This window comes from Coregonus clupeaformis, unplaced genomic scaffold (assembly GCF_020615455.1).
Source record: "Coregonus clupeaformis isolate EN_2021a unplaced genomic scaffold, ASM2061545v1 scaf0529, whole genome shotgun sequence".
NCBI lineage: Eukaryota > Metazoa > Chordata > Actinopteri > Salmoniformes > Salmonidae > Coregonus > Coregonus clupeaformis.
Genome location: NW_025533984.1, coordinates 154,960 through 270,662, shown reverse-complemented (window position 1 = coordinate 270,662; position 115,703 = coordinate 154,960). Strand labels below are relative to the sequence as shown.

Here is a 115,703-nt window from a genome sequence, read left to right as displayed (position 1 = left end):
TCACACACTGTTGCTGGTATTTTGGCCCATTCCTCCATGCAGATCTCCTCTAGAGCAGTGATGTTTTGGGGCTGTCGCTGGGCAACACGGACTTTCAACTCCCTCCAAAGATTTTCTATGGGGTTGAGATCTGGAGACTGGCTAGGCCACTCCAGGACCTTGAAATGCTTCTTACGAAGCCACTCCTTCGTTCCCCGGGCGGTGTGTTTGGGATCATTGTCATGCTGAAAGACCCAGCCACGTTTCATCTTCAATGCCTTTGCTGATGGAAGGAGGTTTTCACTCAAAATCTCACGATACATGGCCCCATTCATTCTTTCCTTTACATGGATCAGTCGTCCTGGTCCCTTTGCAGAAAAACAGCCCCAAAGCATGATGTTTCCACCCCCATGCTTCACAGTAGGTATGGTGTTCTTTGGATGCAACTCAGCATTCTTTGTCCTCCAAAAACGCACTTGAGTTGAGTTTTTACCAAAAAGTTCTATTTTGGTTTCATCTGACCATATGACATTCTCCCAATCCTCTTCTGGATCATCCAAATGCACTCTAGCAAACTTCAGACGGGCCTGGACATGTACTGGCTTAAGCAGGGGGACACGTCTGGCACTGCAGGATTTGAGTCCCTGGCGGCGTAGTGTGTTACTGATGGTAGGCTTTGTTACTTTGGTCCCAGCTCTCTGCAGGTCATTCACTAGGTCCCCCCGTGTGGTTCTGGGATTTTTGCTCACCGTTCTTGTGATCATTTTGACCCCACGGGGTGAGATCTTGCGTGGAGCCCCAGATCGAGGGAGATTATCAGTGGTCTTGTATGTCTTCCATTTCCTAATAATTGCTCCCACAGTTGATTTCTTCAAACCAAGCTGCTTACCTATTGCAGATTCAGTCTTCCCAGCCTTGTGCAGGTCTACAATTTTGTTTCTGGTGTCCTTTGACAGCTCTTTGGTCTTGGCCATAGTGGAGTTTGGAGTGTGACTGTTTGAGGTTGTGGACAGGTGTCTTTTATACTGATAACAAGTTCAAACAGGTGCCATTAATACAGGTAACGAGTGGAGGACAGAGGAGCCTCTTAAAGAAGAAGTTACAGGTCTGTGAGAGCCAGAAATCTTGCTTGTTTGTAGGTGACCAAATACTTATTTTCTACCATAATTTGCAAATAAATTCATTAAAAATCCTACAATGTGATTTTCTGGAATTTTTTTCTCAATTTGTCTGTCATAGTTGACATGTACCTATGATGAAAATTACAGGCCTCTCTCATCTTTTTAAGTGGGAGAACTTGCACAATTGGTGGCTGACTAAATACTTTTTTTCCCCACTGTATATCCAGCCACCTCCTAATACATTAGACTGAGCCGTATGCTTATGCTGTTCCACAGTATCTCAGTGTCTCTCCCTGTGTCACGCCCTGGCTCTGGGGACTCTGAAATGTTGAGCCAGGGTGTGTAGTTTCTGTGTTATATTTTCTATGTTGATGTGCTAGATCGTTTAGATCTATGTTGGCCAGGGTGGTTCCCAATCAGAGGCAGCTGTATCTCGTTGTCTCTGATTGGGGACCATACTTAGGCAGCCTGTTTGGCACTAGTCGGTGTGGGATCTTGTTCCGTAAAGGTTTGTTTTGTGTAACCTAGGACTTCACGTATCGTTTGTTTGTTGTTTTGTGTTGTGTTAAGTACTTAATAAAATGTACGCTTATCACGCTGCGCCTTGGTCCGTATCTTCAGTAAACGATCGTGACAGAAGATCCCACCAAAAGAGGACCAAGCAGCGTGTCCAGCCTGGACCTGGGAGGAGATCCTGGACGGGAAGGGATCCTGGACTTGGGAGGAGATTCAGGCCGGAATGGATCGCCGTCCTTGGGAGGAGACTGTGGAGGCGCGCTATAGAGAGGAGCAGCGGCAACGCAGAGGGTACCGGCCGAGGAGGAAGCCCGAGAGACAGCCCCAAGATTTTTTTTGGGGGGGGCTAAAAGGGTGGTTGGCGGAGCCTAGGGTTAGAGCAGAGCCAACTCCCCGTACTCAGGCTAGGAAGCGTGTGACTGGGAAGGCTCCGTGTTATGCGGAGCCATGTACTGTGCCGCGAGTGTTCCGGCACAGTCCTGTACGTCCTGTGCTAGCACCACGCACGTGTCGTGCAAAGATGGGCATTCAGCCAGGACGGGGTGTGCCGGCTCAACGCTCGTGGTCTCCAGTACGCCTCCTCGGTCCCGTATATCCTGCGCCAGTGCCACGTGCTGTAGCGCCAGTACGAGTGCACAGCCCGCATCGTCCTGTGCTGATGCCTCACACGTATTGTGTGGAAGTAGGCATTCAGCCAGGACGGGTTGTGTCAGCTCTCCGCTCCAGACCTCCAGTCCGCCTCCACAGTCCGGCCCGGCCCGTTCCGGCTCCCCGCACCAAGCCAGTGGTGCGTGTTCCCAGTCCAGCTCAGCCTGTTCCTGCTCCCCGCACCAAGCCAGTGGTGCGCGTCGCCAGCCCGGTCCGGCCTGTTCCTGCCCCTCGCGCCAAGCCAGTGGTGCGCGTCGCCAGCCCGGTCCGGCCTGTTCCTGCCCCTCGCACCAAGCCAGTGGTGCGCGTCGTCAGCCCGGTCCGGCCCGTCCCTGCTCCCCGCACCAAGCCAGTGGTGCGCGTCGTCAGCCCGGTCCGGCCCGTTCCTGCTCCCCGCACCAAGCCAGTGGTGCGCGTCGTCAGCCCGGTCCGGCCCGTTCCTGTTCCCCGCACCAGTCAGTGGTGCGTGTGTCCAGTCCGGCACGGCCCGTGCCTGTTCCACCGGGTGCCTGGTCCGCACCGGTCAGCTGCTCCACTCGGAGCCAGAGCAATCCGCTCCACCGGGGGTCCGGTCCAACTCCAGTCAGCGGATCCACTCCGGAGCCAGAGCAATCCGCTCCACCGGTGTCCAGTCCAGCTCCGGCCAGCGGCTCCAGTCCGGAGCCTGTACGGTTTGATCCACCGTCGTCGGGTCCAGCTCCAGTCAGCGGTGCCAGACCAGATCAGGGGCGCAACGGGGAGGTGGAGAGAAAGTGCGGAATGCCCACCCGGCCCCTACCCTGTTGTGTTTGTGTGGCGCGGTCGCAGTCCGCGCCTTTGGGGGGGGGGTACTGTCACGCCCTGGCTCTGGGGACTCTGAAATGTTGAGCCAGGGTGTGTAGTTTCTGTGTTATATTTTCTATGTTGATGTGCTAGATCGTTTAGATCTATGTTGGCCAGGGTGGTTCCCAATCAGAGGCAGCTGTATCTTGTTGTCTCTGATTGGGGACCATACTTAGGCAGCCTGTTTGGCACTAGTCGGTGTGGGATCTTGTTCCGTAAAGGTTTGTTTTGTGTAACCTAGGACTTCACATATCGTTTGTTTGTTGTTTTGTGTCGTGTTAAGTACTTAATAAAATGTACGCTTATCACGCTGCGCCTTGGTCCGTATCTTCAGTAAACGATCGTGACACCCTGTGCATGCTCTACCCTGCACTGGGCCATCCAGGGGCAATGGAGAGGGTCCTCTCTCTCCTGTTGAACTCAGAAAGGAATGTTCCTGCAGGCTTTGATAGAGCAGACCTGCACTGGTTTACTACAACTACTCTGTAGAGAGGCACTGACTGACTGGCCTCTCCACGCAGCCTGTGCTGTCAATGGTTTACAGTCATGGGTTTCCAAAGTCAACTGCAGACACCTGTGGCACTAAACAGGAGTGGTGAAAAGGGAAACTGGAAACCTGCCGGAGTGGGAGAGTTCAGAATTGAAGGTATCTGAATGGTTTTCTGAATGGAATGTTCGTTGTGCAACTGAATAAACAGAAGCATCTTGGGGGGAGGTAACTGTTGTTCAAGTATAATGTCCTACTGCTCTCAGACATTGTAATGTCCTACTGCTCTCAGACAGTGTAATATCCTACTGCTCTCAGACAGTGTAATGTCCTACTGCTCTCAGACAGTGTAATTTCTACTGCTCTCAGACAGTATAATATCCTACTGTTCTCAGACAGTGTAATGTACTACTGCTCTCAGACAGTATAATGTCCTAATGCTCTCAGACAGTGTAAAGTCCTACTGCTCTCAGACAGTGTAATGTCCTACTGCTCTCAGACAGTGTAACATGGATCTGTGCGTAATGCCTGCGCTATATCCGCGTCCATCGCCCATACTACCGGCGCCACAATGCATGAGGCCGGGAGTATGGGGGTGTTGTCTCTAGGCCTCTCCTCTGTGTCATACAGCCGAGACAGTGCGTCTGCCTTCACGTTCTTCGTACCCAGAATGTATGAGAGTGTGAAATCAAACCGGGTGAAGAAGAGGGCCCACCTGGCCTGGCGAGGATTCAGCCTCCTCGCTGCCCGAATGTACTCCAGGTTACGGTGGTCTGTCCAGACGAGGAAAGGGTGTTTCGCCCCTTCGAGCCAATGCCTCCACACCGTCAAAGCTCGGACAACAGCCAGCAGCTCCCGATCACCAACTCCGTAATTCTGCTCCACCGAGCTGAGCTTCTTTGAAAAGAAGGCACAGGGGCGGAGCTTGGGTGGCGTGCCCGAGCGTTGGGATAAGACAGCGCATATCCCTACCTCGGACGCATCCACCTCCACTACGAACGGTAGTGATGGATTGGGTTGAGCCAGTACCGGGGCGGAGGTGAACAGATCCTGCAATCTACTGAAGGCCAAATCAGCCTCAGCAGACCAGCGGAGCCGGGACGGCCCACCCTTCAACAAGGAGGTAATGGGGCTGCGACCTTGCCAAATCCCTGAATAAACCTCCGATAGTAGTTGGCAAAGCCAAGGAAGCGCTGCACCTCCTTCACCGTGGTTGGAGTCGGCCAATTACGCATGGCTGAAATGCGATCTCCCTCCATCTCCACACCTGTGGTAGTAATGCGGTATCCGAGGAAGGAGATTGACTGCTGGAAAAACTCACACTTGGCATAAAGATCATTTTCCAGCAGTCGGACCAGTACCTTGCGAACCAGGGCACATGCTCGGCGCGCGTAGAGGAATACACCAGGATGTCATCGATGTAGACCACCACACCGCGACCAAGCATGTCCCGAAACACCTCGTTCACAAAGGACTGGAAAACGGATGGCACATTCATCAAACCGTAGGGCATCACCAGGTATTCATTATGCCCCGAGGTTGTGCTGAATGCCGTTTTTCCACTCATCCCCTTCCCGAATACGCACCAGGTTGTAGGCACTCCTGAGGTCTAATTTAGTGAAAATACGGGCCCCATGCATTGACTGAATCACTGAAGGAATGAGGGGAAGAGGATAACTAAATCGTACCGTCACCTTATTCAGTGGTCGATAATCAATGCACGGGTGTAAACCGCCATCTTTCTTCTTCACAAAGAAGAAACTTGAGGAAGCAGGTGAAGTGGAGGGACGTATATACTCCTGGCGCAGGGACTCAGTGATGTATGTTTCCATAGCCTCCGTTTCAGCCTGCGAGAGGGGATACACATGACTCCTGGGAGGTACAGCGTCTACCCGAAGGTTTATTGCGCAATCCCCCTCCTGATGAGGTGGTAATTTAGTCGCTTGCGTCTTGGAAAACGTGAGCGCCAGATCATGGTATTCGGGGGGAATGCGCACGGTGGGAGTACCGTCTGGACTTTCCACCGTGGTTGCACCACCGGAAACACCTAGACACCTACCCGGACACTCACGCGACCACCCCGTAAGAACCCTCTGCAGCCATGGAAATTTGGGGTTGTGAAGGGCTAACCACGGAAATACCTAAGACTACAGGGTAAGCAGGAGACTCAATAATCAAAAAAGTGATCTGCTCAACATGCGTCTCCTGTGTAATCATGGTGACTGGTACAGTAACCTCCTTAACCAACCCGGACCCTAATGGTTGACTATCAAGTGCTCTGATGGGGAGTGGAATGGATAGGGGAACCAATGAAATGCTTTGACGGCATGCAAATGCACATAAAGTTCCCAGCTGCGCCTGAATCGACTAGCGCCTTACACTGGGAAACTACCAGGTGATCAGGAATGGAGATAGATAGGGTACAGTGCACCGCAAAGGGCTCTGAACAAGTTTGGGTGTTATTTACCTGGGGTGATGCGTGAGTACACTGCCTACCGCCTCCAGACCCAAAAGAACGTTGACTGCGACGTGAGGTGGATTGTCCCTTCGTGCCACCAGAGTGGCACTGTCGCTGTCCTTCTGCGCTCTCTCGACCGGCGGCTCCCCCCAGCTCCATCTGCTCGGGGTCAGAGTCGTCCGGAGTGGGAACGGGCAGACCCCTACCAGGACGTCCTCTGGCTGTTAGCAGATTGTCCAGCCGGATGGCCATGTCCACCAGTTGGGAGAACGATAGCATGGCATCACGGCAGGCTAGCTCCCGTCGGACGTCCTCCCTTAGGTGGCACCGGAAATGGTCTATCAGGGCCCGCTCATTCCACCCGGACCCCGCTGCCAGCGTCCGGAACTCCAGCGTGTAGTCCTGTGCGGTCCTCGTCCCCTGCCTCAGATGGACCAGTCGTTCGGCCGCCTCTTGACCCTCAGGCGGGTGATCGAAAATGGCCCGAAAGAGGCGAGCAAACTCCCCGTAGTCCTCCAACGCGGCACCTCTCTCGTTCCACACCGCGTTGGCCCACTCCAGGGCTCTCCCACAAAGGCAGGAAACGAGGACGGATACCTTTTCCGCTCCAGTGGCGCTGGCCTGATGCTGGAGAAATACAACTCCAGTTGGAGTATAAATCCCTTACATCGCGCTGCCGTCCCATCAAACGCCGGTGGTCGGGATATCTGGATCCCTCCAGGGGCTGGGGTGTAGGTGGCTGGATCCGGTTGACCAGCTGGTCTCGATAGATCGGGTCCTCTCCTCTCCAGGCGTTCTACTACCTGAAGAACCCGATCCATCGCTTCCCCCAAGCTGGCCAGCATCGAGGAATGCTCCTGGACCCTTGCCACAACTCCAGGCATGCAGTCTTCTCCTGCTGACTCCAGTCAGCGGGTGAGTGATTCTGTGACGAGGTATGAATGAAGGAGTCAGGCGAAGGAGGTAAAACACCGAAGTCCAGAGTTTATTCTGTTTACATAAATCAAACCCAGCGTGAAAACGAAACTATAACAAGGGAAAATATTCCACCTTGGCAAGTACAAATAGAAGAGTAGCTCAACTGAGCTACTCGCTCTCACAATAAACAATTCCTCACAAAGACAAGGGGAACAGGGGGAACACTTATACACATACTAATTAGGGGAATGAGCACCAGGTGTGTGTGATTGACAAGACAAGACATGACAAGTAGAGTGATGAGAATGGGATCGGCAGTAGCTAGTAAGCCGGTGACGATGAACACCGAAACCTGCCCGAACAAGGAGGGGAGGCAGCCTCGGCGGAAGTCGTGACAATCGTATTGAAACAGTTGTCAGTTTATGGAGACAAAACTGAGTCAGACTCACACAAACAGACTTTAGGGAGAAAACCTCAGAGAACCTGGTGACAAGTGACAACACACTGTGCTTGGTGGGGAGGTAGGGTAGATCAGAGGAGAGAGTAATAAGTCATCCTTTGTAGGAAAGCAGATGAGAACCGCTGGCAGGGCAGCACTTCCCAGGCCCAGGGCTCTGAGGGGTCAACTCAACATCAACTCCAACATGCCAGACATTTACATCCCACTCAGTGAGTAATAACCAGCCTTATTGGTCTATACCCTTTATTTAGAAGATTATTTTTACACTGACTGAAAGATGTGGTACTGGAATCCATTATTGGAAAATGTCCTTCTGATATCTGTTGGACTGGTGCATGAGAATCTTGATGTGAGCAAAACAAGGTCATAAAAGAGATCTTCTGCAGACTGAGTTCTTGAGAACATTTTTGATAGATGCTGGTATCAAATCAAACCAGATGTAGAGTTTCTTTCCAAAGCAATGTATTCCCAGCTGAATTTTTCCCCACACACTTCTATCATGCCCAGCCCAAGGTTCCTCCTTTGACACTGTAGTGGAGGCAGGCCAAGGAGAGCTCTGCTATTGACAAGCAAAACATAGCCAGTGTGTTTGTAGTATCAAAGAGCTGCATAGGATCTGTCATGTTAATTAATACCGTATCTTGCCATGTAGGTGTTGCTGTCAATGAGGAATCTTCACCTTAATCCACCCAAATCCTTTGATACCAGTAAAGGAAAAAGCCCTCAGGTAAGAGAGAAACATAAAATGTTGAGGGTGAATAAATATTGGACCCCGTGAGAATGATTGTCACATGCATTTAGAACCCAGGTCGTCTGTGTGAATCTTGACTGCATAAACCCACTGAGCATGAGCTCAGTGCTATCATGAGTCTCAAGGTCTTAGGCAAGGTTACACTTCATGCATAATTCTTGAACTTATTCAGACATTAGGGAAATGTATACTGAACAAAAATATAAATGCAACATGTAAAGTGTTGGTCCCATGTTTCATGAGCTGATCTAAAAGATCCCAGTATTTTTCTCTGCACACATTTGTTTACATCCCTGTTAGTGAGCGTCTTTCCTTTGCCAAGATAATCAATCCACCTGACATGTGTGGCATATCAAGAAGATGATTAAACAGCATGATCATTACACAGGTGCACCTTGTGCTGGGGACAATAAAAGGCCACTCTAAAATGTGCAGTTTTGTCACACAACACAATGCCATAGAGGTCTCCAGTTTTGAGGGAGCTTGCAATTGGTATGCTGACTACAGTAATGTCCACCAGAGCTGTTGCCAGAGAATTGAATGTTCATTTATCTACCATAAATCGCCTCCAACATCGTTTTAGAGAATTTGGCAGTAGTTCCAACCGGCCTCACAACCGCAGACCACGTGTAACCACACCAGCTCAGAACCTACACATCACCTGGCTTCTTCACCTGCGGGATGTTCTGAGACCAGCCACCCGGACAGCTGTTGAAACGGAGGAGTATTTCTGTCTGTAATAAAGCCCTTTTGTGTGGAAAAACTCAATCTGATTGGCTGGGCCTGGCTCCCCAGTGGGTGGGCCTGGCTCCCAAGTCATGTGCAATCCATAGATTTCGGCCTCATTTATTTATTTCAATTGACTGATTTCCTTAAATGAACTGTACCTCAGTAAAATCATTCAAATTGTTGCATGTTGCATTTATATTTTTGTTCAGTATATTAGCAGAATGCATTATGGTGGCCTGCACAACCATTGAAAGTGAAATTCCAACAGTGTGTGGGGTATTATCAAAACAATAGACTATCATGACAGAGGAATAACTTTTTATCCATCCAATTTATCCTCAAATCAGAGTGTATTATCTGTCTCCACTGTAATAGCTTGTTTATAAGCATTGATACTTCTCCAAATAGAGGATGTGACGACAGAAACTGGCAGTAAGCCTGTGTTGTATTATATACTTGTCATGCAGGATGTTTTTCACAGGATTAAGAACAGTGTATACTGTAAACAAACAAGCTCTTTTGGCTCTGATAGTAGCCTCTGCTAACAGTTCACTCATGTATATCAAAATATGTATCTGTACAGTTATCATACAGCAAATAGAGATATTTGATACCAGTTAAGATAGCAATGTGTTTGTGTATGGGTGAATGGACCAGAGGTATCCCATAGAAAACTGTTTTACTTCTCAAGCAAAGGAGGGATTGAGAGTCTGAGGTGTTGCTGATGAGGAGTTAGCTTTTAAGTGTGTTCTATTGTTTCTGCTCGTAAAGCCATCCCATTGAGACACCACCTCCTTATAATGTATTATCTGGACACATGGCTTTCACTTAGTTCCACTTCATAGGACAGAGTATTACTTTTCCCTGGTCCTGGAATGAGCTTAGCACATTGTTAATTGTGAGCTGCAGTGCTGACTGTACTGTACGTCGGATGGCAGGGGATTCACATTTTTGTCCGATGACCGTGTAGAACAGCTCTCCTTTCGAACCCGTTTCCTTGTATAGTTTGAATGGGTCAACCGGAACAGTAGTTCATTAAGTTGCTATAATTGGGTGCGGTCACCCGTGACCACGGTTTGGAAACATAGGGGTTAAAGGCAAATTCACAGCCAGCATCAACATGGTCCCACCATTGAATGAAGCCATTATGATAGCCGGCACCTTTGGACACAAAGGCCATGATGAGACACATATGTCACACAGTATACATATTATACAATGAAAGCCAGTAAGAAAACGATGGCATTTAGGATGCATGCTCAACCAAGCATGAACTTGATTCATCCACTCAAATTAGGCAACTCTGCAATCCAAGGAGAACAATTTTATTTACTTGATAGAGCAAGAAACAGGCCATTTTACATAGTGAGACTTTCAGTTACACACACACACACCACACTCTACAGTACTACAATTCTGGAACATACTTTCCCTGCTCTTTTCACCCTGACCCTTTACATTGTATTTGGTCTTTCACCAAATGACTGAGTGGGGCAGTTAGATAACTTTGACCTTTGTGTTGGTTTAAAGGGTGACAAATGATTATCCTGTGTAAAAATGAATTGGTTGCGGTTGTCAAGCCTATGGCACTTGCAGTAATGACAGTGATAGCCCTTACCTAGTCTGGTCTCTACAATCTGGGCGCATGTTACAGCATGCTTCCTCTGTAGTCATGGAGAATTGTCATGGTCCATATTTCAGCAGTGAGAGAATGGTAGTGACCACCCAGGAGAGAAAGACTCAAAGACTATACAGTAGGAGGAGAACATATCTTATAGATGATGATGAAAGTCTGAAAAACCTTAGGAACTAGGACAGATTTATTAGTTAATAAAACTTTTCAAAATGTATATATACTGTACACTTAGCGTACAAAACATTAAGGACACCTGCTCTTTCCATGACATAGTCTGACCAGGTGAATCACTTGTTAAATCCACTTCAATCAGTGTAGATGAAGGGGAGGCGACAGGTTAAATAAGGATGTTTAAGCCTTGAGACACTTGAGACATGGATTGTGTCTGTGTGTCATTCAGAGGGAGAAAGGGAAAGACAAAATATTGAAGTGCCTTTGAACAGGGTATGGTAGTAGGTGCCAGGCGCACCGGTTTGTGTCAAGAACTGCAACGCTGCTGGGTTTTTCACGCTCAACAGTTTCCCGTGTGTATCAAGAATAGTCCACCACCTAAAGGACATCCAGCCAACTTGACACAACTGTGGGAAGCATTGGAGTCAACATGGGCCAGCATCCCTGTGGAACGCTTTCAACACCTTGTAGAGTCCATGCCCTGACTAATTGAGGCTGTTCTGAGGTGGGGGGGTGCAAATCAATATTAGGAAGTTGTTCTTAATGTTTTGTACACTCAGTGTATGTCTGTCTCTGTCTCTCTCTCGGTTCTATTTCCATTAGAGAGAGTGAGAGAGGCAGTAGGGGGCGCAACAAGTTGTTTTCTTCTCTGTCGTTCCCATGGCTTTCATTCTCTCTGAGTAGAAGTGCGTTTCAGGACGCTAGAGAAAGAGAGTGTGAGAGAAAGAGAGAGAGAGTGAACGGAATATGTCATGTTGATTAGTGACCAGCACGTCTACAGAACGTTTGGATATTTGGAGCGGTTTTAAAATGGATTAATTGATGCGGTGGTAGTAATCTTTTTACACCTGGATTGAACTCGTCGATGCGCTCGGATTATGAGGATAACTGGTGCGCATGTTTATGAATCTCAAGGCGCCACAATTTACCGTTGAGAAGCAGCAATACTGCACTGGAGAAAACATCGAGGTAGCAAACACAAGCACAGTCATCCAAGGTAGGAACAGAGCAATTTACGTTTTATGGAAGTGTAATAATATAGGCCTAATAATAATCATAATAGCCTAATCATAATCATAATCATATAATACATTAGCAAACATTATAAAGCAATTGATGAAATGATTGCAATTTTAGTAGTTTACACAATTATGCTTATAATGTTTTTGTTTGTCGACTAATTTCTTTCAAATACAATTAAAATGGTAGCCTACATGTTATGTTTCTCATAAATTTCTAAATTTGTCTCCCTACGGCTCGCTACCATGTATAACTGCCTTAATTTTGCTGGACCCCAGGAAGAGTAGCTGCTGCCAAGGGGATCCATAATAAATACAAATACAACTACTGCGCGCTCACACTTCAAGTCCAAATCCCTCAGCCTGGACGAGAGCCTCCTGTCCCGTTCCTGTCGTGCCTGACAGAAGGTCGATCTTTCTGCACTGGGTGCAGCCAGCATTCTATTTGTTGATAGCACAGATATAGACATGCCTGCAATTATGATGTTGTTCACCATAACTAAATAATATTTGTAATAGCCCAGCCTCATAATACGTTTTAAAGAAGTTTGAAGTGATAGGCCTACATGTTTTTGGATAAATTCAATTCTAGGCTATTGTGCAAATAAAGTAAATAGATATTGTGAATATTATTTATTTAATGACAATGGAACTTTCCAAACCTCACATGGAGTGGAATTGCACCAGTGTGAGACAAACAAAACAGATAGGTCTATGTTTAAGTGGAAGTTATCTTTGAACCCCCACATTCATCATACCAAGTGAGGTTTATTTTGAGAGATACATCACAGATTAGTTTTTACTAGGAGCACAGTGGTAAAAGTGTCACTGCAGTCCAGCCATCTCAAAATGGAGTTTCAGTGGGGGGCCACTCATTAGGACCAGGGTTAGGGTCAAGGGTCAACACACATGGTCAAGTGGACAGAAGCCATGTTCCCCTGAGTCAGGACCATGAGTCAGGACCTTCAGACAAACTGAGACACTAAAGAGCAGACTAGACACTGCATGTGGTCTTGAGGAGACAGCTTTGTGTTAAATATGATATTACTGCTTTATTGCTGTGTTATTAATGTCATTATGTCTGCAAATACAATATATCCCTTTTTTAGGTACTGTAGCCCTCAAAATCTAGGAGATATGAGGGAACTCTGTATCTGGTTTCTGAGGTGAGATATCACTTGTCACTTATTACAATCTGATCATCTTGGTGTTCACTGAACAGACTCATCTTTTACATGTTGTATCACACTGCAGCTGCTGGTCATGCACTCTGCATGACTCAATTTCATAGTTTTGTTTTGATTGTCTCCATTTTAGATTACAATCATTTTTCTCTGTAAAAAAATGCTGTTAAATGTATTATAGCTCAGTATGCTATCTGTCACACACAGAGTTTCCATGCTTCTTCTGCTGCTGCTCAGGCCAAATCCCCTGGATTGCCATCTTACTACAGACCACAGGAAGGTGAGTAGGGTGGCTGGGGGACAGCAGAGGGGAGCAGGGAGGGGGTTGAGTGCTGAGTGCGGGGGCACGGTATCTGTGTTTTAAAATGTGTGTGGTCTGTTTGACATCCCCAAGCCCAGGGTGACATACCTCCCTGGTGTGTTTGCAGCCTGAGAATCCATTTATCTCTCACCTTTATCATCATCTCACGCCGGTTGGCACAGACTCACAGAATCTGAACTGCCAAAGAAAGCATGATCGTGTCTTCCGATCGTAACCATAGCCAATTAGCACCCTCCAGTTCACAGAGGATGCATATCCTTTCAATTGCACAGGGGACGTTTATAGTGTCTGCTGCCATGATGTTATTGTTCAACCACAAAGCCATTAAATACAACACTAGTCTATCCTGGCCCATGTAAACATGCAATCAGTCATTGAGGAAGGATGCCCCCAGGGGAATCTGACTTGGGTGTAAATCTGTTCACTCACAGGAGAGCAGCGGTGAAAAGACATTCGGGACCACATAGAGGATCATGCCTGCTGTCAGCAATACATCCCCTTCAACCTCAGTGCTATGAGAAATGAAGAGTGGCTTAGGGGGAGGGAGGAAGGGAGGAAGGGAGGCTTAGGGTTGGGGAGAGAGAGAGAGAGAGAGAGAGAGAGAGAGAGAGAGAGATAATTAATGATGGACCAAGATTTATAACTGTACTTTGTGGAGATTGTCGATGGACAGGCTAACTGTCCAATCACAGACAACTGTCTGACAGGGCATTCCTCTCTTGGAGAGAGTTTGTCTCTGTTGGCCCTGTGCGTTTCCAGGAGTCCAGCTGTTTGACCCATGGCTGACCCTGGAGATGACAGTGGAGTACAGTTACAAAGGCTGCAGCGAGGAGGGGGCCATGGTCTGAGTGATCTCTGAATAGCCCCATGTCGTTGACTGACAGGAGGATGGCTATCTGCCAACTCTCCCTACTATCCCTACCGTTTGGGTATTCTCTTACAGTCTTCTAAAGGCCAATGGGAGGCTGAGCCTTTACCATGTGCATGTGTAAGCTCACAGAGGACAGGATGAATGTAGACAAAGTGGCTCTTAAAGAGCTGGATTTCCTTCTTTGCGGCTCCTCGGGCATAGCTGGCTGGCGCAGGGCAGGGTTGGCTGGCACAGGGTCCTGAGACAGAGAGTGCAGTGAAAGTCACTAAGGCGCTAATATGTCTCTGGCAGCGTTACACAGAGGGCTAGAGTCAACAGAGGGATACGCAGGTAGTCAGTACGGGATGGGAGAGTAACAGACAACCTCTAATCAGACAAATCTGGGCTTTATCCAACTTGAACAGAGGCTCATCTCATACACAGCAAGGGAGAGAGAAAACCGTTGTTGATGAATGATTTCTGGAAAGCCCCCTAATGTAATGATGTTATTTTGTTGCTTCTCTACTCTGCTCTCAAGTGGTGTCTGTGCCATGTTATCCATGCTGTGGGTGGTGTAGGGCTTGAACCCAGCATGTTGTGTCTTCCTGCAGGTTCCTCAAAGGGCAGAGCCCCAGCAGCAGGAGGCTGGAGGAGGGCAGGGTGGGGCCCCGGGCTCCTGGGGCTCCTGGGGGCCCTGGTCCTCCTGCTCCCGCTCCTGTGGGGGAGGGGTTCAGGAACAGACGCGACCCTGCCTACCCTCCTACACCCCTTTCATGGGTGCAGCTGCCTACCCCTCCAGGCCGGGTGGCCACCACCCCCAGCACCCCAACCAGAACCCTGGCCATGTAGTGTCTGCCCTAAGACCCACTGTCCCGCTGCACCGCACCAACCCTGGGAGACCCCCACCCTACAATAGCAGCACCAGCCTGGCCAGCCGTGGGGAGCTGAGGAACCAGCAGAGAGACAGAGAGGCCCAGGCCCAGGCTGGACGCAGGTACTGTATCTATCACACCATACAGAAAGGGGCCTGTCTGTGTCTTTCAGTCTGGCCTGTGTTTAATGCCCTGCATGCTGAGCAGCCCAGTCTAAAAGTGTCTCTGTGGAGCTCCAGCCCACCCCAAGGTCCATTTGGACTCCCCTTCAGTGTAAAGCTATTCTTTTATGGATGGAGTCAATGGCTCGGCTTGTGCTTGGCGGGTTTGTGGCCTCCTTCCTGTGTGCTTGAGTTAAAAAGCTTTTAAATAAATAGAGCTGACACTTGAGTAATGGGGGGCTGTTGACGTAGGAATCCAAGCCACCAAACAAAAGCGGTCTCCGCTCGGCGCTTGCTTGCTGCCACTAATATCCATCCGCTTCTCAGAAGTAATTTGCACTTGTGTTGTTTGTCTTTGACATTTTGTTTGACAGTCTTTGATAGTCCAGTCAACACATTTTGAATGTAAACAAGTGCCGTAAGTGGAGGCCATTTTACACAGACAATTTCCCCCTTTACCCGTGTGTGTGTGTGTGTGTGTGTTTTCAGGAGGGGCAGTGACAGTCCCGTCATTCCAGGGAAGTATGGCTATGGGAGGATGCCTTACGTTGTGTCTCTCCAGACAGACACAGGCCAGACGTCTGGGACTGGGACAGAGACAGGAACTGGTCGCTCCCACAGACAGAGACGCTCCCCGCTCTCTGACCCCAGCCCGTCAGCCACCAGGCACGGAGGCCACAGGCCAAACCCCTACCGTCCACCTTACAGCAACCCACATCTCCACAGCTACAGCCCAGTCCATCACCAGCCCCCAGCCTCCCAGCCCAGGGTTAACCCTAACCCTAACTCAAACCCTAACCTAGCCCCCCAGCCCAGGTCTAACTCTAATTCTAACCCACCCTGGTCCTCCTCACTCTACCAGCCCAGCCAGGGGCACCAACCTAGGCAGGAGCAGCAACACTCACCCAGCCGGGCCTCAGCAGCTCAGCAACCCTTTGGACGGCCCTACAACCCCCTGTCCACCTCCTCCTGTGTGGGAGAGCACAACCAGTACAAGATTTGCAACACCAATGTAAGAATGGCTTAGCAAGGAGGTGGCTATTTATCATGTAGAAGTGATTGTTGTCATCACTTATGATCATTTATGAATTAATCCCTCACTGTTACCCACAGCTAAACAGCTAAATGAATCATGAAGTGTAAAAAATGGAGGCTAGTAAAGATGAGGTCTGTTGAGACAGATATAGTGGAGATGTTCGTGATCGTAGACTGGAATTTACCTTGGGGGAGAATGTGGCCATGTCTGAACTTAGTAGGCCGGGGGACACATATTCACTCTATTTCTATCTGTCTATATGTCTGTCCAGGCCTGTCCTCCAGCCAGTAGACACATCAGAGCGGTGCAGTGTTCTTCCTACAACAGCCATCCCTTCATGGGTAGACTGTATGAGTGGGAGCCTTTCAATGAAGGTATGGGTGGGTCTCGTCATGTTTTTCATATTGCCTTGGTGTTGGACAATATTATCCAAGCTGTGAGGTGATGTAAGCACCATAGTATGTCACCTGTCTCTGCCATTTTGATGAATGTCCAGGTCTTATTGAGCTGCCAGAGAGCTGTTTGGGGATTTTTACATTTACATTTTTAGTCATTTAGCAGACGCTCTTATCCAGAGCGACTTACAGTTAGTGAGTGCATACATTTTCATACTGGATCTAGGTGTCTTAAGTATCCAATCAACAGTCAAAACACCTCAAGGATAGATCATTACTTTTAGGACACCAATGAACATTTTATGTTTTTCTTCTCTCTGTTGGAGTGAATTGCATTTACTACAGACGTATGACTAGATTAAAGCTAAAATAACTTCACTTTAGTTGATGTCAAGTTTGCTTGATACCTATCTCAAACACATGAACATGCAATTACAACACTTTTAGCAATAGCTGTCCTTGTAACCTCATTGGCTAATGCACAAAACATCTGAGTGAAGTCCCAGTGCAGGTGGATTACAAACCTGACGTTACATTCACCCCACTGACTGCCAACTCCCAGTCGTTTCCAGGTCTGGAGGGCATCTGCCTCCCTCCCACACAAGAGACACCACCCAGAGATCTGTGGTTCTAATTGGCACTAATGGATCACCAGAGAGGAGCAAAGAACCTATTAACTTCCCTTGATCCCTTGGATTTATTAGGAATTTGGTTAGCTTTCCTTGAATCCCTAGTTGTTGCTTGGCATTACCTTTCACCACACAGCATTACTGTAGAAGGCACACAGCAAACATTGATTTACTCATCACTGATAATCACAGGGTAATTGCGAGGACGTGCCAGGATTTAGTCCACTCTTCGCATCAGTTGCTAGATGGCAGCATGGCTCAATGGAAGAAAACAACAATTACTGCACCACGCCACAATTCTAATGCAGCAGTCTACCCAGTTTGTCCACCTACATTGAACAATTTACATTTACAGCCCTGCCAGGCACCCTACCAGAGAGAGATAATGTTTTGTACTATTAAACCACATCAAATAATTCATTTCTGTGTCTCCTCTGTCTCAGTTTCTGAGGACCACCATTGTGAGCTCAACTGTCGCGCGATCGGTTTCCGCTTCTACGTGCGTCAGTCGGACAGGGTCATCGATGGGACGCCGTGTGGCCAGAATGAGACTTCCATCTGTGTGGAGGGGAGGTGTCAGGTAGGACACTTAACTCATTTACCAGTGGCCTGGCCAGGCCCGTGGACTCCTCCCAAACCACTCAGAATAGAACAGAACAGTGACAGAATGGATGGAATCAGAGGAAAGAAAATCTAAGTTTAATTCATTGAGATGAAATGTTGACATCATTCCACACAAACCTTCAAACACAAACAACCACGGCCCCAATAGAGTTCTCAAGATCAACTGCATCCAAATGCAAGAGACAGTACATTTTCTTAAATACATTTTATCAGTTATACATAACCAGCAGAGGGCAGCAGAGTATAACACTGTTATCTGTCCATAAGGAGTGAAACAGAGGTCAGGTTGGGGTGACTGAGTTGACTGGGTTCTGAGTCCAGGATCTGGGATCTCAATGAAGGATCATGACGGACATATTTGTTCCCTTGACTTGATTTTTTATATGCATCTCTAAACCACACCTGTGGCCAGAACTTGGAGAGACATAAGTCCCTGTGTAAACCTGTAAGTGCTATTGACTGGCTATGCGTCCAGTGTGCTGCTGGATACATTTAACTTCTTATTTCATTCAGGATTTAACTCTTAGAGATGTTTTTCCAATGTGATTTTAAGCCATAATTCTGAGTGAACCCTTTCCAAGTTGCGCTCTAGGAACTCGTGCTTGCCTCTGAGTCTCCCTTCAACCCAATTTGCAGCGCTTTCAACCACTTTTTCCCCCCCATGCACTGTAATCCAGCTGAGATCTTTACTATATTAAGATTTAATCAAGATAAAGAGTCCTTCTGATCTCATATTAGCTATGAGTAATTTCCACTTTTAAAACCAGTGAAATTGTGATTTATCACAGGGGCCAGTGTTCTCACAAGACCTCCAGCCCTCCAGCCCATATATCTCTGGGCAGTGTAGTGACTAGCTGACCCCATGGAGGGAGTGGTCTGCTTTTATGTGGCCGTGGTGGGATCCCACTCAGTATTCATGCAGCTGGGCTGTGGTCTGTGGGTGTGCTATGGACTGCAGACTGCACGGTACTGTACTCTACTATACTGTACTGCACTGTACTGAAGCTTATACTGTTGTGGTATGGACTGTAGTCTGCACTGGACTGGACTGTACTGGACTGTACATTACTGTACTCTACTATACTGTACTGGAATGTACTGAAGCTTATACTGTTGTGGTATCGACTGTAGTCTGCACTGTAGCTTATACTGTACTCCACTGTACTGTACTCCACTGGACTGTACTCCACTGTACTATACTGGACTGTACTGTACTGTACTCTACTGTACTGTACTCTACTGTACTATACTGGACTGTACTGTAATGTACTCCACTGTACTGTACTCTACTGTACTGTACTCAACTGTACTATACTGGACTGTACTGTAATGTACTCCACTGTACTGTACTCTACTGTACTGTAGCTTATACTCTACTGTACTGCACTGCAGTGAGTTGCCCAGTAGGTTTACCTGTGTATAACACAGTCCATCTCTGTCAATGGCGGACCCAGGATTTGAACCGACGCCAACGTCAACACCACTTACCCAGAAAGCCTAGGCATTTCCGACAGTGGTTTAGTACTTCCGACAGTAACTTCGCCATCTGCTACAAATTTGGAGCTAAATCAACCAGGGGCCATTCTTTACTCTCTCTCACTGCTAGGGAACGTATTGAGGCCTGATTTCTGTGTATACTCACCTAGGGAATGTATTCAGCAGGTCAGGGCACATCCCATAGTAGCAGTGAGATGCTGTCATAAATTATATTGGGAGACCAAAGCAGACTGATGACATAGACACAGTAACATCTGCTTTTCCTGCCTTGGCCCTTTTTGCTTGCGTACACAAAAATCAAATCTCCCACTGTAACTGTAACCTAAGGCTCTATTTATTCTGCCCTCTGTGTGGAGCTAGAGTCAGTTTGCAGCAGGCATCTCTTTACTTTGTATGGTTAAACTTTGACTCTTATTTCGCAAGGTGTCTGCAGAGGGTTATGGCTGCATTCACTTTGAGCTCAATCAGATGGAGCCTATAGACATGTTGCATAGAGTAGAGCCCAGGTCTGTTTCTGCCAGGCCTTGTCTGTTTCATGTGGTTCTGCTCTACGGAAAGCAGACCTGTCCTGCACTGTGTGCTGAACTCTGTGTTACTGTGTTTATAAGCTCAGGGTGTCTGTGAGTGTGTGTGTGTGGATGGGGGGGGGGTGATTTCTGAGTGTGAAGAGAGGTGGTGCTGGAGCGTATAATGCAGGAGTATGTGTGTTTATTTCTGTGTACCACACACACACCAATAGAGAAGTAGAGTTTCCCACTGCAGCTCCTGGAGAGCTTGGCATCCTGCCCACTCATACCCTTATAGCTCTACAGTCCTGAAGGCCCAAGCCTAAAGACACACTGTAGACACAGACAGGTTGGACCTAAATTAGGCTCAGTGACAATCCCTGTATTATTGCAGTAGATAATTTGTTCTCAATGATTTACCTGGCTAAATACAGGTTGAATAAATAAATAATGATCCCCTACTCTTTCTATTAGTTGGGCTAAACACATGCGTTTTGTGTGGTCCATCCCATAACAATATGATAAACAACCTAGCTCTCAATCTGACCTCTGACCTAAGATGTCCCTGCATACCTGTGGGTCATGTTCCTGACCCACTTTGATGATATATCAGTCAGAACTTATAGCTCAATAAACACGGTGACATTTCCTGTAGGTCCATGTCTCAGAACTACTGTTAGTCAGGTAGTGAGTTGAGTCTCAGAATATTAGAGAATGTCAGAAAAACGGAACATCTTCTTTCTTCAAAATGGCCCTAGATAGTATGAAAAAAGGATTTGGCAGATATCCAGCAGTAGTCATAGGTTACAAATGTCAGTTAGCCTGCTTGTATTTGTCCCTATTAAGTCCCTGTGCTTACTGTGAGACAGGCAGGCTGCATCCTGAATGTAAGAGAGCTCAGTTGGCTAAACAGTTGGTCACTGTTCTGTGTTTTCTTTGTGGTCAGAATCTTGCTTTCCTTTAAGATTGGTCTACCTAAAGCTGTGCTGCCTTGGCTCCAATGAGCCGCCTCAGTGCTGTGGAACTGGGTTATATGCACTGAACTCTTGGTTAAAAAGCTCAACATAACTGTGGAATCGCACTACACACTTGATTAGATAGCTCAACATAAATGGTGAAATGAATGACGTTGAATGGCTCTTGGCATGTGGCCCACTGTGATCTCCTACGGCTCGTAAGACAATTTACGGAATGGTGCCAGGTTTCATAGCAGCACTAGAACCATCCGGCATGGAGGTATTCTCAGAGCTAGAGAGACATCTATCTCTGTCAGTGAGAGAGTAGTAAACCATATTCTACTACCACAGTCCGCTCAGTCGTTAGAGCATGGCACTTGCAACGCCAGGATGGTGGGTTTGATTCCCAGGGCCACCCATATGTAACAATGTATGCACGTATGACTATAAGTTGCTTTGGATAAAAGGCTCTGCTAAATGGCATAGATGTATTACATATATTACTTTAGCAGATTGAGAACACTAATAAGTTATTCTCTCTACACGGGTGCTTTAGTTTATGCTTTCCCTGGGATGCCTTAAATTCCACAGGGATCACACACATCTCACTCAGATCCATGGCACAAATCCTCAAATCCACCCTTCTTGTCTGTTGGCTTCAGTAGCCCTAACCTACCACTTTTGTTACTGGACACGGTATCCATATGCTACTGTCTACTCTGGTTGAATTGGTGTGGTATTTCTACATAGAGTAGAGGAAAATCTTACATAGGGTGTAGGGATATCTGTATAGGTATTGTAAAGTGACAAATTAGTTATTTGGGGTCTTTGACAAGGAAGCAAAGGGTAAGCAAAAGACAGAGAGAAGGAGCTGGAAGCTGCTCTTTTCATCAATATTACTGACAAAGATGGCTGCTGAAAAACTTTGTGGCTTCTTCTATGGCTTCCTGTATTTTCCTTGAAGAGAGAAATTAGGTCAGAACTGTTCGAACTTGTCATGATCCTCAGCGCATGTGCTACTGACTCTACCTACCAAGAAATTAGTTATTTCAGGTGCTGTTTCTCCCCTCTGTATAACACAAAGAGGAAAAGCCTGTCCTCTGTAGAGGACTATTACATTTTCCTACTTATATTATAGTCAGGATATCTCTACTTGTTAACAGATTTATGTCTTCATAAAGAGCCTTCATCATGAGAGTGATTACAATAGTAGTAGTGTAGTGTGCACTGTAAACTGTGTTTGACCGATGCATAGAGGCTAAACGAGGTCTCTTTAGGATACCCCTTTGTCTCTTAACAGTGGAAAGACAGAGCCCTACCTATGAATCATGAACTTAATGTGAAAGGCTTGGACCTTGTCACTGAATACAGTGCGCCTCATACTCGATCCAGGTTTTACCCAGATTTGAGCCATAGAAAACGTTGAATGTGGTTACACATTTCAGATGGATGCTAAAATAAAGCTCCTTTGATGGCTGGAATTCCACTGAGCTGCTCTTTCTCTTTATATGCCAAGGAAGTGCACTTGAGAAGGGTGTGTGTATTTTTAAAGGGCAATCTCTGATCACACACTTTTCTGCTGGCGGGTGATGTTGGGGCTGAAGATGGGGGGAAATATATCCTGGCTGGAGTGTTGTATTATTCCACCTCAATAGCTGGAGGGTGTGTTCTGAGTGCTCTGTGGATAATTAGGAGAGAAGGCTTTTACCCCGGCCACTGTAACGGTAACCTAATGAAACCCCCCCCCAAAGCCTCAACATCCACTGTTGGTCATTCTGGTCAAGACTTTCACACATGTTAGACCTCTCTTTTTATTTTACATTTACTGTGTTTTTATTGAACACTGAGGACAGCGTGCTAGCCTAGGCCCTATACCCTATACATAGCAGATGATCCTCCTGTTCCTGCCTTTAAACTTTCTTTACACTAGTTAAAGAAACATTTCCCTGTAAATATATTCATAAAGAAGTGTCAATAGTACCGTATGGTTTCAAGCCAGGAGAGTATAAGGGTAAAATGACCTCTTAAAGGCTGAAAATAGTGTGGTTTCAACATGTAAGCTAACACAGGTCCCAGTGCTGACAGGGTAAAACCATAGACTCCTACTACTGTAATTCAGCGGTCTCTTCCCCAGATCCTTGTCTTCGCTGTCGAAGTCAGCTCTGCTGATCCAGATCCTCCACTGGTGTCTTTGCCAGTGCTCTGTCTCTGTTCCATATCTCACTCTCATTATGTGTGAGAGGCCAGGTTGTGTTCCTGTGTGAGTCTATGGGTCCGCCCTGCCCTGGGTCCTGGGTCAGGAGCTTGGCTGCCTGGCTGCCTGGCCATTGCAGTGGCTGTGGCTCCCTCTCCTCTCCACCCCAGTGCTGCTGTGGCTGGTCTGCATCCCTCTGCATCCCTCTCTGCCAGGCTCACCCTAACACAGCCAAGCCTCCCCTCGCTCCCTGCAACAACTCCTCCACCGACCAACAGACAGCTGCATCTGTTTTAGGCATTCCCCGCGCGGGGAGCGACTGACTTGTTAAAAGGGGGATGAGAGGTTCTGAAATACGGCTGGCACAGACTGGTGGAGAGATCACAACCCTGTCTCTCTCACGACAGGCCCCAGCTGCAGGCCCCAGCATATTATCCACAATTTTCTGGGTATGAAGAGGGACTTTAGTCAACAGAGCCTGGTCTTACATTTACATTGACATTTTAGTCATTTAGCAGATGCTCTAATCCAGTTAGTGCATTCATCTTAAAATAGCTAGGTGGGACAACCACATCTCAGACATAGTAAGTACATTTTTCCTCAATAAAGTAGCTATCAGCAAAGTCAGAGCTAGTAAGGGGGGAAAAAGTCAAGTGCGAGTGTTAGTTCACGAAGGGCTTTTTATTTTATTTTATTTTTTTATATATATATATTATTTTAAAAAATTGAGGAGGAGGTGCGAGTGGGGATGCTGTGGAATTATTTAAGATACTCTTTGAAGAGGTAGGTTTTCAAATGTTTTCGGAAAATGGGTAGGGACTCTGCTGTCCTAGCTTCAGGGGGAAGCTGGTTCCACCATTGAGGTGCCAGGACAGAGAAGAGCTTGGACTGGGCTGAGCGGGAGCTGCCCTGCCCTCTCGTAGGGCAGGGAGGGCCAAGAGACCAGAGGTGGCAAGAACAGATTGCTCGGGTTGTAGGGTTTGAGCATAGCCTGAAGGTAGGAAGAGGCAGTTCCTCTTGCTGCTCCGTAGGCAAGTACCATGGTCTTGTAGTAGATGCGAGCTTTGACTGAAAGCCAGTGGAGTGTGCGGAGAAGCGGTGTGATATGGGAGAACTTGGGAAGGTTGAACACCAGCTGGGCTGCAGCGTTCTGGATAAGTTGCAGGGGTTTGATGGCACAAGCGGCGAGACCAGCCAACAATGAGTTGCAGTAGTCCAGATGGCCTGGATTAGGACCTGCGCCGCTTCCTGTGTGAGGTAGGGTCATACTCTATGGATGTTGTAGAGCATGAACCTGCATGTGCGAGTCATTGCTTTGAGGTTTGCAGAGAACGACACGGTGTTGTCCAGGGTCACGCCAAGGTTATTTGCGCTCTGGGAGGGGGACACTGTGGAGTTGTCAACCTTGATGAAGAGGTCTTTGAACGGGCAGGCCTTCCCCGGGAGGAAGAGCAGCTTCGTCTTGTCAAGGTTGAGCTTGAGGTGGTGGGTTGACATTCAAGCTAAGATATCTGCAAGGCATGCAGAGATGCGTGTCGCCACCTGGGTGTCAGAAGTGGGGAAGGAGAAAAGTCATTGAGTGTCATCCGCATAGCAATGATAGGAGAAACCATGTGAGGATATGATGGAGCCGAGTGACTTGGTGTATAGAGAGAAGAGGAAAGGGTCTGGAAGCGAACCCTGGGGGACACCAGTAGTGAGAATACGTGGTGCAGACACAGATCCTCTCCACGTCACCTGGTAGGAGCGGCCTGCCAGGTAGGATGCAATCCAAGAGTGTGTAGAACCTGAGACACCCAGCCCTGAGAGGGTGGCGAAGAGGATCTGATGGTTCACGGTGTCGAAGGCAGTGGATAGATCTAGGAGGATGAGAACAGAGGAGAGCGAGTCAGCTTTGGAAGTGCGGAGAGCCTCCATGACACAGAGAAGAGCAGTAACGGTTGAGTGACGCGTCTTGAAGCCTGACTGGTTAGGGTCAAGAAGATAGTTCTGAGAGAGCGATAGAGTTGGTCAGAGACCGCACGCTCAAGTGTTTTGGAAAGAAAAGAAAGAAGGGACGTCAGAGGAGTCGAGTGTTGGTTTCTTTAGGATGGGAGCGACTCGGGACATTTTGAAGCCAGTGGAGAAGGGAGAAGGGAGGAGGGGATGGAGTCGAGCGGGCAGGTTGTTGGGATTTCATCTGGAGAGAGGGTAGAAAGAGGTCAAGGCATAGGGTAGTTCTGTGTGAGTGGGACCAGTGGACTCAATTGGCTAACGGAATGAGAAGCGGATTTCGTCAACCTTCTTTTCAAAGTGGTTGACAAAGTCGTCCGGAGGGAGGTGGAGGTGGTGGAGGATTAAGGAGGGAGGAGATAGTGGAAAATAGTTTCCTAGGGTTAGAGGCAGAAGCTTGACATTTAGAGTGATAGAAAGTGGCTTTAGCAGCAGATACAGAGGAAGAGAAGGTAGAAAGGACGGAGTGAAAGGACGATAGGTCCTCCGGAAATGTCGTTTTCCTCTATTTTCGCTCAGCTGCCCGCAGCATTGTTCTATAAGCTGTCAATGAGTCACGGAACAGGAGGGGAGGGCTGAGCCAGCCGGGAGGAAAGGGGACAGTGCAAGTCATAGGATGTGGAACGGGAGGAAAGTAGGGTCAAAGAGGCAGAATCAGGATACAGGAGGGAGAATGATTTAGCTGAAGGGAGAGATGATAGAATAGAAGAGGAGAGAATAGTGGGAGAGAGAGTGAAGTAGGGGCTGAATGGCTAGGGTTGGAGGACAGGGAGACAGAAAAGGAAACAAAGTAGTGATCAGAGACCTGGAGGGGGGTTGCAGTGGGATTAGTAGGCAAACAGCCTCTAGTAAAGATGGGGTCAAGCGTATTTCCTGCCTTATGAGTAGGAGGGGACTGGGAAAGGGTAAGGTCAAAAGAGGCAAGAAGAGGAAGAGAGAAATAAATCGAAGGCAGACGTCGGGAGGTTGAAGTCACCAGGTATGAAGAGCGGTGAGCCATCCTCAGGAAATGAGTTTATCAAGGTGTCAAGCTCATTCAGGAACTCTCCAAGGGTATCTGGTTGGTGATAGATGACAACAACGTTAAGCTTGAGTGGACAAGTGACAGTGACAGCATGGAATTCAAATTAGGTGATGAACACGTGAGAGAGGGAGAAAAGAGAAAATCTCCACTTAGAAGAAATGTGTAGCCCTGTGCCACCATCGCGACGACTAGATGCTCTTGGACTATGAGAGAAAAGTAGTCAGATGAAGAGAGAGCAGCTGGAGTAGCAGTGTTCTCTGGGGTGATGCAAGTCTCCGTCAGGGCCAAAAACTCAAGGGACTTACATAGTTGCCAAAGCAAGAGCAAAATGAGATAATCTGAAAATAACTAGGTAAGATACTCAAGTGAGCCTAGTGGTGTGGAGCCTTCCTCTCTTTCCTTTGTCGAACAACTCGGCACAACAACTCGGCAGAACCGTCTTTGTTTCGGCGACAGCCTTAGTTTTGCGACGAGACCGCCGCTGACACAAACGCAGCTTACACGACCGCCGCTTACAGCTGCAACTGAGAAAACAGGGGAGACTGAAGTACTAATACTAATTGCTAATTGCCTTGCAAAGGTGAAAAGCACATCTCTCTGTACTAATTGCTGATTGCCTAGGAAAGGAGAAACCACTCCCCTGCCAATATAGCCATTGATTACCAAAACAACAACAGTCACAAATTGCCCTGCCCCTTAATCCTGGTTGATACAGTGGGGGGAAAAAAGTATTTAGTCAGCCACCAATTGTGCAAGTTCTCCCACTTAAAAAGACGAGAGAGGCCTGTAATTTTAATCATAGGTACACGTCAACTATGACAGACAAAATGATACAAAAAATCCAGAAAATCACATTGTAGGATTTTTAATGAATTTATTTGCAAATTATGGTGGAAAATAAGTATTTGGTCAATAACAAAAGTTTCTCAATACTTTGTTATATACCCTTTGTTGGCAATGACACAGGTCAAACGTTTTCTGTAAGTCTTCACAAGGTTTTCACACACTGTTGCTGGTATTTTGGCCCATTCCTCCATGCAGATCTCCTCTAGAGCAGTGATGTTTTGGGGCTGTCGCTGGGCAACACGGACTTTCAACTCCCTCCAAAGATTTTCTATGGGGTTGAGATCTGGAGACTGGCTAAGCCACTCCAGGACCTTGAAATGCTTCTTACGAAGCCACTCCTTCGTTGCCCGGGCGGTGTGTTTGGGATCATTGTCATGCTGAAAGACCCAGCCATGTTTCATCTTCAATGCCCTTGCTGATGGAAGGAGGTTTTCACTCAAAATCTCACGATACATGGCCCCATTCATTCTTTCCTTTACACGGATCAGTGCTTCACAGTAGGTATGGTGTTCTTTGGATGCAACTCAGCATTCTTTGTCCTCCAAACATGACGAGTCTGGAGCCCCAGATCGAGGGAGATTATCAGTGGTCTTGTATGTCTTCCATTTCCTAATAATTGCTCCAACAGTTGATTTCTTCAAACCAAGCTGCTATTGCAGATTCAGTCTTCCCAGCCTGGTGCAGGTCTACAATTTTGTTTCTGGTGTCCTTTGACAGCTCTTTGGTCTTGGCCATAGTGGAGTTTGGAGTGTGACTGTTTGAGGTTGTGGACAAGTGTATTTTATACTGATAACAAGTTCAAACAGGTGCCATTAATACAGGTAACGAGTGGAGGACAGAGGAGCCTCTTAAAGAAGAAGTTACAGGTCTGTGAGAGCCAGAAATCTTGCTTGTTTGTAGGTGACCAAATACTTATTTTCCACCATAATTTGCAAATAAATTCATTAAAAATCCTACAATGTGATTTTCTGGATTTTTTTTCTCAATTTGTCTGTCATAGTTGACGTGTACCTATGATGAAAATTACAGGCCTCTCTCATCTTTTTAAGTGGGAGAACTTGCACAATTGGTGGCTGACTAAATACTTTTTTCCCCCACTGTACGTCAACAATCATCTGCAAGTTATGAGCAGTCAGCAGTTCACACACCAAGTAGGCTACTGGGAAGACAGTCAGCACTTAAAGTAGATGGCCCTAGCTAGCAAAAAGACAGTACTAGACAACAGCAGATAAAGACAGAAATTATACTTAACACTCTTGGAGATATCAGGAGTCTTCTAGCTATAGAATAAAGTACACTGAGATGGAGCCTGAGAAGCTGGTTATATACTTAGAAAAGAGGTGAAATCACTCTCCCCTCCAATACAGCCACTGATTACCAAAACAACAACAGTCAGTGATTGGGCGAGTTAGTATACATGTTGTAAATAATTCCCAATAGGACAGACAACGTGTGAATCAGTGAAATACAGCATGTAGCTCGTTCTTTCACTGGAGAATGCCATGCATGTTAAAGTAGAGGTGTTACTGTACAGTATATGGTTTAGGCTGCCCGGATGAGAAGGAGATGATAGTTGAAGGGGCGAAACCTAACTTCCACTTAAATCACATTTTAGTCATGCATTGATGTCAATGGGAGACTAAGTGAACATTTTATTTAAGCAGAAGTTAGGATTCTCCCCTAAGTGTGTCCTCTCAGCCTCCCTGGTTCCGTTCAGCCCTGGTCCACCTGTTTAGTCCCGGGTGACTGGCCTGTAATGTGCCGGCTGGATCTGTGGGTCAGACTTCTGCTGACCAATCCTTAGGGGTTGAGCACAGAGCTCATAAAGGGTGTGTCTCAAGACAGGGGAGCCTTTGACCCTCTGAGGAGGGGCACGTTAAATCCTTCACACTGTGAACAGAAAGTGTCTGCTTTCAATAGGACCCAAATTTGATGCATTTCCAACACTCTGTTAGTTCCAGTCTCCACCTCCTATTTTTTACATTTTTGCTCTGTGTCCCTGAAGTCTGAGATGTTTTCCCTGTTTGATGCTTTGTCTGGTGGATAAAGTTAGATAGACTATTTACTCTAAACACAGTACACTGTACAAAATTATGTGTATTTGATATTTCCATCATGATTCAATTTTGACATAAATAATACGGTAATTTACATGTATCTCCAACAAAGGGCCGAACCATTTGGACTAATCCATTTGCTGACTGCTTACTGTCTGTGACGGTCTGGCTTGACTGTACGATGGTCTGGCTTGACTTTCTTATTTATTTGATTTTTTTGTGTATTTTACCCCCTTTTTCTCCCCAATTTCGATCTTGTCTCATAGCTGCAACTCCCCAACGGCCTCGGGAGAGGCGAAGGTCGAGCCATGCATCCTCCGAAACATAACCCGCCAAACTGCGCTTCTTAACACCCGCCTGCTTAACCCAGAAGCCAGCTGCACCAATGTGTCGGAGGAAACACCATTCAACTGACGACCGAAGTCAATGCAGTGCCTTAGACCGCTGCGCCACTCGTGAGGCCCTGGCTTTCTAATAGAGACGCAGGCTGTCTGTCCAGGCTTCTCCACTGTGTGAAACATCCCCTGGTCTCTACGGCCTTCGCGGCCCCCGGACCTCCATGCTCATTTCCTGCCCCTGGTGATCAGCTGAAATATATGGCTCCTTTGTACTATGGGAGCTGTCAGCTCCACTGAGCTTGAACAAGCCATACAGGAGTGCAAGATAGGCCTGAACCTCTGGGGACAGGTAGTGGAGCAGAACAGAACACAGCCAAGGTAGTGTTAAAGACTCTCTGACTGCTGTTGCTTCCTCTGCCAGGTTCAAACGAGTGCTAAACTGTCACTTTGGACTGGAACAGTATCTTTAACAGTACAGTACAGGGCAGGTTATATACTACCACTCTCTCAACAGTCTTTGTTTATGAGTCAATAGAAAAAATCAAACTCTCTTTTTACGTTTTCTGGGAGACTGACCAAGGATGGTGAACTCCTCTAGTGATTGGTTTACCTGGTATCCTGTGGTGATTGTTGTTCACTATACCATAGCCTAAGTAATATTATACACTGCTAAAAAAAATAAAGGGAACACTTAAACAACACAATGTAACTCCAAGTCAATCACACTTCTGTGAAATCAAACTGTCCACTTAGGAAGCAACACTGATTGACAATACATTTCACATGCTGTTGTGCAAATGGAATAGACAACAGGTGGAAATTATAGGCAATTAGCAAGACACCCCCAATAAAGGACTGGTTTTGCAGGTGGTGACCACAGACCATTTCTCAGTTCCTATGCTTCCTGGTTGAAGTTTTGGTCACTTTTGAATGCTGGCGGTGCTTTCACTCTAGTGGTAGCATGAGACGGAGTCTACAACCCACACAAGTGGCTCAGGTAGTGCAGCTCATCCAGGATGGCACATCAATGCGAGCTGTGGCAAGAAGGTTTGCTGTGTCTGTCAGCGTAGTGTCCAGAGCATGGAGGCGCTACCAGGAGACAGGCCAGTACATCAGGAGACGTGGAGGAGGCCGTAGGAGGGCAACAACCCAGCAGCAGGACTGCTACCTCCGCCTTTGTGCAAGGAGGAGCAGGAGGAGCACTGCCAGAGCCCTGCAAAATGACCTCCAGCAGGCCACAAATGTGCATGTGTCTGCTCAAACGGTCAGAAACAGACTCCATGAGGGTGGTATGAGGGCCCGACGTCCACAGGTGGGGGTTGTGCTTACAGCCCAACACCGTGCAGGACGTTTGCCATTTGCCAGAGAACACCAAGATTGGCAAATTCGCCACTGGCGCCCTGTGCTCTTCACAGATGAAAGCAGGTTCACACTGAGCACGTGACAGACGTGACAGAGTCTGGAAACGCTGTGGAGAACGTTCTGCTGCCTGCAACATCCTCCAGCATGACCGGTTTGGCGGTGGGTCAGTCATGGTGTGGGGTGGCATTTCTTTGGGGGGCCGCACAGCCCTCCATGTGCTCGCCAGAGGTAGCCTGACTGCCATTAGGTACCGAGATGAGATCCTCAGACCCCTTGTGAGACCATATGCTGGTGCGGTTGGCCCTGGGTTCCTCCTAATGCAAGACAATGCTAGACCTCATGTGGCTGGAGTGTGTCAGCAGTTCCTGCAAGAGGAAGGCATTGATGCTATGGACTGGCCCGCCCGTTCCCCAGACCTGTATCCAATTGAGCACATCTGGGATATCATGTCTCGCTCCATCCACCAACGCCACGTTGCACCACAGACTGTCCAGGAGTTGGCGGATGCTTTAGTCCAGGTCTGGGAGGAGATCCCTCAGGAAACCATCTGCCACCTCATCAGGAGCATGCCCAGGCGTTGTAGGGAGGTCATACAGGCACATGGAGGCCACACACACTACTGAGCCTCATTTTGACTTGTTTTAAGGACATTACATCAAAGTTGGATCAGCCTGTAGTGTGGTTTTCCACTTTAATTTTGAGGGTGACTCCAAATCCAGACCTCCATGGGTTGATAAATTTGATTTCCATTGATAATTTTTGTGTGATTTTGTTGTCAGCACATTCAACTATGTAAAGAAAAAAGTATTTAATAAGATTATTTCATTCATTCAGATCTAGGATGTGTTATTTTAGTGTTCCCTTTATTTTTTTGAGCAGTGTAGTTTTCTGTGTGGTTATGGGCCATAGTGTAGCCGTACCTGAGAGGGGAACAGATTTATGAGGGGACCCTATAGGGTCATACAGTGTTATTCTTTACATTCAGTCAGCAGCCACACACACTGACTGACTGCTGTTGACAGTGATTTGATTGGCTGTTGTCTGGGTGGTTGTCAATGTCAATTGAGGAGCTAGTTGAATGGATTTGAAGCTTCAAGTTTGTTTAATCTGAAGGCTATTCAATGAGTGGTCAAGGTTCGCTGAATGGCAGGAATTTATGGTCATTTGAGAGGGAGATTCAGTGTGTGTGCGTGTGTGTGAGCGCACACAACAGTGCAAGTGCATGTTTGAGCGTGCATGTGTTTGTGTGTGACGCATGTGTGTGGAAAAAGGGGGTAAGTGCATTGGTACGTACTTGTCGTGTCTAAGTGAGTGTGTCATCAGTGCTGCAGGTGGGCTGCCCCCTGAGGTCAACCTGGTCATAAATGATCACCTTATCTTTGTCTCCTAACAACTTCATTACCATCAGACTATTAGCAGGTGTGTCAAGCAGGAAAGAACCAGCATACAACCAGGATCAGTTTTCCCACAGAGCTTATATCCCAAATGGTATCCTATTACCTATATATCCCTATGGTCTCTGGTCAAAAGTAGTGCACTATAAAGGGAATAGGGTGCCATTTGGGATGCATCTCTCTATCAGTCAGTCAGTCACAGTCCCATGCCCCACAATGTACCTCCAGTGATAATGTAGCATACCGTGGATCTCCATACCCCTGTCCTCCCCACAGGATGACCCTGTTATTCACAGACAGCTGGCTTTATGAGCCAAACAGGCCAAATAATCAATAGTGATCGCAGCTATGTTCCCCGATCCCTAACCTCACCTCCACCACACCCCTCATTATCCTAACACTCTCACTGTTTTATTCATTAGCAACCCACTCTCTCTGCCTTCCTTAGTCAAAGACATTGCTCGAAGGAAACAATCAAGGGACCTACATGCCTGGCCTTGCTGCAGCTAATATGTATCCCAGATGCACAGAAAATTAATTTTTTCTCTCATTCTGCTCTACTGCTCGATCTTCGAACTGTGGTCTTCCTGACACAGTCAACTCCATAGGTCTTTTTAATGTACATGCAGTTAATGTTTGGGTTTTGGGTTTGAAATGTATGGTAATATGTAGATTAAAAAAATTAAATATAAGACAGATTGAATTGAAATCCAGAGTAGTGTTTCGTTAGAGAATGGTTTTTGAAAATGTCTGCTCAAATCGCCAGGATGTAAAAAAAATTGTCCAAGTCATGCTTACATCGTACTTTAAGACATGATGGAAATATGACAGTAAATGGGAAGCAAACATGAATACACTCATTGTATGAATACCGTACAGTAATGGTGAGACCACCTGATGCTGTAGGCTAGTGCATGTCTCTGGTGTGTGTGGATGTGTGTGGGTAGGAGACATTGGGAGCCAAGGCTGCTGACCTGACCCATATGTTGAAGGAAACAGAACTCCAACCAGAACCAGGACATGCTTTACTTTTCAGTCTGTCTGATCCAGCAGGTCCCAGCAGCCGGCCTCGGGGCGTTAAGCGGTACTGTTCAATATCTGTCCAGATTAGTATACAGTATATCAGGAGAGCATTAGTAGCTGATGTGTCTGAGATTATAGAGATAGACATGCGGTTGAAAAGCTCTCTTCCCAATACACTACAATCCCTGTAAACATGTGTGCAGCTGTTATGTGTTGCTGCAGACAGGCTGCTCAGTCACTGGCTGTCAGTCAGTCTGCCTCTGGGAGGGAGGGAGGGAGAGAGAGAGAGAGAGAGAGAGAGAGTGCGAGCAAGTGGGGAAAGACTAGAGAGTGCCAGCAGAAGCCAAGCCAAGTCCAGGTGTTGAGACGCCACTCTCTAAACTTTCTGTATTTTTGTCTGTCCTGGATGCCTTTGCTTGCCGCTGGGAAAGATTTACACACAATTGGAGATGTAATGGAATTAGATGCACCTGTGGCCTAAGGAAGAGGGTGTGTCCTCTAAAAGCCTGCTGGAAGTAGAGCGGAGAGTGTAGACCTCTCTCTCTCTCTCTCTCTCTCTCTCTCTCTCTCTCTCTCTCTCTCTCTCTCTCTCTCTCTCTCTCTCTCTCTCTCTCTTCTCTCTCTCTCTCTCTCTCTCTCTCTCTCTCTCTCTCTCTCTCTCTCTCTCTCTCTCTCTCTCTCTCTCTCTCTCTCTCTCTCTCTCTCTCTCTCTCTCTCTCTCTCTCTCTCTCTCTCTCTCTCTCTCTCTCTCTCTCTCTCTCTCTCTATAGCCCAGCTGAAATACAGAATTGAAGTGGATACAGTAGTTTGCTGCATGTGCCTGTTGTGGTCTCCCTGTACTGCTTTAAAATAGGAAAATATTACATTATCTCATGGTTAAGTGAACATGGCTGCAAAAATGCTCTTTGTCTACAAATCAAATACAGCCACAATGCCCTGATGCACCCACTATGGTCATATACTTTTATGTGAAAACCAACTGTCATAGTCTGATGAAGAGCGCACTCCTAACTTCAGTGTGTCCTGATGAATTAGGGTTTAATGTTGTGGAAACAATGGTGCAGCAATAGGAAAACCATATGATGAGTTCAGGCTTTTTGGCTCAGGCTTTTTTACTTCCAGCCTTCCTTGCGACGTGGCAATTAAGTGCTTGAGTATGCTTGTATAAGAGAGAGTGCAAAGGGATCATATTGTTGCAGAGTTTGTGGTTTCTCCAGGTTTAAGAATATTAAATGTTGTCCGTAGTGTGTCTATTTCCTTGTTAGAATGCCCACTTGACCAAAAAGTATTTGGGGCTGTTATGTTACTTTTCTTTGGCTGTCTGCTGTGTTCCATTGTCAGTGGTCTAGATTACAATGCAATGGTATTCTATCAAGTCCTACTAAAGAATGCTCAGCAAAGGTATCCAGTTGAGTTGTCTCACCGACACCTGTCCATTGTTGCCCACACAGTAGGAGGCTTCATGTTCCACTTCATTGTCTCCTCACCTCACTTCTCTCCTCACTTCTCTCTCTCTCTCTCTCTCTCTCCCTCCCCCTCACTTTTCCTCTTAAATGCCCCAACCTCCACAGATACGCCTCCTCCAGCTCAGTTTACAAGGCTGTGCATAGAGATCAGCACAGTAGTGGTTTTGGCGTTCACTGCGCTACAGAGGCAAGGCAAAACAGCCAGGAGCAGCTACCGTTTTGTACAGGACCTGTCTGAATGCATGACTGAGAGCTGCTGGTCAATAGTTCTTGGCCACATGAGAGAATGCTATCAGGTCTGGCTCTTCTGCTGCTTGTCTGCCTCCTCCACATGCGTGTGACTGCGCAGGGGAACCCGTGGTCACAGGTAAGACTAAAAACCATACCATGGTCTTACTATGGACCCTCTCTGCTTTTCCACAGGTTGGGCTGAGACCGACTGTCTGGGACTGGCTACTCATCGCTCCCAGTCCCAGGACCTCTAGACGTCCCAAACAGACATAAGAGGGACTCCCTCTAAAGCTATGACCTGTATAAACCTGTATTATGAATGTAATTAGCCTGTTTAGCCCGGTGTTCTTCTTAAGTATTTCTTGAGCTGCTGAACTTTAAGTTGATAGTCTGATTCTAGTAGATAGGTTAAGTTATAAGTTACTTCATGTCATGGCTATGAATGCAGATTATAGATCAAGAGGAGGAAGTAGGGATCAGATGAGGTATTTACTGTGTGACTGTTTTCACTGTTAAGCAGCTTTGGTAGTCTGTTCTGTTTACTCTCTAGCGCCTATAAGGCAGGCTGTTACATAGTTATAAAGGACAGTGTCCTACAAAGTTGTACTTAGTATAACTGTGGAAACTCGAAAGGGGGATGAGTGTCGTCCTAAATTAGCCTGTCTGGCTTGTCATAGGGCATAGCTTGGCACAGCTCCGTGTGTGTAGATGAATGACTACATGGCTGTGACAGCACTGTGATACTGCTGGAGAGAGGTGATATACAGTTATAGAAATAGGATGTCTCATTCTAGTTCTGTGTACAGTATCCTGGTTTGATCTGTTCATCATATACCTTGATGAAAGTCATTGTGACCAACATGTTGCATGTGAATAAATGAAGGAGTCCATGCAGCCGGTTTGCTTTGTCTTCTCCTAAACATCTCTGTAAAAATAAGTGATGTCAGGCGAAGCAGCAGTTTGTCATTCGGCAGCTGTTGAGATTGGTGTTTTAGAGAATGATTGCACAGGATTAAGTGTTCCCTCAATTTTTTTTAATTGTACCTTTATTTAACTAGGCAAGTCAGTTAAGAACAAATGCTTATTTACAATGACGTCCTACACCGGCCAAACCCGGACGACGCAGGGCCAATTGTGCGCCGCCCTATGGGACTCCCAATCACGGCCGGTTGTGATACAGCCTGGAATCGAACCAGGGGGTCTGTAGTGAGATGCAGTGCCTTAGACCACTGCGCCACTCGGGAGCCCAATAAAACTCTCACTATAGGGCACCTTTAATTTCTACATGTAAACATGTAAGTGTGTCCTTAAGTTGTCCCTTACCCTGTATTTGGTCACTTGCTGGTTTTTGTTAATCCATTCATTATGTTCCCAACACAGAGCCTCTACAAACAGATAATGATGTCAGAGGAAACCCTCAGTGTTTTAAAGGCTGTAGAATCAACACGGTTTGTGCTATTTCAGAGACATTTACAAGCAGTGGGCATTTATGAGGCTTCTGTGCCCTTGGCCTGAGGCCTCAGGCTGGGAGACGTGAGGTCTCTTTACTTTTGAGAAAACATCCCCCAGTCATGACCAGTATATGTCACTCTACTCTTCACTGTTGAGGACCCCACTCCTATCCGGGGCAAAACAAGTATTTGAGTAACTATAGCTTGTTGCCATACTGTTTTACCATGTTATTACCACTTTGTCCTGTATTGTATCTCGTGCTGATGTACAGTATCCCTACTTCTCTCAGTGGGAAGAGTTATCCCCACAGTTCAGTCATTATTCCTGGTTGTTTTGGATACCCGCTTGGGGTTTGACACATGTAATGATTGATGTTGGGAAAAGCCATGTAGTGGGAAAGAACCCATGAGTTACCACTGTGTGGTCCAAGAAGACCAAGAGTTTGTGCTTCTTTTAGTGGTTACAAGCTCAGATTATTGCCTTGGCTTGGTTGGCTTCCCAACATATCCATGATACAAGTTCCAGAGATGAAATTGGAGGAAAAGTCTGTGATTCTTGAAAGTATGTCTTCCATTCTTCCATTTACAGATGGATTGTGATGGTCCATTTGTCTATTTAATTTTGTTAAGCAAAATGTTTTAAAAAGTGCACACGCATGAAAATGTTATAGGACATAAATATATTTTCTAGTTCTTTGTTGAAGGCTGCCAATTTTCCCTCTCTTCTGTCATAGCAGCCAGAATGGCCATATTTCCTAATCTCCTTTTAATGCTGCAATATGATATGGAAATGTCAATTGGTATTGCAAGTTGTACAGTACCATAACAGGTCTAAAACTATTCATTGGGAGCAGCCCTTGAATGTCTGATGGATGTACCTTACAAAGTGACTTCATCATACTGTATGCAAGTGAAAATCACCTTTCACCTTGTGATCGCTGAGCAGTCCCCAGCACTACAGTAGCCTACCTTCACCACAGCTGCAGATGTTTTTCCAGTGCTGACTGTGTTAAAGGCAGTGTGTGTCGTTAGCGACCTCACCCTCATTAAACACTGTTCTGATAAAGGAGCTTCTAAAGGGAAGGTAGAAAGGAACACAGCATCTCACCATGTGGGAGACAGATGCTTGTGGCCTACGCCACCGCCAACGTCTGACCACATGCACTTCACATGGACCGACCGACCCAACGGAGGGGGTGGGTTGTCATGCCATACTATGTTACACTGGATTCTGTGTGAGAATTGAAATAGGAATCAGTGGTAAAACACAGACAGACACTATTATATGGGACATGTGACTCTGTATTTTCTAAAGCTATACAGGATGCCAGTATGGTCCTATTCTTAAAGCTGGCCAGTGTTTCAACTCAGCAGGTCCAATATTCAGTGTTCACAGGGTTTGCATTAGTCCTAACAATTTAAAAGGTGATGGAATTGAGCATTTTGTTATTTTGTTATCACATTTACTTTATACCTGTATTGTGAATACCATTCAACAACATCAGCAGCATTGGAACACCTTTGGTCAGAAGTTGAGCTCATTAGACAGTAAGTAGAGTGAGCCTCTGTTCTGAATCCCTGCCTGCCTGCCTGTCTGCCTGCCTGCCTGCCTGCCTGCCTGCCTGACTGCCTGACTGTCTGCCTGCCTGCTGTGGTAGAGAGCACCACCACCTCATTGTGCTGTAGTGTTTAAACAGACAGGAAGGAAAGCGTACATGGACGGAGATTATATTAAATGAATGGAATGACTGACACATAGCTGAGGTTTGCTGCCCTCTCTAAAGCCAAGCCACACCGCTTCCTGACATCCTGACACCAACTCCCAGGGCTGCCTGCCTGGGAGACTCAGCGGTAGCTGGCTGGCGTACTGTACATACACCGACCCCATATGATACGACTATGGCATGTCTAACTTCAAGTCTACACCAAGCCCATATAAGACTGTACCACTATAGCATGTCTAGCTTGGGAGACTGACAGGATGTCAGGGTGAGAGCACTTCTAGCCATTCACATCCCAGTCAAGGAAGGTTAGAGGAAGCTCTCTTTACTTTCCTTGACCACAGTGCCTCTGTGATTTCAAACCAGGCAGACAGTGAAGGCATCCTCAGTGAGTGGGTAGGTAGATAGAATACCATAATGAGTCTGGGAGATTATGTTATTTTGGCATTTCTATAGATCTACTGTAGACCTTCATCATTCCAACCAAGTCAGTAGTAGTTAACTATGTTTATTGAATGTAAGTATTATTTTGTGCAGTGGGGAGTTAAACTGAAAGAGTTGAAGTTGGCCCAACTGATTATGTAGACATATCTTGCATTCTGTTTGATTTAAAATGTTTAGAACCCACTTATTTCTCATTGTCAACACTTCTGATGTATGACCCAGGTTACTATTCATTACTACCATTTCCTCTGGAGCCATGAGTCACATTTTTGATCAAACAGAAAATGATCCCCACTTATCTTTTTTTCATGTTGAGGTTGTGGTCAGTCAGTGAGTTTTCTATAGATCTCAGCATAATGTAATTTCCATTCGGTGGCCATCTTGCTGTAAGGTCACCTCCACTATGAATTATTATCTGGTATGACATTGCCCCAGAAATCTCAGCTTGGAAGCCCAGTAATGTAAATATTACATTTCCAGATGAGCTGGCGTATCATTGCAAGCCAAGTCTTGATAACAGCAATGGCAACGCTCCAGCAGAATTCTCTGCTGGATGTACAGCAAGTGAAGAGTTGAAAATGTACCCATAATGTTCACAAAACAACCTCTGTTACTCTTTGGTCGTAAATTTGGTCGGCAGGTTGTGTGTGTTTCTTTCATGTCAAAGTGGAGTGTTATCGTTTGAAAATAAATGGAGAATGCCTTTAATCTGAAGATATTCTCATAAGAATTTAAGTTGATCAAATGTAATTGGTGAAGCTAGTCCAAACCATTTAGCTGACACTTAATTCTAGGGCCTGTTATTGTTATAAATACGTATTGCATTAATGCAGCATTCATTTAGTTTGTTTTTATTTGATAAACATGCTGAGACAACATGTTAGGAGTTAAAATATTAATGTAATGTTAAATAATATGCACGATTTTAACCTTGGAACATTAAACAAAAATGTGTTTTAGTATCAGTGACCAGATACAGCTGGATGCATGTCTAAGTTTGTGTACCCTGTAATAGTGTTAAGGGACCATGTGCGTTAATATAGTCAATGTCAATCCTTATCCTTATAGGATCATGTATTCAGTGAGCAGTCTTGGTGCTCTCTCAGGGACTCATTGAGGTATCTACCTTCCTGACTCTTCTGACGTTAAGCTTTAGTCAGTAATCACTGGTGGTTTCCAGGCTGGTGGGTCTGGCATGGCACCCAGAGTAACATATCGTGGGAACCCCTAGTCTAAGCTCTGACCAGACCCAAGTACGTTCTGACCTCAAGCCATGGACAAGGTAGAGATCAGAGATCAGAAGAGTTATGGTCTAGGATAGAGCTGTATCAGGGTCAGTTACAGCAATGACTGAATAAAAGTGTCTGCATTGGAGTCCCTGATATGCAGAGTATGTGGTTGATAATGGATCATTTGTGTAGATGGGGCTCCTGAAACAGCTGCATGAATCTGGATGTATTTGTGTTCCATAGTGCTGCCTGATAGGCCTATACTGATAGGCCATCTGCACATGTTGATGTCAATCACTCGTTAGCTTCAATCTCGTTGTCATTAGTGGATTTCTCTGTCTAAACATCCACTCACAAACACTCTCCATTTAAACCCAGGGTCCCAGTACCCGCCTGTGAGAAACCCTAGCAGGCAGTCCGCTACTGACTTTTTCCACCATATTTACTTAATTTACAGAAGATGGGGGAGATGAAGGCCTCGATTCAATCAGAACGAGCGTTAACCCGCATTGGCAGACATACGCATAGCAGATGTTTTGCCGATGTTGGAGGTGCAACTGTGGTGTGAGCTGACAAATAAGTGAGTTGCTGCTTTTGTGTCACAAACCACTCCCTTCCTTATAATCCCCATCGTGTTAGGAGTTCAAAATGGTGATAGAAAGTGTAGGCTTCTAATGCATGTTTTCAATTTCATTTGGATGGGGGGGATTTATAGTCTATCAGCCTAATCGAGGTGTAGACAATAAAACATCACGCATTTCAGTGTTTGAACTTGTAACGCGGCTGCATGAACTTCTAATGCGGCTGCATGGGATTTGTCGAATTACAAAATCGGGTGATTTCGTTGCATCCAATAGCGGTGTCCATGATAAGCTAACGCAAGGAGCCGCTTGTGGATTTGACAGTGCTAACGCAGTTCTACCTTTGACACCGCCAAAACAATCGCTATGCGGGTGTTGGCTAGCGCAGATCTAATAGAATCTAGCCCAAAGTCTTTACAGTTAAAGAAAGATGGGGGCTGGTCGAGTTAAGGACTGTAAGATGTTTCCAACATTCCTGTTAACTCCAGCATGAAGTCACTGTGACCTCTCCTTTCTATATTCATATTTGTATTCCTTGTTGGGAACCTCAAATCAAGACCCCCCACACAGTTAAAAGCAACATTATTGCAAGGCAAGTGTAACCTACGCCAAGCCTGTGGGAAAAGGATTAAGTGACATGGAGTGTCTTTGCAACAGTTTCTTGACAGTGTGTGAATGTTTGCAATGAAATAAATGCCAGTTTTTCCTTCCTTCTTTACCCACTCAATTAAAGTGCATTAGGCAGTTATTTTAAAGCTCCCAAACCTTGATTTCTGAGAAGAGGCGCCTGCACAGCTGAGGACAGGCTTGGGATTAGGATAGCTTTAGCATCATAGTGAGACTGTAGTTTAAGGGTCTCTAATAACCTTATTAATGCAAACTCAAACATTTGTTATAAAGTGGTTACTGGTATGATGAAAAGAGACCAATAGTCTGCTGGTTCAGTAGAATTTCATAAATTCATTCCATTGAACTAAACAAGGGATTATCATCCCTATCATGACAAGCCAATTCCTAAAAGCATAAGACCTTACATCTATTGTATCTGGAAAAGTGCTGTTGGGGTTTATTGGAAGACTGTTGTTTTCAACCGACGTTCCTCACTTTGACTGGTAGTTGACTACCATCCTGACACGTCTAACCATTTCCAGATGAGGTGGATTTTAGTGACATTTAAAGGCCCATTATAGTTCTACTGAAAGGGGATGTCGTCCAGTGCCAAGCAGAATTATAAACCACCCACAGAGAGCAGATTAGAAAAAAGCAATGATGTGGTCTCTGAATAAATTGAGCACTTAAATGCTGTGGATCCCCTTGAAAGGGAAAAACTAGGATCCCTCCAAACTTGGATCCTCATTTATTGTGCACTTTGAGATTTGGGCACAGTCCCACACGCTTTACCCCATGGGGACGTTCATGTGTCCAGACAAGTTCATTGAGACACCTCATTTTGATGAATTCGAGATGCAGGTCCATTTATATTTGATATATCAAGGACAGCCTGAGTGACTGTTTTCAGGTTTGGGAGACAGATGACTGCTAGCTTCACTGTTTTGCATGGCCTATCATCTGTTTCAAAAGTCTGTTTTGACAGTTTATGATTTGAAAGACATACTGGACTGTACATTAACAGTGAAAATATTTGATATGAAATAATCCCCACACACATTCCCTCAATGCTTCCTGTATAGGTCCCATGCCCTAAGCCATTTTACTATATTAAAAGGCTTGGAAAACCTTATTGCACAATTTTTGTAAAAACACTACTGACGCCTCTTAATCACATGATATTTCATACATTGACTGATTACTCAGATTACTGGTAATAAATTATGTGACTCTCCATTCACACGTTAACACATAGTGATTCAGAGCTTTTCCCACGCAAATGGCCACAGATAACCATTAATCGCCGATGCTTGTCAGGCTGTAGTTTATGAGGGGAAGGAAGGAACAGTTCTCTTTCTCCTGGGATTAAGGCTAAACATTGAAATGATATCTGTGATAATGTTGTTGCTTGAAGTCAGGGTGTTTTATGGTGAAAATTGAGAAGACAGATACCACTCACTTGGTATCCCAGTTTTTGTGATAGCCTTGCATACTGTACATGTGATGTATGAAAATATAATAATGTGTAAACTCATATGGAACAATCTATTTTTCATCATCTACCAATCTTACATTTGAATGCCTATAGGCTACAGTATGTACTGTAGATCCGTTTTTATCCAGTCAGCCTTGTGCTTAGAATAATTCCACATTGGCCAATATAACATTTGCCCTGTTTTGTAATTTCTCAGGGCTCTTAGTTTGCTATTCCCTCTCTCATCACTTATTTCCTGTGTAGAAGGAGGTAGTGTGTATTTGTTTTGGCCTGGGTGGAGTGTTGGCCCGATGCAGACCTCGCTGCTATGGGTGGGCGAGAGCCAGGCTTCTGTCTCCTGAGTCTACCCCAATCTCCTCAGTCCACCCCTAGCCCTGGCCTGGCCACCATCTCCCTCTTCCAGCCCCCTGTCCCAGCCTGCATCCAGCCTGCAGCTGACTGTCTTACTGCAGCTCCAGGAAGTCCGCTGAGAGAGCCTGAATCTACAGCAAAAACCTTTTTAATTACGACTGTAGTCTGCTCTTCATATGCATTTGTTTGTGTGATTATTCTATGTAAGCCTAGTTATTCCCCGTGCTTAAGGACCACACATAAAATGTTGTGTAAAATTTTTTAGGAATATTGGGACATAATATATACAGTTGGTCTGAGAAAATATGCCTGTTTAGCAAGGCAAGATTCCCATTAGTCCTGGCTTGGGATTGGGAGGAAATTGTTTGTGACGGGGTAATGTCTAGGAACGGGGGGGATTATTCACTGGACTACTGACCGTAACGTTCCCTGAGAGATACTGACTGACTAGAGACTAACGTTGGCAGCCGTCCAATCACAGAGGAGCTTTGCGTCATTAAAACAAAACTGATTTTTTATCCCCTGCTGAACCCTCCCTCGGTCGTCCCTTCGGTCGTCCCTTCGGTTCGAGGTTCGAGTGGTGACGGGCTAAGGGCGTATCCTGATCCTGGCATGCCAGTGTCTACTCTCCACTTCCTAGGGGTCTGGAATTATAGAAGTATGGTGGCCTGCTGGGATCAGTCCCAACCAGGCCCCTGCCTGCAGCACCTGTTCACACAGCAAACTACTTTTACGGCTGGATTGGCTGGATTTATCGACTGCTGATTTGAGTGTTCTATACTTACCGTATCCAGGCTACCTGTAATTTATGAGTGCCAACGTGACAGAGAAAGCTAACACCCCTGAGGATTTGCTCTGAAACTTTGGGAGCCGTTACTACTCTAGCATCGTGCCAAGAATATGCCTGTTGTTGGAATGAAGCCGGGCTCAGACTAATTGGTTGTTGTGTTATGGTAGTTAATTATGTGCAGCAGGTCAGGGAGTTAGAGAGGTGAAATAACATGGGTTTGTTTATGAATATGCTGGGATAAGCTTCGGTTTATTATCTCTCATTCTCCCCTCTTTACTTGATTAATGAGGTTGTTCATGTTATTTACTTTTCCATGCAATTCAGTGGTAAAACAGTTGCTTGTTAAAACAGATGTCTCAGTAGCTCAACAATTGAAAATTGCTTCACCTCAAAAATCCTACAGTCCCTCTGCTTACAACAAAAACACACTGTACTGTTTGTAATGTACCGGTATTGATTAGTGAGATGCTATACATGTCCTCTGTCCCCTCATTTGACCTCCTTCTCCCTCTCTGACAGAGTCTGGGCTGCGATGAGTACCTGGGCTCAGGCAAGGTGATGGACAAGTGTGGGGTGTGTGGCGGGGACAACATGGCCTGTAAGCTGGTGTCAGGGCTCTTCCAGCAGCACAACCTGAACAAGGTGGGCTACCACAAGATAGTGGAGATCCCAGAGGGAGCCACCAAGATCAACGTCACCGAGACGGTGAAGAGCAGGAATTACCTGGGTGAGTAGGACTGTGACTGACCAGGGTTTTAACCCGGGTCTCCTGTGTGCCACAAGACTGTGTTAGCCCACTGAGCTAAAGCCTAGACATTACCCACTGGGCACGGACGTCAATTCAACGTAATTTCATTGAAATGACGAGGGAACAATGTTGATTCAACCAGTGTGTGCCCAGTGGGTAGCTTGGGAGGCCAACGCAAGTCTTCAGGTCTGAGGCAAGGTTACTCAACACACCTCTGTTTCGCTACAGAGTTACCAGCTCTTTATCCACTGCCTCTTAAGCCTCCATACATCTCTGCCTGAATCAGGCCCATGAGCTATGACACATGCAATAACAATTTTAGGTTTTCCCTTCGACCACATGTTAGATTATGATTCACATTACATTAACGGTACTAATAAAAAGTCAACATTTAAAGATAAGCTTCAAGTTATAAAACATCTGACAGCAGTAGCTATTTTAGGTCATGTCTTGCTACATCCGTGCTGTGAGCCTGGTATCAGGCAGCAGGGAACAGCTGCTTGTTAAATTGATTTGATTCATTTAATTAAAAGGCAAATCAAATACAGAGCAGGAGGGCTTTTTCCGGAATTTAGGATTTTCCAAATGTGGGCATTTCTATGTTGTCAGTAGTAAGTAACCACACAGTGCACTTCTGGTTACAATCTTTTATTTAAAAAAAGCCCTTAGCCAAAATTCATTGAATAAATAGGTTATTGTCTTTATAGATGCATAACAGTGTGACACAGAAGTGGGTCTATTTTCAGGAATGACTACTGGAATGTCAGTGTTTTATTGTTGGAGACATTGGTTTAATGAGAGCCATGCCATAGCATAGCAGTGGGTCTGGCAGAGCAGAGAGAGAGAGAGAGAGGGAGTGCCTGGCCCCCACTTCCCCTGGCCTGGCTGCTCCCCTCAGGGGATAGTACATAAACAAGCTTTCATTAGAGGACCTTTTCCTCCAGCCTTCCCATCCTTTTTAATTAAGGTGAGGAATTTCACTGCTGCCTAGAAAACCAACACTACTGACTGAGCCCAGCGATGGAACCTGCTCTGAAACTACCTTTCAAAGTCAAAACTACTAACTGGGGGTTCCAAGTTATGCCCTGCTTTTTTAATGAGTCCCTACTCAACCCTTACACAATACTTACTCAGTGAGTAAGCACCTTAGCAGGAAATGTAGAGTATGCATGGATAATGGCTCCTTTCAGTGACTGCTGTTCCTGCGTCTGTTGGCGTTGTTGTTGGAAGAGTTCATATGTCATCGGGTAAGAGCTTGCTGTGAATGCAACATCCTGGGGATAAATGCAAACATTCTGGAGGAGAGATGGAAACAGGAGACAACCGAGGATTCTTCCATTGAACTACTTATCATTACCATTATCCCCTGATGTTTGCCCCATTCTCCTCAATAGACTTCTGTTCTAGTTTATTTCTGCATGGCTAATTTACATTTTTACATTTTAGTCATTTAGCAGACGCTCTTATCCAGAACGACTTACAGTTAGTGAGTGCACACATTTAAAAAAAAAAAAATTATACTGGCCCCCCGTGGGAATCGAACCCACAACCCTGGCGTTGCAAGCGCCATGCTATACCAACTGAGCTACACGGGGCCTGTGTGCTTTTAGTTGTCCAAACACTCTTATATTCAGTAGTCTTAATGTTACTTGTCTAATGATTTTCGGATGGCCTGTTGCCCTAACCATGGAATTCTCCTATGCGGCTGTAGAGTTCAGAGATTCAGCTACACAATTAACATAAAGCTTTGCCAGCTCTTTACTAACAGGTTTGCTCATTTACAAAAGACACGGCTTTGAAGATACATGTGACAAAATGTATTCAGTTAGCGGTAATTACACCGCTCACTTTTAACTGATTTGCTCATTACATTAAAACTGCTTCACATTAAACAACAGTTATGGCAGAGTGATTGTCAGCATTATTTCCTGTCTGTCTAAGCACAGTAGAGCTGATTGTGACAGGAAGGGTTGCTGTCTGTCTCATGGACATATAACTAATAGAATGGACATTCCCATTCAAGTTGTTGTTCTATGATGGGGGGACTGGCGGCCATATTGAGTGCCCCCATACTTCCTGTAAAGCAGGAAGTTCAGCATTTAAAGGAAAATAGCTCACTCCTTTCAAAAATACAGAAATCAAATCAAATTGTATTTGTCACATGCGCCGAATACAACAGGTGTAGACCATACAGTGAAATGCTTACTTACAAGCCCATAACCAACAATGCAGTTTAACCCTCGTGTTGTCCTCCCAAATGCCTTACGCCTTTTTGTCCTCTGGGGTCAAAAATGACCCCGCCTGGTTTGACTGTTTATAAAGCATACAGTATACATTTTCAATCAATTCTGTGTTACATCTTTATTCTTACTTCTGTTCAACCCATTACTATAATTTTTTTCATTTGTTTTGGAATTTAGAGCCAATAGACCTTGTTTACATAAAAGTATACCCTGTTTTTAAGTAAAAATACAATGAAACTATGAATTATTTTGACCTATTATTATTTTGACTATTTCACTTATCGCTGAGTGGTATTTGTAAAAGTTTAGTGAGGATGCTGTTTTTGAATCATTTAATTTTTATTAATGACAGCCCATAATCACACCTTTTGTCCTCTGGGGTCAAAAATGACCCCGCCTGGTTTGACTGTTTATAAAGCATACAGTATACATTTTCAATCAATTCTGTGTTACATCTTTATTCTTACTTCTGTTCAACCCATTACTAGAATTTTTTCATTTGTTTTGGAATTTAGAGCCAATAGACCTTGTTTACATAAAAGTATACCCTGTTTTTAAGTAAAAATACAATGAAACTATGAATTATTTTGACCTATTATTATTTTGACTATTTCACTTATCACTGAGTGGTATTTGTAAAAGTTTAGTGAGGATGCTGTTTTTGAATCATTTAATTTTTATTAATGACAGCCCATAATCACACCTTTTGTCCTCTGGGGTCAAAAATGACCCCGCCTGGTTTGACTGTTTATAAAGCATACAGTATACATTTTCAATCAATTCTGTGTTACATCTTTATTCTTACTTCTGTTCAACCCATTACTAGAATTTTTTTCATTTGTTTTGGAATTTAGAGCCAATAGACCTTGTTTACATAAAAGTATACCCTGTTTTTAAGTAAAAATACAATGAAACTATGAATTATTTTGACCTATTATTATTTTGACTATTTCACTTATCACTGAGTGGTATTTGTAAAAGTTTAGTGAGGATGCTGTTTTTGAATCATTTAATTTTTATTAATGACAGCCCATAATCACACCTTTTGTCCTCTGGGGTCAAAAATGACCCCGCCTGGTTTGACTGTTTATAAAGCATACAGTATACATTTTCAATCAATTCTGTGTTACATCTTTATTCTTACTTCTGTTCAACCCATTACTAGAATTTTTTTCATTTGTTTTGGAATTTAGAGCCAATAGACCTTGTTTACATAAAAGTATACCCTGTTTTTAAGTAAAAATACAATGAAACTATGAATTATTTTGACCTATTATTATTTTGACTATTTGACTTATCACTGAGTGGTATTTGTAAAAGTTTAGTGAGGATGCTGTTTTTGAATCATTTTATTTTTATTAATGACAGCCCATAATCACACCTTTTGTCCTGCCTGGTTTGACTGTTTATAAAGCATACAGTATACATTTTCAATCAATTCTGTGTTACATATTTAGTCTGAAAATAACGGTAGTTGTTTAATACTATGCTCTTTATGATTCAAACAAATTTGAAGTAATTTGATTGAATTATGGGTGTTTTACTAAATGTAATAACTTCTGTTGTCCTCTGGGATCAAAAAGACCCCGCAGCACAAAGTTTACATACTGCTTGGCAAAACATCTTTGATCATGTTTCTTTGATGTGTGGGGTCAAAACATCTTTGATCATGTTTCTTTGATGTGTGGGGTCAAGCAATGGTTATGACAACAACAACAACAAAAAAAGTATTTTCTCACAGGTGTTTGGGCATTTCACATTTTAGTCTGAGAGAGACAGGCAGCACAATGAGGAGGCAGAAGTTTTATAATGCACAGGAGGCTTGCAAGATAATTTTTGAAATAAAAGAAAATAATGACCAGGAGGACAATGCTGCACATAATGAGGATGAATCAACTGATGAAGAGGGTTCAGGGTCAGCTGGGTCCTCTTCCTCAGATTCTACCTCATCTGTTGATTCTTCGTCTTCATCATAATAGATGATGTCCTCCACTTCTGACACTTCTTCCATTTCAACTTCAGATTCTACCTCATCTGTTGATTCTTCATCATAATAGGTGCAGTGCTCCACTTCTGACACTTCTTCCATACCAGCTTCAGATTCTACGTCATCATCACGTTCATCCATTTCCTTATATTCATAATCATCTTCCATTTCTGCAGCAGGAGATGTGGGGGAATCTTCGGAGGAAGAAGTAGCATGCTGTCTGTATGTTGGATCTATCACCTCATCATTATGTTCCTCCTCTTCTGACCCTGAACCCTCTTCATCAGTTGATTCATCCTCATTATGTGCAGCATTGTCCTCCTGGTCATTATTTTCTTTTATTTCAAAAATTATCTTGCAAGCCTCCTGTGCATTATAAAACTTCTGCCTCCTCATTGTGCTGCCTGTCTCTCTCAGACTAAAATGTGAAATGCCCAAACACCTGTGAGAAAATACTTTTTTTGTTGTTGTTGTTGTCATAACCATTGCTTGACCCCACACATCAAAGAAACATGATCAAAGATGTTTTGCCAAGCAGTATGTAAACTTTGTGCTGCGGGGTCTTTTTTGACCCCAGAGGACAACAGAAGTTATTACATTTAGTAAAACACCCATAATTCAATCAAATTACTTCAAATTTGTTTGAATCATAAAGAGCATAGTATTAAACAACTACCGTTATTTTCAGACCAATTGATGAATAAAAAACATATTTTGTCGGCAAAAGATTTAATTTGGGGTCAGAATGACCCCAGGACAACAGGAGGGTTAAAGAAAGAATACCAAAAAAATAAAATAAAGAGCAGCAGTAAAATAACAATAGTAAAATAACAATAGCGAGGCTATATACAGGGGGTACCGGCACAGTGTCAATGCGGGGGCACCGGTTAGTCGAGGTAATTGAGGAAATATGTACATGTAGGTAGAGTTATTAAAGTGACTATGCATAGATAATAAACAGAGAGTAGAAACAGCGTAAAAGAGGGGGGGCGGGGGCAATGCAAATAGTCTGGGTATGATGCATTTTGAATCATATGACGCTGCGTTTTGCATCATCTGATGCAAAATGTATCATATGGGGATCATTTCTGTATTTTGAAAGTTACATACAGTGGGGAAAAAAAGTATTTAGTCAGCCACCAATTGTGCAAGTTCTCCCACTTAAAAAGATGAGAGAGGCCTGTAATTTTCATCATAGGTACACGTCAACTATGACAGACAAAATGAGAAAAAAAAATCCAGAAAATCACATTGTAGGATTTTTAATGAATTTATTGGCATATGATGGTGGAAAAAAAGTATTTGGTCAATAACAAAAGTTTCTCAATACTTTGTTATATACCCTTTGTTGGCAATGACACAGGTCAAACGTTTTCTGTAAGTCTTCACAAGGTTTTCACACACTGTTGCTGGTATTTTGGCCCATTCCTCCATGCAGATCTCCTCTAGAGCAGTGATGTTTTGGGGCTGTCGCTGGGCAACACAGACTTTCAACTCCCTCCAAAGATTTTCTATGGGGTTGAGATCTGGAGACTGGCTAGGCCACTCCAGGACCTTGAAATGCTTCTTACGAAGCCACTCCTTCGTTGCCCGGGCGGTGTGTTTGGGATCATTGTCATGCTGAAAGACCCAGCCACGTTTCATCTTCAATGCCCTTGCTGATGGAAGGAGGGTTTCACTCAAAATCTCACGATACATGGCCCCATTCATTCTTTCCTTTACACGGATCAGTCGTCCTGGTCCCTTTACAGAAAAACAGCCCCAAAGCATGATGTTTCCAACCCCATGCTTCACAGTAGGTATGGTGTTCTTTGGATGCAACTCAGCATTCTTTGTCCTCCAAACATGACGAGTTGAGTTTTTACCAAAAAGTTATATTTTGGTTTCATCTGACCATATGACATTCTCCCAATCCTCTTCTGGATCATCCAAATGCACTTCAGACGGGCCTGGACATGTACTGGCTTAAGCAGGGGGACACGTCTCGCACTGCAGGATTTGAGTCCCTGGCGGCGTAGTGTGTTACTGATGGTTGGCTTTGTTACTTTGGTCCCAGCTCTCTGCAGGTCATTCACTAGGTCCCCCCGTGTGGTTCTGGGATTTTTGCTCACCGTTCTTGTGATCATTTTGACCCCACGGGGTGAGATCTTGCGTGGAGCCCCAGATCGAGGGAGATTATCAGTGGTCTTGTATGTCTTCCATTTCCTAATAATTGCTCCCACAGTTGATTTCTTCAAACCAAGCTGCTTACCTATTGCAGATTCAGTCTTCCCAGCCTGGTGCAGGTCTACAATTTTGTTTTTGGTGTCCTTTGACAGCTCTTTGGTCTTGGCCATTGTGAAGTTTGGAGTGTGACTGTTTGAGGTTGTGGACAGGTGTCTTTTATACTGATAATAAGTTCAAACAGGTGCCATTAATACAGGTAACGAGTGGAGGACAGAGGAGCCTCTTAAAGAAGAAGTTACAGGTCTGTGAGAGCCAGAAATCTTGCTTGTTTGTAGGTGACCAAATACTTATTTTCCACCATAATTTGCAAATAAATTCATTAAAAATCCTACAATGGGATTTTCTGGATTTTTTTTTCTCAATTTGTCTGTCATAGTTGACGTGTACCTATGATGAAAATTACAGGCCTCTCTCATCTTTTTAAGTGGGAGAACTTGCACAATTGGTGGCTGACTAAATACTTTTTTTCCCCACTGTACCTTAAACTTGAGTACTGACATTTTGGGACTAATGAAACAAATACCAAAATATAGTTTTTGGGTGGAGTTTTCCTTTAATGTGGGTTTTATTAACAGTCAACTCATGGTCTGTCTGCAGCTCTGAAAAGCCGCTCAGGTCGCTCCATCATCAATGGGAACTGGGCCATTGACCGGCCGGGGAAGTATGAGGGAGTGGGCACCATGTTCACCTACCGACGACCCAATGAGATCACCAGCACCGCCGGGGAGTCCTTCCTGGCTGAGGGGCCAACCAATGAGATCCTGGATGTTTATGTATGTAACAGCTCATATTGGCACATATTTCTCTGGCAGTTTACACTGGCACATTATGTTGTAATTAACTTCTTCACTGAATAAGTTTTGCTCTGTCCTCAGGTGATCTACCAACAGCCCAACCCAGGAGTGAGCTATGAATTCATCCTTCCCTCCGACAACCCTCAACAGCATCCTGATCACAGGAATCCAGTCCACCCACAGCACCCCAAACACAGGCCTGGAGGTGAGGCTCCCCAAATTTACTGATGCATCCTAAATGAATTATTAGTCCACAACGGGAGGGGGTCACAACCACTGATGGCGCTGCATCTCAATGACTGTGAGTTTTCCCCTGGTTTCGTTGGCTGAAATACTATGTTCAATCTCCCAGGGAACACTTTGCATGGGCAAGGTGGGAATGACCACCATGGCAACCCCAACCAGGAGGGGTACGATCCAGCAGGAGGGGGCAAGTACCCTACCCAGGTACCCAACAACCAGGTGCCAGCGGTCCAGCCACCCAGACGGCAGAGAGAATACAACTGGAAACTGTCTGGGGCAACAGAGTGTAGCGCCTCCTGTGGCAGAGGTAAGACATGGCATGCATCTGTCTGAACTGAAGCCCCAAGAGGTCTCAACCTCTGATGCTCTGATTGATACTAGTTGATCAACTAGGTTTAACAGATTCCCACGGTGAGTAGTGAAGATGCAGTATTGAGTCATGAATATCTAATGCTCTCCTGTGTATTGGTTTTCAGGTAGCAGGTACACCATCTTCCGCTGTGTCCACAGACTGAGCCATGAGCAGGTACCAGAGAACCAGTGTGACAGCAGCACCAGGCCCAGTTCACAGGAGGAGCCCTGCAACCTCCAGCCCTGCCCTGCCTTGTGAGAGACCCCTCTGTCTCAACCACACTTACATTACATACAGGGCTCTTAGACACTACACACACTCTTTCAATACATACACAGAGCTTTAGCAGAAGTCATAGGACCCAGATTTCATATATTTTTCATGAAAAGATCCTGACCCGTCCTCTTTATAGTCTAATAATTAGATCATAATTAGAATCTAATTGGACAATTGACCGCATGTTTTATTAGCTATGTTGGCACCACATCGCTATTGTGTCCCTCTGAACATGGGGCCTTGTGTGTCCTACTGTGCAGCTGGGACATTGGTGAGTGGTCGGAGTGCAGTAAGACATGTGGTCTGGGTATGCAGCACCGCCAGGTCTTGTGCAGGCAGGTGTACGCCAACCGGACCCTCAACGTCCACACCAGCCGCTGCCGCCACCTGGAGCAGCCTGAGACCACCAGCACCTGCCAGCTGAAAATCTGCAGCGAGTGGCAGATACGCACCGAGTGGAGCGCCGTGAGTGACAGCTGTCAATCAATCACAAGACAGCACTGACTGACCCCTCAGTCAGCACATAGGATAGGGCTCAAATATGCTTCAAATAGTATTTGTTTCAAATATTTTAGATGCACTTAATTGAGCCTGCTCGGCGCGTTGAACTAATAGAATAGTCTTAAAAGTGTAAACCTACCCACCCATCTGACACTCCAGGCAGGCTCAATCAAAAGTTAAAAGTACTCAGACAAGATTTAACATATTCCATACTGCATTAGAACAATGTATCAGAAAGTACATGAAACCCAATTAGATAAATGTTATCATTCCTCCAAAGTTGCTAACATTCCTTAAATTAAACCCGAGCAAGTATTCTGTGGAGTATTTTCCAAGTTGTGACATGTCTCAGGCCCACTGCACGGCATCCGTTTTCACAGACAACAGGTTACATCCATCAGAGAGAACTGACCCGTGTTTACACTATGAGATGAACTGAACACTGTTTACCCCTATAGTATTCTTTCTGTCCATACTGTGTTTCCCCAGTGCTCTGTTCCCTGTGGTGTGGGCCAGAGGACCAGGGAGGTGCACTGTGTCAGCAACGTGGGAGACTTTGTGTCGGACGAGGAGTGCAACATGAAGCTGCGACCCAGTGACAATGAGAACTGTGACATGGGGCCCTGTGCTAAGAGTTGGTTCTTCACTGAGTGGGGGAATAAGGCATGTACAGTTGAAGTCGGAAGTTTACATACACCTTAGCCAAATACATTTAAACTCAGTTTTTCACAAGTCCTGACATTTAATCCTAGTAAAAATTCCCTGTCTTAGATCAGTTAGGATCACCACTTTATTTTAAGAATGTGAAATGTCAGAATAATAGTAGAGAGAATGATTTATTTCAGCTTTTATTTATTGCATCACATTCCCAGTGGGTCAGAAATTTACATACACTCAATTAGTATTTGGTAGCATTGCCTTTAAATTGTTTAACTTGGGTCAAACGTTTCGGGTAGCCTTCCACAAGCTTCCCACAATAAGTTGGGTGAATTTTGGCCCACTCCTCCTGACAGAGCTTGTGTAAGTCAGGTTTGTAGGCCTCCTTGCTCGCACACGTATTTTCAGTTCTGCCCACACATTTTCTATAGGATTAGGGTCAGGGCTTTGTGATGGCCACTCCAATACCTTGACCATTTTGCCACAACTTTGGAAGTATGCTTGGGGTCGTTGTCCATTTGGAAGACCCATTTGAGACCAAGCTTTAACTTCCTGACTGATGTCTTGAGATGTTGCTTCAATATATCCACATAATTTTCCTTCCTCATGATGCCATCTATTTTGTGAAGTGCACCAGTGCCTCCTGCAGCAAAGCACCCCCACAGCATGATGCTGCCACCCCCGTGCTTCACGGTTGGGATAATGTTCTTCGGCTTGCAAGCTACCCCCTTTTTCCTCCAAACATAACGATGGTCATTATGGGCAAACAGTTCTATTTTTGTTTCATCTGACCAGAGGACATTTCTCCAAAAAGTACGATCTTTGTCCCCATGTGCAGTTGCAAACCGTAGTCTGGCTTTTTTATGGCGGTTTTAGGACTCGTTTTACTGTGGATATAGATACTTTTGTACCTGTTTCCTCCAGCATCTTCACAAGGTCCTTTGCTGTTGTTCTGAGTTCTTCGCTGATTTCTTTTGATTTTTCCATGATGTCAAGCAAAGAGACACTGAGTTTGAAGATAGGCCTTGAAATACATCCACAGGTACACCTCCAATTGACTCAAATGATGTCAATTAGCCTATCAGAAGCTTCTAAAGCCATGACATCATTTTCTGGAATTTTCCAAGCTGTTTAAAGGCACAGTCAACTTAGTGTATGTAAACTTCTGACCCACTGGAATTGTGATACAGTGAATTATAAGTGAAATAATCTGTCTGTAAACAATTGTTGGAAAAATTACTTGTGTCATGCACAAAGTAGATGTCCTAACCGACTTGCCAAAACTATAGTTTGTTAACAAGAAATTTGTGGAGTGGTTGAAAAACGAGTTTTAATGACTCCAACCTAAGTGTATGTAAACTTCCGACTTCAACTGTATGTGTAGGACTGAGGAAATGTACTCTCACCATCACTGTCTAACCCTTTTCTAACCTAATTCTGTAGTAATTGTAGTACTTGATTGGATTGCATCTACTACAGTATTGTATATGCAAGATTATAATTGAAGACAAATTGACTTGATACTACTGTTAAAAATTAGGCTGATGCTAGGGCCGGGATTCAATCAGATCGCACTTTGTCAGCTTTGCACCTTTTAAAGGTAATGTTCCGCATTCACAGTAAACGCTGCGTATGCCGGCTCAATTGGAAATTACCTTTAAATGTCAAGTGCGCTATACACGGATCTACTGCTGATCGGATTGAATCACGCCATAGGTCAACTGTTTGTATTGTTGCTTACCATGTTTTTGCTCTCTGCAGTGTTCTGCTGAGTGTGGGATGGGCGTGCGGACGCGCAGCGTTCTGTGCCTGACCAATCACATCAGCAGCCTGCCTCTGGAGGGGTGTGGTCATGAGCGCCCCGCTGACTCTCAGGTCTGTAATCACGGCCCCTGTGAGAGTCGCATCGAGTGGTTTACAGCCCCCTGGAGTCAGGTAAGACCGGACAACACCGGGTCAAACTGGGCTTGTAGGGACACATCATCTGGGAAAAGATTAAGATGAGGATTTGCTGCTGATTTTACAGATGTCTCCTGTCCATTATTTACATTTCTGCTGATGTCATGTTAGTTGTATTACCTATCCACCCCCCCAACAACAAAACATCTTACCCCAGGATACAAAGAGGAACACTCAGATGTTACAAATTCCTTGTTCATTATTTCCATTTGAAATAGCTTTTTAGTACAGGACTAGGCTTAATCTCTGTCCAGGAAACCGTCCCTGTAAGTAAGGTATACCTTCTATCACATAACTCAGGTCAGCCAATCATGCCTTTTTATTTGAAAAAACTAAACATGTTGAAACAGTTCAGATGTCTCATGTCATGCCCATGTGTAGTTTCCCTATGGTCTTGCCTCCTTCCTCCAGTGCTCAGCGGAGTGTGGCTCGGGCAGCCAGCAGAGGGCAGTGGTGTGTCTGATGAAGTCTGAGGAGGGTTTCAATGTAATGCCGCCATACGAATGTTCCTCTCTCGACAAGCCTCTTAATCAGCAGAGCTGCCACCTCAAGTCCTGCGGGGCCAAGTGGTACCATACAGACTGGAGTGCTGTGAGTAACTGTACATGCACATGCCCACACATGCACGCACTCACACATGAAGAAACACAGACACACACGCTCTTATGTGGAGTTGTAACTTGTGAAATACACTCTCTTGTAAGTGCAATTGAAGAAAGGGAGATTGAGGTTTGTACTGTATTCTCTGTCCCTGTCCCTGCAGTGTTCTAAGACGTGTGAGGGGGGCTTCCGTGTGAGGGAGGTGCGCTGTCTGTCTGATGACATGCTCTCCAGTGAGGGCTGTGAGGAGCAGCTGAAACCAGTGGAGAGAGAGGAGTGCAACCCAGAGCCCTGCGTCCCACACATAGGTCAGTTACTACTGTATAGTAAATATGGATCAGGGGCCAAGGCACCTCCTCTGGAATGTCATACAGTTGGATTGGTTAATGATGGCTGGTCTGGTCCTAACTACTGTCAGACATTTTTAATGAGGGTTAGAGGGGATTTTAGTCTAAAATGGTTAAACATTTATGAAGATCTTATTCCATACGGAAAACTTGTGAAAATACTTAAAGATTTCTAAAACTTAAAATCACTGATCACTGACTTTCGATATTATGATTGTTTTTCAGACGAGAACTGTCGAGACAAGTATTTCAACTGCAATGTGGTGGTCCAGGCACGTCTCTGTGTGTACGACTACTACAAAACAACCTGCTGTGCCTCCTGCACACGAGTGGCCCACAGACAGTCACAACACAGGGGACTCAGCTAGCCCCCTCTCTCCAGGCCTCAGACCTCTAGGGGGCCTGACACGGTGCCCAGAGCAGGCCCTCAGTCCCTGGGCCAAACACACTGACCCACAGGGGAGGGGACAGTCTAGAACCTGACTCTGGGTGGACACTATAATATGAGTGCTGAAATACAGACTGAAAAACTGAAAGACCGTAAAGAAGCCAAACTTGTTTTTGGCTTGTGAGGAGATTGCCAATGGGCAATACGGGAAACTGAATGGTTCGTGGAGGATGGTTGTGAAGGACACGTTTAACAGAGCTATGAGTGGAGGCGCGATGATCGACAGGGCACCAAACCGAAGAATCTGGAACCACTTTATGGACTGTAACCAGAGTCCCCTCCAATAAAAGTTCCTGTCTGGGCTTTTGTTGTGTTTCGTGGGAAGCAGTTTGTTGCTGCCATTCACCTGAATGGCTTAAGGTCTTGAAAAAGGTATTTGGCCTAAACATTGACAAAATAAACAACGTACAGAGGTAATATCAGGTGTGGGAGTTATCCTTCTTACAACTAAGGACTGCTACCGCATCTGTGATGAGACTCTTGACTACCATGGCTCTCTTGGATTACATGAAAGGAGAGGAAGATACAGTATGAAAGGAAAGCAAGATTTTGTTTGTTTTGCGTAATGTATAGACTGCACACATTTTAATAAGCTTCTTTCATCTTTAAAATCCACAATATTTATGATCTAATTAACTACATGTAGTATGAAGTTGCCCAAGCTTGCTCTTAAATTATCCCCAATTACGTATCATGAGGGCTCTATTCAATACTCTCCGACATAGCAGTTTAGTTGACCAAAGATTTCAGTATTTCACAGGAGGACATGTCAAACAGTAATTGCTCAATCTGTCCAGATCTAGGGCTCCATTTAATCTGTACCAGTGAAGCGTTACAGATGGCGCAATATAAATGTTAAGGTAATTTCCGATTGAGCCGACATATGCAGTGTTTACTGTGATGCAGTCTCCACTAATGCGTAACATTGCCTTTAAATTTCTATCACGCTGTAACGCTGAACTTCCGCGATACGGATTAAATAGAGCCCCAAGTTATGGTGCTAAGACAACTGAAGTTGTAAAGTGTTTTTAAGTGACAGTTTACCAGTTTTACACAGCAACCCTCTAACAAATGAAGCTCTAAAATGTTAATGATATCTTGTTGTAGTGTATCATATATTTTGCATCACTGCTGTGTGTGATATATATATATATATATATATATATATATATATACACACACACGAATGAGTGAATTAAGACGTTGCTGAACTGAAGGCAATTCAGTAGGTCCTCCCAGTGACTGAACAGAGCAGAATGCCCTCTTTATTTATTTGTTGGGATCCCCAGGGAGGGCGCTGGTTTAAAACGTCTGTTACCTCTCCACCAATCGCTGCCTAGGAAAGGGATGTAGGCATTCCAGAGCCCACTGGATGGTTAAAGCAGATGGTTAGAAGTTCTAGAACACTATACTTCTTAAAGAGAAGGTAAAAGAACTACTACATTTGTGTGAGATAAAAAGGATTACACCATTGTACATTTTTATGCTCATGTGAAGATTGAAACGTTAATTCCCTAAAAGGATACTGGGTTATTCATAACACTTTATAACTGCAGTAATGTACCACCATTTTCACAAATAAAATAAAAAAGTAAATTTGAGTAAATTGAAACTTTTACTCATGTAGGCCTGGTAAACACCTAAACAAAAGGTGATACATTGACCATGCCAGTAAAGTATTATGCCCCACTATTTTGTCCTTTATCCTGTATTGTACCTCAAGAGCAAGGAGTTCCTTTTTGATTCCATCCAGCATAGTAACATTCACTGTAATAAAAGGTTTTGAGGACATATTTATCATGGTTGATGTGTTCTCATCCTGTATGTACTGTATATGTAATGAGATGCTACATCTGAGATGGAATCTGTAGGTAAAGACATGATAATATAGTGTATTCAATGCAACTTTGTCTGAGTTAAAGGGAATTAACTGAATGTGCCAACTGCCAAGTATTTAAGTTGATGATTTAACACTTATTTAACATAACACTAACTTTTTTTATCAGAGGCATGGGGTATGACTGAAATGCTATACTTTAGTATTTGGAATTCTAATGCAAGCATCTGCAATAATGGAACTACACTAGTACACTACTTCATAATGGAAATGGGCAAGGTTTGATTGACACTGTTTTGGAGAGAATGGGTAAATAAACGTATGTTGTTTGTACTTATTTAGTGCATATTTGTAGTCATTCCATTTATTTGAACACCAGTTCACTGGTGGTGTGAATCAAATCTGTAACAAATAAGAGCATCGAAACAAGGCAACTCTTCTTCCCAGAGCTACATGAACTTGAGAATGACTTAAGGACCCCATCTAGTGAAGACTGGCAGTATTACTACAAAGTTGTAGTAAACCAACCCACTGTTCCATGACACTTTATGTTCCCTGGCATTTACAAATGGAAGCACCCTCTACAAATGTCACAGAACGCAAAACTGCAAATTGAGGGGTTTATTTACTTAAATTGCACTGTATTTTATGAGAATTGTATAAATGTCCAAGAAAATAAAGTATTATATTATTACACACAGTCATAAAGCAATTAACCAGGCACTGAAATATTGTAAACCGTCAACACTGTTTTTACGTGGCAAGATGGCCACAGCAGTTTAATACACTGCATTTCTCTTCATTTTCAAAATTATCTTTATCACTAAGAGCTTAAAATAGTATAGGTAGTTTAACCTGCTTTTGTTGAAAAGTTCAGCATTTAAAGCATCCATTATTGATTAGATATAGCATTATGTAGACAGGTAAGATATCATTAGAGAAACTACATCCTTTATATCAGAAAACAGATATTCTCTCCAGATTTAGGAGTGAAAATACCATTTGGTTAGATCATCTTGGATTTGAGTGACGTTACTTAGAAGGATTTTCCACGGTCGGCCATGAAAGCCTCAATCTCCTCCACTGTACGAGGGACACAGGTGAGCAGCTCCATTCCACTGGCAGTCACTGCAATGTCGTCCTCAATACGCACCTGGACAGAGGAGGGGAAACATCCAGTAAGACACGAGGGTCAGAGCCAAGGTTAACAATCAACAGCAGATAAGGATCAGGGAGAATCAGTTATAGCAGAAGACTTAACAGAAGAGCATATGTGTATATTATTTGCTGCCATGGAGTTGATTGAGACAAAGGGGTTTCTATGTGCAAGCTTTGGGTGGTTCACTTTGACAGTAAAACCAGCACATAAACGAATGAGCACAAACTGTCTGGACAGGTAAACGTACCCCTCCAAAGCCGCGGAAGCGGGCCAGCACTTCATTGTTGATGAAGCAGCTCTGGGCTGGGTTGGCCAAGGCCTGGTCCAGCAGGTGGTTGATGAAGTAGATACCAGGCTCCACAGTCAGGACCATGCGCTCCTGCACCAGACGGCCCATCCTCAAGCTCTTCAGACCGGGCTCGTTGACCCGCTCAATACCCTGTGTAACCAAGAACAAGCGACATGACACGGACGTTAGCTTTGTCCTTAAGGAAAGAGCCACTCATGTCTTTTTGGAAGTGTATTTAGAACTTTATGTAGCACTGATCATTGAGATAAATAGAATACTGTATCTATCTCTTTGGTACTGACCTCTGGGTATCCGCCCACGTCGTGCACGTCGATGCCCAGCAGGTGTCCCAGGCCGTGGGGCATGAAGACAGAGCCCATGTGGACCTTCAGCATGTCCTCCACACTCCCACGCAGGATCCCAATCTTCACCAGCTCTTCTAGGTGAACCCGGTCAGCCAGACGGTGCATCTCTGTCCACTTGACCTCTGAAACACAAGACCCCTCCAGTCAGGTTTTTAATTGGAGGTTAAAAGTTTCAAAGCAGCCTAGTATGCAGGTGATAATGACCGGTGGTGAGGATATGGCATGTTCTGTGGTAGTCTTCAGACTTCAACAACTCACTATTAGTCTAACCATAGAACAAATTGCCCAAGCTAAGTTTGTACTGTATGTTTAGTGAATGCTTCCTCAATCCTGCCTGTGTACAGTATGATCATACCTGGTTTAATGGCAGCCATGACAGCCCGTGATGACTTGAGCACAGCCTCATAGATGGCCTTCTGGTCTGGAGTGAACTTTCCATTGGCTGGGAAAGAGCAGGTGATGTCAGAGGAGTAGCAGTAGTATTCTCCACCCATGTCAAACAGACTGCAAGAAAAAACCACATGTCACAGTTACATCAGTGTTATTGCTCACCCAGAGGGCTCTACAGCCATTCCAGCATCATTTCCAAACATAAATCAGAGAAATTGTTCACAGCATGTACATCAGAATGAATACAAGTTTTGCCTTTCAAAGGTGCTCATGTTGTGTCACCATGGGCGCTCCACACAGCCACTTTAAATCTCCATCAGTAGTCCTATACACACAGCAGCCTGCCTCAGGTTCAAAGCCAGTCCAAGCTGTGCTCTGTCTATGAGTAAACCCATGGGAGAGCCACTCAGTGGATCCAGCTAACAGTGAGTACAAGACAACACCCTACTATATTAATGACAGCTGGGGAGGTGTAGCTCTCTGAGTTGTACAGTATTCCATTAAACAAAACAACAGATCACTGCAAGTGTTTTTGATATACAAATCCAAGACGAAATGAACACATCATCTAACAAAACCAAGCAAACAACCCAAAAAGGACAATTGAGGAGTGGAATAACGTCACATCATGTGAAATGATGGCCGACTTACCACATGTCTCCGTCATCGATGGTCTTGTCATTAGGAGCTCCTGCATGGCCATAGTGCAGAACTGAGCCATTGTTTCCACTGTTGAAGATTTAAGCATACAAGTAGGTCATTATAGAGGCACTGAACATACAAGTCAGATAGAAAAATAGCACCTCATTTCTGTATATCCAAATTGACCTCAGCTGTCATGCATTTCAGATGCTCTATGTTCTCCATTAACCCCATTCGGTGTAGCAAAGGGAAGTGCCTTACGTTCCACAGATACAGGTGTAGGAGGTGTGACGCATTCCCCCATGAGAGTAGCAGTAGTGCTGGAACAGGCTGCAACAGTAAAGCGTTGACATGAGCGACCATACACAAGAAGCTCCCCAGCTCTAACAATGACAATATATGAGGGGGTTAACCTCATTTTTCATATTCATTAGCCTAGAATACAAGAGGGGAGTCACTTAAACCTATAATAATATAATAATAATAATAATATGCCATTTAGCAGACGCTTTTATCCAAAGCGACCCCACCTTGAAGATCTCCATCGCCTGATACTTAACAGGAGGATAGTATAATAAAAGCATTTGGACTCATCTTCACTAGTTTATTTGTCTATTCACTGGAGACTTGAGTCAGTGATTACATATTCTCTGCTGCACGTTCTTGCTGCAGTCAATTAGTCAGATAGTGGGCTGGCGAGGGGCGCTGCTATAGTAGCTCAGATTATTTACACTCTTCAGTCACCCAGATGAAGGTTTAATTAAAAACACAAAAAGCTGCCAGCTAGAAACAGGACATTGATTCAGCGCAGTGGGTGGCTGTTGCTACATCGTAAATACACTCCCCTCCATATGTATTTGGACAGTGAAGTCATTTTTTCATTTGTCTCTATCCTCCAGCATTTTAGATTTGAAATCAAATGTTTCACATGAGGTGACAGTACAGAATGTCACCTTTTATTTGAGGGGATTTTCATACATACTGTATCTGTTTTACCATTTAGAAATAAAAGCACTTCATGTATTGTCCCCCCATGTGAAGAAGTCGTTAAGTATTTGGACAAATGCACTTATAGTGTATCAAAGTAGTCAAAAGTTTAGTATTTGGTCCCTTATTCCTTGCATGCAATGATTACATCAAACTTGTGACTCTACAAACTTGTTTTGGATTATGTTTTGGCCAATAGTAACTGAATGATGAATGATGACTAATCATTTTCTTTCTAAGTCAGTGGATAAGATATTTCTGAACCATTCTAAATAAATCATGATAATGCCATGATTAAGAAAAATCATGAATAATGATGAGTGAGATGCCGTTCAGAGGCTACAACAAAACATGCTAACCTCTCACCATTACTAATAACAGGGGAGGATAGGATTTTTGCCTGATGGTCCATTATCATGGTAACATCCACATTAAGGTAGAAGTGTTCAGAAACATCTTCTATTCTTACTTACAATAAAAGTAAATGGCACAAGACAAACCGAAAATGAATCCAACACGTTTATAGTCACAAGCATGATGTCATTGCGTGCAAGGAATATGGGACCAAATACTACCCTTTTGACTACACTATAAGTGAATTTGTCCAAATACTTGACTTCAGTAGTGATCAGATCTGTAGTGCTGTGAATGTAGTTTATCCAGAGGAACACACCTTGGCATAGATAAGGAACATACTGTTCTACCATCACCTTTATGGTCAGACAGGACATAGTACACTACATAGCCTTTTCGTCATACAATATACTTTTATACGGTACAAACAGTTCAATATTGCAGGCATACCCTTCATGATAAAAAGCTCCACTCACCTCTCCATTTCATACTCTTTCTGTCCAGGTCTCACATTCTTCATGATCTGAAGAGAAATGAAAAAAGCACTTCAGGTTGGCTGTACCTGTGATATACAAGGCTGCAAGTGGGCATTGATGCCTCTGAGATGTATTATTTTAGCTTTGATTATATTCATATATGAATCTTGATATAACAACATGGTGAGCTCCAAAAGTATTGGGACAGTTACACATTTTTGGTTGTTTTGGCTCTGTACTCCAGCACTTTGGATTTTAAATGATACAATGACTATGAGGTTAAAGTGCAGACTCTCAGCTTTAATTTGAGGGTACTTTCATCCACATCGGGTGAACCGTTTAGAAATTACAGCACTTTTTGTACATAGTCCCCCCATTTTAGGGAACCAAAAGTATTATATATACTGTATACAGTACCAGTCAAAGTTTGGACACACCTACTCATTCAAGGGTTTTTCTTTATTTTTTGTATTTTCTACATTGCAGAATAATAGTGAAGACATCAACACTATGAAATAACACATATGGAATCATGTAGTAACCCAAAAAAAGGGTTCACCAAATCAAAATATATTTTAGATTTTAGATTCTTCAAAGTAGCCACCCTTTGCCATGATGACTGCTTTGCACACTCTTGGCATTCTTTCAACCAGCTTCATGAGGAATGCTTTTCCAACAGTCTTGAAGGAGTTCCCACATATGCTGAGCACTTGTTGGCTGCTTTTCCTTCACTCTGCGGTCCAACTCATCCCAAACCATCTCAATTGGGTTGAGGTCGGGTGATTGTGGAGCCCAGGTCATCTAATGCAGTACTCCATCACTCTCCTTCTTGGTCAAATAGCCCTTACACAGCCTGGAGGTGTGTTTTGTGTCATTGTCCTGTTGAAAAACAAATGATAGTCCCACTAAGCCCAAACCAGATGGGATGGCGTATCGCTGCAGAATGCTGTGGTAGCCATGCTGGTTAAGTGTGCCTTGAATTCTAACTAAATCACAGGCAGTGTCACCAGCAAAGCACCTCCACACCATCACACCTCCTCCTCCATGCTTCACGGTGGGAACCACACATGCAGAGATCATCCATTCACCTACTCTGCGTCTCACAAAGACACGGCGGTTGGAACCAAAAATCTCAAATTTGGACTCATCAGACCAAAGGACAGATTTCCACCGGTCTAATGTCCATTGCTCGTGTTTCTTGGCCCTAGCAAGTCTCTTATTATTATTGGTGTCCTTTAGCAGTGGTTTCTTTGCAGCAATTTGACCATGAAGGTCTGATTCACGCAGTCTCCTCTGAACAGTTGATGTTGAGATATGTCTGTTACTTGAACTCTAGTGAACTTATACTCTACAGCAGAGGTAACTCTGGGTCTTCCTTTCCTGTGGCGGTCCTCATGAGAGCCAGTTTCATGATAGCGCTTGATGGTTTTTGCGACTGCACTTGAAGAAACGTTCAAAATTCTTGACATTTTCCGGATTGACTGACCTTCATGTCTTAAAGTAATGATGGACTGTTGTTTCTCTTTTCTTATTTGAGCAGTTCTAGCCATAATATGGACTTGGTATTTTACCAAATAGGGCTATCTTCTGTATCAAACCCCTACCTTGTCACAACACAACTGATTGGCTCAAACGCGTTAAGAAGGAAAGAAATTCCACAAATTATCATTTAACAAGGCACACCTATTAATTGAAATGCATTCCAATGCATCCTCATGAGGCTGGTTGAGAGAATGCCAAGAGTGTGCAAAGCAGTCATCAAGGCAAAGGGTGGCTACTTTGAAGAATCTCAAATATAAAATATATTTGTATTTATTTAACACTTTTTTGGTTACTACATGATTCCATATGTGTTATTTCATAGTTTTGATGTATTCACTATTATTATCCTCTGAACAGTTGATGTTTAGATGTGTCTGTTACTTGAACTCTATGAAGCATTTATTTGAGTGGCGCAGCGGTCTACAGCACTGCATCTCAGTGCTTGAGGCGTCACTACAGACCCCCGGTTCGATTCCAGGCTGTATCACAACCGGCCGTGATTGGGAGTCCCATAGGGCGGCACACAATTGGCCCAGCGTCGTCCGGGTTTGGCCGGTGTAGGCCTTCATTGTAAATAAGAATTTGTTCTTAACTGACTTGCCTAGTTAAATAAAGGTTAAATAAATAAATAAATAAATAAATAAAATAATAATTCTACAATGTAGAAAATAGTAAAAATACGAAAAACCCTGGAATGAGTAGGGGGGTATGATATTTGTGCATCCAACTTTCTCACTCATCTTTATTCACGATTAATTCAGGACTATCCGTAGTCATGGTAGCATCCACATGAATGTAGAAGTGTTTAGAAACATATTATATTCTTATTTACAATAAAAGTAACTCTAAAATGACACAATACATTATTTAACATTCATTTATATTGGGCACCAAATAATCTGAAACACAACCAACACAAACAGCAAATGCATCCAACAAGTTTGTAGTCACAAGCTTGATGTAATCATTGCGTGCTAGGAATATGGGACCAAATACTAAACTTTGGACTACTTTAATACACATAAGTGAATTTGTCCCAATACTTTTGGTCCCCTAAAATCCAAAATGCACAGATGAGCCAGAATCTTGAGCTCCTTCTCCCCCTGTGGCAGGTATGCCTGTCTGTCTGTCTGTCTGTCTGTTCTGCAGGATTTTACCTCTTTATGGGCTTCACTGGAAATCCGGTTAGTGTATCGCAGGACCTCCAGCTCCATGTCAGTCTTAGTCAGCCGGCTGCAGGAAGAGAAGGAACAAGGAGTCAAGAGCCTCCTAGATCAATATGCCAGGTGTATATTTCTATATTATAAACCGGGTGGTTCGAGCCCTGAAATGCTGATTGGCTGAAAGCCATGGTATGTCAGACCATATACCACGGGTATGACAAAACATGACTTTTTACTGTTCAATTACGTTGGTAACCAGCTTATAATAGCAATAAGGCACCTCAGGGTTTGTGGTATATGGCCAATATACCACGGCTAAGGGCTGTATCCAGGCACTCCGCATTGCATCGTGCATAAGAACAGCCCTTAGCCGTGGTATATTGGTCATATACCACACCCCCTTGGGCCTTACTGCTTAATTCTATCATGCACAAACACATACTAAGCCTGGCTTATAGCACCCAACCAGAGGCAAAAGAATGATGATGAAAGCCAAAGCTCTGTGTTTGTGTGTGTATGCATGTGGGTGCTTTATATTTGGTAGCTCATAATGAATGCAGAAATAATACCTGTATTACTCATCCATTCCTCACTGCTGGAGGAGCCTTACACTGCCCTCTTTATCTTTCAGGGAAATCAGCATCTTGCCATCTTGTTAGTGAGGTGTTTTTCTGATTCTATTCTTGGTCATGGTTTCTACCACCATTTATGTCTTAATGATTCTCTTCATATTAGAGATCCAGTCACCACCTCAGATGACTCAGTGTGAAACAGCCACAGTAGACTAATAAGATTTTACAAAAATAGTTCCACATAAATAACAGAAAAGAAGCAGCAACCAATGGTTACGAGCTGGATATAGTATCATACAGTACTTACCATTCCACAATGACTGGATGCAGAAGAGTGTTGTTCACTTGGAATCTGAAATATAAGACACAAGATCATTTGATCAAGGTAAAACATTCAACCAAATAAATTAGAAATACAAGTTTGATTCAAATGGATATCAATTGATGCCAATTAAACGTACTGACTGATTCCTTCAAAGGAGGCTTCGCGGCAGGTACTTCCACTATCTGTGTTCTGTCCACGCTGGAAGAAACATTAAATACTTATCAGGCCCACTTTCACGTCTCTCTTAAAATGATACTTTATCTAATGAACTGCTACTGTAAACCACTATCATAGCATCAACAGAATATATTAAGAGCAAACCAAAGTGAGAAGGGCTCTAAGCTTCATCTTGGAGAAGACATCAGCAATCTGTAAGAGTTCAGAAAGAAAGGCAGCATTGTTGAGGGATCAGAGAGAACTGACACTATCAAATAGAGGGAAACGAGTGAAGCTACAAGGTCACAAGCTAAGCTACAACACTACAAAGATGGGTAAGGTGTACAGTACGTGCATGCAAACGTGACACACTAACTTACATCACAGGTGTATTGCACCTCATCGACGGCATATTTCTCCTTGAAGTATTCCCGCGGATGGATCCTGTCAACAGACAATGACACAATTTGTTTTAATGAGCAGGCCTAAGGAGTATTCTTAGTGTCTTTGAGTCCATGATGCTGAAAGTGGTGGGCTGTCTCCTGAGGCTGATCATATTCACATATAGTTTGAGTTACAATCACTGACTCACTCTCCCATCCAGGTTGCATAGCTCTCAGGCAGCTTGGGCACAAAGAGGATGGATTTTCCAGTGTCCACATCGATGGCTCCGTAGCAGTCGGCTTCAGTCACTCCAAAAGCCCAATGGAAGAAGGACTCCTACAGAACAGAACCACATGAGTCAAGAGTCAGCCAGGGTCCTCAGTCACATTTCATCCATCTCATCAATGTGTGATCCTATGTGGCTCAGTTGGTAGAGCAACGGCAGAATTGTGGATTCAATTCCCGTTGGGGTCATCAATATGAAAATGTATGCACTATACGTTGCTTTGGGATAAAAGGCATATCTGTAATTGACTGTTATTAAACATGTACCTGTCTGAAGAGCATGTCTGTATCGGTGCAGTATCTCTGCTTCTGCTCCCCTCCCTGCAGCACGACCACAGACTTGGGGGGCACCCCATCCTTGGCCTTCAGGCCCTGGCACAGCCGCCGCCGGTTCTCAGCAAAAAGGGCTGCTGACACTCTCAGGGTGTCTTTGCCCAGCCAATACACAGGTCTACAGAAAGACAGCATTGGGAAATGGGTTAATATGTTGTACATTACTGTCTAGTAGTTTGCTATTTTCAGTTACCTAACCCAATTGCCTGCCTTAGACAGAATCAGCCGAACCGAAACATTCTAAAACAATAATCTATAAAATACTGACAAACCCTTTAGTAAATATACAATTTAAAAAATAAAAATAGTTGTTCATCATTATACTGCACACAGTTATGAAAGTGACATTTTTAGTGAAACTTTAGCAGAAGTGGTGAGGATATAGACGTTGACCATTTTTAGGACTCAAGAGTTTTACACTCAACAAAAAAGATGATTGTGCACAAACTCAGATGGATGGAACTGTAGAACATTATTGCCCTAAATGGATCTGGTTTAATAATCCCCAGTGTGTGGTAAAGATAACACTTGATCTCTGGAGAGTGCTCCCTTCCTAGTGTGATTTAGTAACAACACAGACTGATTTACATGATCAAAGATCACTAAATGTAGAGTTGTTGATCACCAACCTGCCTCAGATTTAGTCAACTCAACAATAAGTTGTCTAAACACTTCTGTGATCATGTGAGTTGGTTTCAATGTGGGCTTCCTGTTTCAGAGATGCAGTACATTTAAACAAGAAACATGAACTATTACATTTTAGTCATTTAGCAGACGCTTTTATCCAGAGCGACTTACAGTTAGTGAATGCATACATGTTTTTATTATTTTTTATTATTTTTATACTGGCCCCCCGTGGGAAACGAACCCACATCCCTGCCGGCCAAACCCTCCCATACCTTGGACGACGCTGGACCAATTGTGCGCCGCCCATGGGTCTGTGATAGGAGGATTGAGTATAATGCATCATATCACCTCCATATCAATTAATAACAATTGGAGCATTGACATATTGTAGGGATGGGGGAAATCGATACAGTAGAGCAGTGGCCACCAACCGGTCGATATTCTAGGCATTCTTAGTTGATCACCAAACATTTATGTAGAAAAGCCAACGATAAAGGCTTGCGCTCCTTTTTTTTATTTTTTTATTAGACTTTGCGCTTTTGGCAGAAGGTGCACTTGATTCAGAAGCCCTGCGTGCCAGGTAGGCAATGTGTTTTGAACATTTAATTTGTCTGAAGGGTCAAACTCCATCTACCCGGCTGACCAGAAGAGCTGTAGTTAAATCAAGTGTGCCTACTGCGCTGGCCAATTAGATAGCTCAAATCACAGTGCCTAGTACAGCTTCCATGACCCCACAGCAAAGTTTGATACTAGCCTACGTGAGATTTCATAACTTTTAAAACCATGACCAGAGAAACTGTCAAAGAATACAGCAAAGCCGTGCTGTTTTTATGAGTGAGTTTGTTTTAAAGTTTTTATTCAGCACAGTCAACACTTTTACAAAACGTGATTCTCCCTACTTCCTCTCGCGCCACAGCTGCAATTAATTAGTAGCCAAGTGTATCGATAGGCCTGCGTTTTTATTATTAGCAGCTTGTCATATCTATTTTAATATCAAGGAATATTTCACTTTCTCTAGTCAAAGCAACATGAATTTGTGCATGAGGCAAAAATAATGCGGTGCGACTCGAGTTTCGCCATCAGTGGTAGGACGGCTTCCTCTCTCTGTCCAGTCTCACCGGAGTAAAGGAGAGAGCAGGGACAGTGAGAGGCGGACCCTCTGCTGCTCTCTCCCTCCCTCCGCTGAGACTGACCATCAGATGCAGATACTCAGTCCAGTAAAATAAAAAAGCGAATTACTTCAATGTATGCTCAGCTGTGCCTCGCAAGTGGTACAACTGATCTATTTCGTTATCAAAGCTCGAGTTTTTAAATATAATATGGTCTTAGAATAACAATATTGGCAGGCCACGCACATATAGCCAATATGCTGTGATAAAGTATTATGCCTACTGCACAAACTTCATTCCTACAAAACTGTTTTTATTAATGTTGCATGGTCTTACATTTTTTAAGTCATGTTTTTAAACAAATCTGAGCGGTAGATCTCGGCTTGTTTTTGGACTGCAAAAGTGATCTTGACTCAAAAGGTTGGTGACCACTGCAGTAGCGTATTTTTGACAATGTTATATCGATTCTCTCTCCCTTTTTTTTGCTAGGTAGTTCATGTTGGCTAGTGCTAGTTGGCTGTACCTGCGCAAAAACGTCCTACAGTTTGGCCTCAATCTTACTTTTAAATGGTGAGCCAACATGTTTTCAGTGGTTGACTGATCAAAACGAGTTTTTATAATTATGGCTCTCTCCTGTCCCTCTGCCGCAGACATCGAATTGTGATAAATCGTGATACATATAGAATCGCAGTACATATCGTATCGGCACCTAACTAAGTATCGTGATAATATCGTATCGTGAGGTCCCTGGCAATTCCCAGCACTAATATTATTCAGGAAGCAACCCGTCTGTAGAGAGACTTGCTAATATTATCCACAAACTGGAGCTGTAACCACCTATTTTTTCCCTATCCTGCGAATAAATGTCAAGTTAGACTGGCATAGGTAGTTAGTTAGTTAGTTAATTAACTGGCAACGTTGCTCATTGATTCCTGACTGCCAACCTGCAAAAAGTACGCCGCTCTTTTCTTACGCTTGACAGCTAGCACCGAGAACGAGAGTTAGCTTAGTTGATCAGGCATATGCAGATAGCTAGCGAGCTAACAATTCATGCATTATACATTTTTATTTATTTAGAATCAGTTCCCAATTACGCTTAACACAAAGAGAAATCACAGAAATAATACAGAAAATAATGTACTCACTCCTGTCGTGCAGCCATGTTGCTCAAGACTGGAAGTGTCATGTGACACGTGGCTTCCCTTGTGAAGCCGATCAGCTGATATTGGCTGGAGTGAGTGAGTGCTGAACATTGTTTCAAAATGTATGTCGGCGTTATGTGATATCAAGCGACGAACTTCAATGATGCTTGAAATAGTATGGCCATTTATCTGATCCACTAACTTGAAATACATGTTAGGGTTGTATTGCATTGCAAGGTCTTTATAGTTATCGTTCAGAAAAACCCCAGGGTGTTGTTTCAGTTTCAAATCCACTTTTTTATAAGTAAATATTTAAATGTTTGTGTTGGATTTATATGCTGTTCAGCTTTTCGTTTTTATTATGAACCAACTTTTGAGGTGTTATTTCATTCTCAATTTCATTGTCACTCTTCAGTGAATATTCTTGATCTTTTGTCTCACAGAACTTCTACAGAAGTCTGTTCTAGTGCCCATCCCACACAAGTTATGTAACTTATTATGGCCTTTCTTTTATCAGAAGCAGCAATTATTTCAACACTTAGTTCAAGGTTCAAGAAAGCATTTGCAGACACCGTGTGGTGACTGAGGCTGCATTTACACAGGCAGCTCAATTCTGATCTTTTGCCAAAATATCTGATCTGATTGGTCAAAAATACCTGTTAGTGGCAAAAAGATCTGAATTGGGCTGCCTGTGTAAACACAGCCTGACTGTCATCAATTGAAAAGTAATCCCAGCCCTAACAGTATTGGCTATGACTGACATGCCCCAGTTGGATTAGGGGGGCAGTGGGGTGAATTTTTCTCAACTGCACAGATTAATGTAACCCATTTCAGAGATCTTATTACAGTGTAAATATAATGCAATAACCCATGTTAATGTGTACTAGGTAGATAAGTATAGGCAGTAAAGTTGTACTTTCCACTGCTAAATCCGTATCAGAAGATACAGATCAGTACTGCACTCCGTACAGCATGTACTTCCTAGCCAGTGTAAATGCATAGGTTATTCTCCTGACAAGGACCCCTCTCCACATCCTGACCAACAACAGAGATACACCATTAGAACTACTGCTATAACTTAGAAATATAATTAACATATCAATAAGTTGCTTGTACTCTGCCTGGATGCCACAAAGTACAGAGAAATGACAGAGTGTGCCTTTAATTGAGACTCTAATTAAGTGTCTAACATGGTTCAGGAAACACTGACATCTGGGTAGCTGCCCATGTCGTGCACGTGTCCCAGGCCGTGGGACATGAAGACAGAGCCCATGTGGACCTTTAGCATGTCCTCCACACTCCCACGCAGGATCCCAATCTTCACCAGCTCCTGCAGAACCCGGTCAGCCAGACGGTGCATCTCTGTCCACTTGACCTCTGAAACACAAGACTCATCCAGTCATGTTTTGTGGACTGGATCTAGTATTCCCATAGCCCATTTTATTTGCTCACTAGCATATATGGATGGAGGGAGTTGACACTTGATTTAGACATAATTTGTAAGTATGCATGTGTTTAATGACCTGGTTTAATGAGAGCCATGATGGTCCATGATGACTTCAGCTAAGCCTCATAGATGGCTTTCCCCACCCATGTCAAACAGACAATAAATTGTTCCCAGCATGCACATCAGAATGAATAAAAGTTTTGAGCGGAGGCTGTTTGCCTTTAAAGGTGCTCATGTTGTGTCACCATGGGCGCTCCACACAGTCACTTTAAATCTCCATCAGTAGTCCTATGCACACAGCAGCCTGCCTCAGGTTCAAAGCCAGTCCAAGCTGTGCTCTGTCTATGAGTAAACCCATGGGAGAGCCACTCAGTGCTAGAAGACCCTAATGGTTATATTTTCTATGTATCAATATTTAAAACCTGCTCCACTTTCAACCTCTAAGACAAAGGTTCAAGAAGAATCCAGTGGGCACATTAAAGAGGCTGTCCAAGAGTTCCCCTTTGAAAGACCGTCATATTTTTAAAGCTACGACTGTGCCACATAAAACCTGTACTGTATATCTAATAATAGCTCATAATAAATATATAATGAAACATCTTACAGCTTCAATCACACTCTAGGGCTAGGCTATATTATGACTGAATCGAGGGTAAGATCATATCAGGGACAGCATAGCATCCATCATGTTTTATAAAATAACAGGCAAAAAAACTACAGTAAGACACAACTATAGTATGGACAGCAGGGGGAGGTGTAACTTTCTTTGGATACAGTACTATACTGTCAATATAAAACTGAGAAACAATGGATCTCTGAGAGCATTTTTTAAAATACTGAAGGTAACAAAACTACATGAAAAAAAGTATGTTAAAAAGCAGCTTTTCTGTGTTTGAATGATTTGAACAATATATTATTCATGCGAGTAGACCACTGATTGGCCAACTCAGCCAATGAGCCAACACCATTTTCTATGAGGAAATAGCAAGCTGTTTAAGGTGGTGTTTTAGTGTTAAAAAAATTAATAAAAATGATGCTTTGGCCACAAATGCAAGTATAGGATGAGTAAACAACATTATTTAGGGGTATTAACAGAATATAAACTTTTAAAACTGAGATTTTCACTGGACAGTTACTTTAAAGCTAAATTCATGCTATTCTACACATGTTGCCAGGAGGCTGAGAAAACATGTTGCAGTTTAAAAGATAATTTCCTGTAATTTGGGGGGGGGGGGGTTGTTGAGCTCGCGGGCCCCCTCCAGAGCTCGTGGGCTACCCTCATTGCGGGGATGTGTGGTACGCCAGTGGTTGAATGCAACAATACAAATTAAAGACTTTATTTGCTTCAATTGCAGGTGATTTCAGAGGAGTAGCAGTAGTATGATCCACCCATGTCAAACAGACTGCAAGGGAAAAATCACACATCACACTTACAACTGCACATCACGGTTACAACTGCACATCACAGTTACAGCAGTGTTCAAATCCAAATGTATTTGTCACATGATTCGTAAACAACAGGTGTAGACTATCAGTGAAATGCTTACTTACGGGCCCTTCCCAACAATGCAGAGAGAAATAATAGAAAAGTAAAACACGTAATAATAAAAGTAATAATAAATACACAATGAGTAACAATAACTTGGCTATACACACGGGGTACCAGTACCGAGTCGATGTGCATGGATACGAGGTAATTGAGGTAGATACACTACATGACCAAAAGTATGTGGACACTTGCTCGTCGAACATCTCATTCCAAAATAATGGGAATTAATATGCAGTTGGTCCCCACTTTGCTGCTATAACAGCCTACACTCTTCTGGGAAGGCTTTCCACTAGATGGACAATTGCTGCGGGGACTTGCGTTCATTCAGCCACAAGAGCATTAGTGAGGTCGGGCACTGATGTTGGGCGATTAGGCCTGGCTAGTAGTTGGCGTTCCAATTCATCATAAAGGTGTTTGATGGGGTTGAGGTCAGGGCTCTGTGCAGGCCAGTCAAGTTCTACCACATTGATCTCAACAAACTACAATGAGGGAAAAAAGTATTTGATCCCCTGCTGATTTTGTACGTTTGCCCACTGACAAAGACATGATCAGTCTATAATTTTAATGGTAGGTTTATTTGAACAGTGAGAGACAGAATAACAACAACAAAAATCCAGAAAAACGCATGTAAAAAATGTTATGAATTGATTTGCATTTTAATGAGGGAAATAAGTATTTGACCCCTCTGCAAAACATGACTTAGTACTTGGTGGCAAAACCCTTGTTGGCAATCACAGAGGTCAGACATTTCTTGTAGTTGGCCACCAGGTTTGCACACATCTCAGGAGGGATTTTTTCCCACTCCTCTTTGCAGATCTTCTCCAAGTCATTAAGGTTTCGAGGCTGACGTTTGGCAACTCAAACCTTCAGCTCCCTCCACAGATTTTCTATGGGATTAAAGTCTGGAGATTGGCTAGGCCACTCCAGGACCTTAATGTGATTCTTCTTGAGCCACTCCTTTGTTGCCATGGCCGTGTGTTTTGGGTCATTGTCATGCTGGAATACCCATCCACGACCCATTTTCAATGCCCTGGCTGAGGGAAGGAGGTTCTCACCCAAGATTTGACGGTACATGGCCCTGTCCATCGTCCCTTTGATGCGGTGAAGTTGTCCTGTCCCCTTAGCAGAAAAACACCCCCAAAGCATAATGTTTCCACCTCCATGTTTGACGGTGGGGATGGTGTTCTTGGGGTCATAGGCAGCATTCCTCCTCCTCCAAACACGGGGAGTTGAGTTGATGCCAAAGAGCTCCATTTTGGTCTCATCACCACAACACTTTCACCCAGTTCTCCTCTGAATCATTCAGATGTTCATTGGCAAACTTCAGACGGGCCTGTATATGTGCTTTCTTGAGCAGGGGGACCTTGCGGGCGCTGCAGGATTTCAGTCCTTCACGGCGTAGTGTGTTACCAATTGTTTTCTTGGGGACTATGGTCCCAGCTGCCTTGAGATCATTGACAAGATCCTCCCGTGTAGTTCTGGGCTGATTCCTCACCGTTCTCATGATCATTGCAACTCCACGAGGTGAGATCTTGCATGGAGCCCCAGGCCGAGGAAGATTGACAGTTATTTTGTGTTTCTTCCATTTGCGAATAATCGCACCAACTGTTGTCACCTTCTCACCAAGCTGCTTGGCGATGGTCTTGTAGCCCATTCCAGCCTTGTGTAGGTCTACAATCTTGTTCCTGACATCCTTGGAGAGCTCTTTGGTCTTGGCCATGGTGGAGAGTTTGGAATCTGATTGATTGATTGCTTCTGTGGACAGGTGTCTTTTATACAGGTAACAAACTGAGATTAGGAGCACTCCCTTTAAGAGTGTGCTCCTAATCTCAGCTCGTTACCTGTATAAAAGACACCTGGGAGCCAGAAATCTTTCTGATTAAGAGGGGGTCAAATACTTATTTCCCTCATTAAAATGCAAATCAATGTATCAAATTTTTGACATGCGTTTTTCTGGATTTGGTGTTGTTATTCTGTCTCTCACTGTTCAAATAAACCTACCATTACAATTATAGACTGATCATTTCTTTGTCAGTGGGCAAACGTACAAAATCAGCAGGGGATCAAATACTTTTTTCCCTCACTGTATTTCTGTATGGACCTCGCTTTGTGCACAGGGGCATTGGCATGCTGAAACAGGAAAGGGCCTTCCCCAAAATTGTGCCATAAAGTTGGAAGCACAGAATTGTCTAGAATGTCATTGTATGCTGTAGCGTTAAGATTTCCCTTCACTGGAACTAAGGGGCCTAGCCCGAACCATGAAAAACAGCCCCAGACCATTATTCCTCCTCCACCAAACTTTACAGTTGGCACTATGCATTCGGGCAGGTAGCGTCCTCCTGGCATATAGCTGCCACTTTGCCACATAAAACCTGTACTGTATATGTAATAATAGCTCATAATAAATATATCATGAAACATCTTACAGCTTCAATCACACTCTAGGGCTAGGCTATATGATGACTGAATCGAGGGTAAGATCATATCAGGGACAGCATAGCATCCATAATGTTTTACAAAATAACAGGCAAAAAAACTACAGTAAGACACCACTATAGTATGGACAGCAGGGGGAGGTGTAACTCTCTTTGGATACAGTACTGTAATGTGTGGAGGAAATTAATTAATTACATACTATGCTGTTTAATTGGACATACTATGCTGTTCTTTACTTAAATAATTGTCCATTGTGATATGCTGTTTTTTTACTACTGATACAAACTTGTCTTGTGTGACTTAGTCATAAGACTGGGCATATACAGTTGAAGTCAGAAGTTTATATACACCTTAGCCAAATACATTTAAACTCAATAATTCACAATTCCTGACATTTAATCCTTGTAAAAATTCCCTGTTCTTAGATCAGTTAGGATCACCACTATATTTTAAGAATGTGAAATGTCAGAATAATAGTAGAGAGAATGATTTATTTCAGCTTTTATTTCTTTCATCACATTCCCAGTGGGTCAGAAGTTTACATACACTCAATTAGTATTTGGTAGCGTTGCCTTTAAATTGTTTCACTTGGGTCAAATGTTTTGCGTAGCCTTCCACAAGCTTCACACAATAAGTTGGGTGAATTTTGGCCCATTCCTCCTAACAGAGCTGGTGTAACTGAGTCAGGTTTGTAAGCCTCCTTGCTCGCACACGCTTTTTCAGTTCTGCCCACAAATTTTCTATAGGATTAAGGTCTGGGCTTTGTGATGGCCACTCCAATACCTTGACTTTGTTGTCCTTAAGCCATTTTGCCACAACTTTGGAAGTATGCTTGGGGTCATTGTCCATTTGGAAGACCCATTTGGGACCAAGCTTTAACTTCCTGACTGATGTCTTGAGCTGTTGCTTCAATATATCCACATAATTTTCCTTCCTCATGATGCCATCTATTTTGTGAAGTGCACCAGTTCCTCCTGCAGCAAAGCACCCCCACAGCATGATGCTGCCACCCCGTGCTTCACGGTTGGGATGGTGTTCTTCGGCTTGCAAGCAACCCCCTTTTTCCTCCAAACATAACAATGGTCATTATGGTCAAACAGTTCTATTTTTGTTTCATCAGACCAGAGGACATTTCTCCAAAAAGCACGATATTTATCCCCATGTGCAGTTGCAAACCGTAGTCTGTCTTTTTTATGGCAGTTTTGGAGCAGTGGCTTCTTCCTTGCTGAGCGGCCTTTCAGGTTATGTAAATATAGGACTTGTTTTACTGTGGATATAGATACTTTTGTACCTGTTTCCTCCAGCATCTTCACAAGATCCTTTGCTATTGTTCTGGGATTGATTTGCACTTTTCTCACCAATGTACGTTCATCTCTAGGAGACAGAACACATCTCCTTCCTGAGCGGTATGACGGCTGCATGGTCCCATGGTGTTTATACGTGCGTACTATTGTTTGTACAGATGAACGTGGTACCTTCAGGCATTTGGAAATTGCTCCCAAAGATGAACCAGACTTGTGGAGGTCTACAATTTTTTTTCTGAGGTCTTGGCTGATTTCTTTTGATTTTCCCATGATGTCAAGCAAAGAGGCACTGAGTGTGAAGGTAGGCCTTGAAATACATCCACAGGTACACCTCCAATTGACTCAAATGATGTGTTATATAACAAAGGAGGAGAAAATAGTAGCAAAATGTAACAGTAAGGAACAGCAGTGGTTCCCAACTGCCAGGAGTGCCCCTGAAGTACCCCCTCGTGCATTTTAACAATAACCCTATGGACTCATGAGTCTTTTCATGTACCCCCTGTGGATAGGCCTAGTACCCCTGGTTGGGAACCACTGAGGTACAGTATATACAGTGATTGCTGATTCACCATGTATCATCCACTATAGACTTGTCATTGGGAGCTCCTAGATGACCATAGTAAAGAGCTGAGGTGTGTCCTCTGTTGAATATATAAAACATTTATCATCATCAAGACAATGGACATGCGAGTCAAAAAAAAAAATCAAACCACGTTTGTGAAAAATTGCAAAATCAACCTCTTACTTTTTTCTTAGATGAAGAAAAAGAGAAGCTCATTATAACAATAATGATAATTAATAATAATAATAATACATAATACGTTTACAGGCCAAACTGTAATCATCATATTTACTTAAAAACATTTCATCCAAAATATACTGATGTTGTTCACCACCAGCAGTAGCAGTCCTGGACCAGCAGAGAGGAACTGGATCTGCCAGTAGCACAAACAGTACAGTAAAGCTTGGGCTCCAAAATGTCAAGACACCCCAGTCCCTGGATACAGTGCCAGTTCCCCTGCATCCTAAATGTTATCTCTACTGCCAGCTGCAAGTTCTGATGATACAGTTGAACTGTAGAGCTTTGAACTGAAAACCTGAGGGCTTGGGACCGTTACAGTGGCTTGAAGGATGTCCTAGAAGAAAGCAATGGTGTAACTTGCAGTAAACAAAATGGAGAAAGACATGAAACACACTAGTTGGGATGTTGCTTTGTAAAGATATCCGAGGCGACTTCAAAACAGAATAGTGGTCATAGCTATTACCATTGCCAATGGCCCATTTAAGTGGTAAAAGAATGATAGATTATGTTCACCATAAATTCAATTCTGTGAAGTGAGGGGGAAGTGCCTTATGTTCCACTGATACAGGTGTAGGAGGTGTGACACATTCCCCCACTGGAGTAGCAGTAGTGCTGGTACCGGCTGCAACAGAAAAGCACTGACATGAGAATCACACACAACTACAGATTTAGCAATGAACCCATTGGTAAGACATTATCCTCTTTACCCCTTTACATACAGAACAGAAGAAGAAGATCTTCTCAGAAATGACATGACAACATAAACCTCCCACCTTCAAAATCTCCATCTATATTTATGTTTTTATGTCGTGAGACTGAAACAGTGATAATTCACCGATCAATTCCTTAGCATGTCCTTGTAACTCACTTCCACTAAGTGACCTGAAAATAGTCCAGTTTGGCTGAAATTCAAGTTGATGTAACCAGAAGAGTAAAGGTTTTCACAGCAGGTAATCTGTTGTCTCGGCAGTAACTAAACCTGAGCCAACAACTGCAGGTAATGTAACTGCCAAAATAAAGGAAACAGTTGAGTAAATTAGGGATACAAAGTATATTGAAAGCAGGTTCTTCCACACAGGTGTGGTTCCTGAGTTAATTAAGCGATGAACATCCCATCATACTTAGGGTTATGTATAAAAATGCCCAGTTACCCATTATTTTGGGTACCATGGCTAGAAGAGATCTCAGTGACTTTGAAAGAGGGGTCTCAAAGGAGCATATGGGGTTTAAAGGGTGTGTGTCTCAGTCACCAGATCTCAACCCAGTTGAACACTTACGGGAGATTCTGGAGCGGCGCCTGAGACAGCATTTTCCAACACCATCAATAAAACACACAATTATGGAATTTCTCGTGGAGGAATGCTGTCACATCCCTCCAATAGAGTTCCAGACACTTGTAGAATCAATGCCAAGGCGCATTGAAGCTGTTCTGGAGGCTCGTGGTGGCCCAACGCCCAATTTATTTAGGCAATTACCTGTACATAATACTGTAAACCTGAGCTGTTGAATTTCCTCGCACTCCAGCTTGATATAAATATCAGCAGAGAGCAGTGTTAATTTGTTAGACATATAAGAGCAACATGGAGAGTTCTACAGAAAGCCAGCAGCCTCCAGCTACAGTAGGAGAGAGGGAGAGGAAAAAGCGAGAGAAAGGAAAAGAAAGAGAGATAAGAAAGGCAGAGAGCTCAGTCTCTCCTCCCAAAGCAAACCAGGGGAGGTGTCGTTCGTGGAGACGTGGTGCAGTCAATTAGGCAGATAGTGGGGTGGCGAGCTGCGCTGCTATCATAACTCAGTTTATTTACACTCTTCAGCCACCCAGATGAAGGTTTAATTAAAACACAAAAAGCTGCCAGCGAGAAACAGGAAATGGATGCTGCTGAGTGGGTGGCGGCTGCTGCAACACCTTCAGGTGAATCCATCTCCAGATGATCACAGCACCAGACGCTTTCAAGGAGATGCAGTGGAAGATAGGATAGAAATAAGTGGGTGGTTTGAGAAGAATGATTTGTACCTCAAAATGGAACACAAATGTTATCTCTTTTATATTTACTATATATATTTTATTTTAATCGTATCATTTTAAATTCTGACTGTACTACTGTTAGATCAGGCCTACACCTTCCTCCTTCAATGAGATATCCTGGTACTTATTTGACCTCAAACCTCACTAGTGTCAACCAACAGTGTTTTTATCAGAATAAAATGTGTCTAGAATACTTTTACCATAAACTAAAGTTGGCCGGCGTCTGGACATTTCAAGCTGGTCAGCTCAAAATGGTCTTCCAAACAGCAGTTCAAACACTTCTGCCCTCTTCCTGACCTGCTGCTTTAAGAAGTCCTCCTGTGTTCCTCTAATCATCATTCCAGGAGACAGATCAAACAGCTCTGCATCTCTAACCGCTCTATATTAACATCAGCATGAATGGTATCCAAGGCGATGGGGAGAAACTCCATAGCTGTCTCCCCTCACAGTGGCAACAGAGAATCACACAGGTGATACATAATTGATGAGAACCAACAAGTATGTTTGTGAAAGAAACAAACACAATCATAGCTAATAGGGTGGATACAACAGTCATTAGTGTTGTTGGAGTGATTGCCCATGTTCATGTTTTATCATAAGACTAAAGTTTCCTCTACAAACCCTATCATCTACATCAAACGGCTGATCCAAAACACTGATCCAAGCCACTCCGCTTGGTTCGAACATATCAACAAAATGCAGTCCCCCCTACCTGCTTGCAAACTTGTCAAAACATTTACTAGCAAACTCAGAGTTTCTTACACTGAAAGGAAAGCTCTGACTAAAGCAACTCAGAAGGATATCTATTTGAGGCAATGTTTGTCTGATTAGTTATGCCTAATGCAGACGAGGAGGCTATTGCTGTTCTGGTGAAGGCAGAGAGACTAATAACACTCTGAATCCATCCTATTGCTGCCGTTTGAATAGCTCCACTGAGACACATATGGGTCAGTGAACCTGTGGTTGTGTTCACCATAATGCACACCTGTCACAATGTACATGGCACATAAATTACACATACAGTGGGGAGAAAAAGTATTTAGTCAGCCACCAATTGTGCAAGTTCTCCCACTTAAAAAGATGAGAGAGGCCTGTAATTTTCATCATAGGTACACGTCAACTATGACAGACAAAATTAGAGAAAAAAAATCCAGAAAATCACATTGTAGGATTTTTTATGAATTGATTTGCAAATTATGGTGGAAAATAAGTATTTGAGAATAACAAAACTCAAAATCTCACGATACATGGCCCCATTCATTCTTTCCTTTACACGGATCAGTCGTCCTGGTCCCTTTGCAGAAAAACAGCCCCAAAGCATGATGTTTCCACCCCCATGCTTCACAGTAGGTATGGTGTTCTTTGGATGCAACTCAGCATTCTTTGTCCTCCAAACACGACGAGTTGAGTTTTTACCAAAAAGTTCTATTTTGGTTTCATCTGACCATATGACATTCTCCCAATCCTCTTCTGGATCATCCAAATGCACTCTAGCAAACTTCAGACGGGCCTGGACATGTACTGGCTTAAGCAGGGGGACACGTCTGGCACTGCAGGATTTGAGTCCCTGGCGGCGTAGTGTGTTACTGATGGTAGGCTTTGTTACTTTGGTCCCAGCTCTCTGCAGGTAATTCACTAGGTCCCCCCGTGTGGTTCTGAGATTTTTGCTCACCGTTCTTGTGATCATTTTGACCCCACGGGGTGAGATCTTGCGTGGAGCCCCAGATCGAGGGAGATTATCAGTGGTCTTGTATGTCTTCCATTTCCTAATAATTGCTCCCACAGTTGATTTCTTCAAACCAAGCTGCTTACCTATTGCAGATTCAGTCTTCCCAGCCTGGTGCAGGTCTACAATTTTGTTTCTGGTGTCCTTTGACAGCTCTTTGGTCTTGGCCATAGTGGAGTTTGGAGTGTGACTGTTTGAGGTTGTGGACAGGTGTCTTTTATACTGATAACAAGTTCAAACAGGTGCCATTAATACAGGTAACGAGTGGAGGACAGAGGAGCCTCTTAAAGAAGAAGTTACAGGTCTGTGAGAGCCAGAAATCTTGCTTGTTTGTAGGTGACCAAATACTTATTTTCCACCATAATTTGCAAATAAATTCATTAAAAATCCTACAATGTGATTTTCTGGAGAAAAAAAATATCAATACAGGCCTCTCTCATCTTTTTAAGTGGGAGAACTTGCACAATTGGTGGCTGACTAAATACTTTTTTCCCCCACTGTACATGCATGTTCACAGAGACACACACGTTCACAGGTAAGGTGGAAAATAAAGCCTTGAACTTCACAAAATGAAACTTAACTCAAAGAAGAAGTTCACTTTATTTTAACCAAATCTATATTTGGGATGTAAATGGCATGTTATACAAGTCAAGACATGTTTTTCCCCCCTTACTTACCCCAACCAGTGATACACTTCCCCATTCTCGTTCTGCAGTGCCAGGGCTTAGATAAAACAACGTTATATTCCATTTTGTGCGACTCGAGGGGTTTCCCCTATCCAGCTGTGATATTTATCTGTGTAGCCTGCACATGCTCACATGGAAAGGTATGGCCCGTGTCGCGCAAAATGGAATATAACATTGCAGATAAAGTTCATAATGACACAGTTTCATGTTTACAACATCTAAAGACCCACATCACTATAATGAGAGCATTGCCGTTTCTAAAAGGACGTATTTGGGTGTTTTTTATAGCTTTTGTTCATGTTTTATCTAAGCCCTGGCACTGCAGAATGATCATGAGGAAGTGTGTCGTTGGTTGGGGTAAGTTTCTCAAAACCAAGTGAAATCACACAAAAACAGTGTCTGGACTCTTCTATAACATGCCATTTACACCCAAAATACAGATTTGGTTCACATAAAGGGAACTTCTTCTTTAATGCTGTCCTTGCTTTAAACAACACTTTCATCCTTGAGTTAAAGCAAGTCGATCCATCCGTCCTCTGGGGTGCCCCCAGGGCACTCTACTGGTGGCACAAACACCATGTGCCAATTCCTCCGTCTTCCACAGATGCCAGGCCAGGAGATGGATTTTCCACCCAGGGCCGGTTCTGTTTGTTTCCATCTTGTTAATATCCCTGTGAGAGACCGAGGCGAGCCAGGATGCCCACTCTGGGGGCTAGCTCTGGAGACTTGGACAAGATAAACATGGTTTGTCGAAGGCAGGGGGACCTTCAGAGCTAGCATAAATAACCTTGCGTTTTCCAGAGGAGAGTCTGGGGCTGGGCACGGCGGCTGCCTTGGTAACTAGCTGCCATCAGACAGACTGCTGCTGATTAATGCCCAGACCAGCCCTGTCCTGCTCTGTGGTCTCTACAACTGCAACACTACTGTAGGCTACAGTACATCAGTGTAGCACACTTAGGGCCAGTTTCCCAGATACATATTCAGCCTTTGACTAAAAGGCATGTTCAATGTAGATTCTCAGTCCAGGACTAGGCTTAATCTGTGTCCGTGAAACCAGCCCTAGGAACGTCAACTAACTTTGTTGATCCTGGGTCATCATTTGCCTGTGTTGCCTGTGCTCATTCTGGATCAATAATTAACATTCAGTGCAGGTCCTTTTGTAAAACATCAACATCTCCCGTTCTCAACATTTGATGGGTGAGGTGTATAAATGTCAGAATGTTATAAACATTTTATAACGAGCGCTTTTTGAACATGATCAATCGTTTTGGCAGCAGTGATGGCCTTTTGTAAAGAGACTACTGACAGTGCCATTTCAGTACCAAGCTATTAGCAGGAGAGTGCCAGGATGCTTGGATTGACTTTTCATAATCCCACTATAGCAAATAGTAACTAGCAGCACCCTGCCCATATGGGCGGCAAATCATTGTAAATTAATAATTTGATTCAATGCAATTCCCCCCTCAGAAATGTGTTTATTTGTTCAACTTTTTGAACAAAATGTATAATTACAGGCAATTTGAAAAGTTCCTCGTAAATTGTCTGAAAGGTTTCTGTGAAACATACCTGGTTCAATCACTGATCATAGTACTTGAACCCCCCTAGGTGTTGTCATGGATCCACCCAGAGAGCCAGGCCACTATAGTATGTAGAAGCCAGCTAACTCATTATGAACCTTGCTTTATTTGAAAGGATTTGAATGTTAGTTTAAGAGTTGGGGAAAACAGGGCAGCGGTCCATGAGATATGCAGTTGTTCATATGTGAGGGGACACTTTTCCCCTCCAGATTCATATAGTTTGGTCACCAATGTTTTTAGCATAGACTTAAGAATTTGTAATTTAATACGATCTCTATGGTTTTTACCAAAAGCATTATGATGAATTTACATGATATCACATAATGAAATGGAAGCAGATAGAATTATGGGTAATTTAGTGATTCTACAGTTTCCAAATTGGCCTACAAATGCATAGACTTAGGAATTAGAATACTAATTTCATAGGATCTCTATGCACAAATGCATACAGTTGAAGTCTGAAGTTTACATACACTTAGGTTGGAGTCATTAAAACTAGTTTTTCAACCACTCCACACATTTCTTGTTAACAAACTATACTTTTGGCAAGTCGATTAGGACATCTACTTTGTGCATGACACAAGTAAGTTTTCCAACAATTGTTTACAGACAGATTATTTCACTTATAATTCACTGTATCACAATTCCAGTGGGTCAGAAGTTTACATACACTAAGTTGACTGTGCCTTTAAACAGCTTGGAAAATTCCAGAAAATGTTGTTATGGCTTTAGAAGCTTCTGATAGGATAATTGACATCATTTGAGTCAATTGGAGGTGTACCTGTGAATGTATTTCAAGGCCTACCTTCAAACTCAGTGCCTCTTTTCTTGACATCATGTGAAAATCTAAAGAAATCAGCCAAGACCTCAGAAAGTAAATTGTAGACCTCCTCAAGTCTGGTTCATCCTTGGGAGCAATTTCCAAATGCCTGAAGGTACCACGTTCATATGTACAAACAATAGTACGCAAGTATCAACACCATGGGACCACGCAGCCGTCATACCGCTCAGGAAGGAGACGCGTTCTGTCTCCTAGAGATTAACGTACTTTGGTGTGAAAAGTGCAAATCAATCCCAGAACAACAGCAAAGGACCATGTGAAGATGCTGGAGGAAACAGGTACAAAAGTATCTATATCCACAGTAAAACGAGTCCTATTTCGACATAACCTGAAAGGCCGCTCAGCAAGGAAGAAGCCACTGCTCCAATACCGCCATAAAAAAGCCAGACTACGGTTTGCAACTGCACATGGGAACTGAAAAAGCGTGTGTGAGCAAGGAGGCCTACAAACCTGACTCAGTTAGGAGGAATGGGCCAAATTTCACCCAGCTTATTGTGGGAAGCTTGTGGAAGTCTACCCAAAACGTTTGACCCAAGTTAAACAATTTAAAGGCAATGCTACCAAATACTAATTGAGTGTATGTAAACTTCTGACCCACTGGGAATGTGATGAAAGAAATACAAGCTGAAATAAATAATTCTCTCTACAATTATTCTGACATTTCACATTCTTAAAATAAAGTGGTGATCCTAACTGACCTAAGACAGGGAATTCTTACAAGGATTAAATGTCAGGAATTGTGAAAAACTGAGTTTAAATGTATTTGGCTAAGTTGTATGTAAACCTCCGACTTCAACTGTATATTATATGCATTGTGACAGCACAATATTACCAGGGATACTGGATACTCCAAAACACAAAAGCCGGGAAAATACAGAAAAATACAAAAAGCATAGCGGAATATAAAGGGGCCAGTGGCATGTAAAGGGACAGCTCGCTTCTTTCGAGCCTAAAATTAAGAAAATCTGCACAAATTTATAGGAAGAGATTCCGCCGCAGTTTTGTGGCAAACGGTATTATATAACATTTTCAATGATGGGTATAGTCAACACAGACAACAACAGGGATTTATAGGGATATATCAAAGTAGGCCTATTCAGATTTCTCTCACAATATTTCAGTCAGAGGCATTCAGTATTATTCATGATGTGTTATTCATTCCTGCTGAATGTAACAAACTATATCATTGACGTAAATATAATGAAACATTTGACCTTGCTAGAACAGGTTCAGTAACCTAATGGGACGTAATTAAATTAAGTAGCTAATATTCTCAATTCAATCTTAACTGAATGGACCACAGGGACAGAATGCAATTTGACATTTTATTAAATAGTTTGGGCAATGGCCTCGTCTCCGAGGGAAGATCCTCTGAGCCAGATGATGTGATGGCAGGTACAGTAGCCCTATGCGGGACTGCTGGCATCAAAACCCCTGTGCTGGGAGAAAGGAGTTCCAGTGACTGGCCTTATAAGGTTATTATAGCTGGTGTTTAGGTAGAGAGTAGTCTGTAACTTTTTAGAACATGGGTAAGTTTAATTCAGTGGTACTCAGTGATGTATTGTGTTGGATTTGCCCCAAACATAACACTTTGTATTCAGGACATAAAGTTAATTTCTTTGCCACATTTTTTGCAGTTTCACTAGTGCCTTATTGCAAACAGGATGCATGTTTTGGAATATTTTTTATTCTGTACAGGCTTCCTTCTTTTCACTCTGCCAATTAGGTTATTACTGTGGAGTAATTACAAGGTTGTTGATCCATCCTCAGTTTTCTCCTATCACAGCCATTCAACTCTGTAACTGTTTTAAAGTCACCATTGGCCTCATGGTGAAATCCCTGAGCGGTTTCCTTCCTTTCTAGCAACTGAGTTAGGAAGGACGCCTTTATCTTTGTAGTGACTGAGTGTATTGATACACCATCCAAAGTGTAATTAATAACTCCAGCATGCTCAAAGGGATATTCAATGTCCTTCTTTGCAATGCATTGGAAAACCTCCCTGGTCTTTGTGGTTGAATCTGTGTTCAAAATTCACTGCTCGACTGAGGGACCTAACAGATAATTGTATGTGTAGGGGACAGAGACGAAGTAGTCATTCAAAAATCATGTTAAACACTATTATTGCACACAGAGTGAGCCCATGCAACTTATTATGTGACTTGTTAAGCACATTTTTACTCCTGAACTTTTTAAGCTTGCCATAACAAAGGGGTTAAATATTTATTGACTCAAGACATTTCAGCTTTTCATTTTCTATTCATTTGTAAAAACATAATTCCACTTGGACATTATGGGGTATTGTGTGTAGGCCAGTGACACACAATCTCAATTTTATCCATTTTAAATCCAGACTGTAACACAACAAAATGTGGAAAAAGTCAAGGGGTGTGAATACTTTCTGAAGACACTATGTGAATTATATTATGCTTCCTGTATTAAGTTAAAGTGAGCATTCAGACCAGCCTTACTAATTGAGCTTTTGTAAACTACATTACATGAGGTAATGAGATCAATGGAACACAGACTGTGGGGCATAGAAAAAGGCTGGTCTAACCAAGTGGATATTCATCAAGCACATCATGATGTAGGCCTATGTGTTTGAACAGGCCCACAATGTGGTTACTAAAATCCAATTTGGATATATTTGGATGTTTTCTCTGCATACTATTATTATAATATATTATTATACTATATAAGTTGTCCTTTTCGGGTTTAGAAAAAATATCTGCTAAATGCTATATATAAGATGGTAGCATTGGTAATGAAGATGGTAGCATTGGTAACGATGATATGAACATGTATTGGGTTGACATCCATACCAGCATTATACTCAGATTTTGACCCCAACCTAAGTGTGATATAAACATATAAACAATATCCCTAATGTAGGCTACTTATGACGGGCAGCAATGAGGAGATTCTGGATCCATCGCCCACGAGAGGACGCATGTGTGGCGTTTCCATTGTTTTGGTCAAGTTCGATTAATCTCTACCGCATGTATAAGAATGCTTCCGATTCTAGAATGTAAATGCTATCCATTCCAAAGCAGTTCTGAAGACTTTAGTGACAGTGTGACAAATTGGAATGCAATAGAAAGACATTTTGACATTTTAGTCATTTAGCAGACGCTCTTATCCAGAGCAACTTACAGTTAGTGAGTGCATACATTTGCATACTGGCCCCCTGCGGGAATCGAACCCACAACCCTTGCGTTGCAAGCGCCATGCTCTACCAACTGAGCTACACGGGGCCACAAAGACCTTGACCTTCAGCCATTACACTGAATCAGATAGTCATTAGTATGCATCACAATACCAGGAATATAATACAGGCTAAGACAATTAATCTACTCATCTGGTGACCAGAGGGACATCCTTTATGCCCTGAAAAGTGACTAAAGGAACATGAGGGGACCAAATGTTTGTCCATTTTCTAATACTCTGTTTGGACTCACACATGTAATTAAAAAAAAAGAAAAACCGGCCAAAGTGATGCAAATATGGCAGATGGTTTGGAAAGAGATCAGGATAGTCAGTGCAATCTGGGCAGAGCAGAAATCCTGATCAAAGCCCTCTTTGCAATGTCAGGTTAAGCAACAGCCACATCCATAACCCAGGACAGCTGTTTATTACGGAGGGGATTTGGTTTATGGGACAAGCACTCATATTTCATCTGGATTCATTCCCTGTCAGTTTTTTTAAAAATGGATTGCGCTAAATCCACTCAGTTTAGCTGCTAAATCATTTCAATTATTTTGCAACTACTTCTCAGCAGAGGTCGCTTGTGACGGAGGGATTCTGAGTGTTCCGGGCTTCCGACAGATCTGTCATTACAACCAACCACACCTTCAACCGACCTTCAGATTGAATACTTCAGGCAGATAAAGAATACAGTACAGTATTGCCTTTCATTGTCACTGTGTCTGCCACAATTCTATTGGCATGGAGACATTTTATCTAAATTGAATTACAGAGGATTATTGCTATTTCCTATGTTTTGTGACAGTTCTAGAAATCACACATTCCGTCAACAGTCTAAGTAGCTACAGCACTACCAACTCTGGACTTTGTTTTTGTAGGAGCAGAAGCATCCAACAGATTACTCTAGTTGACTAGTTTGGCTTTCTATGTGCATCTCCAGCAGACTGGTCTGGTCTACTGCCTACCCCATGGACCAACCCACAAGGGTCCAGCTGTCACGTTCGCTTAAGGAGGAGGACCAAGGCGCAGCGTTGCGGGTGAACATATTTATATTTATTAACTAGATCACACGATCAAAACAATGAACGAAACGTGAAGTCCTTCGATACACAAACCAAAAGGAACAAGAAACCACAACACAAAGTGAAAAGACCGATAGTTAAATATGGCTCCCAATCAGAGACAACCAGCTGACACTCGTTGCCTCTGATTGGGAGTCACTCAGGCCAACCTAGACATACAAAACATAGACTTACACACCCTGGCTCAACATAACATAGTCCCCAGAGCCAGGGCGTGACACCAGCCAGACAGACTGGACTCCAGGGCCCGGATTCACAAAACCTTCTTAAGAAGAAGTATATTCTTAAGTGCAATTTTTTCCTTAACTTTATATTTAAGAAGAAACTCAATACATTTCTTGAAAATGTTCTTAAAGATGCACTATGCAGAAATCGTTCCGCCATTTCCTGGTTGCTAAAATTCTAATAGCTTTCCTAATTTCAGTTTATGTGACAAAAGAGGGAATCATTATATATACATATATTTTCCATAACCTAAAATATTGTATTTTCAGCTGTTTGAAGCTGGTGTACAAAACCAAAAGTAAAAGACACAAAAACAAAACTTAAACACGGGAAGCATAGAATTTACACACATAGAACAGATCTACTGCTTCTTAGACTTGCGTTCAATGAGAACGACAGATCTATAACTACATTTCTATGTGAATTTTGTCAGGTTGCCCAAAAAGTTACATATTGCAGCTTTAAGTTTCTTCCTATTTCTGCATAAGAAAATTGTTAAGAAGAAATTAAATTCTTGAAAATAAAGTTATTGGATTTCTTCTTGGAATTGTTCTTAATTCCAAGATAGCTAAACCCTTGTCTTAAACTCATGGAAGTGAGAAAATAAGATAATGAAAGCTATTGATGTTTAATAAACACACAAACTCCATCTGAAAGTTTTAGTATTGCTTGTTTTAAATCCAATATATATTTTTTGACCAGTAATCACCGTAAGAAATATGCTCCCTTAAGCGAAAAAGTACATTTTGTGTGCACTGCATCATCACATACTGATTTTTATCCGCAACAAGGCTGTTTGGTGGGAAAATGCACATATTTTCTTTATGCTGATTCTAGAATATTACACATTTCTCTCTCTCTCTCTCTCTCTCTCTCTCTCTCTCTCTCTCTCTCTCTCTCTCAATTCAATTCAACTTAATTTAATTTCAATTTAAGGTTGCCCTTTTCTTGTGGCAACAGGTCACAAATCTTGCTGCTGTGATGGCACACTGTGGTTTTTCACCCAGTAGATAAGGGAGTTTATCAAAATTGGGTTTGTTTTCAAATTCTTTGTGGATCTCTGTAATCTGAGGGAAATATGTGTCTCTAATATGGTCATACATTTGGCAGGAGGTTAGGAAGTGCAGCTCAGTTTCCACCTCATTTTGTGGGCAATGTGCACATAGCCTGTCTTCTCTTGAGAGCCAGGTCTGCCTACGGCTGTCTTTCTCAATAGCAAGGCTATGCTCACTGAGTCTGTACATAGTCAAAGCTTTCCTTAAGTTTGGGTCAGTCACAGTGGTCAGGTATTCTGCCACTGTGTACTCTCTGTTTAGAGCCAAATAGCATTCTAGTTTGCACTGTTTTTTTGTTAATTCTTTCCAATGTGTCAAGTAATTCTCTTTTTGTTTTCTCATGATTTAGTTGGGTCTAATTGTGTTGTTGTTGTTGTCCTGGGGCTCTGTGGGGTCTGTTTGTCTCTCTCTCTCTCTCTCTCTCTCTCTCTCTCTCTCTCTCTCTCTCTCTCTCTCTCTCTCTCTCTCTCTCTCTCTCTCTCTCTCTCTTTCTTCTGTCTTTCGCTCTCCCTCTGTTCTCTCCCTCCCTCCCTCCCTCCCTCCCTCATTTTCTCATTCCTTCCCTCCCCTCTCCTTCTCTCTCTCCCATACATTTTTTATGAGCATTGCAAAAGCAAATACACAGGGAGATCATTCCAATTAGTGAATCGGAGGCCATCCAGCACCTTCATCTGTATTTCACAGGCCTGCCTTCAATTCGAATTACACACAAATATTCACTCTAAAGGGCACTTTTACCAGACATCTTCATGTTCACACAAACTGCAATTACACCAAGTAAAGGATAGAGGATTAAAAGAAAGGGAGCTGGTCACCCACTCCTTTTACTCTAATGACTGAGAGCAATTGGTTGAAAAGTTGAGCTAAGAGTATCAGAGGTATTGTTTACAGCCAAAGAAATTGGAACGATTACTCAAGAAGGATAAGAATAGATTGGCTATGTGCTGTAAACATAATTTACTTCAAGGATGATAAATTAGTTCAATGGGAAAATACATACAGTACATAGCCAAACATTTAATTTAAAGGGGCACATGAGAAAAACACTTACAACTGCTCTTGTTGCAGTTTAATGTAAGTATATTTGGAGATACTCTAATGAATGGTATTATTTAAAATTTTTAAATTTTAGTCATTTAGCAGACGCTCTTATCCAGAGCGACTTACAGTTAGTGCATACATTTTTCATACTGGCCCCCCATGGGAATCAAACCCATAACCCTGGCGTTGCAAGCGCCATGCCCTACCAACTGAGCTACGGGAGACCAATATTATATGTATTTGAGTCAAATACAGCAGCAATGACACCCACTGTACTTTTGAGGATAGGTGAACTGTAGTAATATACAATAATGGCGATAAATGCAAATCAGAACATAGCAAATATGATGCAGTACAAATTACTTTCAGTGTTAATCAATTTAAATAGGGCCAACATCGGACTGTTTCAATAATCCTCCAGCACACAGGAATCCCAATACTCTAGTCCTGTCATAATGGTATAGTTACCGAATGGAACACTGTGTGTAGTGATGTCACACAGAGAGTGGTGCTGGATCATAAATAACCATAAGATGAAAACATAGAGAATGAGGTTAGACAGGCAGAGTAATGTGAATAAAGAACCCTGCATATCAGCCATAAAAACTAGTTTGGTTTTAATAGGGCCTTTAATGCAGAGAAAGTCCCATCAATAGATAGTGGCTGTAAATGCTGTGTGTGACCAGGTTGTTGAGTTGCTGCTGTGCTATGTTGAAGTAAATGCCTACAATATGCCTACAATGTGTCTACAATGTGCTCCAATAACACTGTATGATATTAAAATAATGATCACTTCATCCTTATGCCTGTGCATTTCTTAGAATGTACTATATTCAAGCCTTATATCTAACTGTGCCTTTTATTTCATCTAGAGGGGATCATTACCAGGTGAGCCTTATTCCCTGATCAATAGCTAGCTGCTCCCTTGATGCTAACAACCCGTTCATAACCCATTCACAGGCTCTGATGTTTTAGACTGTCGCCTCTTATTTTTACCGTCAGAATTGTAATTACATCAATGTGACATCACTAGGAAAAGCCACTTGGGACACATGTAGCTACCCAGCAGACAAGACTGGTGGAAATTATGTAATTACAACCAGATTACAACTGTATTAAACTGGTTGTTATGACATCAGCTTTGCCCACTGGGTAGTACCATGTTGTCTACTTTTTCTATTTACAGGATCAGTGGGGTGCTTCTGAATGTCAGGATGAGAATGGATGAAGGTTTTGTCATTTGACAGGTGACTCACTTTGAAAAGGTCAGAATTGTAACAATACAATAATTATACTTCTTGTAGATGTCATAAAACCCAAGGAAAATCAATGATGAGGCAAGAGGACAGAACACAGAGAAAGAGAGAATCCCTCACATCCCTCAACTAATCATATTAGGAGATATTGCGAGGCCGATTAGGATTTTCAGGATGCATAATCTATTTCACACAACTAAATACTTCAAAGTTTGTGGAAAACACAAAATGGTCATTTTAGTCACCAGTTATATGGGCATGAGAAAATAATCACTTGAAACTTGAAAGTGCATCTCCAGGGCTCCTTGAACTATACTTCAGAGGAGAATACAAAACTCTGTCATGTATTTCTGCTTTTCAATTACAGATTAAGAAACAAGGCTTACAATCAGTTTCATAGATCATTTATACAGAGCGAAATAAAAAAGAGTTGTCTTCCAACTCTTGTTTTAAAAAATGCAGTTTTATGAGCTCAATATTTCTACATGACAATTTCCATTCTGCAGTATTACATAAAAGTAAAGCCCAAGCACGGATAGGAGATCTTTTTATACAACTTATGTAATACAACTAATTATAAATCAGCTAAATACAATTTCAGGGCAACTCAAAGTGAACAAAAGAGAGGGAGAATCTTATCTCAGGGGTAAAGCCAGAGGAATATAGATTTAGTTAATGTGGAATGAGTGTGGGGGCGGAACCACTTCAGTACTACAGCCTAGCACAGAACAGAACAGAAACCCTCAGACTTTCCCAGTAATCATCAAAGCCCAACACACTGCGTTCAGCTCGCAATCTAATACAGTATACGGCCCCACATGACAGGTTCTCAAAGGATAACTTCTTAGTAAAGCCCAGCACATTGCTATCTTTGTGACCCCACATGACAGGTATTCAGTGTATAGGTGTAACGGGATCAGTGTTCTGCTAACAGCTAAGCTTTCTCCACTATCTGACTGCCCCATACTGGGCTGGAACCAGTGATCCTCTGCTTCCCAACACATGTGACCGCCAGGGACGGCTTGTTCAATAGGGCGATATGGGCGACGCACTGCCAAACGGGAAAAGGAAGGGATTTTTTTTCTAATCAATTATATAAAAAAAAATAATATATATATATATATTTTTTTTATAAATTTATAAAAAATTATATCACGGCAACAGCAGTTATCAGTGTTCACGTCTGATCTGCCAGCCACTAAATGTCAAATCAGGCTAAAGTCGTGCTTCAAATGGCCCCGCCCGTTTTTTGGGCGATTTCAGTCAGGTTGAAAATCGCCCAGAAGTCTCTCATAGCCTGTCATGTAAAATCTATTTTTTTTAAATTTCAAAGCTTTCAATACATTCTCTATGGGTGTCTGTGGGCTTGCACTTACGCGCTTTCGTCATACATAACGTAACCACGAATGAACGTAACTAAGAAAAGACCAGGTAGCAGCCTCAATCAATTCACTACTACTATCAAAATGGCTAGGCTTCAGTCCAACTCGATTGTGTCTTTGAAAGAAGTTCCTTTTTGTCGGCGAACAAATTAAGATAAATTGGCAACGAAACAATTAGGACCTCCCAGACCAAATTTAATAATTCAACAGGTTTCTACTAAAGGCGGAAAGTCCTACACCCGAGGATTTTCCAAAAATTGGTACTGAACGAAAAAGACATTGCCACTCACTCAACTGGATGACGAGGGATACAGGCTAGCTGTCCGCCGCCACAACGATGAGGTTAGTGTTGATAATCACAAGTTTACTGGATGTGGATATGGTGTAATAAAGGCAGTTTATTCAGAGGTAAATATATCTGGAATCGCGTTCACGGACCCGTTCGTCAAACTCTTAGGGAGCTATAAATTAAGCCCCATTACTTACCATATCAGATAAGAGAAATTGCTGCAGCTACATATATTTTACATCCTGGCCCTACATAGTTCACTATTTGCATCACTTACCAAAATATTACATGTGGTCATATATGCTTGGAAAGTGGAGATGCCATAGAACGTCAAAAAAGTAAACATTGCTGGAGACACATTGTCGTTTTGGAGAAGACATCGCGTTTGCTAGCGAAGAGATTTGTTGTGGCAAATGAACTTGGGCTGGGAATTGCCAGGAACCTCACGATAAGATATATGCATCAGCATTGCGAGTCTCATGATTCTATACATATTGCGATTCGATACTGTGATTTTATTGCGCACCATATGTCTGTTGCAGAGGGATCAGAAAGCCATGAGAACGAGTTTTGATCAGTCATGGAAATAAAAGTGCTGAAAACTAATTGGCTCCCAATGTGAAAAGATTGAGAACAAGCTATGAAGGAACAATAATGGTGTTTTGGTGCAGGTACAGCCAACTAGCGCTAAAATATTGCGATATTGTCAATACAGTATATCGTAAAGTATCACTATGTAACTCGATTTCTTTCACCCCAAGCCCTCAAATTAACGGTAAATAACTGAATTGTTTGCCCCACATTTAGCTAAGATGATTAGCTAGCCAGCTAAAATGTTTTATTTAGTTAGCAGTCGCATCTACAATAGTTTACTGTCAATAACATGTCTCCAAAAATGACGTGGTGTCTCCAATTGTGTTGACATTTTACAATTGCAATGCGCATCCATGAGTATCCACTTTCTGTAGCTCAGCTGGTAGAGCATGGTGCTTGTAACGCCAAGGTAGTGGGTTCGATCCCGGGACCACCCATACACAAAAATGTATGCACGCATGACTGTAAGTCGCTTTGGATAAAAGCGTCTGCTAAATGGCATATTATTATTATTATTATTATTATTATCTGAAGAGAGCCCCGAAACATTGTGTGCAGACATTTTATGCAATAAATGAAGTAGGTTCAATCTAGTAGTTCTGATCTTCTGATTGGTCCTGATGAGTTGGGCGAGGTCACCTCCAGGCTACTGTCACTGTTGCATTGGCTCTGAGTCGGGTTCTCTGTCTTCAAATGTTCAGCCTAAGAGAGGGGATTTTTGTGTGTGTGTGTGTTTAACAGTGATGATGTGTGTGTGTGTGTGTGTTTAACAGTGATGATGTGTGTGTGTGTGTGTGTGTTTGTGTGTGTGTGTGTCCTCAGAGCAAGAACTCGTGAGTTGGAAGAACTGAGAGGCCTATGGCGTGGGTGTTGTCCTTGGCCACCTGCTGACAAGGCTGACAAGATAGGACCCTTTTGTCCATTGTTATTGGATAGGAACAGAACTTATAACCAGCTCCTGACCTAAATAGATCTTAGCACAACATTTTACTCAACATATCATATTCCATATTCACTATAACAAATATATTTACTACGACATTAGCAAGAACCGCCACATCCTCAGCCGGCTAATCCAGTGTGTGAAGTTTTGCGGAGTGTTTGAGTTAGCTTTGCGAGGCAAAGATGAAACTGAGGGCTCCACCAACCCTGGTAAGCCAACACTTTTGAGATCAGTCAATAAATGCTTCTGGTATTGACTTATATGCTGCCCCTGTCTTCATGTTGTTGCTGGACATATCTTTTTTTAAATGTGTGTAGGTCACCTAAATCATCAGAAAAATTGCCCCTCCTGAGAATTTTTTCAGGAGCCGCCACTGGTGACCGCCCTCCTTTACAATGTTCCAACGGGTTGAGCCAGCCAAAAGGTAGCAATTGGATGGCTCCATCCGCGACATTTCAAGCTAGCTGTGGAGTGAGCTTACGTTAAGTTCTTAACGCCGTTACACTCAACCCTTCTAAACTTGCAACACAGCGAGCTACCCCGGGCCATTGAGCTGAGCCAAACTGCCGATCCAGGTCACAGCACCACAGTAAAGCTTTTCACATGCTTCCCAGTCTAAACAGTTTGCACATACAGTACCAGTCAAAAGTTTGAACACACCTACTCATTCAAGGGTTTTTCTTTATTTTTACTATTTTCTACATTGTAGAATAATAGTGAAGACATTAAAACTATGAAATAACACATGAATCATGTAGTAACCAAAAAAGTGTTAAACAAATCAAAATATATTTTATATTTGAGATTCTTCAAAGTAGCCACCCTTTGCCTTGATGACAGCTTTGCACACTCTTGGCATTCTCTCAACCAGCTTCATGAGGTAGTCACCTGGAATGCATTTCAATTAACAGATTTGCCTTGTTAAAAGTTATTTTGTGGAATTTCTTTCCTTCTTAATGCGTTTGAGCCAATCAGTTGTGTTGTGACAAGGTAGGGTTGGTATACAGAAGATAGCCCTATTTGGTAAAACAAAGACACGGCGGTTGGAACAAAAATCTCAAATTTGGACTCATCAGACCAAAGGACAGATTTCCACCGGTCTAATGTCCATTGCTCGTGTTTCTTGGCCCAAGCAAGTCTCTTCTTATTATTGGTGTCCTTTAGTAGTGGTTTCTTTGCAGAAATTCGAGCATGAAGGCCTGATTCACGCAGTCTCCTCTGAACAGTTGAAGTTGAGATGTGTCTGTTACTTGAACTCTGTGAAGCATTTATTTGGGCTGCAATCTGAGGTGCAGTTAACTCTAATGAACTGCAGCAGAGGTAACTCTGGGTCTTCCTTTCCTGTGGCGGTCCTCATGAGAGACAGTTTCATCATAGCGCTTGATGTTTTTTGCGACTGCACTTGAAGAAACGTTCAAAATTCTTGAAATGTTCCGTATTGACTGACCTTCATGTCTTAAAGTAATGATGGACTGTCATTTCTCTTTGCTTATTTGAGCTGTTCTTGCCATAATATGGACTTGGTCTTTTACCAAATAGGGCTATCTTCTGTATACCAACCCTACCTTGTCACAACACAACTGATTGGCTCAAACGCATTAAGAAGGAACGAAATTCCACAAAATAACTTTTAACAAGGCAAACCTGTTAATTTAAATGCATTCCAGGTGACTACCTCATGAAGCTGGTTGAGAGAATGCCAAGAGTGTGCAAAGCTGTCATCAAGGCAAAGGTTGGCTACTTTTGTTTAACACTTTTTTTGGTTACTACATGATTCATGTGTTATTTCATAGTTTTAATGTCTTCACTATTATTCTACAATGTAGAAAATAGTAAAAATAAAGAAAAACCCTTGAATGAGTAGGTGTGTCCAAACTTTTGACTGGTACTGTATATTATGACGAAATGTTATGATTTATTTTTTTCGTTTTGGTGTTCGGTAGATATTTTTCTGTCTGTTCGCACACACATCTTTTCTTGAGGCAAGTCGAAGTTCGGTAGTCGAAATCTATGCCCCTTCGTCGGTGATTGGTCAACAGTAGGGGTGGGAACTATGTACGGGATTCTTCAATGAAGTGTTTGCTGTCATTCAAGGAGAGAGAAGAGAGCACAGCAGCAGCTAGGCCCTACTGTCTGCAGCTCAATACTAGTTTTCATGCAAATTTTTTCACTTGAGATGTACTGCACCAAACCACTTAGCTAGATGTAAAATTGCACAACTAAGACCTGCTCGGCAAAAACATCAAAATGATTTACAGATTTCTTGATTTAACTTAGATTAATTCAGACTATTTTGAGGAAGTGTTATTGGCTATGTTGTTGCTATGGAATCTCAAGAGGGACAAACAGTAATATTGCCACTTTTTTCTTGATTTTCAAGAAAATTTATTTTAAGAGAGTATTTGAGGCACGAACGTTCACTTCGCCTAGCCCTGCTATGAGCAAACCAAACCTATTATGCGGGTGCCTTAACGGGGGTCAGTGTATTGCTAACAGCTTAGCTTCCTCTACTGTCCGACTGCCCCATACTAGGCTCGAACCAGTGATCTTCTGCTTCGCAACACGTGACCGCCCTCCTTTACAACGTTCCAATGGGATGAGCCACCTAAATGTTACCAATTGGATGGCTCCATCTGCAACATTTCAAGCTAGCTGTGGAGTGAGCCTACAGTACGTTCCTACTACCATCACATAGGCACACACTATAACTTGCTATCTCAAAGTAGCCTGTAACCTCTGGGCAAAGCCTGGCTCACTGAGTTTAGCTCGCTATCCATGTGACCCCACAAGACAAGTACAGTACTTCTAAGAACCACCAACTCCAGTGATGGTCCATTCCTGCATGTAAGGAAGAACATTGTAACCTACAAAAAAGTAAAATGTGACTTCTATGCATGGGTGCATATTGAGTGCATAACTTTTCCTGTCGAATGAGACTGAGTAAAAACATGTTTTCAGGTTTACAGCAATCTAATACATGACTTAAAACACTTCTAAAACACTTTTATACACGCTGATCACAAACAAGCCTGTTTCTGGAAGGCTGCAGTGCAGACTCAAAGTGAGAGAACGGGGGAGGAAGGGGTGATAGGAGTAGTATGGCTTCTGACTGGGAAATCACGTGGCCCATCTTATCTCACCACACACCCTCACCATCATTACAGAGGATCCATATCTGATGACACCCACCGCGCAAGGGCGCAATGCAATGCCACACTGATCAGCCTTTTGAGTGCCCTTACTGGCTGGCATGATTTTACTTTCCGGCGGACCTACAGATGCAGGATCTTAATTCGATCACTTTAGTTGCTTCGTGATTTACATAAATTCACTGAAAACACATACTAACACACAGTTATATTAACAGTATTGCACATTTCATGTAGCCAACTTTTGGCCAGCTAATAGCCTAACCACCGATCAAGCAACATTATGGACTAAACTTTCAAATCCTGTTGCTGCAGGATTATTTTGCTGTGACAGTATATACGTCGGTCAAATTAAGGTCCTACATCTGTATCAGTAAGTGCCGTGGCATGACACAAATCAAAAGAAAGCCACGACTTGTTATCTTCTTGCAGCTTTTCCCGGCCTTTGCTGTTGGAGCCATATCTCCCTGCGCTTTGAAGTCGGAGCCACTGGCAATGTCTCAAGCGCTGCTGCCATCAAGAGAGCGCCTCTTCATTAAATCCTCGAGCTGCTTCTAATTACTCAGTGCGATGGAGGCGCCTGGCTGGGTAGAGAACAATGTGCATGACACAAATGCCAAACACCATGGAGGAAGATGGGGACACCGACCAGTGACCACAGAAGATATAGAACGTGCTACATTTCAATCAAATTCATAAGATAATCTTTAGTGCATCATCAACATTCATTAGAAAAAATGGCCTCTCATAGCTATAGAGCTCATAGAGATTCTTGAAGGTTGGATTACAGAAATTGTTTTTCAGACCATCCAAGTTAATATTCAGGACTGCTGCTAGGCGGGCCACTATACACACAGTATTCAATCTAATTAATGCAAGAGAGTGATTTTACTTGCCTGATGTTAGAACCACGGCTGACTGAATTCTTCCCAGCAAGTTTGCTGAGCTACAGCAATGAATTCTGGGATGGATCTGAGCAGAGCCTTTCATCCCGAAACTCTCTCAGTTCCCCTGTCACCTTCACCGTCTCCCAGCCACTCTATTTATAACTTGTAACCATAACAACTGCTGTATTCCTTGGTTAATCTGAGAGAGTTCCTGTCACTATGTGTCTTTTGTTCCTGGGAGAACAAACTCATATTGTTACATGTTTACAGAGCGTTCTTCAGCGTTGTGAAAGAGACAACGAGAAGGAAGGAAAGATTTTAAATACAATTATACTTAATACAAGAGCAACTCTTAGCAGGATTCCACAAGATTGTATTATTTGTTTTGAAGACAAGCATCCTTATCAAGAGGCTTCCATGAAATCACGTGTACAAACCTTCAGTAGAACGGTTTTTATTCTGCACGATGAATAAAACTACAGGGCTATAGGGCAGATGGGAAAGATTAAACTAAATTGTAATAGTAGAATGCACAATATGCAATTTCGAAAAATTGGTAGTGCATGTGCAGTTTTCCTCTTCTTATGTCAGTCACTGACAGACCTTAGTTTGAGCTATTAATGACCTGTCATACATTTCTGGTAGATCAACTATCCCATGTCAGCCAACGTTTTTTAGCTAGGTATGTACAGATGTAGGATCTTAATTTGATCACCCTGTTGCAGGATGCAGGAAATGTAAAACTTGTAGTGTATTTGAGGTTAAAAAGGCTTCTGAAGTTTGTAATTTCCACTTTTGAATTTTCAGACTTGATTTTCCCTTACGAAAAATACACATAATAATTCACATTTCCTGTTGCACCAGGATTATTTTCCTGCTGTAGCAAACTGGCTAATTTACATGTGTAAATTAACTAGCTATCTAAACCTTGTAGTTCGCATGGACAGATTACGTGCCCAGGTGTTTTTTATTTTGTTGTAATGTTCAAGAGCATGTTGTATCTCAACCGATGGTGGGCACAACACAAAAACCTCAGAAGAACAGGGTCTAAACTATAACATGAGAATATGAAAAAATAATCAGAGTATGCATTTTTAGATCATTTACGTTTGAGGTTAAAAAATTACAAACCCTGTTTGTAAGCTTTAAATGATATAAATCTCAACCAGTAATATTTTCCAGTTTTGAAGACTTGGATGTCTCATGGTATGGTGGAGTATGCAAAATAGGTCAACATTGAACAACTTTATCTCTTGAATGTTTTGGCATTCAGGTCCAAAAAGTCCCTTTCTGAGCACTTCTACAATGGGTGAATATGTATGGAAGGTTTTGTTCAAATTGAATGGGGTGCTGTCAAAACGTGGTTGAATTCAAATGGCTTCACCCTCCTATCTGGAGTGGGGCCATCAGGTTTATAGCTGACAAGGGGTTATGGTGTTGTTTGACACCTTCCAGACTCCATCTCCCATCCCAACTTTTTTTAGTGAGGCCTACAGTAATTGTTCCCTGAACCAATCCTCTGGTCACACTTCCCTGAACTTGACCAAATGCATGCTGGGGTAAAGATCCTACACTTCCTTGTCCAATCACACAGCCTCATTCCAACTTGGTTCTGATCTGATATTTGCACAATGCAGAAAGAGTATTAATCCTTCTGTGGGGAGTTTAGGGACCAAAACAATTTATTCACCAGCCAATGAGATTGATCAAAAATAAATTAACAAATACAGTATATATTTGTTTTGTGTTACAACAGAGCGGGATTAAAAATGATTATCAGAATCCAATTATTTATTAATTTTCTCTTGACCTTGTTAAAATGCAATTTGGAGCGCCATAAAAGATTATGATGAGATGAGTCACATATGAGTGCTTAGTAGAAAGACATGGTAGAGCATAATGGTCCATTGAGAGTGAAGGACATGAGGATGATGTCCTGAAAATAACTTTCCATTCCCTTTCAATGGCTTTCCAAGGTTGTGTGACTATTTCAAAAGTACTCTTACAGAGTCTTGTGTGCAAACACCCTGTTATCCTCCTTAATAATGAACAAGCACGCAATGTCAAATGGATATTTATTTGTATTGTGCATTTCCAAAAGCTATTGCCTGGGAAGGAGATACCAATGTGAGTTATTCATTATCGTACACACGCTTTGCCCTTTCATCTCCTTGGTGATCTAAACAGCAGTGGACAACTTTCACTAAATTCAGAAGGTCTTTATTTAATAAGAGCAAAAATCCCTCCAAGGCCACCTGGGCTGTCCAGCCGAGGGGAAGAGGAGAGAGGATAGCTCTATGGTGGGTTAGCCTCTCTACCCTTAGGCATGGAGAAGGAGAGAGGATAGCTCTATTGTGTGCTCGCCTCTCTCTCTCTCTCTCTACCCCCAGGCTCATGGCTGCCTCCCTAACTGGAGCGCTGACACCTGTCCTTTCTTTGAGACAGAAGTGGTCTAACGTCAGTAGTATGAGAGAGAGAGAGAGAGAGAGAGAGAGAGAGAGAGAGAGAGAGAGAGAGAGAGAGAGAGAGAGAGAGAGAGAGAGAGAGAGAGAGAGAGAGAGAGAGACAGACAGAGAGAGAGTCCTATTCTACTTTTAAAAAGCTCTGCCTCTTTCGCCCCTTTTTCTTTCATTCTATAACTATTTATCCCTGCTATGAATAAGCACAGTGTGACGAGGTGTGAATGAAGGAGTCAGGCGCAGGAGGTAAAATACCGAAGTCCAGAGTTTATTCTGTTTACATAAATCAAACTCCAAAAGCGTCAAATGAAACTATTACAAGGGAAACCATCCACCTTGGCATAAACACAGTGAATAGTAGCTCAACCGAGCTACACACTCTCACAACAAACAATCACTCACAAAGACAAGGGGAACAGAGGGAACACTTATACACATACTAATTAGGGGAATGATCACCAGGTGTGTGTGATTGACAAGACATGACAAGTGGAGTGATGAGAATGGGATCGGCAGTAGCTAGTACTACGTTGACGACGAACGCCGAAGCCTGCCCGAACCAGGAGGAGGGCAGCCTTGGCGGAAGTCGTGACACACAGGGGCAGTTAAGCTGCAGTTTAGCTTCTCGGTGAAAGCAAGACCCAAATCTATTAAATGTAGCTTTTAGTGATACAAGCCCAGAATAGCAGGGTTGTTTTCCTCTCAGAGAGAATTAATACAACTCTTTTAACCCTGAAATATTAGTTTTTCAACTCTAAGCTTAAAACCCAGATATTTGTCTGTATAGCGGTATTTAGTTTAGTATAGTTCTATGATACAAAACATATAACTGAAACTTCTCTCAGTTTGAAAAGATTCTGATGGACTTAGCTGTTTGAGTAAATCAAACAGCTAAGTCATCTTATTGGCTTTGCGTACCATCTGCTAGCACTGTGAGTACCTGAGGAAAAGTGAATGATACAATTCATTAAATGAAAAAAGTAGATAAAGTAATCTTAAAAGTTGGTCAACCTCACAATTAAAAAGTGGCAGACAACATCACTAACTAATCCTTTGTAAAAAAGTAAAATAAAATAAAATAAATGCTTAGCTAGCTGACAAAAATCAACAGAATCTTCCCCCGTAGTTTGCACTGCAATGAGAGCGCACAACTCTTATCCTATCTTCATTGTCTTTCAGCTCCAGCTCCTCTGCCCTTCACCTCCCATCATGCATCTCTTCCTAAGCCCCCGGGCTGCCTCCTGACTGTGATCACCAACCTCACGACATCCGTCCCTGAGCCAGACCCTATCACGCATCATCACCCTACTCCCACCACACACACCACAGAGGAGCTGTGCTCTATTACTGTGTCCCCTGCATGCCATTCACCTCTTCCTAATTCACTGTTCTGTGGAGAGACAAACACACCAGAGGAGGCTGGTGGGAGGAGCTATAGGAGGACAGACTCATTGTAGTGGATAGAATATAATTAATGGAATACATTTACATTTTAGTCATTTAGCAGACGCTCTTATCCAGAGCGACTTACAGTTAGTGAATACATATTTTTTTATTTTTTTTATTTTTATACTGCCCCCCCCCTGGAAAACGAATAGAGTCAAACATGTTGTTTCCATATGTTTGACGTGTTTGATACCATTCCATTTGTTTCATTCTAGCCATTACAATGCCACTGCATAGATACAGCAAGGCGGGTTTGATTTGAGAATGGATAACATGTCACTAATCAAACTTAAGGCAAGGACACCAGCACTGTCTGCACAAGGGGGCAATCCAATTTAGGGGTAATAATTATTCAAACCATCCTTCATAACAGAACTGAAATAAATAATTACTTTCAAAAGAATTACATTTGCATTGTTGGCTGTTAAGAGCCTCTGGCTGTGATCACTCACTGCAACAAAACTCAATTAATAAAATTGCTCACTAATCCTGACAGATTGAATCCCAATGGATAATACACCTCCCGCCACTCCCCACCATGCAAAAAATATATTGAAACGCATTAATTTATTACTTACAATGAATACTTTATTATCTCGTTAATTAATTAATGACAGTATCTAGGCCTCTATAAAAAAAGTTTTCAAAATTGTAGAGAGTGCTGTTTGTTTGTCGATGATGCAGAAATGACTGCAATCATTATCCTTGTGGAAGATTCTAGAGGCTACTTCTGTCACAGATGATTTCACAGTAGCCTGTGAATGCAGCATTAGAGTGTGTGATTGCAGCAGTGGACACTGCAATAACTCCAGAGGTTTTTTGTGTAGCAGGTGGAGGCCAGGTGGGGTGGGGGAGGAGGTATGTGAGAGTGAGTGATGGTGTGTCGACACTCTGTGAGTGTTGGGTCACTGGCTCTGTCCCTCTGTCACTGAGCATTCCTCAGTGACAGAGCATTGCGTGACCTCTCTGCCAGCCCTGCAGCCAAAGCAGCCTTGCCTTGATGTGTTCAGACACAATACCTCCTCCTTCTCCACTACCTGCACCTGTTCTGTCAGATCCTCTCTCCGTACTGATTAGTGCACAGACATTAGAGAAGCATCCCCCATCTAAAGGTAATATGATGATGTCATGGAGGCTGAGAGTGAGACTGATGAGAGGACTAGGACGCTAGGAGTACCGTCAGCAGAGCCAGTGTCTCATATAAACATCACAGACCCTCAGGCCAAAGTACTCAGGAGAAGCCGTCGCTGTCCCCAGCCAGACCAAACAGTGGCCAGGGAGAGGGGCATAGTGCTTGGAATGGGATTTGGTCACAGGAACAATCACATTTTTACATGCTCCAGCACACACACACCCACACACACACAAAGCCCAAGCTTTCCTTTCCCCAGACTGACTGGAATCTCCAAGAATAATGTCAGAAAGAAAAGCAGGTCAGTCTCACAGCAGTGAGATGAGACTGAGGGGTCTGGTCAGCAGAGCAGTCAGACAAGATGCCTATACAACTATATACTATAAACTCCCATCTGTGTTCTGCAGCAGCTCAAACGCAGCCCAGGGTTGCGTCCGAAATGGTACATTGTTCCTTATATAGTGCACTACTTTTGACAAGGGCCCATAGCACTATATAGGGAAAAGGGTGCCATTTCGGACACAGACCTGGCATTTCTATCTCTTTTCCTTTGACAGCGTCCAGAGTCAGAAGAATCCCATCAAGATGGAACACAAAACACCACAGCTTATCTCAGTTTGTTTTTAGGGGCCAAATAGATTTCAGTGAACTGGTGTAGGGATGGGCAGTAGGGAGGGAAGTAGGATGTCTTATCAGTAGTGCTGTGAATGTACTTCAGCCAGAGGAACACACCTTGATAGATAAGGAACATACTGCTTTACCATCACCTTTATTGGTAGACAGTCCAGTACAGTGCAAAGGCCTAACGCTCTGGCCAAACAATACAATTTCTTAACAGTGTATTGTCAAACTACGATGTGCTTAAAGTATTGTATTTCACATTACATGGTACAAACAGTGACATATACAGACAAAAAGGTCCACTCACCTCTCCATTTCATATTCTTTCTGTCCATGTCTCACATTACATTTGCGTAATTTAGCAGACGCTCTTATCCAGAGCATACTTTAATTTAAAAAAAAAATCATACTGGCCCCCCGTGGGAAACGAACCCACAACCCTGGCGTTGCAAGCACCATGCTCTACCAACTGAGCTACACGGGGCCTTACATGCTTCATTATCTGAAGAGAAATGACAACAGCACTTTATTTTGTCTGTGTTTGTGAAAAATTGTAGAGAACTACTTGTTCTTCTCTTGAATGTAATGGCTGCTGTGGCTAAAGGCTAATCGTGCACATTTACTATTCACTGTTGTAATTCATCTACCGCAAACTGTGGGAGGTGAGGGCAGTTGTGGGAGTGTTTGATTCTGGATTGGAAAATGAGGTAAAATACCCTGCAAATTACATGCTATTGAGTCCATGATAAGTGTCATCGTCTACTCCAGTCCAAACAAATTTACTGTCTGACAGAAAGGAAAATTAAGCTTCAGGGAAAAGGGGGATTATTCACAATTGCAGGCGATTTGAACAGTTAAGAGCCACTCGTTCAAACTCATGGAGTAAGCATCTTAGTCAAGATAATAGGAGGCTATAATAGGAACTGTGGGTCAAGATAACACTTGGTATGCTGTGGCAGTGCAATGTGTACTGCTGTATTACTGGTATAGTTAGTTCTCAGTCATTTTACCTTCAAAATGGGAGAAATAAATGTGACTCTATATACTCTATTTGCCAGGGACTAGACAAAATGCTATAGGCCTATACCGTAGAGACTGTCAAGACCAATTCTATGTGTGCCACTCTAACTCAAGCCCTCAAGACATCATGAGGAACGAAGACAAACACAAATTACTGTTATATACTTGTAGTCTCAGTAGACACAAAATTCAATATCAGCTCAATTGTTTTGTTTAATTTGAAAGTTGGAAATGTTGTGTTGTCCCCTCTGACACAGTCTGCAGTCTAACACAGCTAAAAGGTAACAGTGTTTCAGTTGAACACGAACAAATAGAACACGTTTCACTGAATGCCTCAATGGGGTAGAAGAAAGAAACGCTAACCATGCACACATTTATTTATTTATTTATTTCACCATTATTTAACCAGGTAAGCCAGTTGTGAACAAGTTCTCATTTACAACTGCGACCTGGCCAAGATAAAGCAAAGCAGTGCGATAAAAACAACAACAACACAGAGTTACATATGGGATAAACACAACGTACAGTCAATAACACAATAGAAAATCTATATACAGTGTGTGCAAATGTAGTAAGTTATGGAGGTAAGGCAATAAATAGGCCATAGTGCAAAATAATTACAATTTAGTATTAACACTGGAGTGATAGATGTGCAAATAGAGATACTGGGCTGCAAATTAGCAAAATAAATAACAATATGGGGATGAGGTAGTTGGGTGGGCTTATTTCAGATGGGCTGTGTACAGGTGCAGTGATCGGTAAGGTGCTCTGACAACTGATGCTTAAAGTTAGTGAGGGAGATAAGAGTCTCCAGCTTCAGAGATTCTTGCAGTTCGTTCCAGTCATTAGCAGCAGAGAACTGGAAGGAATGGTGGCCAAAGGAAGTGTTGGCTTTGGGGATGACCAGTGAGATATACAGTGGGGAGAACAAGTATTTGATACACTGCCGATTTTGCAGGGTTTCCTACTTACAAAGCATGTAGTGGTCTGTAATTTTTATCATAGGTACACTTCAACTGTGAGAGACGGAATCTAAAACAAAAATCAAGAAAATCACATTGTATGATTTTTAAATAATTAATTTGCATTTTATTGCATGACATAAGTATTTGATCACCTACCAACCAGTAAGAATTCCGGTTCTCACAGACCTGTTAGTTTTTCTTTAAGAAGCCCTCCTGTTCTCCACTCATTACCTGTGTTAACTGCACCTGTTTGAACTCGTTACCTGTATAAAATACACCTGTCCACACACTCAATCAAACAGACTCCAACCTCTCCACAATGGCCAAGACCAGAGAGCTGTGTAAGGACATCAGGGATAAAATTGTAGACCTGCACAAGGCTGGGATGGGCTAAAGGACAATAGGCAAGCAGCTTGGTGAGAAGGCAACAACTGTTGGCACAATTATTAGAACATGGAAGAAGTTCAAGATGACGGTCAATCACCCTCGGTCTGGAACTCCATGCAAGATCTCACCTCGTGGGGCATCAATGATCATGAGGAAGGTGAGGGATCAGCCCAGAACTACACGGCAGGACCTGGTCAATGACCTGAAGAAAGCTGGGACCACAGTCTCAAAGAAAATCATTAGTAACACACTACGCCATCATGGATTAAAATCCTGCAGCGCACGCAAGGTCCCCCTGCTCAAGCCAGCGCATGTCCAGGCCCGTCTGAAGTTTGCCAATGACCATCTGGATGATCCAGAGGAGGAATGGGAGAAGGTCATGTGGTCTGATGAGACAAAAATTGAGCTTTTTGGTCTAAACTCCACTTGCCGTGTTTGGAGGAAGAAAAAGGATGAGTACAACCCCAAGAACACCATCCCAACCGTGAAGAATGGAGGTGGAAACATCATTCTTTGGGGATGCTTTTCTGCAAAGGGGACAGGACGACTGCACCGTATTGAGGGGAGGATGGATGGGGCCATGTATCGCGAGATCTTGGCCAACAACCTCCTTCCCTCAGTAAGAGCATTGAAGATGGGTCGTGGCTGGGTCTTCCAGCATGACAACGACCCGAAACACACAGCCAGGGCAACTAAGGAGTGGCTCCGTAAGAAGCATCTCAAGGTCCTGGAGTGGCCTAGCCAGTCTCCAGACCTGAACCCAATAGAAAATCTTTGGAGGGAGCTGAAAGTCCGTATTGCCCAGCGACAGCCCCGAAACCTGAAGGATCTGGAGAAGGTCTGTATGGAGGAGTGGGCCAAAATCCCTGCTGCAGTGTGTGCAAACCTGGTCAAGAACTACAGGAAACGTATGATCTCTGTAATTGCAAACAAAGGTTTCTGTACCAAATATTAAGTTCTGCTTTTCTGATGTATCAAATACTTATGTTATGCAATAAAATGCAAATTAATTACTTAAAAATCATACAATGTGATTTTCTGGATTTTTGTTTTAGATTCCGTCTCTCACAGTTGAAGTGTACCTATGATAAAAATTACAGACCTCTACATGCTTTGTAAGTAGGAAAACCTGCAAAATCGGCAGTGTATCAAATACTTGTTCTCCCCACTGTACCTGCTGGAGTGCATACTACGGGTGGGTGTTGCTATGGTGACCAATGAGCTAAGATAACAAATCTGCAGTCCACGTACTCAGGGTCATGCTTGGAAATCTAAAACATATGTTTCCTACTAGACATTTTCAGATTCTACCTCCCTGCTTCACTCCTTTTTCTTCCATTTAGTGCCTACTGAACACAACCTATCTGTGATATGGTACTATAATAATCTAGGGCAAGCGCTGCAATGATCTGGAAAGGGCCTGTTTTATTTGGCCGTCCGACACAGCCAGCCAGATCTCTCCATAGACTCAACAACACTGACGGACCAGCCTCTGGAGAAACTTTTGATTTTCAATTTGAGCCGGGGCCACGGAATGAGGACATCACATCATAGAGCTGGGAGTCAGGGAGGGACGTGACCCGAGGCGTCAAAGAGGCTCAGGTGCTGGAAACAGAAATTTAATGACGTCCCAGGAGGAAGACAGTGCTCAGGAAGGCTGACCCTGTCAAGTCCAACTGAAGCCAGTCACCTTGGCAGAGCAGGCAGAGCAGAGCAGCAAACTAGTACATGCAAATGTGTTTTCTTCCACCCGGTTCGCACTTTGACATTTTCATCCCAGGAAATAATTTGCCTCATTAAACAGTTATGCCAGTGAAGGAAAGAAGTTTATGATAATCTTAATTATGCACAACAAAGTTTGGCTGCCTTCAGGTGTCCAAAAGGATAAAAGACAGGGAAGATACAAAGAAAACTTTATTAAAAATAATAATGTTGACATGCGGCAGCACTCTTATCATTGAGCTGTAGTAGCTTCTTCTATGATGACAAATGACATCATCAGAGCGAGCAGTGAAATGGGAAAACAACAGTGAAGGACACCGCAGCCAAACATGTCACTGAATCCTCCTAGCTCCATCCATATTGACTTAGTGCAAGAGCTCCAAGTGCAAGTGGGACGACGTCACATCTGGCTCCTGTTATAATACACTACATCAAGTTTATACAGTGTCAGTATTCCCCAGCCCAGAGCCTTTAACGTCTTCCTGCACACCGCCCCTCTCATCAAGCAGGACCAAGGGTCAAACAGCTGCACAGCCCTCCTCTAGTGAGACTGATAAGACGGGGGAGGCCTTGGGACAGAGCGCACATCTTCCTCCCTCAGCTGGAGACAGAATACTGGGGCTCCAGAGTAAAACATCCTCCCTGTTGGCCAATAGATGGGACATCAGTGCATTGTGTTAGATTGTTCAATTAGCTCAGTTAAAATCAATTTAAACAGTGGTATCTTGGTTTCACCTGCATAAACTGCATGTTAGACACACTCTGAATGTCCAAATGCTGTATGGTATGTGCGTTTCCTTCTTTAAAAAAAACATATTGTCCTGTTACACAATGTTTTAACATTCATGACTACGAGTGTAATATACATTAATTCACATCGCATTCCAAGACTATAACAGTATAATTAATATTACAGTATAGGGGCAAGGAAGCTGATTAACTGCTTCCAGCTAGTTATATTTAGTTGTTTACCCAGAATGCCCAATAGCGTTTGTTCTCTGTGAAACTTCATGTTCAATTAAACAGACAGGCGGGTTTAGGCTAACTAAGTAATTAAGTGGAAATATTACACATTTCCAATATGGTTATTGAATTAAGTAAGATGCAACGAGAGAGACCAATAGGTATGATGTTAATTACTTAATATGACTGCATGAATTAGTGACACTGCCTTAGACCTGGCCTTTACCCATTGGCATGCTGCATTTTAACAAAGCTCTGTCAAGTTTTTAGTTTCAGATTTCCCCTGCTGGACTAAGTGCTAATTCTCTAGAGCAGTTTTCTTGCATGACCAGTTCTGTTGAAATCATACTAACTCAATAGCACCGAAAAGCTGAGGTATTTGTCTTTATAAGTCCTTTGTGATACTGGCACTTACGAAGACTGTCACGCCCTGGCTCTGGGGACTCTAGTATGTTGAGCCAGGGTGTGAGGTTTCATTTGTTTTTCGTTCTAGTTTAGTATTTCTATGTTGGCCAGTGTGGTTCTCAATCAGAGGCAACGTGTATCAGCTGTTGCTTGTTGTCTCTGATTGGGAACCATACTTAAGCAGCCAGTTTTCCCACAGTGTTTGTGGGATCTTGTTCCAATTAGGTTTGTGTTTAAACCGAGGACGTCACGTTATCGTTTGTTGTTTTGTTCGTGTGATTACTCATATAATAAAAATATGTTCACCTTCCACGCTGCGCCTTGGTCCTCTGTTCCCGACGATCGTGACAAAGACCAATGTCGGTTAATATACATCAACAGCTTTATTGCAGAAAAGGAGGCCACAAAGCAGATTCATCACCTCAGGCTGCTCAAGGTCGGGCAAACCTGGAGCAGCGATTGGCCTTGTCTGTCAAGGACACCCCTACACCTGATGGGGCAGTGGAAACATTTCCTGCAGTGCAGGGGGAATACATTTGGGGTATATCCAGAACGTATTAGGATGTGGAGACTGAATGTAATTTTTAAAAAAAACTATTTAACTTTAACTGGCTAAATATTTAATATTTTCCACTTTTTATTATTTTTAGAATATACTATGGGTATTGTATTCTGATAGAATTGAGATAAATAATGTAATATTCTTCAAGTATTTCATCCATTGTGGGAAATACTACAGTGCCTTGCAAAAGTATTCATCACCCTTGGCGTTTTTCCTATTTTGTTGCATTACAACCTGTAATTTAAATGGATTTTTATTGGGATTTCATGTAATGGACATACACAAAATGGTCCAAATTGGTGAAGTAAAAAAAAATATATATATATAAATAAAACTTATTTAAAAACATTATACAAAATTAATAACGGAAAAGTGGAGCAAAGGAGGGCATTAATCAGAGAGGCAACAAAGAGACCAAAGATAACCCTGAAGGAGCTGCAAAGCTCCACAGCGGAGATTGGCGTATCTGTCCGTACACTCCACAGAGCTAGGCTTTACGGAAGAGTGGCCAGAAAAAAGCCATTGCTTAAAGAAAAAAATAAGCAAACGCGTTTGGTGTTCGCCAAAAGGCATGTGGGAGACTCCCCAAACATATGGAAGAAGGTACTCTCGTCAGATGAGACTAAAATTGAGCTTTTTGGCCATCAAGGAAAACCCAACACCTCTCATCACCCCGAGAACACCATCCCAGGGACTGGGAAACTGGTCAGAATTGAAGGAATGATGGATGGCGCTAAATACAGCAAAATTCTTGAGGAAAACCTGTTTCAGTCTTCCAGAGATTTGAGACTGGGATGAAGGTTCACATTCCAGCAGGACAATGACCCTAAGCATACTGCTAAAGCAACACTCGAGTGGTTTAAGGGGAAACATTTAAATGTCTTGGAATGGCCTAGTCAAAGCCCAGACCACAAGCCAATTGAGAATCTGTGGTATGACTTAAAGATTGCTGTACACCAGCGGAACCCATCCAACTTGAAGGAGCTGGAGCAGTTTTGCCTTGAAGAATGGGAAAAAATCCCAGTGGCTAGATGTGCCAAGCTTATAGAGACATACCCCAAGAGACTTGCAGCTGTAATTGCTGAAAAAGGTGGCTCTACAAAGTATTGACTTTTGGGGGTGGTGGGGGGGAATACTTTCGCAAGCCACTGTACCTAGAGATTTCAACATCAAATTGCAATTCCCATTGCTCAAGAGGAGTCGTCAGGCTCAATTTGTATTTGTTATTTTGGAGCCAAGATTACAACCCAACTCAATATTTATTTGTCATCACGTTCTTAATTTATTTGCCAATAAAAAGCCAGCAAGTGCATTAATATTGCATTTCCTAGAAAAAAACCTCTTTCATATTTTAATTCACTGCCAGCAATTATTTTCTTTCTGTTACAGTATGTGACCATCAATCTGGATTAGTCAATTACTCTAAAGCTTCCAAAGGAACATTTCACTTCTGCTGCTTGACTGCCCTGCACTTCTCTGAGAAAACCTTTTAAGACAGGACTTTTAAATATGGATAATAGGAGAGAGTGTATGGAGGGTAGAGCTTTGAACCCCAACCATTCTAGGCACCTTTTTCTTAATGGGATCAGGGTTGGCCCGGCTTGACTGTTAGGAGGGACTGTATGAATCTTCCTCATCTTAGTGTTTGCTTTTTTTACTACGAGCCTGTGTAGAATGGGAGACAATACCATGATCATGCCATGTTGCATGGATATGGGATAGCTAAGCCTTTTAGGTCCACACTATAGTGCCTGGTGGTTGGTGTTCCTAGTAGTTGCAAGGTGGGAATTGATGCCTAAGAGCTGTAGCTATGTAGGCTACCTTTGTAGTATACAGTACTTTATGTTTACAGTCCTAGTATATAGAACCAATTTAATCTGTATAGAGTAGCATCAAGACGCTATGTTGGGTTCACATGTCTGTTTACATTGCTAGCGGGCTGTAAACTTTCATCTTTTGCATTTAGAACATATCCATAGGCTGAATGCTGTGCCTCAGAAGATCCTGGCATCCCATTTCCAAAATGCACAGATCACCGCTCTTCGAAAATTAGATGAGCCAGAATCTGGAGCTCCTTCTCCCCCTGTGGCAGGTATGTCTGTCTGTTCTGCAGGATTTTACCTCTTTATGGGCTTCACTGGAAATCCGGTTAGTGTATCGCAGGACCTCCAGCTCCATGTCAGTCTTAGTCAGCCGGCTGCAGGAAGAGAAGGAACAAGGAGTCAAGAGCCTCCTAGATCAATATGCCAAGTGTATATTTCTATATTATAAACCGGGTGGTTCGAGCCCTGAATGCTGATTGGCTAAAAGCCTCTTCTCTGTGTTCATTAGATTAGATCAACTGCTTAACGTTACCAAGCCAGGTGTAGATTACTATATTTTATCATGCACAAACACACATTATCTAGGTCTACAGTATAGCACCCAGCCAGAGGCAACAGTACCACCAAGAAAGCCAAAGCTGTGTGTGTGTGTGTGTGTGTGTGTGTGTGTGTGTGTGTGTGCGTGTGTGTGTGTTTATGTGGTGTATGTGTTAGAGTGGGGGGCTGTGATAGAAAAAGTGATACGAAAGCACATCTGTTCACAGCATTGGAAGTAAATCTATGTCGATGTTGAGGTGAGACTTCAATAAACAGGTGTATAATGAATTCAGCTAACACCCACATTACTCATCCTTTCCTCACTGCTGACAAACTCCCGCACGCACGCATGCGCACACACACATACATCTCTTCATATTAGAGATCCAGTCACCACCTCAGATGACTCAGTGTGAAACAGCCACAGTAGACTAATAAGATTTTACAAAAATAGTTCCACGTAAGAAAATAAGCAGTAACCAATGGTTACGGATAGATATTCTACAGAGCACGGTGACAGAACTATTCTAATGGGGTGTTAAATTTCATATCCTCAATTAACCCCTCAAACTAACACATATCATACTGGTAAATATGCATTACTTAAAAAAGGCCTGGTTACACAAAAACTCATGCCTAAAAATAGGATTTCTGTCATCCCCCCCTAGGAGACGTGCCTGAATGGTGATTTAGCTCATTTGAGAAAATGTCAGTTCATCAGGACGGTAAGGCCCTTGAACTCTCTTAGGTAATATCTTTGGTAATAAGCAAGGAGAGAAAGAAATGGAACATTTGCAGCAGAGAGGAGTGTAGCCATAATGAACCGACTTCCTATAGAGGTAAAGGTCTGAGCCTAATGCCAGGGGCAGCCAGGCAAGCACGAAGACCATTACAGCTGAGAAGGCTGGCTTAGGGCTCTGCCTGGGAGGCCAAAAACAGCCCAGGGAAAAGCACTGCTTCTGACAGCAGAAACACAATTACCTCAGGAGGCTGCATTGGCTGCTATCTCAGTGGTGGGTCTGAGAGTAAAGATGCTCTAGAATTAACACTATGTTTTTATTGACTTAAACTATAGTGGTTATAAAAAAGGTGACATTTAAATTTCATTTTGGTTCATTTTCTGTACAACAGAGAGACATTTTGGTAAAACTGCAGAATCAAAGCATTGCTTACAAAATAACATGTTTAAGAGGGAATGGGGAGAAAGTCTGACTCTTTAAATCAGAGCTTCAGTTTTGGGCCAACTAAATTCATAGAAAGAGCACCAACACAAATGACTGGAACACATTTTTACAGTTCAAGG

General features: G+C 43.1%; 2 protein-coding genes across 4 annotated transcripts; one reads left to right on the top strand and one right to left on the bottom strand.

Moving 5' to 3' along the window:
• Positions 1 to 11,389: 11,389 nt before the first annotated feature.
• On the top strand, positions 11,390 to 58,917 carry LOC121583020 (thrombospondin type-1 domain-containing protein 4-like). Of its 3 annotated transcripts, XM_045215832.1 has the most exons (19): positions 11,390 to 11,693; positions 11,995 to 12,123; positions 12,825 to 12,881; positions 13,107 to 13,179; positions 14,683 to 15,065; positions 15,594 to 16,116; positions 16,412 to 16,514; positions 17,608 to 17,744; positions 43,865 to 44,072; positions 51,147 to 51,322; positions 51,425 to 51,548; positions 51,696 to 51,893; positions 52,063 to 52,192; positions 52,475 to 52,679; positions 53,205 to 53,378; positions 55,134 to 55,307; positions 55,743 to 55,922; positions 56,095 to 56,239; positions 56,504 to 58,917. In XM_045215832.1, the coding sequence occupies exons 3-19, from the start codon at positions 12,853 to 12,855 to the stop codon at positions 56,644 to 56,646; spliced, it is 3,105 nt and encodes a 1,034-aa protein (XP_045071767.1). In that variant the 5' UTR covers positions 11,390 to 11,693; positions 11,995 to 12,123; positions 12,825 to 12,852; the 3' UTR covers positions 56,647 to 58,917. The 3 variants fall into 3 exon arrangements, with proteins under 3 accessions (XP_045071767.1, XP_045071766.1, XP_045071768.1); XM_045215831.1 differs by lacking the exons at positions 11,390 to 11,693; positions 11,995 to 12,123 and having other exon boundaries at positions 12,638 to 12,881; XM_045215833.1 differs by lacking the exons at positions 11,390 to 11,693; positions 11,995 to 12,123; positions 12,825 to 12,881; ... (3 more) ...; positions 16,412 to 16,514; positions 17,608 to 17,744 and adding an exon at positions 34,632 to 34,810.
• Positions 58,918 to 59,169: 252 nt separating this feature from the next.
• LOC121583019 (xaa-Pro dipeptidase) lies at positions 59,170 to 70,939 on the bottom strand. Its single transcript, XM_045215834.1, has 15 exons — positions 70,867 to 70,939; positions 67,920 to 68,103; positions 67,576 to 67,703; positions 67,364 to 67,427; positions 67,149 to 67,196; positions 66,964 to 67,025; positions 66,810 to 66,854; positions 65,925 to 66,000; positions 63,226 to 63,272; positions 61,670 to 61,738; positions 61,418 to 61,495; positions 60,732 to 60,880; positions 60,314 to 60,498; positions 59,970 to 60,161; positions 59,170 to 59,716 (listed from the first exon to the last, which is right to left on the bottom strand). Exons 1-15 carry the CDS (start codon positions 70,905 to 70,907, stop codon positions 59,600 to 59,602), a joined length of 1,485 nt encoding a protein of 494 aa, XP_045071769.1. The 5' UTR covers positions 70,908 to 70,939; the 3' UTR covers positions 59,170 to 59,599.
• Between the last annotated feature and the right edge of the window lie 44,764 nt (positions 70,940 to 115,703).

Coding starts and splice junctions, on each gene's coding strand:
- LOC121583020 (XM_045215831.1), top strand. CDS start 12,754: ATGATATTACTGCTTTATTGCTGTGTTATTAATGTCATTATGTCTGCA. Junction 15,066..15,593: donor CAGGCCCAGGCTGGACGCAG/GTACTGTATCTA, acceptor GTGTGTTTTCAG/GAGGGGCAGTGACAGTCCCG. Junction 17,745..43,864: donor GTGTGGAGGGGAGGTGTCAG/GTAGGACACTTA, acceptor CCTCTCTGACAG/AGTCTGGGCTGCGATGAGTA.
- LOC121583019 (XM_045215834.1), bottom strand. CDS start 70,907: ATGACACTTCCAGTCTTGAGCAACATGGCTGCACGACAGGA. Junction 61,496..61,669: donor TACACCTGTATCTGTGGAAC/GTAAGGCACTTC, acceptor AATCTTCAACAG/TGGAAACAATGGCTCAGTTC. Junction 59,717..59,969: donor GCTTCCGCGGCTTTGGAGGG/GTACGTTTACCT, acceptor TCCTCTGTCCAG/GTGCGTATTGAGGACGACAT.